A 143,376-nucleotide genomic window follows, 5' to 3' on the forward strand; every position below is an offset into this window, starting at 1 on the left:
GTGAGGAAGCGCGTTCTCGGAGCGGTTTGAGAGTCCTGTAATGGCGCGTTCTCGACTCTTTAAGTGTATTGTTGTGGGAAATGAGCCTTAAGTGAGTCTTGTCTTTCTGCTGTGCCTGCTCCGCCTCGGGGAGGCAAGACTCGCCGTGCACCACTGGTGGTGCCTCAGGCTGAGGAGGGAGGCGGCTGGCCAAGAACGCGGTGGAGCAGCTGGAAGACAGTGGGCTGGAGTTGTTCCTGTCAATGGTGGTGTCTTCCCCAGGCAGGGTTGCATGCCGCACTGTGAGGCGATAGCAGCCAAACCTGAAGTAGAGTGTATTCTTGAAAGCTTTGTAAAATTAGGCAGGTGGGGAGAAAGGACCTGGCACTTCTCTATTGGCTTTCAGCTATGCTATGTAAATATATACATAAGCGCAACAGAAAACAGCTGTTGTAAGTGTCCCATAGTATTTAGGCCTTAAAGAAAATGTTACTTCACTCTAGCATCTCAAGCTCTGTGATAAAGCAGCTACTTTTTTTTTCTTTTTTTTAATTCACTCCGTTGCATACTACTGTTTCCATCCAGGCTTTAAAAAAAAAAGTATTTCAGGCCTGATTTAGTTTTGCACAAGGCTGCATAGACAAGGTGCCAGTCCAAGAGAAGGGGATGAAACATGCAGCAGGGAATAAAGCCCACCTCTTTGAGCAGAAGCCCATACTTAAGAGTGGCTCAATATTTTGAAACTACAGCTTTAATCATCAATATTTTTAACTTACTATTGAAAGATGTTTGCTGTATGTAAATTCTAAACCATTTCTGATTCCATTTAATGATTGTCATCACTTTCCAGATAAAATAGTATATTTTTCTTACTTTTTTTGTTACTTTTGTCCTTTGTCCTTCAAGCTCCCCCTGCTGGACCATTTTCCTTTTGTGGGTGGAAAAAAGTTATAGGAGACAGTCAAAGATGGGGAGAGGCAGACTGTTCACTTAAGATATGGATTTAGTATTGAAATAGCTGGTTTTGACACACAGCAAAATTTATATTAGAATTAAAGGCATAACGTACAGCAACATGCTGATTATGCATGTAAAATGTTCTGTATGAATCTAACATGAAGTAAAAAGTTCTGTAAGAATCTAACCTGTATCTAGGTTGCTGAATGATTTTTTTTTTTTTTTCCCCCCCTAAAAATACTATCTCCCAATAGCTGCTTTCTACCACAAAAGTAAACTGGTAGAACAACCGTAAGATACAGAACAATAAAAAAATAATCAAGGAAGCTCTCCAGCAACTATAAAAGACTATATTGCAAAATCAAAGCAGTGGCAGATTACATAATTTCTCTATTTTTTTTTATTTTTATATATATATTGCTCTGTATATTTGAATTTATGATCTCAAGGAATATGGGCCAGATGAAGAGTAAAGTGAAGACCCTGAATTTCAGGAGAGTGAACTTTAAGTTCTTTTAAGGAGAGAGCCCCTGGGAAACTGCCCTCAGTGATAAAGGACCAGAAGAGAGCTAGCAGCTCTTTAAGGATGTTTTTCTTAAAGTACAAAAGCTCTTGATTGCCCTGAGTAAGAAATCGGGTAAGGAGGGCAGGAGACCAGCATAGCTGAGTAAGGCCCTTTTGGTCAACCTGAAGTGTGAGAAAGAAATGCATAGGCACTGGAAGCAGGAATATATATCCATAGGGAAGAATGTAGGGATGCTGCCTGGGTATATAGGAATAGGATCAGGAGAGCTAAGGCACAGCTGGAGCTGAATTTGGCAAGGGATGTGAAGAAGGATGAAGACTCCTACAAGTATGTTGATTGAAAAAGAAGGACTTGAGAAAATGTATACACCCCCACCCCCCTGATAAATAAGATGGGAGATCTAGTGACAACCCACATGGAGAAGGCTGAGGTACTCAACAGGTTTTTTGCCTCGGTTTTCACTGGCAGTTGCTTTTCCCACATCTCTCAAGTCCCTGAACCTCAAAGTAGGGAGTGGGGGAATAAGTCTCTCCTGTTGTAGGAGAAGACCAAGTTCAAGACCATCTGAGGAACCTGAACGTAGGAAGTCTATGGGACCTGACGAGATGCATCCCAGGGCCCTGAGGGAACTGGCAGGTGCAGTTGCTAAGCCACTCTCCATCATATTTGAAAAGTTGTGGCAATCAGGCAAAGTCCCCAGTGACTGGAGAAAAGGGAATATCACACCCATTTTTAAAAAGGAGGACGCTGGTAACTACAGACCGGTCAGCCTCACCTCTGTGCCTGGTAAGAGCATGTAACAGATTCTCCTGGAAGCTATGTTGAAGCATATGGAAGGCAGGGAGGTGATTGGAGACAGCCCATGTACCTTCACCAAGGGCAAATAGTGCCTGACTAATCCTAGTGGCCTTCTGCAATGGAGTGACTACATCAGTGGACAAAGGAAGAGCAACCTGGAGTTCTCCAAGGTCTTTGACAAGGTCCCTCACAACATTCTTGCTTCTAAACTGGAGCGAGATGGATTTGATGGATGGGCTATTAGATGTGTAAGGAATTCGCTGGATGGCCACATCCAGAGACTTACAGTTAATGGCTCAATGTCCAAAGGGAAACTAGTAATGAGTGGTGGCCCTCAGGGACACGTACTGGGATCAATACTGTTTAGTATCTTCAATAATGACATAGATAGTAGGATTGAATGTACCCTCAGCAAGTTTGCAGATGACACCAAGCTGAGTAGTACAGTTGGTATGCAAGAGGGAAGGGGTGCTGTCTGGAAGGACATTGATGGGTGTGAGAAATGGGCCCATGTGAAACTTGTGAAGTTAAACAAGGTCAAGTGCAAGCTCCTGTGCCTGGCCTGGGGTAATCACCAGTATCAGTACAGACTGGGGAATGAAGGGATTGAGAGCAACCCTGCAGAGAAGGACTTGGGTGTACTGATGGATGAAAAATTGTGCACGAGCTGGCAATGTCCACTTGCAGCCCAGGAAGCCTATCGTAACCTGGGCTGCATACATGGGAGGTGATTTTCCCCCTCTTCTCTGCTCTTGTGAGACCCCACCTGGAGTACTGTGTCCAGCTCTCGTCCCCAGTACAACAAAGACATGGACCTGATTGAGTGGGTCCAGAGGAAGTCCATGAAAATGGACAGAGGGCTGGAGCACCTCTACTGTGAAGAGAGGTTGAGAGAGTTGGGGATGTTTGGCCTGAAGAAAAGGTTTTGGGGAGACCTTATGTTGCCCTACAATACTTAAAGGGGGCTTATAAGAAAGATAGAGACTTTTTACCAGGACCTGTAGTGGCTGCACAAGGAGTATGGTTTTAAACTGAAAAAGAGTAGATTTAGATTGGGTATATGGAAGAAATTTTTTACAGTGAGGGTGGTGAGACACTGGAACAGGTTGCCCAGAGAAGTTGTGGATGTCCTATCACTGGAAGTGTTCGAGGTCAGGTTGGATGAGGCTTTGAGCAATGTGATCTAGTGAAAGATGTCCCTGCCCATGTCAGAGGTGTTGGGTTAGGTGATATTTAAAGGGTCCCTTCCAACCCAAACGGTTCTATGATTCTATTGCCATTATCACAGGGTATTTTTTTAAGCCTCTGTCTGCAGGAACAGAATAGAGTAGTTTACTATTGTTGCTACACAACTAGTTTTGCAAGTGTTTCTCTGTCCCCCTTTCCTGGGCTGACAGAATAACCTTAACTTGCTGCATTATTGTCTACCAGCTCAAAATAAGGAATCTTGGTTCTACACAGAAGGTGAAAGAGAGCCCAACCATCACAAGAGCTTTATCAATGCTGTATCTCGTTAGATTTGTGTATCTTCTCATTGTAACTTGTAAAACAGCCTAGCAATTACTCAGATGACTTATTTTGCCCATTATGAATAAATAACTGAATCATTATGAATAAATAACTGAATCATTTTGAAGCCAAGATATTTGTTACTATAGACACCACAAATACGATCATAGGCATGCCTTTCCCTCTTGTCTTCCTAGTACTACAGTGGCCAATGTTAATCTCAAAAAGCTAAAAATCATGTAAGACAGTAATACAGGTACTTCCTTTGCTTCCTCTACTCTCCCTTTTAATTTTCATGTTGTCTTCAGGTTCAGAAGACTTAGAATATTCTGAAGGCAATACTATACTGCATAATATACAGTATACATAATATACTGCTTCACATGATCCATGTTTGGCAGAGGTATACAAATTTCAACAAGGTCTGCAAAACCAAGTATAGTCTGAGCATGTTCAGAGACAAGAGAAAGACACACTTTTTTCCAATCCAAATGAAAGTGACAAACCAATTCAATTTAATTGAATTAATTTAATTTCAATTTAATGAAAATACTCCAGAAGATTTTAATTGAAATGCAGAACAAAAGCTGAAACAAAGCTTTCTGAACAACTTTACTGGCTAGTCTCATGTCATCATTCATTCTTCTTCCAGATAAAGAAGAATTTACATCACTGAACCATTTATTCCACTTTTTGCACAAAAAAGACAAACCCAACCAAAAATCCAAAACAAAAAAAGCAAGTAGCAATCCTTCCTCTCAAGTTCTTAAATCTCAGATATATTTAGTAAAGTAGTTGAGAAGCAGAATGTGGGATGTTGAAATATGGAAGTGGGTATTTTCCAGGTAGTACATGATTCCCTGAAGTTGTTGGTATCTTTTTGGAGCCAAACAATTTATTTTTCTATTTTTTAAATTGCTAACAACTTGAAGATAAAAATTATCATGAATAAAAAGAAAGTGGAGAATGCACTCAATCTGAGAGATTACTTAGTTTGTCTAAATTATCTCTACATTTGAAAATTGTAAAGTTTTGAATAGATTACCGTTAGTAGAAAGAATTTAGGTATATTGAATATAAACAATAACTTTATAATAATTTTTTAAAGTTAATTTTAGCTAATAAATACATATATACACATATACTGGTTTTCCCAAAAATGAAAGAGAGAATAGACTGGGAGATGTCAGCAGATATGGAATGGGAGATTTCATTCATTCCTAGACACACATTACAGTTGTCTAATGGATAACTTTGGGAAGCATGGTAAAAGAATTGGTCAACTCAAAACATACTTGTTCTGAACATTATGTATACTTAAATTTTCAGTGAGAAAAGGACCTGTGTGACCCAACAGACCAGTGTTGCAGCATATTCTGGAATTAGTATGTAAGTAGAATAAGGTGGTAATGGCTCAGTATAATTACCATCAAATTGCATTTAAGTTAATCAATAATTAAGTTGATGGTTATGTTCAATTTTCAGTAGCCTCTAAACATTGTAACTGGCACAACTGTGCTGTTGCAAAGACTCAAAGAATTAGGTACACAGAATCTGGAAAAACACACACACGCAAAATGCTTTGGCAGGACAAAGGAATATTTTCCTGTCTATTTGGCAATAGTTAGAAAGGACCAAAACCACAGTGAATATGTATGTAACTAAAAATATTGTAGCTTTAATTCAAACGGATACTATAACCTGCTATTGTAATCTGAACAATCCGAGTTTATCATCAATGGATTAATATGTTTATATTTTGCTTGAATATTAACATAGACAGCAAGATTGTTGATGTTTTTTATTACTATCCTGTGAAATACACTACCCTCTTTCATAACATCTTCAACCTTCTTATCCGTTGACATGATTATTTTCTTTTCTCCTGTATAATCTGGATCTTCTGGATATAACTCATCTCCTGGGGGCAGAAAAAAGTTTTAGTTATACATTGCCTACCTTATTTTTCAGCCTTTTGATGGAGTGACACTAGCAATTTTAATATTTATCAGGACGTGAAACTCAGTGGGAATGTATTTTACAATACAAAAGCAAACTGCCTCTAAATATCTTCAGATTTAAAGATACAGCCATATATTTCTGAAGTATCTGTCAGTGACGCTGCAGTGCACATTTGAGGTGTTGATTTGAATGTTCCAGTGTTCCTGATAATACTAATACGTGATTATAATCACAGCCTGGTAAGATATGAGTTTATATAATAGGCAGAGAACAAGACAAATACTTTTCCAAGTGTATAAAGATAGGGAACAGTAGGACTAAGAATAGAAACTGTTACTTTGTTCAGTTTTGTTGAAGAAAACAGTGTTTTGCCATATAAATGCATGTTACTCTTGTGCAAGAGTGCTAATATACCACAAATACAGAAGTTCTAGAGGTCAGTTGTGACCAAAAAAAGACAGGAGAAAGCATAATGAAAATCAAATAAAGAAGCAGAACATAACAAATAGTAGATGCAACTTTTCTTAAGGAGAAGGCAAGAATGTACCTGATTATGAAATGAGAGAGACTTAAGTAGGAGAAAAGGCAGGAGAAAAATTAATTAGTGCATCTTTTTACATCACTGCCCTATCACTACAATTGTGAAAACCAATGCTGCAGCTGTGCTTGATCCACTTGCCCTTACAAACAGATAACTGAAGTAAATGAGAATTCCCACTGAAAAGGACTAAATAGGAGGAGTTCTAATACATCCTTCAGATTAAAAAAAGTTGAAATGCTAGAATCTCCTTATAAATATATTTATGGCAACCATGTGAGACAATGAGATGATGAGTAAGTACAGAAATAACTATGCTGTCTGATTCAGTAGCTTGTCTCTGACAGTAGCCAATCAACTGGATCAAAGAAGGAAGCCAAACAGTAGAAAAAGCATGCAGTAACTTGACTTAAAAAAATGTTTTCCTTACAGTTATAGACTGGTTTATGTCATGTGGCTTGAGTATGTAGCAATTTCCAAGCTTTTATATATTTAAAAGAACCTTCATCTGTTTTCTTACCTGGCAATAGCTCAATGTAGCCATCTGAAGCAGTTAACATCACAGGCATCCAACGTTCACATCCCTCCAGAGCTCGATCAGAGCTGAACTTGTGTAACTCATGGAATGAAGAGAAGTTGCACAGCCTACACAGTTCATAGAACTGAGGTGGAGGAAACCATATTTCTTGAGATTTAAAGCGTTCAATGGCTTCTGGAGGTGATGACCACTGTAAGATGAAAACAAGCCTTGAAATAATAGTTTCATCAGCAGATTGAAAGTATCAGCAACTTTATGTAAAAGCCATTAGCAAGGAAGTCTTTACAGAAAAAGAGCTTGAAACACTCCAAATTTTCTAAACAACTAAAAACTATGTATAAACTATACCAAAGTAAGAACAAAAATAAATTTTTAAAAATTGAAAAAAACCATAATAGTGTCATGGTTTAACCCCAGCCAGCACCTAACCACCACATAGCTACTCACTCACTCCTCCCCCCTCCCAGTGGGATGGGGAGGAGAATTGGGGGGGGGGGGGGGGGGGGAGCAGAAAGAAAGTAAAACTTGTGGGCTGAGATAACAGTTTAATAACTAAAATAAAATATAACAATGATAAAATACAATAATTGTAATGAAAGGGAATATAACAAAAGAAAAAAAAAAAAGAAATAAAATCCAAGAAAAGACAAGTGATGCACAATGCAGTTGCTCACCACCTGCTGACCGATGCCCGAGCAGCGATCCACCCCTCTTGGCCAACTGCCCCCAGTTTATATACTGAGCATGACGTTCTATGGTATGGAATATCCCTTTGGCTAGTTTGGGTCAGCTGTCCTGGCTATGGTCCCTCCCAGCTTCTTGTGTGCCTGCTTGCTGGCAGAGCATGGGAAACTGAAAAATCCTGAACTTAAGGTAAGTGCTATGTAGCAACAGCTAAAACATCAGTGTGTTACCAACACTATTCTCACACTAAATCCAAAACACACTGTACCAGCTACTAGGAAGAAAATGAACTCTGTCCCAGCTGAAACCAGGACATAAAGCAATGTATAAAAATTACTTTTTCCTATAAAAATCAGTAAGTTTTTATTTTAGATGTAGGCATGCCAGGGTTGGAAGCTAAAACTGAGTCTGGTTTAGGGGCCTGACTAAAAGTCTACGGAAACAAGAGAAAACCTTAAACTCAACGTGAACTCAGTTAACAGAGGTTGCTACTGATGCTTCAAGAATTAAAAGTACCCCTAAACATCTGCTTCCTGTACACATTGTTTTCAGAGCATGAACACCCTGCTATTTGTGCTTAAACATTGTGGTGTTCTGCATGTTTACACTATTAGTAATCTTAATTTCATCTCGCATGGTGAATTTGATAATATAAATGTGTGCATAAACATCTGCAGTAGATTTGTGCTGTTAACACAATTATAACAAACATGAACTCTTTTGAAGATAAGATCTCAGGTATTTTTAAATTTCTGTAGCAGGATCTGTTCAAAAAATAAATACTGAAATGTCAATAATACCAAAATTGTTAGGTAAACTTTTACAGGACCGTCTGGTTTCTCATGTACTTCTAACTTGCTTTCAAACTTCTCAGAATTCTAGAAAAACTTAGACCCTAATGTATCTGACCCTGTTTCTTCATTAAGTTTTTTACTCTTTTACCCCCTCCAATTAAAAAAAGAAAGAAGTAAAAAAAAAAAAAAATCAATATAGCCTCCAAAATGGTTTTAACAATACACTATTTCAACAAGTTTGTATCTTACTTAAAATATTCCAAATAACTCTACAAAAGACAGAAATTACTAGCAGCTCTTGCAGCCCTGGAAGACCCTGTACATACCACGTGGATCTGGCCAAGCACACTGAATGTTAAGGGTGCAATGACCATACTCCATCGGTGCTGCACGAATGAACGTATAGAAAATGATTACTTTGAAAGATAACAGTAATCCAAGGTGAAAACGATCAGATGTGACGCACGTCCTACGCCATAAAACTTCACGTAAAATGACATTCCAGAAACGCCCTCTTCTGCCAGTGGTTAGTTAGTTACGGCTGCAGGTTTGATTAAAGGGGGCAGTGGCAGTTACTGATTGGAAGGAGAGATGTACGAGGGAGAGGATGACCGCGAAGATGAAAACTCCCTTCCCTTTTCTCACGTCTTAGGGAGCGTTATCGGGACGGCGGGAGCGCTATGCCTGCGTTCGACGGTTTAATCTGTACGGGAACAGGCCCGGCCGCTCCTCGGAGGCCGGGGGGTGAAGAGGAGGGAGAGCTGCGTGGGGCAGAAGCAGAGTCCCTCGTGCTTGTTGCCATCAGAGGGCGCGGCCAGGAGCGCGGCGAAGCCCGGGCACCTGCTCCTGCGCCAGCCCGGCGGCGGGGCCGGCGGCCGCTCTTACCAGGAAGGCTGTCACCTCTCGGTCGTCCTGCGAGGTGAGGGGCGGCCGCCGCTCCAGGCAGCACAGGTAGAAAGCCGTGTCGTAGCGCCGGGCGCCGCGACCAGCCCTGCCGACAGGCGTCAGCCAGTTGCTCCACTCGTGCAGCGCCCAGATATTGGGGACGCAGCCCAGGTGCCGGCACAGCTGCAAGAAGCAGGCCGGGTCCTCCTGCACCCGGCGCCGCCACTCGCTCAGCTCCGCGGCGGGGGGCAAGCGCGCCGCTGGCAGCGGGGGGGCCGGCCCGCTGCCCGCCGCCGGCCCGCGCCCCGGCACCAGCAGCAGGACGCCCGCCTCCTCGAAAGTTTCCCTGATGGCGCAGATGCGGAAGGCGACTTCGCCCGGCAGCGGCGAGCCCAGCTGCTCCCGGTCGGTGGCGAAGAGCGGGGCCCGGCAGCTGCCCGGGGGCGGCGGCCGCACGAGGCCCAGCCCGCACTGAGGCGAGGGGGGCAGCAGCCCCAGCCAGTCAGCGGAGAAATCCGCCGCCTCCACCAGGCCCCCCGGGAAGACGTGGGCGCTGGGCGCGAAGCCGCTGCGGGAGCTCCGCTGCAGCAGCAGCAGCTCATAGTCAAAGGGGCCGAGCGGGGAGCGCGGCGGCCGCGCCGGCGCGCCCGCCGCCAGCAGCAGCGTGGCCGCTTCCCTCCAGTGCCGAAGCCGCGAGTTCATCTTGAGGGGAGGAGGAGGAGGAGGAGGAGGAGGCGGCCGCGATCGGGCTGCGGGGCCGCCCGGGCACCACCGCCGCCTGGGCTCCGGGAGGAGCCACTGCAACCGTAGGCAGCGGGCGGGAAAGCCCGGGCGGCCTCGGCCGCGGCGGCGGTGGCGGTGGTCAGCGCGCACCTCCGCCGAGTGAACGCCTGGCCCGCCCAGAGACGGGGCGGGGTGGAGGCCTGTCACGAACAGTAATGCCTCAGTCCCCATCAGCCTTGAGCCGGTAAGTAGTGTCCTCGGAGGGCAAAAGCTTAAGGAAATACACAGGGTTTACAGGCACAGGCCCAATGGCTGCGAGAAACGAGGCGATGGCTTTCAATTTACTTGAAAAACTATGGCTTGGAGTAGTCTGCGCTTCCTGAGGTTTCATAGCACCGCGTGTATTTACGGCATGACAACATGTAAATGCTGAATAGCTGCCTTGGGCCCCGAAGCCTTACCAAGTACTGCTGAAGGGGCTGTAGTTACAGCCCCAGGAATCGGCACAGGGTCTGGAACCAAGGACCCTGGTCTGTCATCATAATACTGCTGCTGACCCGCCAGCTGGCCTCAGAGAAATCTCCTTATCTCAATTCCACATCAAGGCATGTTGATAACAAAAATCATTTTAGGTCTTTAATTAAACATGTCGTGCTCCAAGTTGTTTGAATTTGTTCTAGTAGACTTCAAAGGGGAGGAGTATGTAGAATTTAAATTAATTTTTATTACAGAGCTCTTCTGTTTTGAGGCTTTTAAGTACCTTGTTACCCGAAAAAAAAAGATACATTCAAGCAAGATAGCAAAACCTTGAAAAAGTCCTTTGAACAGACATTTCACTTTAGGAAACATTTTGTTTTATTTCGTTAATTTAACATTTGATTTTGATTCCTCAATCATAGACTGTTTTTTTGAATTTGTAAGGAGTTTCAGAAGAAGAAAGCTGATGGCACAGGTTGAGAAATTTTGTAAGAATGTTCTTTGCACGTAACAAGGAGAATCCTCCTCCTATTCATAATCCTTCTCTTGCTAGATTCCGTTTGGCAAATACCCACATACCTGTACGTGCCTCTGACAACTTCTCCATTTTATTTTCTATTTTTGCATGTACTTAATGCCTGTGAGATGTGGCTCACCGTTACTGAAATGATGTTTAGAGGCAATTAAACCAGTGGGATGCCGGAACACGTCAATCGACAAAACCAAAAATTCGGTCAAGGTCTACACAGACACAGCTGGGCCATAAGTTCATCCTGACGCAAGGCTGCAGTCGGCAGAGAACAGGTCAGCCAGCCAGCTGATGATAGGAAAACAGGCAGAACACCAGCTGCGGTATAGCCAGACAATATACAAGTCTGCCCTCCTTTCCTTCCTCATGACCAAATATACAAGCAAAACCAGGACATCTTCTAACTCTAGCTTCCTTTTTCATACTAATTTAATCATTATTACTCATCAGTGATTACCATCTCGGGCAATGGAAGCATAAAATCCACTAGTGTGCCTGTTTCCTAGTAGAAGGCATTTTGAACCTAAAGTCATGATGTTCACCTCATTTGTTTGCCTTTTAAACTCTTAGTATAGTTACCTATTTTACTGTGTTAAGTATACATCTTGTTAGGAATGTGCTTTGTCTAAAAGCTGCTTTACTGGTGAAATATTAATAAACTACTAAGGTTTTTCAAGATTTAACATCCATTGAGCTTGATGGCTGATCAAGAAGATTTAGGGTCCATTATGTCAGATCATTTCAGCATAAAGGCATTTTAACTAGAAAGTACTCACGTACCAATAACGAAGAGCGTCATTTTCACATCAGTTGTAATACCAGCACATATACAAAACTGTCTTACTATGGCAAAAATGCAATGTCTGATATCCCTGGAACATTATTTCAGAACATCTTTAGGAAAATCTGGTAGTAGACAATAGTGCAGATTATGTTGTTATCTTAAGTTTCTAAATGGAATGTTTTTGTATTGTTTTTTTACCTAGCACAGTTTAAAGTCTCACAAGTGCTAGTATGTAAAGCAGGAATATCCTGGAAAACAATTCCTCTGGTATCACTGGTATCCACTGGTATTAAATTTACCAGATCTAATTTCATAGGCATTCTTGCATGGGCAGTGGAAATAGAACGTGTGGCTGGCATATTCACTGCTGTTTGCAACCTCAAACACATACAGAATACCAGGACAGTTGGTAGAGAAATAGTTGTGTGTTTATAGCATTGTTCATGCCTGTTTTCAGCACCTGAAGCAGTCCTTTGGGACCAAAGACAGACAAGTGCACGTTAAGGCAAACACAATTCTCCAGTTGCTGCATTTTTCCACACAGTCCTGGGGTATGTAAGATACCTCTTCCCCCCAAGAAGGATGAGATTCCTTACCCGAGGGTCAGCATATTCACTCTATTGATGGCAATTTTGTAACTTCCTTTCAGTATTGTCTTACAAAGAGTAGTTCAATATATGTTCATGACAAAGCTGAAGTCATCTCATGCAAAATTCCAGAACCATATGAGCATATGTGTCTTTAATTGACCCAGTTATTGGGACTGGAGATGGCAGGACGTTCTAAGGATGAACACTCAGAAACTCTGAGCAAAGATCAAGGGTGCAAAGGGATGTTTACCCCCTTCCAGTTCCCTACTAAGGCAGGCAAAAGCTAAGCGCTATTAATGTGCACGTATCTGCTCTCTCAAAGCTGTAGCTAACTTGCTGGAGATGGCTCAAATGAGCATTGAAAATGTCTTAAAGCCAAACTAGATGCAAGGTTATCTATAAAGCATGATTAATTTCTTCATCTCCAGCTTAGATGAGTTCTCTCTTCAATATATTCTGCTAAAATGCAGAGATTATCTCACTTGTACTTAAACTTTGTATAGCGTTATGAGTGATTCAGAAAGAATGGAAAATCTGAGAAAATCTGTTGCTCAGGATTGCCAATCCTAAACCAAGCATACTAGTTTATTCCATTCCTGTAGCGTAAGCGTTCCAGCACAAGGGCATTCTGCATTCAGATGGGCTCCAGCATTATGCTTCAAAGGCCAGTATATAGGCTGGGAATACAGGAGACTTCAGTATGGAGAAGTCTCCCCATAGCAGGAATTGGCTAGAGATACGTGTGACACTCAGTAAGATTTAAGAGAGGGGGCTGGAGAGTCAGAGGTCCCCTCCAGATTTAAATTATTTTTTAAAAAGTATTTTTGCTAAAAAATTAAGAATTTGCTTCTTGTATGCCAGAACATACAATTGTTAACCTAATGGACCCCAAATACTTCTGTATTTCAGGTTGTTTTCAAAAACAGGTTGTTCTGTATTGAAAAATAAACCCTTCTGAAGCGATGCAAAAGTTACATCAAATGAAACACTGTTAAGATTATTGCACTGATAATAATTCTTTGTGAGATCATATTTCAGCGATGTGGAGGCTAATTCAACATTTTTCTCTCCAGTTACTGCTTATGAGAAAAGGAAAACATTAGTTTGTTTAAAGAAAAAAAGATTCAGGTCACTAGATACATTGAAATTATTCTAAAATTAGTTTTCTGGGGTATTTTTTGTGTGTGTGATTAGAATACTTTGCAATAGAACGACTTCATTCCTTTTTGTCACATCATTGCATAAATTATTTTGCACATACAGATCAGTGCAGATCACATCACTGTAATAATTAATTTCAGATGAAAAACAAGGTCCACTATCATTTCACAATTTGGCTTACATGCTATCTTGTGAGTTGGATGATTATACTAAGTCAGTTCTTGGTTTAATTTATATGCATCTGGTAAAAGCTTTGTCCCCATGCAGATGTAGTGTCTACTCTATCAAACAAATTGTTACAACCTCAAGTATCAAAAAGTAAAGAGATTTCACTGAGCATGTCTACTACGTGTTAAACTGGCTTATTTCAAAATGACATTCTAAAGCTTTTAGATTGTTTAGCTCATACAATATCAATGAATAGGTAGACTTAACAAATAATATAACAAGTAAATAGATTATTCACTGTATAGTTTTCCAAGTATTGGGTCCAAAATGTGAATAAATGTCAAATCTAGGAAATGTGGGTTTATAATTATAGCACCATTATATAGATTGACTAAAAGTAATAATAATAAAAATATAGCTACCTTTATACAAAACATTATTCCAACAAATCAAAGCAGATCAGAAAACTAGGTTACAGATAGTATTAACAACTGGAAATGTTCTACTTCCAACGGAAGCATAAAGGATTACATGTTTTATGCAAACTGAAATTACGGTTCTAATACTGCAGCTTTTAATTACACGAACAGGCTTCACACATGTAATTTCTCACTAAACTGAGTGATGGCTTATGCGAGTAATGATTCAGACCACTCCCTCTAGGACCCAGAACTCAAATGTGTATTTATATATAAAGTTACACATGCAATTAGCATATTAGATTAAGTTGCTAAGAGAGTATCATGTTTGGTGTGTCAGGTATTCCTCAGTCATTTTATATGGTATAAATAGTTAAATATTTTCTTTTGTCTTCTTTTCTCATTTCCACCTTTCTCACTTGTTTTTCCCCCACGGTTTATGCTATTTATGTATAGATTCTTCCAAGATCATACAAAGGAATTGCATTTGAATTTTTAAATAATTATTTTTTTTTTCTCAACACAATTATACCTGGCTGTATGACCTGACTTTTACTATTCTTACAAAACCCCCGTGATTTTTGAAGTAATGTTTTAGGCAATGTAGTTCCTTAATGCTGTGACACATCAATGAGTTCGACTGTGTATGTTCTTTGAACATTTGTGTGCAAGAGACAGACTTGACTGATCATAGACTTCAGTGATTAATGCATAGTGGAAAACTGACCAAAATAACAGAGCACACATTTATACTATGATTGTGACTTCCATTTCTGTGCACTTGAATTAGAACTAGCTTTTAGAGGATTTGTTAGTTTGTTTAATTTGGTGGAGATGTTATTAGTAAGTTATGTGATAAATAATGTCATGCAATGCAGTGTAAATAAAAGAGAACATACAGTTCAATCAAACAAAACAAAACAAAACAACCCCACCTGACCCCGTGGAGGCTCAAGAAGTCGATTTCTGACACTTAGGAAAACCACAGTAGATATTCTAACAAAATTACTGGAACTGAGCAATAAACATAATTGCTTTTGCTAACTAGCCTCTGTGGGTGACAGATTTTCAGACATGCTATAATTATATTTGTATTTGCCTATATGGCTTGTAGTCACATTGCTTCCAGCATGAAATGCTTGTGCTTGCCTGTGTGAGAAGATGCAGAAGAGCCTTCATGCTGGTTAAATGCCACGTGACTTTTCACCTTTCCACAGGTTTAATCAGTGGTAGCTGATTAAGCTACATTTCCAACTGCATCACGGTACTGCAGCAGCAAGCTGTCAGGGTGGATGACAGCATCCAGCCTTCTGGGACCACCTGCTTCCAACAGAAAGTCCCTTGTAGTATGAAACAGAGAGAGAAAAGGGTTGTCTTTTGAAAAATTGGTATCAACATGTAGCAAATCAAAATATTTTTACTCTTATTCTGTATTGAGTTAATCAGGGAGCGGGTAGTCAGTTCCACTGAGGGACTCGATATAAGATACTACCTTCTTAGAGAGAAGCTATAGTTCAACGTTGTGATGCTGTTATATCATATTTAACAAAAAGCATACTTTGCTAACATAGGATGAAGACATTCTTACTACATACATCCATCTGCTTCCTTTTCTTGTCCTTCCTTCGACACATGCAGATGATTTTATATGAGACATTCTTTTCTAATGCCACTTTTATTGTATGCTTACCACAGCAAATACTGCTCACGTGTAGACTACTATTTTGTCCAGATCTCTTCCTGCATTAAAAGACTTACATAATCGTATTGAGAGAAAGCACTTAGAGATCTGTAATCCACTGGTCTTACTGAATGACTTTTTACATAATGAAAATCTGTGAAGGGTAAATATGTTGACTAGGAGTTCCATTAGCACTTAAATATAAGATATTTCTGAAAAATGTACGTGAACACTGCAAAGCTTATAAGAGAAAGAAAAGAAAGCCCATAACCAATCCTTTCAGACTTCAAACAATAAGCACATGTCTAATTTTTAATCTGAAAGCTAATGAAATCAGTCATTTAGTCAGTTTTTAAACAACTGCTTTCATGTAAAAAATACTTTCATATTTACATGAAGAATTTTGAAACTAATTTTATTTCATATTCATAATGCTCAAGTTTGATGTTACATGGTTTGCAACATAAGGAGAATCGCTTTACTTATGATTCTGTGTTCATTTCATTAGTAAACAGCATAGAGCACTTTTGTGGTGATAGACTGGAAGTTCTGGAATAAAATTACAAATTGCTGCATTTAACAGACTCAGTTCTGATAGTTTGATACAACTGTTGATCATTGTTGCTATCAATACCACAGGACCAAATTTCACACTCCTTACTAAGGTTGTGTGTATCTTTTGCTAAAGTAAATGTAAGCTTTGCTGGCTGAAAGGGGGCAGTTTGGATCCTAACACAGTGAGGATCTAATACGTTAGTCTAGTCTAATATGTTCTCTAGTTTTCAATTGCCCAAGCCAGTGGTTCCATACTTTATTCAACAACGCTGAACAAGCAGTGCTGAAGGCAACCTCATCCCTGTTATCCTAAATGTTATCATACCTGTTTCCTAAGGCAGAGATTTCTTGACTTTTCAGACTGCGGATTCCCTTGCAGTATAAATTACGATATATCACTATATTCAACTTTTGGGACCTTGAGAGGGGTGCATTTCTGTAAAGAAAACTGTAATGAGAGGGCTTAGCATGTTACTTTTATTCCTGTGGTTGAAATGGGAACTTTTTGTTTAGAAGAGGTTACTGACAAGCTGTATTAATATTCCAGTTTCTGTTTGGTTTTAATTACTGCTGCAAGCCAACCAGTAAGTTATAAGAATGTACTTTATTTTAAATTAAATAAATAGTGACAGTAACAAGTTTGAATTATTCAAAGTGTAAAAAATACCACCCATGCACAGGCAAAACCAGTATAATTCAAGTCAGGAATAGGATTTTAGTATACAGCAAATTTAATGTGTCTATCCTGTGAATAAAGACAAAAGAACTGAAGTAGAACAACATTGAAATTAAGCAATGACCATCTTCTTTTGGACTGAAAACACAGTAACATTCTCATTCACTGATCAGCATGACAGTATTTGCATTTTCATCATGCTATTTAGACATAGAGTATTTTGAAGTTTGACTTCCCTTTTTTCACTTACAAAAATAGCACTTCCAGTCTCCTTCCAGTTGCATTCTGGTGAAAAAAAAAAAAAAAGACGACTGCAAATCTACAACATCTCGTTATTTCTTAATTTAAAAGAAGCATCAGTACTTTTGAGCAATGGTGGTTTCATCTTGTTTTGATTTTGTGTGTGCTGTTGTGCCTGAACTCTGCCACATTGAGTGTACGCTTGTATCAAGTGTAGGAGATTAATGGCAGGAACATTATCCATTTAGATGGTGCCAATCCTCTGTTAGAATTCTACTTAATCTTTTAATTTCGGATAGCCTAAATATAAGATGATACAGATTTTTAGGAACAAACTAATGATGAATAAATCTGCAGCCAGCTTTGTCTTAAGATTTAAAAATATGTTATTTTTCCAAGGTTCAATCCTTTAAATACTAATTGTGTGCATATTCATAATGAAGCAAGACTTACATAATTATAGGCTACTTGTATGAATTCTTTGAGACCTGTATCCAAAAATCCAAATTCCAAAAAATCCAACGGACTGAAAATTTACAAGTTACCAACTCACTGAGGCTTGCTTTTGAAGATGAGATTACCTATTCTTAAAAATTCTTCTACACAACTAACTGTGGATAAACAGTATACCCACTTCAGGATACCAAGAGACAAGATAATGAATGTTGTAGGTGTTACCATTTACTTATCCACCAGAAATCAGACTTGCATTACTTGGGTTTTCAGAACATGTGGTTCAACGATCTGATTTCAAAAGGAAGATGGAGTTTTCAAGAAGCACAGAATAGAGTCCAACTTCTTATCCACCTTCCTGTGAACTAAGTAAAAGGAGAGTGCAAAGAGTGAAAATACCCACAAATCGTTAGTGACTAGTGGTGGCAATCCAAAAACGTACATTCTCCTGCAGCTTTTGCTGTATCTTCCATAAATACGTTTACTCAATATGACTTTGAAGGAGATCTTTTCATTTAAATCAACACACCGCAATTACAGCTTGTCTAGACAGACTGAAACAGTAGCACCAACAAATACAGGCTTGACTTTTGTTAGAATGCTGCTGGGGTTCTCTATGAACCTAGGTTAACTAAGTAGAATCACATCCTATGGAATGAGTGAAATAAAATAGAAAGAAATGTGGAGTCGTATAAAACTGTGAATTCCCACGAGAATGGAGTTAGACTGGATCAATGTGCAGAACTCACATTATCCTTCAACGTAATGGTAGTTTATAGCCTGTAGTTCGGGCCTCCACTTACTATTTTTCCTCACCTACATTATTTTTTTTTTCTTACCTACAAGTGACCAGATTCAAATTTGTCACACACTTTTTCTCCCCAAATCCAGTTCTTAGGTTTTAAAGAATAAACTCCTGCAGTTTTTCAAAGTATGTTTAGTTTAGTTTTGAACTAAAAAATATTAGCTGTTTAGAGTGTTGTCAACATAATTTTATTTAACAAGCATGAAGACTATTGTCTAGTAACTTCACAAAACATGTCTGATCGTTATTTTTGATAATGTGTCCATAATAATCAATGCAGAAGAATAATAACTTATTGAAACCCCAATATTACAGGGTCTTTATATGTGCCTGTGGAGCGCCTCATACACCTACAGCACTATAAAGTATGTACCAAGCATTCTTGAATGGATAGTGTGTGTTCACAGTAACAGAAGACAGTTCCATAGGTCACGTAATAAATACCGTAATACATAGGTCCTTCTACAAAACATTACAGAGCTGCTCCGCAAAGTTAGTGTCTGACCCTCCAATTTTACATTGAAATGTTGACAATCTTATGGCAAAGCATTGGAAAGTTTTATGCTGCTCTTGTATTTACCTCCCAAAATTGCAGTCTATCAAATTGGACCAATCCTACAGGCTTCCTGTTTCCCAAATGATTAATCAGACATGAATGAGATACGAAACTGAGACACATTTTTAGCTTTGCCTGGATTTCTGCAAAGAATTCAGGAGCTTGCAGAAGTGTGACTGTACATATACAGGCATCAATCCCTGCCTGTCAACATGAGAGGGGATCTCTTTGGATTATTAGAAAGGTCTGCTTTAACTTGACATCATTTTTGTTTGCCAAAATCTATTTTCAAAAATCACTGCTTCTGCTGTGGGTAGATTCATTGCTCCTATTTTCACAGTTAACCGTGAAGTGCAAACTGTTTGCTTCTATAGGAAGAAAAATTTGAACCAATGGCAAGAGTCAGCCTTTCTGCAGGGGAAGACAAAATCGTGGTAAATGTGGATGAAAACCATGAGGCTTGCTAGTATTTTTCTGAATATGCAACTCTCCCTTTTTTCTCTCTGGATTTGGAAAGCCATTAGTCATTCGTGCATGGTCTGCCAACCCATGCAACTGGGTTCTGTACAATCCAGTCTAAATCAACAAACAGTATTTGGTATCAAACATTGCTTGTTCTGTTTTCTCCGTCCTCCTCCACACCTCCCCCCTCCCCAACCATTACCTTATCTAAAATAGAGGCTGTTTACATTCTTTTACTGGGGTTTTCATACTTCTCCTTTTCCTTCACTGAAATAATATTTTGTGTATTTGATGAAAAAAAAGAAGTATTCTATCCACTTTGTCAGACGAAACACCTGGGTTAGCCTCCAAATTGTGTAACTCTCCAATACTGTAAACAGTGACCAGCAGGAAACACCAGAGCCTATTCAAGAACAAAAAATACAGGCTTCTGAGAATAGTGATCTATTAATAGCAGACAAATCCCTGTTATAGCCAGTAGTGATAATACCCTGATACTTCATAGTTAACCGTTACAAGTCCAGCAGATGTCCAGCATCCTATTCTGCAGGCTGATTTGCATCTCTTCAAAAAGCAAGAAGAAACAAATCGTGCCCTTTAGGATATTGAGAGGCAAAAGTTTTGCTTTGTTTTTTCAAGTGCCAGGTTTAAATTCTCAGCTCATCCGAGTGACCCGTTTTGAAATTAAAGTTGAGGCATGAAACACTCCAAAGACAGACCGGGGGGGGGGAGGGTCGCTCTTGTCAGAGCCTGCACCACCCTAAGAGAGTTTTACCACACACACTGCCAGGACAATAGCGATAATGAGCACAGCCGAGAAAATAATCCCAGCTAGAACCTTGCTGATATCGCAGAAGGATTTATTTTCCTCCACAGAGATCATGCCAATAGAAGAAGCACCCACGCTGATGGTGGATTTTAGTTCAGCCCCTGGGTCTTGCTTGGCCTCTACTGTCCACTGGGGGACACTGACCTTCATTTCCATCTCGTACATCATCTCTCCTACCTGGTTGATTTCGTTCTCGAGGTCTTTCAGATCCACCACGTCTATATTGTGCTCAGCCTCGTATTTCATGTTCTGGACGCTCATCGCCCTGGCGGCCACGCCAGAGGTTCCCCCACTCATGCCTGTCTGGATCAGGTGCTTTTTGGGGACGTTCAGCGGGAACTCGTGGCCCAGCTCGAGAGCTCGCCTCATGTCAATCTCCAGGATCTCTAGGCACGTGGAGAAAATCACCCATAGCCTCTCGAACTCGGCCTTATCTTCCTTACTCACGGTTTTGTCCTTCAGGACCGTGGTGAGCTTGTTCCTGTTGGCCACCGCTAGCTCCTGGGCTTTCTGCCGGGTTTTCTTGAGCTCCTCCCGCAGGTTCTGGGAGTCCGAGGTGCCGCCGATGGTCAGCACCATGTGCCGGTAGCAGGCGGTCACCTTGTTGAGCGCGTCCAGCAGCGCTTTGCACTCCTCCTTCACCATGATCCCGCCGGCGGCGCGGGGCTGCCTCCCCGCCGGTCTGCCGTGCTGCCGCTCCGCCCCGATCACCCGCTACCGGGACCGGGGAGCTGCCGAAGCCGGATGCTACCAGCGCACATGGCAAGCGGTAGCTCCGGGTCGCGCACGCATTCAGCGCCCTCCTACCCGCCTGGCGTCCCCGCCGGCTGCTCGGGCGGCGCTGACGCTTCTAGGAGCCCGGACGGGCTGCGGGGAGTCCCGGGCGGGCAGGCAGCATCGCTCCCCGCCTGCTACTGCCACCGCGCCGGAGAACCGGGGCGGCTCATCCCGCACCGCGCGGAGCGGCGGCCGGGGCTCCCAGCGATCGGGCGCCGCTTTTTGAAAAGTGCCGAACACCGAGGAGGGAGGAGGAGGAGGAGAAGAATGCGCGGAGGACGGCGCTCTCGAGAACGAAAGCCGGGGAGCCGGCGGGCCCCAGCTGCCGCTGCCCCGCCGCTCGCCTTTCCCTCGTCCCGGCTGGGCGCCCGCGGAGTCACATGGCGCCGCCCGGGGAGCGCCGGCGGCCTCCCGGGCGCGGCCCGGCCCGGCCCTATAAGCCCTCGCAGGCTCCGCCTCCGCAGCCTCCGACGCCGCGGCGGCCGCCTGGCTCCTCGCTCGCTCCCCGCCGGCGCCCGGCCATTGGCTTCGTGCGGCGCCGCCGCCGCGCCGGGCCCGCCCTGGATCCCGGTAGGGCTCGGCTGAGGCGCTGGAGCGGTTGCGGGGGGCGGGGGGAGATTTCGCGGCCGGGGAGGAAGGGAGGCGATGTTGTCGGTGTAAGTAGCGCTCCCGCCTCGGCCGGGGGCGGCCCGCTTCTCGGCGGGAGGGCGGCCTCCCGCGGCGGGACCCGCTCTGAAGCGCCGCCGCCGCCGGGGTGGTCCCTCCCGCCCCTGGGTGACGGGGAGGGGGGGGCAGGGCGGGCGCGCCCTCGTGTGCCGTGCGCCGGCAGCGGCTCGGCCGCGGCCTGGCCGGCGGGCGGCGGAGGGGTGTGTGTGTGTGTGTGTGTGTCTCCGTCTCCGCCGCGGCCTGCGCCCGGCCTGGAGCTGCGGCGGGGCGGCCGGGGGGGTCAGGTCGTGGTTGCTGCCGGGCTTGTGTGGGCCCGCGGTCTCGCCGGCACCTGCCTTCCGTCCCGCTCCCTTACCGCGGTGAAGCGGCAGGAACGTTTAATGCGCTGCTGAACTTCATTTAACCCCAGCTACGTCGGCTGTTTACATGAGGTCGGTGCTGTCGGATTCCTACCAGACCGCAGGGTGCAGCGGGTGTCGCAGGCCCTCCAGGGCAGTGCAGGGGGATAGAACGCGTGTTGTCTTCGCCTTTTGCGCGGGCGGTTTAAGGCGGCCCGTGGGAAGCGTGGGTGTGCCATCCGGAATGTCTGCTCTTAGCTCAAGTCGGGCAATTCTACATCAGAAAGTGCAGGAAACACACCGGTTCCTCACTAGCAGAAATGATGCTTCACAGACTACCCTTGTGAATGTGCTGAAGTACCATATAGTGATTAGCAGTGGACGCTAGGCCGTGTTTGTATGTTCATCCGAACCTTCTAGAAGAACAGTTGATGATGCTGAGTGCTACAGAGCAAACTGAACTATGTTCTCTCTAGCACACGATGCGTCTTTGCCAAAGTGGACTTCTGGAGAACTTGCTTGTCATAACATACCCTGCTACGTATGCCTCAATGTTTGTAAGTAACTGAGTGGTTTTCTGATGCTGTAGTAACTTGAAAAAGATGTGATGACATACTCCCGTGAGAAGGGGGAGCATGACCCTTTCCCTTATCATGCCACCCCTTTAGTGCAGTGTGTGCTATGAGCAAGATAATGTGCTATGAGGAGCAGAGTCCAGGCAGGCTGGCTTGCTGGAGCTCAGCCCAGCCTGCAGAGTCTTTTCTAGACTGTTCCTTCTTCTGGATCTTTGTAGCTTGGACTCTACTGACTGTTCTTTTTTTTGTTGTTCTGCCTTAATTTTGGTCCTTATTCTAAGCTGTACGTAGCTTCTCCTGCAGGTTGCCACCTGTGGAAGAAACTGTCTTTTAACTTCTGTAGATTGCAAGTTACTACAGGGTAAACTGAGTAGCTCACTACCAATTTGTGTGTTGGTAGCCTAGAAGTGAATCAGTAATGCCTGTTTCCTTGTAGCTGTAAAGAAACACAGGATCATTTTGACCTGATTATAAGTGAAGTCTTACAATTGCTTAATCATTGTCAGGTGGAAAAAGGATTAGCTCTGGGTTTGAATCTGGAGTCTAGTGTGTGACTTAAGTGTTAAGCTTATTGCTAACTAAATCATGCATTATTTGTGTGTGTGTATAGCAGCTGTGTTTCAAGTCTGCCACGTATCACTAAAGTTACTGTTCATTGTGGCACATCAGAACCTTGAAACTGCTTCTCTGAAAGTAGCTGAAAAGGGGAGGGAGAGGTTATTGTTTCAGGAACATGTGACTACTTAAACCTGAAGGTGGCAGCAGTTATAATCTGTATCAGATAATGCCTAAATACATCTTCAGGTGTGTCATGTGGGAAGAAAGAGGCTGTTATTTAGATTAGTTCTAAATTAAGTTCAGCTGCATGCAATTATCCAATTCAGGTAGATTGTGGAAACTCTTAAAATTCAGTTGTTGTTTCAAACAGGTATGATGTTCTGAAAATCCACATCTTGATACTGCTTTCAAACAAGATGCTGACTGGCCAAAATATTGTCCTGGGAAAACAATTAGGATGGAGTGTAAAAATCCTTAGAAGTGAATTAGGATGCGGCATAATGAGTAGTAGGAGAAATGTATTTCCTGGTTCTGTGGAAAGGCTTTCTTGCAATAGATGTTAATGACCATATTCTTCCTATTCCAGTACCCTTAAAAACATTTGCCAAGTATTCTGTGATGCTTCTTGAACGTCACTACTTGTTAAATGCTATATTCTCATTTTAACAGACTTTGAAGTAGAATTTTAGGTAAATACAAGTCTGTTTTGTTTAAACGGTTGGTAAGCCTTGCCTGTTGGGCTCGCTTTTGGAGTAAGCTCATTTACTGAATTCAGCCTGTGGAATGCTGTGGCTGGGGAAAGCTTGAAGCCACTGTGAGATAAGAATGGGATACTGTGAAAATGAAACATGACATCAACCCCCTCCCTCCCCCCATTAACTGATAACACTATGCAACTTCCTTCAATAACTATTGAGTGATTTGCTTGCTGGTGAAGTGGCTTGCGGATTTGATCCATAGCAAGAATCTTAATTTGTATTATGCAAAGAATGTTAGACTGATATGTCTGTGTCATGCTGTTTACTGTCAGGAAGCTCTTAATTACCTCAGGCTGGTGTATGGTGTGTTACATAGCGTCAAAACAGCAGCAGTGGTTAAAATAATTTATTTTGCTATTTAGAAGAACTTACCTGCTGAATTGTGTTCCAGTCTTCCTTACCCTTGCTCTGCTCCCTAAAGGAGGGAACTAGTGTAATTCTGCAATGTTTTTCATAACTAGATATTCCAGTAACGGTCTGACGTTAAGTTTCTTGCAGTGATGAGGTAAGACTTAGTGCTAGCCTGCAAGGATTTCATTTTCTTATTGAGATGCACAGAAAATGGATTAAGTTCCAGTCCAGTTGTCTGGTCTAAGGACAATCTGAATGAAGGTAAATGGGATACAGGGTTGCTGGCTTCAGTTCCCTTATATTTCCGTGGGTGGCCTGTGCTGAGTCTGACCCTGGATACTTGGTTTCCTTACAGACTTGCTGCTAGTCTTGGAGTTGATATCAACCTCATGAGGTCTGCTGTGAACGACGGTGGTCTGTAACTGTAGTCAAGAAATGGTGTTACCTTCTGTGACCCGTATCTCAGCAGCAAAGTGTTCAGGCCCACTGCACCGTCAATACACGGGCTGGGGAATTACACCACTGTCTTGCCTCAGTAACTAAAGAATCAAAATAATTGGCTTAAGTAAAACACTGTTTATACTTGTATTTCAACTCCTTTATTTTCTTCCCCCTTCCAAAGTAGTACGTGTGCTGACACCTCTGCAAACCTGAGGAGGTGGCCTTAAATACAGCTCACTAATATTTGGAGGAAGCATCCTTGTTTGAGAAGCTGTTTTGGGAACTTTGTACTTTCTGTTAATATTTTTCTTCTAAATGTTCCTTGTAATTGTTTGTGTGGTTTACTGACCAGCACTCTCTGTACTCTGTTCCAGGGCTTGCTTGTGAATAGCTCAGGGTTCCTGATCTGAGAATTTAATACAGCTTTAATAGTGGTAAGCCAAGGAATGAAAATTCTTTGCATCTATTCTGGTGGATTTGTAAACCTGGAAGAATTGAGAATTGGGAATCTAGTCTCTATTCTGCTGTGAAGAGGATAATGCAGCTTGTTCATAATACTTGGCTAATGACAAGTAAGATTATCTCAAAAATCAACAGAAGTTGATCATCCAGAAGTTCCTGGATGAAAGTGGGAAGCTTGCCTGTTGAAGGATGAGCCGCTCATATTGAAATGTACTTTTCTGGAGGAAAAAAATAGGTAATTGTGGAGAGTCAAGCCCATATGTTCTTTGTCCTCGAGTCTGAGACAAGTAAGAATGTATCCTTGTCAAACTACAGTGCAAATACACTGTTAAAATACAAAAGGTGAACCTTCTTACTACTTTTTTAAGAATGAGCTCAGTTTAGAGTTTATGAGGTGGGGTTCATAATTAAGAGCTGCATGAGGAACTGATACAGACTGATCTGCACAGTACTCCCTGTTGCTGGCAGGTGCTGTAGGGTCTCTGGGGGGAGGCCTGTCTGAGAAGGGTGGGAGCAGTGGTAGGAGAGCCAGAGCTGTTAGGCCTAAAAAGGGCTTGGGGGGTAATTGGGTAGAGACAAAACCAAAATCATGAGATCCTGTGCCAGCTCTTAACCCTTCACTGGAAGAAATGTGTGCCTGAAGGGGAGATGCTGAGAGAAATGAGCATCTTCCTGGAATGCTGCTGACCCCTCCTTTCCAGACCCTGTTCCATCACTGTCAGACTGATGTTCTGGGATCATAAAACTTAGTTTTTCCCTGATTGCTAGGAAGCCTTGAGCTGACTGATGCAAATTCACTGCTCTGTAATCTGATAATTCAGAGGTGTTATTCTGACATATTTCAGTTTCACAGAAATCAATAGAAGCTGAATCTAGAAGGGGTAGGAATAGATTGTTACCTTGTTTGCTCCCTTGTGGTGAGCAGGGTGCGCTGGAATGTGTCTCAGTTGTTTTTCATAAGATGCTCAGGGTTCATCCCTTAGGGGAGGGGGAGTAAGGTTTCTTGTGTGCTCAGAAACAGAGGAAGGATCTCTTGTTTTGATTTTGAGGTGAATGCTGTTTTGAGGGCTCAAGTCTAGATTGTAACCTTTGTCCAGAAGTGGAGCAAACGAGGAGTAATAGTGCAGGTAAAATAGTGGCTGAAGTGGTAACTAGATTTTTATTTGGACTGAGACTAGTTAAATTCCACTGTTAGAGTCCTTTTGAGAGAAACTTCACAGTATTGCTACACAAGTAAAATTCAGTGAACTTAAAGCTTGAACGTTATATGCTAATGGACCTGGTATTGGAAGATTTTGGAGAACATGGCATTCTGCTTCTTTGTAGCTGGACTTTTGTGGGGAGGACACTGATACACTTGATGTTAGCATCCCAGTGTATTATCTTAACTTGCTCTCCTGGAGAGATTTCAGGCTACTGAACTATGCTAAAAATTTTTACCAACTTTGGTAGCTGTTTTACTGTCTTTGTTCTGCCAAAGTATTATTAAAATGCCTTGGTGAAAACACAGGATCTTATACTTCATTGAATATGAAGCGTTTGTATACGGAATCCCTAATTCTGTTACAAAAGACACTTTCTCTGTAGTATGTTTTGTTAGGTCTTTGACAGTGGTACAGCAGGACATTCAGAAGATGATGTGCCTAAGAATTGAGTAAATAGTTGTATAACTTGCTTGTGGACATGATATAACTGCCAAGTAACAATGCAAATACAACGACATCTTCTACTTTAATGGCTGTTTGTCTAAATTTCAAAATGCTTCTTAAAAGAAAGTGAAACCTGATAGGTCTGTAAAAGATACCTCACTTGACCATAGCGAAAGGCAAAGACCATCAATGACAAGTGAAACTGTCATAGTTAAATCCTACTCATTGTTTTCAGTACCAAAGGTTGTAAGACTTCATTTCCAGTGGTTTGGAGAAAACAGTGATGTGCTTAGATTCCATGGTATGTTTTTCACTTTAGCTATCCCTTTTACCATTAGTTATATCATTAGAATTATCACTGTGCTCTTAATCTAGAAAGGATTTGGCTGTTTTGAAGTTATGATTATGTTTTTTTTAAATGGTAACATAATGCTTATTAGATTCTCTGATCAGCTAGCTTCTGTTCTTCCAGCAATTTGAGCTATTTCTGTGTTTACAGGCATGAAGCCACACACTTAAGTGATTCCATTTAAACCTTTTATATAACATTAATACTTGTGTATTGCTTTACAGCTCAGCATGTTAGAATTTAATAAACTTCATAGTGAATATGGCTTATGACAATTTTTAGTGGGCTTTCTGTTAAGCATTAAACAGTTCTGGTAATGTATACAAGGCTTTGTAAATTTCCTGCTTTCTTAGTGTTAGTTAGTAAATCTAAAGCTGTCCAAGGTGCAACTAGACGAATAAATCTGTATCCCCCCTGATGTTGCCTCCCTGCCCCAAGTTAAATTAGGTTGAAGCTGGATGTTGTGTTCTGCCAACAAACTCTCAACAGAGTATTTTAATGTGTTCCTAGAATTACAGCAATGCATTAGTCAGTATTTTCAGATGCATTTCACTTTTGGGGTGGAAAGAAATTGATTTAATCTCAAAAGTGCCTGAGCCAAAATTTGGGGAAGCTTTAATGTACTAATGTACTCTCTCTTGATTCTGTAGACTTAATCTATTTAAGTTTAGTATGAAGTCCTTTGTTTTTCTGTAATTACTTAAATTGTAGATGGCTTATACATCCACACTTCTGTCTCTCTGAAGAATGCTGTGGATAGGTTGAAGGAGGTCCAAGTGAATATAGTAACTCAACTGTTTCAGTTAATAAGTATTCCACCTTTTCTTTTTCATACCCACATTTTAATCAGTTATGATAGCTATCCACTAATGTAGCACTGGGCAGATGCAGGGGTAAGGGAGTGAGAAGAAGGAAGGAAATTTAGAATTGTGATTCTCAAAACAGTACTAATTTGGCTAGTGGTGGTTATTTCCTGCTGTGTGGGAACATGAATGTGGTGAGCAGTTCCAAGTTAGCAATCTGCTTCTGCTCAAGGTGGGTTACAAACACTTGTGAACTAGAAGTTTCAGCTTCCTTATTGGGGTACAGCATGTCTATGGCATCTTAGTTGCATTACAGTAGCTAAAATGCTAGAATTTAATGTTTGAATGTGGTTTCTTTTCACTTCTTGCTGGAGCTCTCAAGTGTGATTCAACCCTGTCAGTAGTTCTGTAGTAAAAGAATCTACATGGCTGCCACTAAGTGTTTTAAAACTAGTTATTTGTGGTGTGTAACTCATGAACCAGGAACTGAAGACTAGAATTTCAATCTCTTTCTGTGATGATTTGTCAACTGAAATGATTCTTAAAGTACTGTAGTTGCTTGTGTGTTTTTTCAGGTGTGGGCAATGATTTAAGAGCTACATCAATCATACAGACAGCAAGCTTCATAAGCTCAGGTTTTCTGTGGGAGCTCCCCTCCTCCCATAAATCTCTTCCTCCTGTTTTGCCAGGGAATGAAATGTTGTTTCTAATTCCTTTCTAGACAAAGCTTATCAGTTTTTTTTCTTTGATGGTGAGATACAGGTTTCTAGATGAGGAGGATTTGTGGAATATGGTGTTCTCTCCCCCTTCCTATTATGGGAAGAACTCTTTGGACTTAAAGGTATTTTTTTTTTTTTAAGCTGAAAAGGTGGCAATATAGCTATAGCAATTGGAAACACTTGTGCACTGCACTGCAGTTTTGTCTCTATAGTCTCATGCTTGGTTGCCTTGTGTCAATGTGCACTTTTCCCTGATACAGTACATGGTATGCTAAACCTTCTCTATCACTGTCTTGGGGAGGGTCATAGCAGTCTCATCTTCTGCTTGACCACATACTGAACATGAATTCACCAGATAAAAAGGCACATGAAGATGCCTCAGTGGGCAAACCACATTAATGAGAACTTGATTTGGAAAGTACCTTGAGAGACCATATAATCTAGCCTCCTAGCTTCACTATGTCCATTATCACCTCTAGTAGAGGTTTGTCTAACAGGTTGTTGAAGATTTACAACATGAGATGCTTGATAGCTTTGCTAAGCAATCTAAAGCATGTATTCATCTTCTCTTTTGAAGGGTGTTCCTGATCTGTTATCTGTGTCTGTTTTCTTCAGCTAAGGCCTATTTCTTCTATAGATGTGGAAAAAATGCCCTTCACTGAGAGCTTGATCCATCTTGGGGAAAAAAATTCTTACCTGTTTCATGAAGTTTCTTCAGCATAAACAACATCACTGCATTTCGTGTTTTGGATCCTGCTTCCAGGGCTTTCTTGTCTTTCTCACTTCAGATTCTTCTCCAAGTCAGTTCATCTCCCATGAAGTGCAGCACCCAAAAAGGGATGTAGGACTCCAAAGTAAGTTTTGCTGTGGCAGTCTGTTTTGCAGGTTGCACATGTGTGTTCGTACAGCCCTGCTTGGTGCTTGACTTACATATAATTAAATTGTCACTGATTCATGTTTGGACTGTAAGCTGCAGTCATTTAAGATCTTACTTGGAATTGTGGCCTAGTGAGCTGTTTAGCAGGCAGGTTTGTGTGGTGTTTTTTTTTTTTTTTTTTTAGCTAACTAGACCTGCTTATTAAGGTCTGTCTTAGCCCTGATGTTCTACAGATCAGTGATGAGAGAGCTGTGTTCCTGCAGCAGACCTGCCACTGGGCTTGTGTTGCCTTTTCTCCTTCCCCTACCACTGGCTGAGGCAGCCCACAGCTTGAACTTGCATTGCAGCTGCCTGCCAGGATATGTTTATAGCAATCATCAGCTGTGGAATTACTGGTGATCATCCCATTTACCCAGGCACTGTGGTAGGATGATCTTGTGCAAAGCTGTACTTTTTCTAGGTTTGAAGTCTTGTAATTACTGAACTTGGCTAATCTTTTGAAGGTGTCAATGAGCAAATGTTTTCTTCCCCTTTGTGTTAGCAAAGTTCGTATCTGTGCTCCAAAGAACACTGTTTTGGGACTGCTGAATTAGTATTCTTTCATAGAAGCTCTTAGTTTTATTGTATGTTTTGAAAGCAGATGAACCATTTTATCTGGAAAGTCACAGGAAAACTCTGCTTGAGGCAGTTACCTGCCACTACTAAACTTCAGTAGTTCAGGATGAGGTTGTCCTAGCTGTAACTGGTGATAACTTTATAGTGGAAATTGCTTGCAGCTTTAGCTGATCATGTTTGTGTTTAGCTCTCCAAGGGAGCTCTCCTTGTGCCTAATTATAAGGAGGGATCAGACTGTAGATCAGTTAACAGACTATAGATCAGTTAACAGCATAGCTGAAACTCAAAGGCTATCTAAAAATCGGTGGAAGTTGGGTGTATGTTTTTCCACTCTATTAAACTACCATACAATCATTTCATGTCTTTTCCATGATCTACAGAGAATGGCATTTTTTAGTACCAGTACAGCATTAGGTAGTAAGGTATTATAAGTGCTACAGAACAAGCATAAGAAGTTCATGCTAAGCAAATAATGTGCTAGGTATAATTCTACATTTAAGAAAACAGGGGAGTACTGATTGTGTAAGGGTGGCTTGCTCAAATTAAAGTTCTGCTGCTGTTCTCACTCTTTCCTAGGTCATGTAGCTGAAATTGCATGAGGGAATCATGCACCTTCTGTTGATTCCTAACGGAAGCTGGATGAGGGGAAAAGATATAGAACAGACTAGTTAAGGAACAGACTAGTTAATTAAGCACTTGTAAGCCTGTTGATCTCAATTCTTCTGAATAAAATAATTCTGAAGTTATTCCAGAAGGGACCTATTAGGGTTTTTCCTGTCCTTGTGTCTAGGATGTGTCATAGTTTTTTTTTTTTTAATAGAGGATTAGAATTGAGGAAGCAAGCAGTTGAGGGTCTAGTGCCTCTAGAGATCATCTTTTCCCTGTGACACAGCTGGTGATAGCTTTTTCCAGTGCTTACAGGTTGGGTTTTCTGTCTCCAGTCACTTTTTTGCTCACTGTTTTGCCGAATGTTGTGCATCAGCCTGACCTCAGATCATTGAGACTTTTTCCATGGTAGTAGAGATGACCACAAATGATGCATTTCACAGTGGCTTTTTAATTATGACATGGATATTCATATCTCCTTGATATACCTGTTTCCTATAACTTTCCCTGGAAAGTTGAGGATTGCCTTACACAAGGGTTCCTGTTACACTATCTGGGTGTCTCGTTGATGTGTATCAGGCAGTAGTCCTTACACAGGTGAGTATTGGCACTTAAATGAGCATACTGCAAAAGCATCGATGTCCTGTGATGCAGGAGAATCTGCTGTAAAGAAGCTGTTAATTTGTGTCTCTTGGCTTGGTTTAGATCTTAGCAGTGCAAGTTACCTTGTATATCAAAGTGGTAATAATGTAGATCTTAACTTCTTTCCTCATCTCTGAAGTTGTGTCCAAACATATCATGCATTGTTAGACTCCAATACCTGGAAGGCCTAAGGAGACATTATGAGGATAACTATGTAATTGGAAATCAGGGAATTGTTTAGGTTGGAAAAGACCTTTAAGATCATCAAGTCCAACTGTTAACCTAGCACTGCCAAGTCCACCACTAAACCGTGTCCCTAAGTGCCACATCTACATGTCTTTTAAATACTTCAGGGATGGTGACTCAACCACTTCCCTGGGCAGCCTGTTCCAGTGCTTGACAACTCTTTCGGTGAAGAAATTTTTCCTAATATCCAATCTAAACCTCCCCTGGTGCAACTTGAGGCTGTTTCCTCTTGTCCTATTGCTTGTTACTGGGGAAAAGAGACTGACCCCCACCTCACCACAACCCCCTTTCAGGTAGTTGTAGAGAGCGATAAGGTGTCCCCTCAGCCTCCTTTTCTCCAGGCTAAACAGCCCCAGCTCCCTCAGCCGCTCCTCATAAGACTTGTGCTCCAGGCCCCTCACCAGCTTGGTTGCCCTTCTCTGGACACGCTCCAGCACCTCAATGTCTTTCCTGTCGTGAGGGGCCCAAAACCAAACACAGCACTCGAGGTGTGGCCTCACCAGTGCCGAGCACAGGGGAACAATCACCTCCCTGCTCCTGCTGGCCACACTATTTCTGATACAGGCCAGGATGCCGTTGGCCTTCTTGACCACCTGGGCACACCGCCGGCTCACATTCAGGCGGCTGTCAACCAGCACGCCCAGGTCCTTTTCCACCGGGCAGCTTTCCAGCCACTCTTCCCCAAGCCTGTAGCGCTGCATGGGGTTGTTGTGACCCAAGTGCAGGACCCGGCACTTGGCCTTGTTGAACCTCATACAACTGGCCTTGGCCCATTGATCCAGCCTGTCCAGATCCCTCTGTAGAGCCTTCCTACCCTCGAGCAGATCGACCGTGCCTCCCAACTTGGTGTTGTCTGCAAACTTGCTGAGGGTGCACTCGATCCCCTTGTCCAAATCATTGATAAAGACATTAAACAGAACTGGCCCCAGTACTGAGCCCTGGGGAACACCAATTGTGACCTGTCAATAACTGGATTTAACTCCATTCACCACCACTCTTTGGGCCCAGCCATCCAGCCAGTTTTTTACCCAGCAAAGAGTATACCTGTCCAAGCCATAAGCAGCCAGTTTGAGGAGAATGCTGTGGGAAACTGTGTCAAAGGCTTAGTAAAATCCAGGTAGTCAAGATCCACAGCCTTTCCCTCATCCACTAAGTGGGTCACCTTGTCATAGAAGGAGATCAGGTTAGTCAAGCAGGACCTGCCTTTCATAAACCCATGCTGACTGGGCCAGATCACCTGGTTGTCCTGTATGTGCTGCATGATGGCACTATTCATGGAAAACCTTTCTGAATAACTTCTGAGTAACTATAGTTACCTTCTTATTAGTTAGGCATGCCATTGACTGCTTACATCAAGACCTGAAATCGCTTTTTTCCTTTTAGACAAGGGGAATCAAACTGCCCCCTAGGTGTTTTATTGTGTTTTAACAGATACCTTGTATGATACATTAACCATTCTCCATATGTATTTCAGAAAATCTCCTTGGAATATCTGAAGTCCATATGGCTATGTATGATGAAGATATCTTGAAAAATCCCTTTTATTTGGCCATTCAGAAGCGGCGTCCTGATCTATGCAGCAAAGTTGCAGAACTCCATGGTATTGTAAGTATAAATAAGGAGATTTAAAAGCTGCTTGTTAAATAGTAGCTATATGAATTTAAATCAGATGCCTGCTATGACACATGTAAAGATTAGTGCAAGCCTGCAAAACTTGGAAGTGAAGCAGAGCAACTTTTAGTTGAAGTTGTTTGTTATTTACTAATACGGACTTCTTGGTATACTGCATGGTAGTTAAAGGTCAAAGTTGGTGGTGTTTCTAAACTTTACAGGAAGCTTATTTCCTTTGCTCTGAACTAAAGTTACATATTCTCCTGCTTGCTTGTAACTTACAATGGGATTGACCTTTTGAAATCCCTGGTGGACAGACAATCAGTCATTTCTGACAGCTTTTTACATAGCAAAATAAAGCAAATAAACTGAGCTGGAATAAAAAATCCAGTTTTTAAGACTTCTAATCTGGGTAGTCTGCAATTAGTCTTCATCCAAAATTAAGTATGTGGAGACTCCATTGAACTTGGAGGTTATTGTTACCTGATTATAAAATAAACTTTAAGTTGGACAGGGTTCTTTCAATTGAGTATTAAGCTGGTGATGTGAACAGCTGAAATGCTGTTCACCAGTTCTGTCTGTATTCTGACGCCATTTCTGAAAGCTGAGTAATGAAAGAACCATTTGTTTCATGCTTCTCTTCCTTGACAATGAGATTTATTTCTTTCCAGCATGTATACAGTGTTTGTTGTATTCATAATGTGTTGCTTTCTAATTAAAAATTTGTCTCAAACTGCCAGTCTGTTGGTGTGCAGTAGACCCAAAATGTTTCTTATCTTAGATTTTTTTTTTCTTTTTTCTGATGGATTTTCATTTTAGTTTGAAAATATACTTCACTTTTATTAGCTGCCTAATTAAGTCATTCAGGGGACTGGTGCTAAGTAACTTAAGATTTCATCTCCATCTCTTAGTATTGTTTGCTTCAGTTACATATCATCCTTTTTCAGATAAGTCACTAAATGAAACTTCTAGGTTAATCGCTGGACTCTGTGTCTATTGATGGCCTTTCCTTTTTATTTATTTAAACAAAAGCACCTATAGTTGCTATACATCTGCTAGTAAATGTTTATAAGCCAGATTCAATTGCTTGCATCTAAAGGGCGAAAGCTATTGGTGTTTAGCTGGTGATACATGGCATTTCTCTCTAAAGCATGATTTAACTTTTTCAGGTGTTAGTTCCATGCAAAGGAAGCCTTTCAAGCAACAGTCTTTCTACTTGCCAGTTTGAATCTTATGTTCTGAAGCCACTAGAAGAAAATTTTCAAACCTTAAATGGAAAGGTATTTCTGTTTTGATATATGAATGTGGCTTGGGGACACTCGCTGCAGTTGATAACTGATAGTGTGAACTAATGGTTACAGGAGAGGTAGCTAGGAGTTAGAGCTAATTGGCAAAAGTAGTATGTTGCCCATCTAAGCCAAAGTTCTCAGGGATATACTGCTTTCTAGAAAAAGCTGTGGTTTTGGCCTGTACATAAGAATAGTCGTCCTGTTCAGATGGTAACACTACTTCTGATTTCAGTGTACTACTTTGGCAAAGCAAATTTGTCAATTTATCTGTGTTTTGTGGCTGTTAAGAATTTTGTTGTGTGGCAGAAGGGCCTTTGTCACTTAAGAACTGTCTCTCTAGCTTTCAGGCAAATAGTAGCCTGCCTATATTGTATGCAGATGGGAGTTCACTGAGGCTTAAGACAAAATTAGGGTGGTATTGAGTTGTATCTGAGGCCTGATGTATTAATTCAGTTCAGTAAGTAGAGCAGAAACTGACTAATATAGCAGCAAGCCATGGTAACTAATGCTAACACTGCATAGGATCACATTTTCTTCACTTGTAATTTTGCAGTACAGTCTGAGATCTTGCACCTGTTTGCAGGCTATTGTCTAGATCTTCCTACTGCAGAGGTCCTCACTAGAGTTGCTTGAGAAGATAAAGCTGAGCATGAGAAGTGTAGACAAGATGTGTGGTGTTCTTCTGAAGCTGGACTTAGGCCCCAGTTCTAAGTTGTTTTTCAGTTTCCCTTCTAAGTGCTCTAAAATCTGCAAATAGTCACTTAGACCTTGCAGATTGTCTGAAACCTCCTCTAGTAGTAGACTTGTAAATAAAGTAGGTATAAGCAAGGTTTAGCTAGCCATCTAGAAGGAATCTTTGTTTCAGGGTCTACGCAGCACAAGAATATGAACTCTCTTGAATTTGGGGCTTTCTTGTCTTGCAAGATTCTCTTTCCCTGAAAATGTAACTGCAATGCAGAAGCCAAAGAGTAACTTTACTCTGGCAGAGTTTTACACTTGATCTGGCTTTTGTTTTGTTTCAGGAGATCTTCATACAAGGAAACATCATCATTTTAGGAACTGGTTTTAATTATCATCTCTCAGTACCTGTTCTTTTTGAGGAAACATTTTACAATGAAAAAGAAGAAAGCTTTAGTATATTGTGCATAGCTCATCCATTGGAAAAAACAGAAAGCTCAAGTATGTATTGAAATGTTAACTTGGTGGTCTTGTTTGCACAGTGAGCAAATTAGTATGTTTGATATGCTTAATACATTTCCTTTATTTTGAAAAGTGTTGGCTTGGTTGAAAGCACTTGGCATTTATTGGCCTGCTGGGGCAGATGTTGGTATGCTGCTGGAGAGAAATATTAAGCTGCAGGCAAACTTAATTCCATAGGGTCTATGCCTCAGTCTCAGCACTAAAAATTATTTGTGGAATACTTGATCCAGCATGATTTTTTTTTTAGCAATGCTCAGTTTAGTGCTGACTGCTTAAAAAGGGATTTAGTCTTAAATGTGAAATGTATCTTGAGATGCTAGGTGGATGCACAAAAAACTGGAGAGGTAAATTCTTTTGTGATCACTTCAGTGGTTAGAGGTTGTATAGCATAGTTACATAGCAGCTCTTCTGGTTGTGGTCTGTCTCAAATTTGAATGTGTTTAATTTTTGTCCTAGTACTGAAACTGCTTTTAAGGCTGGAACGGTATTTCCAAGGCTACTGTTAAAGCTGTGAATGTAACAGGATTTCCTTGTGAATTTGTATAACAATCTGTATTTACTAATTAAAAGGAACAGAAGCTTCTTAAAACATATGCTTTTTCTGAAACAAAAACCTCTAGTCTTCCTAAATACATAAGAATATCTATTTGAAACATATGATGACAAAATGAAGTAATACTAGGGTAGTGTGAAAATAGTACTGTGAGGGAAGTATGAAAGTTTTTCTGGAAAAAAAAAAAAAGCTGGCATACATATAGGCTTAAATTCTATAAATATTAATCTAAATATAAAAAATTATTCTTGTGGCGTTCCCTTTTTTGGCCATTACTTAATGTAGTTGTATAGCAGTCTTTCAGAAGTGAGGTAATTTGTAATTTCAGAAGTAATTTGAAATGAATGAGATCTAAGCCTGTTATTAGTTGGCTGCCTTTGATTGCAGATGAGAGACTTGTCTAGAAAAAAATTTTTGGAAAAGCAATATGAATTTTAAGTGAGGGATCCAATTGTCTTATTCAGAAGAGAAGTGGATTTGGTTTAATGTTTACATGAAGCAATTTTGCTCTCCCATTCAGAGAAAGCATGTCTAAATAAAGAGTAGGTTATGTAAAAATCCAAGATGGGATTTTTACAACTCACTCAGAGGACACTGACTTCCTGGATGGGCATTCAGTGAATACTGTAATGTGCTTTTCTTCTACTTTCAAGCTTGACTTGCACTCGGATTGAGTTGTGTATGTGGCAATAAATTACCCCAGGGTAAAAAAAGCATGTGAAATCAGTTTTAGCTATTCCAAATAAATACTTGACATAAAAGGCAAGAGACCCTACTCTAAATGTGATGCATTAAATTCTTTTAGTTAAAAGCAATACCTTCTGTTAAAGGTATAGTAAGCTGAATTAATGTTTCATTGGACATGAGTTGGCTGTGTGTGTAGGGACAGAAAGCGCTTTACCATGCGTTTATCTTAAGCCTATGTGTAAATTCTTGGCTTTCATTTTAGGTCAATCTACAGCTTCATCAAACTCCTATTCTCTTAAAAATATTGAAGATGTTAGAGAATTCTTGGGAAGGCACTGCGAGAGATTTGATAAATACATAGGATCTTTCTATAGAACATTTAAAGAACATGAAAGGAAGAGCCTCCGCCACTACATAGTCAGTATCTTGCTTCTTGATGTTTAATTTACTAAATATAATTTACTTCACTGCTTTGGATATCTTTGTCTTATTGAGCTTTTCTGTGTCAGAGTAGTCTAGAGTTGAGGAAGGTGGGAAGGGAGAAGGTAGAATTCTTAATTGTGAATTACCACATCTTAACGTTTGGTAAAGGCAATTTTTATAGCTAAAAATCTTACCATAGTGCACCCTTCTAAGGCAGGGAAGACCTTTCTTTGCTTATTCATGCTTTGTTGCTTCAAGACAGATTAACCTGAATCTGATTGCTTTTTCTTGTCTTTTCTCCCCCTGCCCCCAGGATTCTGTCAATGCACTTTATACCAAATGTCTCCAGCATCTTTTGAGAGATTCGCACTTGGTAAGCACTTACTCCACTAAATACATAGTGTTACTTAAGAAATAAATTATCTAACTTTCTCTTGCTGTTTGTATGGCTTTACTTTTCTAGAAGATGCTTGCAAAGCAAGAAGAGCAGATGAATCTGATTAAGCAAGCAGTTGAAGTAAGCATCTGAAATGAAGGAAAATAATTAGCAAGCTATTTTTAACTCTCCCTTTCATGCCTAAAGTACTGTTTTTTCTACAGATGTATATCCACCATGCTATTTATGATCTAGTCTTCAAATATGTGGGGACCATTGAGGCAAGTGAGGTAAGATTGATTGGTTGCTAAAGATTAGTTACGTTAATTTAATGCATCTTAAAAACCTGTTGCCTTTCTGTTGATTAGGATGCTGCTTTTAACAAAATCACAAGGAGCCTTCAAGACCTGCAGCAAAAAGACATTGGAGTGAAGCCTGAGTTCAGGTGGGAGATGATTGTGGACTCTGAGGAGTTACTGAGATCCTGTCTTAAATAGGTCTCAGGCCAGCCAAAAAGTGTCTTCCTTCAGACAATAGCAAGTTCTTCTTATACTTCATTCCTTTGAGATGGAAAAGTAAAGCTTTGCAGTTGTCATTTTAGGCCAGTTTTTGCAATGATTGTTATCGCCTTTCCCTTTATATTCTTATGCTTCCCTCTCCATCTACAGGGTACAAAAATGCAAGTGTACTTGGAGTAGAGATGGAAGTATTGTAATACCGTTCTTCATCTTGGTTCTGAATAAGTTAAAGCTTGGGTTTTGGACATCCTGCACAGGAACTCTGTATGCTAACCATTTCTTTCAAATTATTTTATAGTTTTAATATACCACGTGCAAAGCGAGAACTGGGTCAGTTGAACAAATGTACTTCCCCTCAACAGAAGCTACTTTGTCTACGAAAAGTGGTACAAATTATTATGCAATCTCCTAGCCAAAGAGGTCAGTAATTAGTGAATTAACTTAATTTTAAACATTTTTCTTAACGAGTACACAGAAAGCATTTTGCTATTCACAGCAGTTTATATACCACTTGTGGATTAAACAGTTAGGCTGGGGTCTGCCTTGCAGGTCTCTAAACAAAGCAAAACGGAGGCAAGATAGCCACTTCAGCATTATTTCTCATGGGTTGAGGTGGGGTACTTGCTTAGCTTATATATGTTTTAGCTAGAGCACGTGAGAAGCTTCCATGTGCTAGGACATCTTCTCATGCAGAAGAATTGAGGGTGATCCATTCTAAACACTGAGGATTGCTGCTAGATCATTCTTGTCTATTTGTCCATGCGCCTTGATAATCTTGAAATCAATACTCTAGAGATACATCTTTTGCAAAGTGCAGTGTTAGTGGGGGACGAACAAACCTTCTATATGCTGCATTCAAAGTGCTACCATGGATTACAGAAATGATTCTGTGATAGGAAAGCATGGACTTCTTAACCTGGTATTATTTTATGTAGCCTGGAGAGAGAAGATACTTCCACTAAGCAAATGGAGTAGTACAGTGAACTTACGCTTTCCCTACTTCATCTCTTCCTTTCTCCAGGAAGACTCCTGGATTATAGGAAAGCGTATCGACTTTGATGGTAGTTTTTGCCCTCAAAAATTTCAGAAATCTTGAGTTAGTGCTCTGCCCCTTTCTGTGGAGGAAGGAGAGGATGCTAGTCAAATATTGCAATTTGTACAGTACAAACTGTATTTGTTGTTTGGCTCCTGGCAGCCTATTTAGAGGGTGATTGAGAACATTTGAAGGGCAGCCTGTGTTACTCAATGCATTCTCTACTAGTAGAGCTGGCCTTTAGTCTCAGGAGTTGGAACTCTGTTTATAGGTATTGCTCTTGATTTGAACCATGACATGACTAACACCAGATGTAAATTCTTTTTTTAGTTAACATGGAAACCATGTGTGCAGATGATCTTCTCTCTGTTTTGCTGTATTTACTTGTAAAAACAGAAGTCCCAAACTGGTATGTAACTATATTTTGGCTGTACAGAGCTCCATCATATCATCTTGTATGTAATGCTGCTGTAGGGGCAAATGTTTCTGAACATGCAGTAATAACTTACACTTTCAGTAAGGGGGGCTGATGTAATGCAGAAAACTATTTTTAGTAGGACAAACAGCAAAGATGTGTTACAGGTGTGACTGAATTAAGGACCTATCAGGAATTCAAATGCTGTGTCTTTTGGTGTTTTGATTCCCAGCCCAGAAAAAAGTTGTAATGGGAGGCCATCTCTACACCAGATCTGCATGTCAGTACAGACTTCACAGACTGGTCCTTCCTCATCTGTGTTTGGAGCTGTGAAGCCTTTTTGCAGCTTCTAGGTGTTTGATACATTTCATATAGAGTAACTAGATTTGAATGCTTAATTGCTTGTTGCTGACCTGGGCCATTGTGTTTATCTCTCCTCACTATCAGTAAAAGTATATCTAAACCTTCTACCTGTATCTGAACTGAATTTTAGTGTTGGTGTATCCCATATGTCAGAGACTAGCATTTTTCCTTTAATTTGTAGCTATCACTTTACACTGGTGCTTATGGTGCTTGAAACATTAACATGTTTGAAATGTGTGAAACAGCCTCCTGTTGCTGTTCTTATCCTGTCCTTCATATTCCTTATTTATACCCAATTAATTGAATTTCTTTGAATAATTAAGAGGTAAGTAGAGTTCTGATCCATCTACAAAGCTCAGAACAGCCATAGTATTGATACCCTAACAATCTTTCTAGAAGCTTTTTCTTAACCCACACCTATTGCCTGCCTGGTTTGCCTAAGATGAGTTGCAGTATTAAGATAAGTCATGCTAGAGTCGTCTTATTTTTAGTGATTTATGGCTTTAACTTTTTATTTCAGGATGGCCAACTTGAGTTACATAAAGAACTTCAGGCTTTGCAGTTCAGTGAAGGATGAATTGGGATACTGTCTAACCTCAATTGAGGCTGCAATAGAATACATACGACAAGGCAACCTCTCCGACAGATCAACAGTAAGCTGCCCTTAAAGTCAAATGTGTACTTGATAAGCTTGTAGGACTGTAGGAGTAAGTCCAGTCAGAGGATACAAACAGCTAATGTAAGAGTTCCTTTTTTGCACTTAAAGAAATGAGTTGAAGTAACTATACCTGAAGCAAAGCTAAAATTATTACAATGAAGTCCTTGTTGCTCATTGTATAATCCTTGAGGAAGTAGTTAAATATCAAGTCCACCTCCTCATGATCAGAGGAAAAATGACAGCACTATTTTCAACAGCTGAGTCTTCAGTAAGTTTAATATCTCCTGTTTCTACTCTATCATGGTTGTGAAAGCAATGCAGTACTTGAGAGTAGGCATAGCTTAAACAGATTTTTCTTTAATTTTAAAAAGCTTAGCTATGCTAGCAGAATGGTGATTGCAGTGTAACTTAGAATTGTTCATTAAATCTTTGTACTCCAAAAATTCAGTGTGTTTGCAGGGCAGATTACTGTGTTGCACCAAGCTAATAGTTTAATAGGAATGCAGGACTATGATAAGGTGGTGTTTGAAGGTCAAATTTGGCTCTTGGGTTCTCTAACCTAGCAGGGGCAGGAAGTTTGTGGATGCATGAGTTGTTTCCTGCTGGGCAACTAGACCTTCTGTCAATCAGGTCAAATCCCTGCAGGCCAATCAAGGATGATATTGATGTGACTTCAGAAACTTCTATGATTTAAGAACTTTGTAGCTTATTTAGTAAAGGAGTCCGGTCTTACTGCACCTGTAAAACTTTCTGCTGTTGCAAAATTAGGTTTTCCTGATCTGATGTGGAAATCAAAAGAAGTGAACTTGGAACCAGAGTGAATTCAGTGTGTCTCAGTCTGCCCAACTGCAAAGCACTGGAATCTAATTGCAGGGGCCAGAATAATGGCTCAGTGTGCAGGGCTTGGGATGGGACAACTTGGGGCACAATCTTAAAGCAGCAGCACTTAAAGTAACATTTTAGCCTTCTGTTATTTCTGGTTTTGTTCTTTTCTGGGATCTTTCCATGAACCTGTCATGCATAAGTTTGTTTTGTACACTCCAGAAAAAAAAAAACACTCTTTCATTTTGTGTTAAGAGATTGTGATATTTCTTGTCTGTAATGCTGTATTGAATTATGTTTAAAAAAAAAAAATAAATAAAAATGTTAGTTTAAAAGGAAAACAACCTGCCAAACAATTTTGCTTCCTGTAGTCACTTGGCTATCATTAACAATCAATACACAAAAAGCAATGCTGGTGGTCTGGATGGAGAACTGGAACCAAAGTAGAATTGTCTTCTACAACAATGCCAGCAAGCTGGAAAAAAAAGTCACACCTGGTCTTAAATTTCTAGAATAATGACTGTTTCCTATTAAATGTCTGGTCCTATCCCTCCTTATATAGCTAAGGATAGCAGTTTTTTATACTGGGATCACCCTCAAGTGATTATAACTTAAGTGCCACTGCCACTAAGATACTATATTTCTTTGGGGAGGCGTTTGTCTTGAAAGATGAACTACGTATTTGAGAAGTGTAGATGAGAGCAGTCTCACTGCTTACGTTAGCGTCTGCACCAACATAAGAGCGAGCAATAAGTGTTTCTCTCCATACGTCAGCTGGATCAGCTCCAGACCTAGAGTGCTAGCCTCTTTCTCACTTCAGTGACCATGCAACAGGAGCTCCTTTCTTCTACATTGCCTTTCATAGGAGTCAACATCGCTTGAAGGCAGCACCCTGAGATGAGATGGAAAACAGCAGAACCTTGAAGACAAGGAAGTGGGTGACTCCCTGCCCTCTAGCACAGCTGAAAAGGAAAGAGCTAGACCACCCTTTTCTCTAGTGTAGGGTAAGGGAGAAGGTGGCACACATTGAAGAGGAAGAAACTAGGTAGGAAATAACCCCTTGACAGGAATTGAAAAAGGGTAGTGACGAGGTAGAGGAACATAATAGGAACTTCTGACAGCATTGCTCTCCCTTCATGAACTTATCAGTTGAGATATTGCCTTTATTCTCTGGTAAAGGAGATCAACTTTCTGTTTAAAGCAGCAGCAGCTGTCATGTTGATGCTCCATAGTTTCTGTTTCCAGATTGTGCTGGAAAGGGTTGTGGGATTTAAGTGATCAGGAACATTACTGTGCCCTGGGGCTTCATTACAGCCCCTCATGTGGCTACACTTAATTTTATAGCTGGCTTCAGATGGAGCTTCTGGCAGCTGAGTAATGCTGTTGTCCAATCCCTAATGAAGCTAACTACATAAAGAAAACTCAGCAGGGAGCTGATGTACCCTGTGGGATAATGGGCATATTATCACCCTCATGTCATCAAGAAAATTGCACTTAGGAGACACCTGCCAAATCCCTTCACCCAAGGTCATGCAAGTCTTGGAGAAATATTTTGATTGTGTGGAGGAGAGGAGCATGTAACTGATGGCACAAAAGATTCCATTTTATTTTCTGGGAGTTGTCAACTTTATTTAACTAGAATTCCAGTTAATAAGTATAGGACTTTAGTTATGTTCCTACGCACAGATAATGTGTAGTAAGACCTTCTAGTTCAGAGGGTTAAAGTAAGGTATAAAGTAGGGAGTTAGAGCCAGCCGCTAGGGACTAGGCAGCATTTTGGTTCTTGTATGGAAAGAGCTGTAGGTGGCAATGAAGTTGGCGTGGAGGAAGTGCAGGTGGGAGAAGCCAGGAAAGGCAGACTTGAACACAAAGTGAGGCTAAAAATATTTAGAGGGGTGGGGGTGTGGAGATAACTTCCCCAAGTCATCAGCTGTAATCTGTGAAAGTCACCTTGGATAGGTTATTATACAAGTATACCCTCATAGGTACAAATATTTCATTTCTCTAGTGTAGAGAGTAGTGTTAGATGAAAAGATCATTAATGTTTGGATGTGTATTTTCTAGACAATATAGATTTAAAATAACCGAGAGTCCCACTCAAAGCAATTTTTTTTTTTTTTTTTTTTTAAATTCCTGGAGTGCAATTAAAGCAGGTACAAGCAAGTTTTGTCTTTGAAGGCCCACACTTGCTTAATACTTCAACCGATACCTGATTCTTCTGCCATTTTGTATTTTGCTTTCAAGGATATCTAGTTTCACCTGGGATAGACTCTTTTTTTTCTGATTTATATAATAAATAATACCTCTACATAAGGATTGCTGTCTTAAGTCACTCTTTGAAATAATTATTCCACTTGGGGACACTTCTGTTGTAAAATACACTGTTGGAAGGAACAGTACTAAAAGTACAGGAGGTCTTGCTAGTGGTTACTTAGATTCTCCATAGTGAAAGTATAAAGCTATCTGAGCATTTGCATTAGAAATTCTGATTGGACTTCAGAAACTTGTATCAGCAGTAAAGCTTTAACATTTTCTTCTAGTTAATAACATTTTTGATCAAGTATTTCTTAGGGAAGTTACTCCTGATCACGCTGAAGAATCTATCCAAGGAGGCTAGTGTTATCTGCCTTGTAATTCGGAAAAGATACACTTGGGTATCTTTAGCTAAAGTACTTAGGTTTGAAAAGATTGGTGAATATTTGTCATCTTGACATATCTAAATACAAACAACTTACTGTGAAGTACAGGTCTGAACTTTTATTTCTCGACCTCACAAACATGTTTTTAACAACATTATTTGCTATACAATGGAGGGGTTTTTTAGACAGCTCTATGAGAGGCATTTGGGTTGATTTTGAAACTTGAGTGATCCGATTTCTAGAAAATCTGAACTCTGGTGTTCAAGTGATCTCGTTTATTTGTAGTTCACTAGTTTCTTAAACTTTATGCTGACTTACTACTGTTAAGAGCTGAGTTGGACTTTTTTTACTTTTTTAATATCTGGTCTTCATAGGCTTAATTGCAGAAGCTATAGCCCAGATACTAAACCATCGAAGTTTATCTGATACATGGGTGTTTATCTTAAATGCAGTGGTCTTCAGTTTGATGGATGCTGGGAGTCTTTCCATTTCTAGGGAGATAGTCATTATCCAAAAACAACATCCAAAGAAATTATATTCACTGCCAACTATAAGCAGTGGTTGATCAGAATCAACTATGTGCGACTGTTTCCATCTACTTTCTTAGAAAGTGGTTTTTTTACATTGTTGGTTTTATTTTATGTGAGGTTCAATGTTGCTGTTTCAAAATCTGACTCTACTTAAGAATTTTCACATAGTTTTGGAAGGATATGTATTCTTTGGTACATCCTGAAGTTGTATCGTCAGATTTCTCAGAAAATGGGAAGTACTGATGTGAGAGTTGTGCTACATATCTGCTTAGCTCAGTCTCCAATTTTCAAGAAGTGACCAGTAGGAAACACTATATGAATGAGTCTCCTACAGAGTAATGCTTCACTTGGTACGGTCTTTTATTTTCCAGCAAGTAGCAGAGAGTTCAACAGAGTCTTTGAGTCAGAGTTTTATCAGGGTCATCTTTTTTAATAGCCACCAGTAGACATGTCTTAAATGAATTTGTCTAATGCCTTTTTGGGTCCATTTATACTTTTGATTTTTGCAACTTCCTGTAGCAATGAGTTCTACAATAAGAGAACATTTTTTCTCCTCTCTCTTCTCGCCACTCCCTCCCCAGACCTAATGTGTGATGATTTTGTTGGACATCCCAGTTCTTATATTTTGAGGAATATTGAATCTTGATTCTTTACATGTTTTCTTTGAATTTTTTGTGGTTTTTGTAGACCATTGTGGCAAAGTCAAACTTTTCCAGAGTGAAGAATCCTAATTTCTCCTCGTAAGAAAGCTGCATTGCACTTCTTACAGTTCTTGTTGTCTTTTTTAATGTCTTTTCTAGTTTTGCTGTGTTCTTTTTTAGATGGTACAACCATAATTTCATTAATGCTCAGTTGGTTCATGGAGAATTACAGTAAAAGAACATTCTGGTGAACATCTACTTACTATTTTCTTGAACAGGTGTGCGGTCTTTCAAGTCTCAGAATCCTTAATGTGAAACTAACTTAGGTTTTATGTGCATCTGATAATTCATAAGTGGCAAATGCAGTGTTTAATATTTTTAAAAGTTAATTCCACTGTTAAGGTGCTTTACTTTTGCCTGTAAATGAGTATATAGATAATCAATCTATATATTTTATTTTCAGGAATCTGAGAGACTGTGTGACAAGCTGCTTTTAAGACAAAGGATGAACTTGTTGTCCCAGATGTCTGCTACTCCAATAGACTGCTTATTTAAGGTTAATAACTTTTATGGCAGAATATGTATGTACTTATGTATTGGACATTTATATCCCTCCCTTTCTGCGATTTTCTGAAATGTAATGCAGTGTTAATTACATTAGTACTGTGAAATGTGTTTTAGTAGATGCTAAAAGTGTGGTTTGAATCTAGTGCATTTCTGGGCCAAAACGTTAGCAAGTTAATATAATCTTATGGATTTCAGCATCTTATACGAAATATGGAAGCAAATGAGGATGAAATGCTACTACTGTGGGTATTGATTGGCCCATTTAATGCACAGATGTGATATTACTATCTAGTTGTCTCTCACAGCTTTTAGTGCTTGAAATTGAAAGGGTTTTCTGAAATAATTTAAATGTGGTCACCTGACAGCTACTTCATATTATATGTTAATATCATATTGTCATTCTAAAAGAATTTTGCCTATACAAGGACACAAAGCAGAGCTTCTAATTATATGTGTTCACAGCTTATGGCTAGAGACTTAGTAATTTTACAGAAATGTTTTTGCACAGAGGGAACTCAATTTCGTGACTGAGTCTAAAGAGAACAATAGGAATTGTTTTAATTTTTTATAGAAAATGAAGTAAGCCAAGAACAGATTCTTTTTAATACTGATTGCCCATTAGGGGGTTTTGTGCTGTGACATTGTTCATTTCTGCTTTCTAATGCTTGAATACATGTCTTTTATAATTGGTTCCTTTTGTTTTGTGCTTCAGTAAATTACTCTATTTTTTGTGGGTTGTTCCCCCCCCCCCCCCCCTTAAAAGGAGGCTTTTTATATTGGGTCCTCATTCTCTTTCTTCTCTTGGCTTTTGGTAGCATATTGCTTCAGGTAATCAGGAGGAAGTGGAGCGATTACTAAGTCAAGGTGACAGTGATAAAGACACTGTACAGAAAATGTGTCATCCGCTCTGTTACTGTGACAAATGTGAGAAGCTAGTTTCTGGGTAAGCACTTTTCATCTCCACAAATACACAAAAAGCTATGTAAAAGTCTTCATCTAAGATTCACTTTAGAAAGTGTGCTGCTTTTGGTTATAGAGGAAGTTGGTAACACTTCAGGATGTAGTAGAGAACATACGTTCGTGTGGTTTGAAAAAGCAGAAGAAATATTAGGAGAGTATTGAATGCCTTGGAACCAGCCAATTTTGTGATGGAGGCTGTATGTCCTTTGGTAAATGTGGTGTGAAATGTTTCTTCTCTTGAACCTAACTTACATATCTTGCACAACCGCATCTCTTAACAAAATGTACAACTTTGTATAGAATAATTTGTCTATGTGAAAGGATAAAGGATAAAAACTTCCAAAATCAGTTTTTGTTGGCCTTTGCAATTTTTCTCTTTCTCTCTTCCTTACCGCTGCTGCATGGGTAACTGAGCTGCTTTTAAACCATTGTGTTTTAAAGGAAACTGAATGATCCTTCCATTATCACTCCATTTTCCCGAGATGACCGGGGGTATACACCACTTCATATAGCTGCTATTTGTGGTGAGTATTGGTTTTCTTCACTAGTGTTTTCTACTCCTTATGTTCCTTATCTTTACGTTAGCATGTTTTCCAACTTTACATTAAAAAGTGTATTTTGCATTAAATTGTTTTTTACTTATTTGCTATGGAACCTGGTATCTTGGCACAGACTGAAGTTATTGTATATTCTTTTAAGCTCTGTTTCTTATGGCTAAGTTATTGTTTGTTTGTTTGCTGGCTGTTTACTTTTGCCTTAGCGATTACCACAGTAGTTTGCTCTTCAGCTGTGAAAAAAGTAAAAATGTGTCGTCAGAAACCAGTCTTGTTTTAAAGAACGGGCAGATTGAGACATTAATCTTTTCTCTCTCCTGCAGCTGGCTATGCATGGTAGATCTGTACCATCTCTTGTCTTGTAATGTTCATTATGCCATTGATCTTACATTTATTAGAAGATGTATTAATTTTCTTAGTGAGTTTTTTTAATAAATAATTTCCTTTTTTTTACTATTTTCTTGAATCCCAATGGGAGAGTGCTTTGTGTGACAGGGCTTTATTTTCTCTTCTTCTCTTACTCATAAGATACAAGCATAGCTTGCTTTTAGCTAGAGGTTCTTTTATGGAGCTTTGACGTTGAGTAATCTGCAACAAAAAAAAAGAAATGGGAAGGAAGTGAATATACAGTATATAGAAACATGGTATGCAGAAATGCAGGGTATCTTAGTTTATAGTCCATGTTTGAATTTGAAAAGTAGCAATGTTCTTGTGCAAAGTTTACTTCTTTCTTTTAATGTTTGCATTTTTTCAAGGGCAAACATCACTAGTGGATTTACTAGTAGCCAAAGGAGCCATCGTCAATGCTACAGATTATCACGGTTCAACTCCACTTCACCTTGCCTGTCAGAAAGGATATCAAAATGTTACAGTAAGCACCAAAAGGCTTAATTAGAAATAAAAACAAATACTTAAACTAAATAATAAATATATGACTCTTACTAAGCTGTTCTACTGTTACTGTCATTTAGGTCTTCTGAGAAGCTTTTACCAGAACTGTGTATGCTGTCAGAATTGAGGGTCTTTTATCACTGTAGTTTGCATGTTATTTTATTTTTTCCTATACTGCAAGGTTTTCACCCGTTTGTAATAACCAAGCAATTGACAGCTATGCATGCCTGATAATTCATCCATTTTATTAATACATCTCTAGTACGTAGTATAAATAGAGAACCTGTTAACATCTCTGCTCTTGATTAAGACAGAAGAGCCATTGCAGTCATTGGAATGAATTAAATGACTTCACATTGTGGTTGGGTAGACTGTGTAACTACATTAATTATTGTGTACTTGAATTTTATATATGTGAGATTCTTTAATTAGCATTGTTGAAATTAAGCTGTGTCTTCACTTACATAGGCTCTTAAAATACAGGATAAATTATCATGTAGTATATGTATTGCAATGTTTGCTGCGGTAGATGATTCATTTTTTCAATGACAACTCTGAATATGTAAGAAGCAGCTTTTTTTTAATTCTTAGGGTAGAGCAAAACCAGTCCTGTAATGCCAAGAGAGTAGTGTCTGAAACAGGAGAGACGTAGCTAGTTTCTCATGAAGTGCTTCATCATGCTAGAAATCAAAAGGAATCTACAGAGTAACAGTTGTTTGTCCATTAATTTTTTAGTCACTTAAATGTCTACTTTTATTTTTCCTTGTAAGCTTCTCTTATTGCACTATAAGGCAAGTACTGATGTTCAGGACAATAATGGAAATACTCCACTTCATTTAGCCTGCACTTATGGTCATGAGGATGTAAGTAATTGTTTTGTAACATACTAAATGGACCTTCTAATGGAATGGAATTAAACTGTGATGCAAATTTGCACTAAACTTACATGTTTTAAAGAGTAAATAAAAAAGATTTGGAGGCTAACTATTTAATGCTGTAAATTAGGACTTTATTCAGTAGTTCATAGGAATTTTTATTATGCGTTCACATTAAAGATAGTAGTATTGTGCAAATTTAGTTGAATTATTTAACTCTTTGTTTAATGACGCTGAACTGTAAAAGCCTGCCCTTTAAGCAATGGATTATATGAGCAGCAATGAAAAAAACCTTTTTAGGATTGCAAACGTTGTATGAATTGAGAGACAATACTATAGTTTATTGATAGCTTTCCTTTTCTTTCCAGTGCGTCAAAGCTTTAGTCTACTATGATGTGCATTCCTGTAGACTAGATATTGGTAATGAAAAGGGAGATACTCCTCTCCATATAGCTGCTCGTTGGGGCTATCAAGGGATCATAGAAGTGCTTTTGCAAAATGGGGCAAATCCAGAAATTCAAAACCGGATGAAGGAGACTTCCCTACAGTGTGCATTAAATTCCAAGGTATTCCTCTTTATCTTCTAGCCTGATTTCTTTCTGATGCAATTCCACGGAGATGTAGATGCTTACCTGCTAACAGGATTTTGTGGTCTGGTACTATCAAAGTGAAAATGTATGTTTCACTTTAAGGAAGAAAGGTCTCATTTTAAATCTAATAGCATGAATACAGTCTGTGGTATAGAACATAAACTTGTAAATGGGTACTTCTAATCTGCTCGGTCATAATCTGTTACTAATATTAGGTTGTCAGCTAATTTGTGTTTCAGCCAGTAGATTCTTCTTTAAGTGAAGTTACATTAGTTCTCTATTAATATTTTTATGCAGATTTTGTCATTGATGGAATTAAACTATCTAACGTTTGAGAGAGGACAGAGTGCTTCTGAGGTAACAACCAATGCAAGTTGCTAAACTTTTTTTGCCTATGTTTAACCTGCTTAATCTGATATGTAACTTTTTCTGGGTGTTTTGTTTTGGGTTTTTTTGTTTTTCCAACTTCAAGTCACCACTTAGGTCTCCTCAGCACTCAACAGAAACTTTCAGCAGAGGATCATCTATCTCAAGCCTGTCATCAGCATCAACTGATATAAGGCAAGAAGAAGTAAAAAATAGTTATAAAGAGGTAAGACTGAGGTATAAGTTTTGACAATAAGCAAAGTGAAGGAAGCTAGAAAGGTGATATTTTGCAACACTGTTTTAAACTGGTTCTTCAGGAATAGTCTTCTGTCTGGTTTGGAAAATTATATGCTGCTATCCTCAGGTGCTTCTCATCTCAGTATCTAAACACTTATTTTTGTATGGTATCAACTGCTCTGCTGGTTATTTCTTGGGAAAAATTGAAAACATATTTGGAGTAGTTGTTAGATTTACTGCAGTTAACTATGCAATTTGAGAACTTGTTCAGGTTTACAGAATTATAATGGCAATTAGCGCCCCAAGGACCTTGCTGTCCTGTCCAGGAATTAAATGCCATCGTTGGCTTACAAAGTCTGTTAGGGAGAAGAGACTAATACAGGCATACTGACAACTTAACAAACTAGAATGTTAAGACAAGCTTTCAAAATTGGCGTAGGAAATCAATTTTGTAGCATGTGAAGAAGTACACACTATATATTGAATATCTTGCACATATGTCTCTGCTGATTTTGCTCTGTCCACACTAGCCAAAGTGCCGTCCTCTGAATTTTTTCATGTGGGACTTCAGATCCATAGTTTCCATTTATCCCCTCCTAAGACTGTCATATCACCACTCCTTCTGATGCTTCTCTATTTTTTTCCCAGTCTTCCTCTTCCATTTTTTTTCCAAATTGACCTCCTTAGTATTTTTGTCTCTCCGTATCGCCTCTACGTTCAGATTCTTCCTTTTCCTGCTATTAAAAGGTTCTTCTCTTGTCAAAAGTTTCTGTTTTCTAAAAATGTTCAGGAAATGCAAAGATGTAAAGTTTGACTGGACAACATTACTTCACGCTTCATTATCAGTTACTCTATGAGAGCCTGAATGTAGGAGTGTACCTCCCTGTTTGTACAGAGGCAAGCACTCTGAATATGGTCTAATATACATAAAAGTTCACCTCATAGATCAAGGATTTATTTTTCCTTAAAGGAACAAATTTATCACACCCAAGAGCTAAGACTAGTTCAAACCAGGGAAAAAGATTACAAGCAGCTTACACCTTAGATTCTTGGGGTTAATGACCTTCTCCAGTAATCCAGCTTTAGTTAATTTCTGTTTGCCAAGTTTCACATGGGCTCACTGCTCTTATTCTTACTAAGCAAAGAGGCAAGGGTGTAATCCTGAGAGAGCTCCGTGAAGGCAATGCCACTGGAAGTAATGGGAAGCTGTTAAGGTCAGTTTTCCAGACTTCAAGGCTTAGACCATGAGTTAAGAGGTTGCAGTTAAATCTTTATTAATCAATACTGCTAGTGAATTAAACTCTTTGCTTAAATGAGCCAGTCATGGTGTATGTCTCGTATGTGGCTTGTTTACAACTTAGAAAAGAGAGAGTAAAAGAGCCAGCCATGTAAATTTGGAACTTCCTCTGTTCAAACTAATAACTCCTTGCACAGTTTCTGTTCAGCAACAGAAAAACTGAGTGTGTGAGTGAATTGCAGTAGATTTGTTTCATCTATTTTTACATTTAAAGAAAGGTACTTCTGTTCCATGGAGGAGTGAGAAAGCAAACTGGGAAGATGGGGAAATGCGTGTAGCAGACATTTTGGCCTAAGTACTCTTAATAAATTATCTATAAGCTGCATAACAGATGTTGTATGCTTCTCCACTGCTAGAGCCTGAGGCAGTTTTTAGAACTGTAAGGAAGTTGTTATTTTTGGAAAGAAATTATCAGAGCTTGTGGGTCACTTGCTATTACTGTTAGGCATCTTGTATGTGATAAGACTGGCTCCTGAAAATCATCAAGATCTTTACATTCTCCGGTGACATTATCCTATATGATTAGGGGAAATTTATGGGAGGCACAGATCTCCCTAGTATATATAGTCCATTTTAGATGTATATGTGTAGAGATTGGGATTCAGCTCACCTAACTTCAGACGTCTGAAAGACAATTGTCTTGCCTTTAGACATCTATTTTCCCTCCTTAGTCAGTGGAGAGAAATTGGTACCTCCAGAGAGGAATTAATCTCAGACATGCTTAGTTTGACCTGAGTTGCACTCAAGTGTCATTCGTTCACTACATTCTGCTCTGTAGTTATAAGAGAGGGAGTTTAAATGACTGGCTTAGATTTAGACAGCTAACTTTTAGACATTCAAAGTTAGGAAAGAGGAATCCTGCCTTGAGTGCCTAGTGCATGACTTCAAGGAGCTTCACCTTGTATTAGAAAGGTAGTAATAAAATCAAACAAAACTTAGCAGCTTTCCTAAAAGGAGATAAAAACGGATGGAGAGGTTTAATCTAGCCTCTGATCTTTCAGCTGTAGATGTGTCCTGTTCTGCTAAAACCCTGAAGAAAGAGATCAGACCAGTAAAACACAACTTCCTTTTAGTCTCATTCTTCCTTGTTTGCTTTACCAAACACTGCTGTGAGTCAGCAAGATAGTAATTTCTAGAGAAAGATTGAAATGTGACTGTAGCTGTTACTCCATGACATCTTCAACTTGGAAGATGTTTCTTAATAGTGAAACAACTTTGTTTACACAGCAGCATCTTTGGTGATTCTAGCACAGTGCTAGAATAATTTGCTATAATGCTGAAACAGACTTTCACAAAGCTTATTATCTTCAACAATCTGCAGAGGCCAGTCAAGTTGCCTATTGATAGTACTAATGGACTCTCCCTGCCCTTTTCTATCAGGTTAGGTCTCAACTCCATGTGAGAGTAGAGAATCAGAGGAGAAGCGAGGAGACAAGTACATCTCATTCTCCTGCTTTTACAAGCAATCGGAGGCATCAGGAGGATGGCATCAATACACTGCAGAGCACCTTCCATCTCTTCTTCCCCCCGCTTGCCTCTTTCCCCCCTGCAGAGCTCATAAACAGGAGAATACCTACACCAAACAGTCATGCTCAGGCATCAGCTTGCCTGAGCATACACATACTTAACTGGTCTAATGCTGGTCCCCTGGAATAACTCTCTGAGTTGAAGAGACCTGGCTTTTGCTAATGCATACCCTTTGATATTTACATCTTCTTGGATTTTAAGTAAGAAAACAAATTTCATACTTGCAATCAAGTTACGATCAAGTAAATGTTTGGTTTTTAACATAGGAATAAACCAGTAATCTGCAGATGTGAACAATTGGAAAGCATCTTTTTCATCTTAAACTGTTGTTCCTCAAATAGTAAAATAAAACCTGCCATCCTTTGTGCTTCTGGTAGCATATAGTAGCTCAGCAAGAGTCCAAACAGTACTAGTGTTTATCAGGGTAGAAATTTGTCCTGAGTAGGGATTTTTACTGTTAGGTTCACAATAGAAATGCATGGCCAGCTGCTGCTGAGCAGCATGATAAAGTATATCAGCTTACATGGCTTTGTTTATGTGTGGACTGCATGTTCTCTATTTAGGTAAGTACTGTTTATCTTTAAGCAAGTCAGAGATCATCAAATGGCCACAGGCCTTGCACAGCTTTTGTATTTCATAAAGAAGAAGGTTTTTCCTTTAAAACTTTATCAATAAATATGAAATGGGCTAGCAGTAATCCTACCACAGGAGCTTAGGAGGTTAACAAAGGACACAGGATTTTCTGTGTACAGCTTAATACCAATACTAACGAAGCAAATAAATTTGTTTTCTTAATACATAGGTGGAAAAACTCCTAAGAGCAGTTGCTGATGGAGATCTGGAAATGGTAAGTCTTCGCATAGCTGTTAAATATTATTGAATTCCAATTTACCTCATTCAAATTGAGGAAGTTATTTGTAAATAATATCAAGTGAGGAATGCTTTGGGTAATACCTTCCTTCAGCAACAATTAATCAAATTCAGCTCATTTTCTGCAAAGAATATTCACTCCATGTCCCCAAATTATTCTACCTACAGTGCTTTAAAGCCCATTATTTTGACATTTCCATGACCTCTTGCACTAAAGAAGTTACTTTAAATTGAATAATTCCTTTGTGAAGGCCTGTCATTTAAAAACGTATGCATAGTCACCTCTAGGAGATGCAAAGAACATGGGAAGAACAACATTCAGGGCAGGCATGTTGAAAAGAAATATTGCGGGAAAGAGCAATTCATTTGCTTGCAGGTGCTCGAGCTGCACTGTCAAATGCTGTTCTTAGATGGGGGCATGATGCACTGAAGAACTGTAAAAAGATACGTATACTTATGTCACAATATTGGACTGGATATGCAGTCAGCACAAAACAAAACAAAAAAAGCAAAATAGATGAGTTTTCAGGTAAACCTGATTTTTGACAGCAAATCCAATAGAAAGTGTTATTATTCCCAGTTGCTTGTGCCTATGTCACAGAAGTGCATCGTATCTTTTCTCGTATGTAAGTTGATGCATGTGCTGGAGCGGCAATGCTGTGCACCAGTTCTGGAAATTGAATGGTGGGATTAACAGTTTGCAGTTTTTTGACTTAAGAAGCGTTCCAGTAATACAGTGTGTTTAAATCTACAACTTCCTAAATTGTCAGGTTCTCTAATGCTTTGAATATTGTCTACTCTTTGTGTGTTTACTGCATGTAATAATCATGCATAGGTACTATAAATGAAAATGAGCTCTTATTTTGTTTGTTGTGATACCTTTTTATTAATGTTTCATACAGAGAGGAAATTTAGGTGACACCAGTCAGTACAGAGAATTTAGCTCAGAGGCATACAACTTTCCTGTAGTTTGGATTTCACTTCAAATGGATAGCTGATGGCTATAATAATACCAGTTTCAGAGTTGATGTTCTGTAAATTGTGATACTTGCCACCTGTTTTGACATAGTTTTTAGTTACTATTGCCCTTTATTCCTGAAAATTTGAACAATAAGGTACTTCCAATGTTATTCTATTGAAAAATTGAAGATGACACAGAAATCTTCAGAAGTTTTGTCTTTGGAAAGATATATAAGGCTGTACATTTCTAAATTATTTTGTAGTTCACAGAACAAAATCATGAACCCATGTGAGAATGCAGGGTTTCTCTGCTGGATGCATGTTCTGAAAAATTTGTTTAGGTGATATGTACCAGGAGTTACAGATGCTAATGAAGCATCACACAGTCATAATAAAATAGATAATCTGCATCATAAAATACATACCATGTTAATATTGATTCTGTCATGTTTTATTCCAGTTAGATGATAGAAACAAATTAATTTATCAACTGATAGAGGAAAGAACTGTTCAGTTGTTAAGTAAATATCATTATCCTAGTTTACAATGTAACTTAATCTTAGTAATTATTTCCAGGTCAGCCCTTAAGTCCTTTTAAGAAGCAGCAATGCATACAATGGTGATATTTACCATCTTCCTGGCAAGTAGTAAACATGAATGTATTACAATTAACTTTTCACAGACTTTGTGAAAATCTAAACTGCATCATGAAAAAAATTTAAAGAAAATTAAATGTAGTGCTATAATTTGCTGGAAAATTAGTAGCTAGCACTGCTCAACAGATATCAGCAATGAAAAGCATATAGAAACCTAATCTGTGCATTCATATGACAGAATCACCTTATTTTTTGTGGCTTTACTTTCCACATTGCTCAAGTTCATGTAAAACTGTTCATTATAAAGAGAATTGTCCAATTGGATGGCAAAGGTTACAGTTTGCGTATCTATTAAAAAAACATAGTTATTTAAAAACTCTTATCTTGTTCTGACAGACTGAGGTCTGTCTCCATAGGAACAGAAGCAGCAGTAGGGTCATTAGTGCTGTTGTAGATTTCCGCTGTGACAGCCAATTGAGCTTTGCAAGAGAAGGTATTAAAAAAAAATGCTATGAAACTGGAAGATCTAAAAAAATAAAATAGTATTACGCTGTGATTGTTCAGGAAGCCAGAAAACAACCTTTGTTGCCATCAAAGCATCTGCAAACTTCAAAAGCAAGTATGCTTTAGATTGGAGATAATGATGTTAATCAATGACAGTTACTTTAATTAGCTGACTCAGTGGCAACTAATTCCACATTTTGAAAAAAAACTTAGCCCACTTTGGTAAATTTTCTGTGTCTGTAGTGAGAAAGAGATATTTTGAGACAGTATGGAGGGTATATCTGTATAGAAAGGATTAAGCTTTATTCCCACAATATGTTTTAGAATTATGCAGCAGCATTTTATGGAGGAGGTTCTCAAACTGTACTTTTTATGTGTTTGTTGTTTGCTAAATTGGTAGAAAATTATTATAGCACCATTATTGGTGGAGACTGTTAACGGTTGTCTTAGCCCATTGTATATTGCTTAGAGCCATATAAAGGCTTTGTTCAAAGTCACTAAAGTATGGCATAGAAGTAGTCGATACTGCTTAACATCAGTTTTTGGTCTTTCATTCTTTGTGATTGAATTTGGTGGTCAGGTGTACGCCACAGCTCCTTAGTGGTGGATGAACTATTCAGCTTTCAACAAAGATACTTAGATTTAAAAAACAAGCAAATAAAAAACCCCCCTTTTATTATTGGAGTGAGATAACACTAGAACAGACCTGGGATGTTACAGAACCTCTTCTGTTAAAAATATTTGAGAAGAGATTGGTCAAATGTCTGTCAGTGGTATTAAGGAAGAAATCCACCACAAAAAAAGCAAATCTCTTCTATAAAATAAATCTTGTGGAGCAGCTAAAAGTCTGGCATACAGCGTACAGTGCCCCTGGAGTGCTCTGCTAAATATTCCACGACGTGTGTTACTCTGCAATGTAAAGAAGGTTTTAGGTGACAAGTTAACTGGCAAAGGGAGATGATGGACATTTTCCTGAGATGCTTCAGCATGTGTCTGCTTAAAAGTACATTTAACCTTTTGACCAAAAAACCTTTAAACCAAAAAACCCAAGGCTATTCCACTGTAATTATAAAGAGGTATGCATGGGAGTAGCATGTTCAGATTTTTGGTGAGACATTGGTATTGGTATGTTGCGAGCTGCCAATTTGGATAACGAGAGCAGCACTATTGAGTTGTGATAGAAGAAGGAGAAAGTGTCAGTTGTGAGTGTCTTGGTCAGTCTGCAGGGAAACGGGAAAGTGAAGGGACAGTAATATTTATTTTAGACATGTACAAATACAGCAAATAGTAAACCTTCACTGATCAGGCCTTCTGTGAACAGACAAGCTTGAGAGAAGATTTCTTTTTACTCCAGAGCGCAATGTGGAATTTGCAGGGAAAGTAATATTCCCTGTGAAAAATATCCCTCTGCTGTCTCAATTATGTTATCATTCAGAATCAGGTATATGGCCCTTACTAGTTGTCCTAGGATTTATTCTAGCTGCGTCTGTTTAATTGGATAAATTATTAATGTGTGTTTGGTTTCCCAGAGCTACCTTAATGGTAAGAAGCAGAACTTGCTGACAAGCGTGAGAGTAAACACTGTGGGAGGAACCTGTAGCAAATTCCTTTCTCCCCATTCTCTTCTCGACTAGCATCTGTAGAGCTGTTGGATTGATCCAGTTCTGTGGCATCAAACCCAACCCAAATCCAGCAAAGATGCTTCTATCTCGGTTTCAGCAGAAAGTGGTTGCTCAGTTTTGCTCCATGCCACTGTTCAGTGGGAGGCAAAGGGCTAATCTTTCTTCACGGTAACAAGACAATCTTTTGACAGCTCTCTTAAAAGCTGCTAAAAAAAAAGAGTAAAAGGAAAACCCTTCACAAGATGACATGTATTACAGCTTCATACCCACTATGTAATCCTGTAACTTGTTGTGTGTGGGAATGTCCCAGAAGATCTGCTGGAGCTCTGAGAGATCTAGCCTCCACACACAAGCGTCCTGATCTTCCTTCTGTCTTGGTTTTTGAGTGCCGTGATGTTAGCCCTTTTCATGCAGCTAGAAAAAGGTGACTATTAATGTATTGTCCCTTGCATTATGCGACCAATTTAATTCCCAGTTCTGTCTTGAGTTTCTGAAAGACTTGTCTCATTGAGCATAATACAAACTCAGAATGGTACACCAGATGGATGTCAGGACTAACATTGCCAGATGGTATAATAATGGAGACTTAGTACAGTCACTGTGAATTCTAAGATGTCTTTAGTTTACAGTGGATTAATGAATTTCAAGATAAAAATATATTTCTTAAACAGCTTTTTTTTTTGTTGCATAAAATTTAATGTAAAATTAACATGCAGTAAGCATCACTGTTTGCAAATCGCACGTGAATGCTCTGAGTCGTAAGACTATCTTCATTGAAGGGCTTCTCTCTTCCTCAAAAATGAGGCATTGTACGTTGAGGAAAAAGTGAAACTGTCAAGCTCCTGGGAAGTGACAGACCTAAGAAAAGTCAGTGTCCCTGCAAAGTTTTGGGCATCAGTTAAGTGTCGTCATCCTTGTCACTTCTTATGTTTGTTAAAGCAAAAGATGAAACAAAATTCGTATTGACATGAGCTGGCACAAATCATCTGAGCTAAAGGGATTTGGAGGGTTTGAGACTAGGTGAATGCTGAAGTCTTGATTAGGCAGCAGGAAGTCATTTGTAATTTACTTCACTGCTATATTTGGTGAACTTTCTAGCTCCTTTGTCAACAATAACATTTGATTTTTTTAATTTGGCCTGTGGGCAGCTGATGCTAGGAGGTAGCTGTATAGTCTCCCTGAGATATTCACAAGTGTATGTTTGTGAAATTTATGCAAATTTATTGGGCCATGAAACCTTTAGACTCTGTAAAGGAAGACTTGCTTTTTATGCCAGGTACGTTACCTCTTGGAATGGATGGAAGAAGACTTAGAAGATGAGGATGACACAGCCAGTACATCAAAACCAGAATTCTGCCATCCATTATGCCAGTGCCCAAAATGTGGGCCAGCACAAAAGGTTGGAATATTCATTCTGTGAAAAGAATAATTTATATTCTTGTAATGTAACTTTTAGCTCTAGGGAAGTAGCATTCATATTGTCTAACACCTCTGTATCTCTGTCTAAAAAGCAATTAAATATGTACAGATCTTAACAGAGTTCATCTGATGCAATGAAATTGCTCTCTTTTTAATTGAACTGTAGAAAATTTTGGAAACAGTAGCAATGTTCAAAGACTTGCTCAATATCTAATGGAGAGGAGAAACTTTGCAGTATGTTTTTAGAATATGTGGACTGCTGTCATTAAGGTTTGGACAACTTGGAATAAATGGGAAAAATCTTTTTCTAAGCCTCAGTTTCTCCTGGTTCTCTTTTATAGTTTACATTGCTAACTGTCACAGAGTATCTACTTATCTGTTAGTAATCAGTTTAGCAAGGAATACCTATTAATCCTATAATCCTATAATGTAATGCTGATAAAGTCTTTTTTTAATTGCATGACATCTTTCATACAAGCTATATCTAAAACCTCTTCAGAGATTAAATACAGTTGCAAAGACTTCCTTTCCCCATATTTATCATGGACTGTAGAGGAAAATCAGGCTTTATAATACTTCTTTTTTAAATTTAAATAAGGAATGATCCCAGCTTCTCGGAAATAGAAAACCAATTACTTTCAGGAAGAAAATGTGTTGCTATGTTGAAAGTATACATAACTGGATAAGTCATTGCAGAATAAACCAAAGTATAAATTTTCAGTGTATTGACTACTTTGAGGTAACAGTATCCATATCACTTAGCTGAGAAAATGTGAGATGGCTTAACTTCTTCTAAATTCCTCACTGCTACCTTATGTTTGTTTTGTGCAGGCTATAAAAGTATGCTAGTTGTCTTTAAATGCTTCACATTCACACCGTGCTTTATTGTTTGGTAACGTGTCCATGTACCCTCAGTACAGAGATCATGTGCTAAAGATGGCAGAGCCTGAGATCATAAAAGTTCATTTTACTGGCAACAGGGGAAGGAGTGGCATTTGCTGTGGAATTCACTTGCCTACTGATTGAAAAGCAGAAAGAACTTGTTAACTAATCTTAACCACTGTATTAGGTAGGCACACATTTAAAAGCACACTGAGGATAGGCAGAATGAAAGATTGTCTAGCACTGTAAATGCCCTACACAGTTTGCGAGAGGAGTAAAAAAGGATGTTCTGTACTGTTGTGTAAGTTGTCTTCCAGGTAGTTTCCTTATCTTGACTCCCCATGGAAGTCTGTTTTCTGGGCCAGTGCTACTTCCACATGAATTAAATTCGTTTTAGAATCTATCCTTATTACCTCGAGCTTCACGTAGCAGTAAAATAGGTGTGTAGTGTCTGTCTCAAAGAGCGTAAATGTCTGTATAAATGAAAGTAACTCATAATATTAACACTTACTCTCTATGTGTGAGCATCCTAACAGCTATATAAACACTGTAAGTTATACTTCCGTCTCAACCTGTGCTGCTTTAATATCATGTGCTTTCTTAATATCATGAATACTTTGCCTGGAATTTCTCTGTATGAAGCTATCATGTTGGAAGAAAAGAGAGAAAAATAAAACTCATTGTTCTGTTGAAAAATACTATCAAGCTGCTCTGGTTTACTAACTCTCTTCCCGAAGGTCTCAAATTAGGCTCTGTAGCAGAAATTCTTGTAATGTCCATCTACCTGTTTTGTATATACTTAGCAGGTATTTGGCTGCTTTTTGGTCAACAGAAAGTAGCATGATTAATTATATCATTTTGTTGTGTATTTTCCTCAACAGAAATTTGCAAGGATCTCTGCTAATGGACTTGGAGTAAATGTTTCAAACCAAGATGGTTTTACACCATTGCATATGGCTGCACTGCATGGACACTCTGAACTTGTCTGTCTCTTGTTGAAACATGGGGCCAGTATCAGTGCCAAGAATGTGAAACATGCAGTTCCTCTTCATCTAGCCTGCCAGAAAGGTCACTTCCAGGTAACCGAGCCTTTTCATAAATGCAAGGTATTTAACACTTAACCACCAACAAAAAGCTGTTTTGTGAAATTACCAATAAATTATCAACAAGACTAAACCAGTAACAGTGAAAATTAGTTTGGTGATTCTGTTTTTTCTGTCAATGTCTAAAATATCCAGATGGAAAGGGGATCTTTCAACTGAAACAGTTTCAGTAGGCACCTTTTCTTTCTAAGTGACCTGAAATAATGGTTTAATGAAAGTGCTGCAAATAGCTACTGTCATACATCAAACGCTTTAAAAATACCTTGTGCAGCTGAATCTTCCTGTGTATTTTCTCTCTGTACCTTCTGTTCAAGGAGGTTATGTGTACATCTGTTGATGCAATGGACTTAGTATCTTCAAAAGCCACAGTATTAAATATTTACTGTATCTTCAACTCATTTAAGTAGATTGTGAGCCAAGTGGAGCTCTGCGGGTAGCAGATAACCTCATCCCTGACTTCAAGTCAGGGAAGCATAAGCAGTGAAGGAGAAGCATGAGCTAGTGAGGGGAGGATACTCGTACAGGAGGGAGAGTAAATGGGGGGGGGGGGGGGGGGGGGAATAATGATCATGAAAAAGCAGGTGCAGACAAGCAAATGGGAATATGCAGAAAAGTGGAAAACCAGGGTTTTAAGAATAAGGAGCTGAGGACTGCAAGAGGAAAAAGAAAATTGAGAGAATTGTGAAGGTGATGGGGAGACAAAGCACTAGGGATGCAAGAAGAAAACAAGAATACAACTCAAACTTGTAGGTTAATGAAGGTTAGTTCATGAGGTATTTACAACATAAAGAACTCCCTCCAAGTATTCTGATGAGTTCAGAAAGGGCGAAAGGATACTGTTGCTGTGGTGGTTTGCTTTTGGTGTTTTGTTAAGTTATTGATTATGTATGTTTTCCACATACCTCAAGTTTTATTTTCTGGCCTTTCTTTCAGTTGCTTAAGCTTTTTTTTTTAAAAGCGTGTGGTAAAACATGAAAATTAGAATGGTAGGAAGAGATGCTTGTGGTTATCATCTGGCAAAGATGAGACTTGTTTTCTCTGTCTTTTTTACTTTCTTCTCTTTTTCATTCCAGATTTCAAAAAAATGTTAAAAAAAAAAAAAAAAAAAGGAAGGGGCCTTTCACTGCATGATTGATTAGCTGGTACCTTAAATTAAAAAGTTGTTACTTCTTTCAATAGGTGGTAAAGTGTCTGATGGATTACAGTGCTAAACAAAATAAAAAGGATATATATGGAAATACTCCTTTAATTTATGCATGCTTGAATGGTCAGTATGAGACTACTGCCTTGTTGTTACAGGTAAGATCACTGAAAACAGCATGTTCAGAATAGTATTTCTTATGTGATATCTGTGCTTATCCACTATTCAGAATCACTATTTTTGGTTACACATTTCTCTGTCAAAACTACTCAGGGAAAAAATAAGAGTATTTGTTATCTCACTCCTTTCAATTCCTTCCCGTCATGGTTTTTTATTAGATAAATATTACTTTCCTATTACACAGCTAGCTGTTTTTATGGAACTTTTCTGTGGCAGGTGTTAGGTTTTTTTGCTTATGATTCTATCGCATAAGGTTTTTTGTGTGTTTTGTGATTTCTTCTTTTTTTTTTTTTTTAATATCTTTTGAACTTGGAATATGTAGTAGATAAATGAAAAAAATGAAATTAGCTGATCCATGAAATTATGGCTATGAGAGAGGAGGAAATAATATTATCAGGTGGCTTATTGTTGAACTGGTGATTGCTAGCTTATGCTTTCTGCATTTGTATACAGCTACAAGGCTTCTGTGGCATTGTTCTCGTTCATACATTGAAAAGGAGAGAAAAACAGAATAGTAATGTGCTATCTCCATTTCATGCTACTCTGTCTTTATAACTTCGATTTTATCTTGCTGTCCAGCATGGAGCTTCTGTTAACATTTCTAATGCCAAAGGAAATACAGCACTGCACGAGGCTGTGATAGGAAAGAATGAAGCCCTGGTAGACTTGCTACTTCAGAATGGCGCAATGACGCACATAAGGAACGAAAGGAACTGTACCCCTGCAGACTGTGCTGAGCCGGTGAGTGCAGAAAGCTCATTGCTGATGTTAGATTTTTCTAAAGTTCCATATGTATAATGCAGGAAAGAAAACAAATATAACTATTTGTCACAACAATATTTGCCAAGACTTCTGTATTTAATAATTATGTGTGCTATAAAGACTAAGATGCCTGTTTATTGTACACGTACAATATGATACCTGTGGTATATGAAACCTGTTGTGTTTCTAAAATAAATTATCCTAGACAAAAATGATAAGTCTAGAAAGAGTGAAAGCACATATGTGAATGAAAATGACATAAAAATCTATGCTAGTAATGGCAGAGAGAGCAGAAGAAATGTTGAACGTAGGAAAAGGAACACCTTTCACTGATGTTACACTGCTGGCAATCTTCCTCCTTCCACCCACTGTCTTTTGCCCTTCGTGCCTTTTGATAGCTTTTATCTTGTCATAGATAACTCTGACCTTCCCTTTTATTAATAGCAATAACATAATATGTAATATTAAATTATAAAGAATTATTTCACTCTTTAAATGATTTGATGCATGGTCCCTATCTTTATGTGCTTAAATAGCCGCTGAGATGTAGCATAATGACCACAAAATTCTGTACTGAATCAATTTTAGTATGTGTATTACCATTTAAACTGAAATTAGCTTAACCATAAATAATACAGTTTAAAATAATAGGTCAAGACTATAAAATCATCATGCCGGTACAGTGCAACTTGTGGAACATTGATTTTGTCCCTACTCAAAATGATACAATTTGAAGTTAATATTTATAATGAGGTATTTTTGTGTGCGTTACATTCATTTTGGCAGCGATTAACACACTCTGCGTAGACTAGAATCCTAAAGTGCACTGATGTTTTTCTTTTTCTTTAATAATGGTGAAAATGGAAACTTTTAAAATTAAGAATTCAAATATCATTAAGTTGCTGGAAACAGCACCAAGCTGTGTAGCTACATCAGCAGAGAGAGAAAAGGAGTGTGAGCAGCATGCTACTATCAAGATAAGAAAAAAAGGTACGTGTCATATTTCCACTGGTATGAATAAAAAGGGATTTAGGAATTCATGTGTGACTACATCAAATATTTTCTATAAATGACTTACAATTAAAGAACAGTCAACTATTTTGCATATTTATTACAGGTAACACCTAAAATACTATAACTAAATGCAGCAGACTTTGTATTATATTGGTGACATCGCTGCAAACTCAGTTTTCACTTTTTTGGGGTGTGTGTGGGAATTTTACATGCAAAAGCATTTGAAGTTAAAAAATGTGCCACATTTGAGATGATATAATTTACCGTGTAGTAATTGTCCATTTCAGTGCAAAGTAAAACAGATCAATTTAAATCACCTCTAGTTGTCATTTACATTGCCCTAAACCAGCATAGGGAGTGACTCTTCCATTAGTTACTGTCTCTCATATTATGGGACAGAAATAAGAGCTACAAAGGTTTGCAGAAGAGTGACTTTCAGTAAATGGCAGCACATAGTACAGTCTAAGCAAATATGTTGAGACACATGGAACAGTTTGACAATACAGCTGAGCTGATATAATGGCTTATTGCCCTTTAAAAGAGATAGTATTACTCACCATCCACCCTCCCCTCTTCCCCCTCGCCCTCAGCTTCTGGTCTTGCTTATCCACTACTTTCCTTATGCTGGCTCAGAAGTTTTTCAGATGAATTTTCAAGCTGATACAGTTCACTAACTTGGGGAAAGGGGTGTAACAAGTAAAAACAGGGGTGTAACCTGGGGCAAGGGGTGTAACAACGTAAAAATTGGAATTAAGGGCCTCAAAGTCCAGAATTACTTGGTCTCTTCAGAAGCTTGGCCAGTCATGCTAATCTGATGAAGAACGCTTACTCCCATGACTTAAAATGCTTTAAAATTTCCAAAGATAAATTGTGACTCTGATTCAAGTTATTACTATTATAGTTTTACTGTAAAAGTTTAAATCTGTCAGTAGATACCACTTTTCATTCATAACTGTGTTTTTTTAATTCTTAAGTGTGACTCACTTGTAATTTTAGCTGCCTGTTCTTTTAAACTCCTAGTGAATTCTAAGCCATGTGAGAAAGCCGATGATCCCATAAGCAGACAACTTCAGCTGGTCCAATCAATTAACAGATTTAACAAGTAAGCATAGAAGCTTCCTCAGAAGACCGTTTATTGTTTCCTATAAGCGAATAAGAAATGCAACTGTTAATAAAGCCCAAAAGTGGGTCAAGCATTGTTATGCATCACACGTGACTAATTTGACAGTAGATGTTAATCCTCAGAGGCATGCACATTCGTATCACCAGACAGATGTTCTAGGCATGACATAGTCATTGGTGGTGAACAGCAGTGATGTGCTGTGCAGCAGGAGGGAAAAGCTGGCCAGTGAAGGAGTACTTGCAAATGTATATATAATTGTTTTTGCACTAATACTTGGTGTACCATAAATTAAGAATTTCAGAGCCAGACTGCTTTCAAAAAATCATCTTAGTGCTTCACTCAGTGGCTGGGTTTTGCCTATGATCTTTTTAAATGTTAACGTATATTCTGTGATAAAATACAGGAAATCCTAGCCGGCTGTCATTTTGAGGTGGTGTTGTCAGACAGTAGCCTTTCTTTGTTGAGATAGCGCCACCGTGTGGATTTTCTGTGATTGAGGGACTTTGTGGAAAGACTTATGTAGTTAAAAATTTCTTTAAAATGTTTTTTAGAGCGAAACATTTACGGAGAACAATAACAAGAGATAAAAGTGTCCCTAATTTTGACTATCAGTTATTGCATCAGGTAAGTGGAAGTACTTGCTTGAATTATTTGTATAATACAGCAAATGTGTTTGTTTTGTCTGCTATTAATACAGATACACGTAACAGGGAAGCTTCTTTACTAGTGGTGGTTGGTGAATCCCAGAAGTTCTGACCTGTTTGCTAACTTCCTGATGTTCCATTGTTCAAACTTCAGTGGTGCTTCTATAACACCTCTTAAACATCTTATTCTTATTTTTAAACCTCTTAAAGCCTTTTACTGCAGGCTTCATCTGTGTCTTGTTTTCTGTGTCATGTCTAACAAAATCTAGGCTATAGCAAGGCTTGAAAAACTCTACAGCTTGTAAGAGCTGTAGCCAAGCAGAGATGCTATTTACAAGAGAGAAATTTTTCAGTAGGTTAAAATTAGGGTTTGCATGATAAGTCTGCTTGGAGGAGGAGATTGTTTGCAAGGGTTGATAGCAAACTGCATGTTGCATTGCCAGCTGTGACACAAATACATGTAATCAATTCATCTGTGGTTGGGGGTACCATGGCACCCTGTGCCAATCTGACTGTTGGATGCTGCCCTCCACCCAGAGCATGTGCTCCCTTTTCCTCCTTTACACTGGCTTTGACTCTCATTGGACCTTCTGCTGAGCCGCCTCAGCATACTAAATCAAGAGAAGAACTACCCCATTCAAAAGAAAACAGTTTTTTACCAGGTTAGTTCAGTAGCTGCCCGTTATTAGATTGACATAGCCTTAGAAATGCAGACTCTGATGCTCACCTCCATCTAGAAAATGGAATACCGTTCTATTTCATAGAGCGCTTATGAGATTTAACATGTGCATAGAGCCTTGAGAATGCCAAATTAATGCTATAAAACTAATGTTTTATTAATTCTTTCTAGAATTAATGATAATATCCCACTATTTAATTAAATGTGGGATTTAGATTTTACAATTGTGGATCACTGAAGGCAGTATGTCATGTAAGTATAGCAAGTGTCAAAAAACTAATATGTGATCATGGTACATAGCACTTCAATCATGTGCGATTGTCGTAGCTTTGTGAATTTACACGTCATACAGCTCTAAATTGTTAGTAGGTTTAAACATGTATGATCTCCATCTGAAACTTTTTCAAGATTGTTGCCATTATTTCAGTAAAAGGGTATCGTAATTTATTTCTGCCTTTAGTTCTTATCTTAGAAAATCTGTCATTAGCATGCTTGGATTCTCTTTTTTCTCTTAGTTATTTTAACATTTGCCAGGTGGCCAGTAGTCAAGCAGAGCCACCCGCTCTGAAAAGGAAACATCAGCAGCAGATGTGGAAATGGAAGATAAGAATAGCTGGAATGACCAAAAAGAGTCTTTAAGGGGGGGGGGGAGGGTGGGTGTCTCTTCCCTGACAGTGAAGACCTGGAAGCTGGGAGTTTTTGCCTTTGCCTTCAGCAGTGCCAGGTTGAGACTGTCTGTGTTACTGCTTACACAGTTCTTAATGGTAAAAGAAATGGCTGTTGATTTCAAGTACCTTGAGACTTGCATTACAAAAGGTGTTTAGAAGAGTTAGGATGCTATTGGGATAGTGCAGTGAAAATAAGTTTTGCAATGCCTTCATTATCTTTTCAGTTCTGGTACTGATGTATGTGTAGCCTGGGGCAGGTTGGGCTCTTGTTTTCTCCTGTGGAGACTGAATGTAATTACTGTCCTACAAAGTATGCTATTTTTAATCCTTGGCTGTGTTCTCAGTATAAAGAATACCATGAAATTAATGTGATAATTATATTCAAGAAACACTATATTCATTTGACTTTTTTGTAATGAAAAAAGTAGACAATGCTTTTAACATACCATTTTTCTATCCTCACAGTTAGCTATTAAAAGCTTTGATAAAACCAAGTTAAAATCTGTTGAAAAGCTGGACCGGAGCAAAGTTAAGATTATTGACACAGGATGCAGTGGCGAGTTTGTGAAACATGATGACGTGATAGAAGTCCCTCACAGGAGTAAATTAATGCACCGAAGACACACTGTTAATGTGCCACTTTCAGCAGAGAATGTCAGCGATAATAGTTTATCCAGCCCTAGAAATCCAAGTATTTCACAATTGAGAGACTGCTGTGATGACGTGCTTTCAAAACATTGACAAGGAAGTGTGAATTTGATGTCAAAAGCTGAGGAATTAGGTGGTGTTAATTTCAATAACCCTTCACTGTATATCAAAGAATTCAGTGACGCTTGCAAGCCTGCCTGCAGAACAGAATACAAGGATGACTCTTCAGCAGAAACAGAATGTTCCTAGCACCTTCAAAGACTGAATCCTCTGTTGATGTCGGAGGTAACTACACAGCCAGATCGTTACTGATCTCAACATGTTAACAGGGACGTACTGAGAGGTAGACAGCAAAATTACTTTCCTATCCTACTTAGCACTTATTAAAAAATTATATGTAACAGTAAACCAAACAAAACCCTCTATTGTATTTTTTCAGCCACCCACCTTGTTTTTAAAACTCTTTGAATAATTTTTGCGTTTTCAGTTTTTATCACTACATTGGATAAGTATATGTAAATATATATATATTTATATACATATAAAGATATATTGGATAACAAGGTATTTATTGCCAGAGGTAACTGAAATATCTCTATTTTTATTGTAATGTTATGAACCATTATAGTATATATTTCTGTATATTTCAGTAGCTGGGAAAACAATAGTCTGTAACATCTGCGATGCCACATTAGGAGATTTATACGTGCTATTGATGTGAAGGGATGTAATCCTTGCTAATTTCTTTGCAATGCTTCCCTGTATTGGATCTGCAAGATCAAGTTCTTACATAGGAGCCAAGGTACTGGGGAAGAAGTAGAGAGCTCTTGACAAAGCTAAACTTTGGACTCACTTTTCACAGCCTAATCAAAAAAAAAAAAAAAAAAGCAGAAGCAAGCCTATATAAGGACACATAAAATTGCTTTGTGGTTTGTTTTTTTTCCCCCTCTAAAGCAAGTCATGCAAAAATGCACAAATATTCATGATTCTGAACCAGGGCAACATCTGCAGACAATTAGGAGCCTCCTCTGGACTGCTCTTTAAAAAGGTGAAATTCCAATTATGAAAAGTACTTCTCACGTCAGTAAGCATTTGTGATCACTGAAGAATTGAAAGCTTGCAAGTAACTATAAGATGGCTGCTTAGATTTGAACTTCATTTTCAGTTATGGTAGGAGAATGTGTAAATAGGACAAGCCAGGTTTCTAAGTGCAGTATTTTTTATTCTTGGCTCATCACATCCAGCTTGCATTTTATTTCATAAACTATTTGTATGACTAATTCTATTCCTTTTAACTGTGGTATTAGTAAACTGCCTGGCAAAGTACAACGCTGGAAGACGTACTGATTATTTTTTCAAATAACTTTTTACTCTAAGAGGTAAAATGCGCAATAAGTGCACATATAAACATTTGGAGATGAGGGTCGTGTTTATTTTTCTATTAATTTATGAGTTTATCTGATTTTCTAATGTGCCTTGGATTTGTGCCAAATGATGGAAAGAAAAAACTAGTAAAATAACCCTTGAAAATGCTGTTTTCTTTGAGTGTTTTTTTCGAAGCATTGAGTCTTTTATGCAGACTTCCTTGCTTTTGTTTTTGTAGGCATTTGAAGACTTCACCTTGTGTCTCTGTGTAACCTGAGGGATCTGTTGGAATTTACTCTGAAGTTCAGTATGACCTTCTTCCCTCCTACATTCATGGATTACTATTATTAGGTTGTGTGGTTTTGGATTTAAGGTATAGAGGTGTACAATACAGAACTGTTAGTGAAAGCAAACGTTTTCATGTAACTTCCTTCTCTAGCTCTACATTCCCATTTAAAAAAAAAAAAAAAAAAAAAAGTAGGATGGATGTTCAGCTATTACGAGCCAAAGACCAAGAGGAGAGACATATGAACTAGTTTTTCCTTCTTGTGACACTATGAGGATGACCTAGAGTAAGTCACTTATCCTTACCTGTAGCAAAAATAACCTACATATTACTTATAAAGCTTAAGATACAAGTAAACTTTCATAGATCTGATTTCCAAACTACATAGTGAGAATTTTGCTTGTGTTTTAATTATACTATGCATTTAACTAAATGATTCTTGTCTTAAGACTTCTTGACAATATAGATGAGAAAAATCAGTTTATTAGGTTTTCAATACTGGTGATACTATGCTACAGAATATAAGTACAGAATATACTGCTGTAACTACAGAACATGAATTAGCACAATGACACTAAGTTCAGTATCAAGTCTTTTTTCTTAATCCTTAATAATAAGCACAGTGTGGTTGAATAGCTTTGGAAACAAGTTTTAAGATAGCTTATTAAATACTTTTGAAAATGATAAGCAAGTTAGAGATAAGCATCAGAGGATGTGAACTCCTTTAGATACTTGCTTCTTTTCTATTAAAGACAGATTTTTGAATGCAACAGGTTATGGAAAACAACTTGTTCAATACTATTTTCTGTGCAAGCGGTGACACAGCTGCAACACTCCCAAGTGTCAGCCTTGCCATGAATTGTTATATAATTATTGGTCCATTTTACTCAAAGAATTGGCCAAGTGTTAAAGTAGCGCTTGCCTTTGGAACAACTTCCCCCCCCCGCAATGAAATATAAAATTTGCAAGGAAAAAAACATAGTAGCTTACTAAGGCAACTTGTTGCATATTGCCTACTGTATTTTTTAACAAAATCTGTATTTTAAGACATCTAACAGGAGAATATTTTTTTTTCTTTAGAGTTTTATAGAAAAAGTACACATTTATTAGAATTCACCTGAGTTTTCTATTCTATTACAGTATCAGAACAGTTGTCCTCGTGAACCTGAGGCTACTTAAGTGACCAAGCCATGCTTCAGTTTTATTCAGTGTCCAGTCCTGGATAAAGCTTATTTTCAGGCATTTTGGATGTATAGTGTATGTATTAAAAAAGAAACAAAACACCAAAAAGCAAAACACTTGAATGCCAAACAGTTCCACTATAATCTAAATGATGGACAGATGATAACTAGCAAATTATTTAGGTAAGTGTAATAGTTTGCAAGTTTCCTTTGACTTGCTTGACCAAGCTTGTAATTAAAAAATACCTTAATATTCAAAGATAGAATGATCAAAGGCTAAACTGGAATAGGATTTGAAGGGAATGCCCCTGGAAGCTTCCCCTAGCAATCTGTAGTGCAAATATACTGAAGTCAACTTCATGACACTTACTTATGATTTATCTGCAAAGCATGTTACTGTATGGTCCAGTTTAATCTCCAAAAAGTTGTTAAGTTAAAATAAATCCAAAGTATTACTTCACATTTTGATAACTGAGATTCTGGAACAGCTGCTTTAGAAGAACAACAAGGCAATAACGCTTATGTTGTTAGAAGAAGAATTTGATAAAAGCATGGATGCTTAGGATGTATCTGTAGCCCTACTGAGAAAAGTTTTAAACCATCTGTCGCGACACCTTGACTTGAACCACTTCACACTGGTAAAGGGTCATTAGTCTAAAAAAAGGTAGCATACACCCACAATATTACTGAAGTTAAGAAATCCTAATTACAAACACAGACAAGCAAAACACCCAGTCTAGTTCAAATGAAACAAAAATAACTGTTTAAATACTTCTTAACCACATTCACACAAGATGAAAAACACCCACTAGTGCTCACTTTAAACAATTTTATTCTGTTTCAAAAACCACTGCAGTTGGGATCATACATGTTCCTGTTAAATTATGTCAGAAAAGGGTTTTGTGGTGGTAGAGTGTTTATATCAGCACGTTACAGTATTTATCGTACTTAGTTCCATAACCATATTTTTGAATAAACGTATAGCACAAGTTCAGTTTTACTTTATGCATGCAGGAGTTGCAGAAAGTGTAGGAAAATGGTCTTTTTCTCAAGGTACTAAACACTCCAGCCATTTGATAAGAAATGGAGGTAGTTTTAAGAATATAAGATACCAAGTGTCTGAACAGTGCTGTATTAACACAATTAACTTGCTTTTTTTGAGATAGCTTGATTTAGGGGAATGGTTCAACTGTAGGCTGGTTACAGTTTCTTTACATGGACTGCCTGATACGAAGTCCTCTGATCCAAATGCTACTTTGATACCTTCACTTTATTTTATAAATTTCCAGCAAGGACTTGAGAGCCAGTGAGCTGCTGGATAGGCTTCCTTCAGGGCTCAGGAAAATCTTGTTTCTAACACTTCTGTGATTTAAAGCCTGGAGGTAAGTTTTTAAACTCCTAGAGTTGCTGTTCCCAGCTTTACACTTAGCTCCTCCTCATGTTATGGTATCTCCAATAGCAGCAAGTTAAGTGTGTGCAGCTGCTGAAAGCATAGCTTACACACTGAGTAAGGGGCAACAAAATGTTCATGCTAATGAAGCAGTGGGGAACCCCACACTGCTCAGGCCTCTTAAACTACAAAAATTTAAGTTATAAAATCCCCTTCTCAGATTTATTTTACAAGACAAGTTCATTTGTTGGCCTTTTTATAAAAAAAAAAAAAAGCGTAAACATTTTCAGATCTTGCATTCTGCCCGGTTAACAGCATGTTGCCTTTTTCCAGGCCTTTTGTTTGGCAGACAGTCTTACAGTAGTATTAATAATCCTCCTCTTCATCAGAATCCAATACTTTCCTTCTGTTGAACTAAAATAAAATACATGATGTGAAAATAGAAGGGTCACAGTAAGTCCAACACAGAGCAACCCTTTCAAACTCCATGCATTTGACAATGAATACATTACATGGGAGCAAAATATTCACCCCATCACCCTCTCCCCGCCAAGTCCCTGCCTAGCATTAATGGTGGTACAGGACAGACACACAGGGTAGTCTGTCTCACAACAGAACACTGATACCCCAGTGCCTCTATCTGCAAATTTTACTATTGATAAGGACTGCTATGATTTAATCCCAGCACCTATCACTGTAGGTAAGAGAGGTGGTAAATACAAAGTTAAGTTCTACCCTGAACTGAAATGGTCCAATACATGCAATTTTTCTGCTCTATTTTATAACAAATTAAAATCACATTTAGGAAATAAAGCTTACCTTTACTGTTGTTTTCTTTTCTGTTTGCTGACTCACTTTTTCAAGTATTTCTATCAAACCTTGTTCCGATACCTAGGAAAGCAAAAGAAAAGCCACATAACCATATTTGGAGATACTTAGTATCAAACAACCGAATCACACTATCACTTTTTATAATAGGTGTTTGATGGAACTATATAATAGTATTTAGAAGCTCTCAATTGCCTTTTTCAGTTATTTAATTTACAGATATTAAAAACTTTTTTTTTTTTAGAGTGAATTACATTTGAAAATTAATATATGTGAGAAAGAATTGGAAAAACATAACTCACCTTTCCAGCTAGCTGTCCAAATCTTGCCATCTGTATAAGATAATTCTCTACTGCTTTTGCTTTGTCTGGTTTCACAAGTGCTAAATTGCTTACTGCAACAAAAACAGGCTCTGTTCATTTTGCTTTAAAACAGCTCAAATACCTTCACTAGTAACTAGAGACAAATTTGCCTATGAAGCAGTAGTCTTCATGCCAGGGTCATGAAATAAATTGAAAAAGGCATTTTCATTTATGTAAAATAAAGATACAAGATAGTTGTATTTCTCCTTTTAAATATTTGTTCCTAATTAGATTAACTAATTTTGACTCTCACTACCATTCCTACTATTAATTTAAAAAAAAAAAAAAAAATCATTAACAGCATTTGGATGTCAGTTAACCCCTCCCCTCCAATCATTAATATCACCAACTGAAAAGCTCTAATAGCTTTTTCTTCCCATCAACAACAGTATTTTTGTAGTCTGGCCTATATACAAGCACATACGTGCTTGATTTGAGCAGCACTGGAGTACACTAGATGAGAATTTTTTATTAGAAAGTTACTTGGATACTTACATCTTGCACGAGCTGCTTGATCAAGAACTTGAGCTAAAATAGTATTTCTTATCTCTGCTTCCCTGTAACGAAAAATTAACCACACTTTATAAGTGGGATTTTAAATACCTAAAATAATATGCACAAACCAGCAAACTACAGAAGACTTTCGATTCACGTAAGTGACTTCTGGAGGTGCCTTCAAACCTTACATTTACATGATTTCTTTTATAACATTTTCTGTTATGAGCTCTATGTACGTTGACAAAGTTACATAGCTGACATCTTCCAAGAAATCAATATGGAGTTTACTATTTACACTTTCTTACTGTTTATTATTACATCTTCAAGACAAAAGCCATGCTACCCACTGTAAAGATTCTGCATTCAGTTCCATGTGGAATTTCACCAAAGACAGTATATGGTAAAGCAGGCATAGGGAACAGTCCGTGCAATTGCAAGACAGAACCAAACCTCATTATTTATTTAGAATTTATCAGTAAGTTTTCATATATTTAAAATATTTGACTACGTATTTGCAAAACTGGAATTTTAGTTTATGCATTTCAGTTAACACAAACTGTCACTGTGTGCAAAGTCTAGCTCTTTAAACACTTATTTTCTATTTTCCACTTAGTGCAAATACTAAACACCATTTCCGCACTAAGCTGTGACATGAATCATTTTGTTTCATATTTTTAACTGTGACAGATGTCCCAGAAAAATCAAATCAACTAGGAAAGCATGTTGCCATTGCACTAACAGAGCCAAACCCAAACTTGTCACTCAGACAAAACTCCAGTGTGAGAAGAGTTCTGCCAGCCTTCGAGATTTTCTTAAGACCAATTCTTACCACTCTGAAAAGCCAAGGTTTCTGAGTTCCAGAAGCAGATGATAGTGGGAGTGATGCATCCCCAAACCATCCTATTATATCACCAAGGGTCATGAGGTTATTGCACTCAGCTGAGTCCCAAAGTGAAAATGAGCTGCTACTGCTGTTTTCATCCCCACCCCCCCCCTCAGTCTGGGTTCAGACTGCCTGACAGCTCTGTTGTGGATCATCCAATATAGTCATGGCCTGGGAGCCACACTTAGAGCTATCAGATTTTACCTATCCTTGGGTTAAATCTTCAACATTTCAGCTTCTTTGTTGGTGGTTTTTCCAACAACAAAAAAAATTCAGGTGAATATTCCAAAGAAATTAAATATTCAAAAAAAAAAAAAAAAGTCAGAACAATTAGATGCAAGACCAAAAGCCAATAGTTCTCATTTATACCTCTGTTTTGCTTCCTGTTGCGATGGATCACCAGAAGAATCCTAAAGAATGAGATCAGAATAAATATGATCATCCAAAACTATTCCACACAGGACAGTAAGTTTAAATCTTCCAGCAGTGTCAATGTGAGCTAAACTTGCCTGCCTGCTAAACCCGCCTGACTATAGACGAGATCCTAAAAATGAGAATCTGCTGCCCTAGCAAATAAACATGCCATACTATGCTTTCTTCACAAAGCAGTAATGCAAACTAGTGTGATGACTAGTGCTACTGGATCTATCCACAGATTGTTGTAGGTTTGGACATTAAAAGGCCTTCCCATTAGGTCTAAGATAATAAACTTTCCCAAAGCGCAGAAAACAGACAAAAGCATTTAAAACCCATTAAAGTAAGCTAGGGACAAATGAAACTCCGTGTAACATTTTGTATTTATCAATACAGAAGAAAACACAATCCTAGCACGGTATTTTTGGATTAATACAGCCAGCTGAGATGACTATTCAGAAGCAAATAACAAAAAAAGAGGAAACAACTGAACTTTACGTTGAATCTGCACCTCAAATTTTATAGGTAACATTTCAAAGTATGAGAGCGGAACAGGAAACGATACAGAGAGAGGAAGCAAGGCTGATCACAGGTATGGAAGATCCCTTCACAGGAACAACAGAACAGACTGATACACTTCAGCTCTGAGAACGGAGATGACTGTGAAGACCGATGATGGTAATCCCTAGAACTGTGAGTGGCACGGAAAAAGGTGGTGGGGAGGGAAGGGTTATGCGCTGAACCTTCCAAGGCAGCAGCCAGGGCACCCAAGGCAGGTAGCAGGAGGCAGGCGCAAGGTGCCCTGAAGGCGCTGACTGCTCCGGCAGCAGGAGAGGAGAAGAGGAGAGGGCCTGGGGGGTGCCCGGCCGGTCCTCACCCCCCGCCCGCGCCGGGCGCCAGTCACCGAGGCTGCACTCGGCGACGTTTTCAGCAAAAAGCACCGGGCACGGCCGGGCCGCTTCCCGCCTCCCCCCGCCCCGGGCCCCAGCCGGAGCCTTTATTCCCGCAGAGGCCTCCTCACGGCGCGTCCCCTCCTCTCCCCCGTGCCCGCTCCTGCCTTCCCGAGAGAGGCTCCGGCGGAGGGACAGGCCCCGCCGAGCACCCGCCCCCCCCCCGGCCCGGCACCAGGGAGCGGGGGCACTGCCGGGGGGGGGGGCGACGGAGGACGGCGGCGGGGCGGCTGCCCCCGCGCCTTACCCCGTGCTTGGCCTGCAGCTCGGCCAGCCGCTGCTGCCGCAGGGCCTCCAGCTCCTCGTCCGCCATGGCCGCGGGGCGGTCGCGCAGCCGCAGCGCCCACGCCGTACTGCGCCTGCGCCGGCGCGCCAGGCGCTACTAACCCACCGCCGAAGGGACCGCCCGAGCGCGGGGCTCCTCTGCGGCCTGCCCTCTCCTCACGGCGCAGCCGCTTCGCTCTCGGGGCGGCAGCCGCCTGCCCGTCCCCGGCCGCGGGGGCGGGCCGGGTGGGAATGGCGGTGGTTGTCGGTCCTGCCCGGGGGTGTGGGTGGCTCTGCCCTGCTCCCCCGCTCCCTTCAGGCCCGCTCCGTGCAGCAGCTCGTAGTGTTGCCCAAACCTCTTGTCCGTGGGCTCGCCTCTTCCTAGCGCTTGCCAGGTCTGCCAGGTTGGTGAGCCCACGCGCAGTTTCGTTTCTCCAGCGCGGCGATTGTGGCTGGAGCAGCGGTGATGCTGTGAAGAGAAAGCGGGGGAAGTTACAGCCCCTTTTTTTGAGAGCTGCTGGCGTAAGGGGAGCCCAGGTCAGGCTAAGTCAGGCCTGCTTGTTCTCTGGCTCCCGTTCTGTGAGGAGGCAGTGCAGAGTGGTTATGTTATGCCAGGTAAGCTGCTGCTAGGCTGATAGAAACAGCATTGGTTTGGTACGTCCGTTTGTCTGTACCGTTGTAGTCTACTACCGTGACCTTGGATTGATCACACTGTAGCTGTGTCTCCTACAGGTCCTCTGATTTCCTTAAAAAAAAAAAAACAGTGGGAAGGGGGGGCACGATTTGGTTAGCCTTCCCACATGTGCAATATTGACTGATAATTCCCCAAGCTCTGTTCAGCTGTGACTCCCTGAGAAGTAACTTACTGTGCTGTGACCACTGCTTCCAAGTTCGAGACACAGTAGGCAACTGGTGATACAAGATGTTTTACATCTTGTGTTAAGAAGAGAACACAGTGGCTTTGGTATACTGACTAGTGGTGGATAAGAAATCCTGTATGTTGCAAAATGCATAAGATACCAGAGAAAATTACTTCTGGCCGACCTTGCAAATTCCCTGAGAAGATAAAAACCTTAGGCCCTTTTCAGATAACTTAGCTTAGAGTGTCAATATGATTTGTGAGAAGAGAACGTAAATCAAGAAAAGATAGATAGTAGAGTCACTAACGAACACTCTCTAGGATAAGTTGTATCAAACATAAAGTGTCCCGCTGTGCAGAATCACTAGAAAAGGGTCAACTAGCGGACAAGTGAGGAAGACTATCAAAGACCACCAGAGGACCCCTGAAGACCACCAAACATTTTGAGTGCGCCTGCACCAAGGGCATTTACATATATTAATGAGTTCCTGGAATTCAGATGAATATGTGTTGTGGTTTAACACCAGCCAGCAACTAAGCACCACGCAGCCGCTCACTCACTCCCCCCCACCCAGTGGGATGGGGGAGAAAATCGGGAAAAGAAGCAAAACCTGTGGGTTGAGATAAGAATGGTTTAATAGAACAGAAAAGAAGAAAATAATAATGATAACACTAATAAAATGACAACAGCAATAATGAAAGTATTGGAATGTACGAATGATGCGCAGTGCAATTGCTCACCACCCGCTGACCGGCACCCAGCTAGTCCCCGAGTGGCGATTCCCCGCCCCCCCTTCCCAGTTCCTATACTAAATGGGACGTCCCATGGTATGGAATACCCCGTTGGCCAGTTTGGATCAGCTGCCCTGGCTGTGTCCTGTGCCAACTTCTTGTGCCCCTCCAGCTTTCTTACTGGCTGGGCATGAGAAGCTGAAAAATCCTTGACTTTAGACTAAACACTACTTAGCAACAACTGAAAACATCAGTGTTATCAACATTCTTCACATACTGAACTCATAACATAGCACCGTACCAGCTACTAGGAAGACGGTTAACTCTATCCCAGCTGAAACTAGGACAATATGTTAATTATTTACAGGAAAAATCATGAATATGTATATCCATTTTGTATATAGTCTCAACTATTGAAACAATTGGTATGGACGATAGGCGGAACGATCCCCCATGCATCCAGTGCTGCAATAAAGAATGTCTGCTTTCTAAAACTCCAAAATTGAGTCTTAGAGAGCTGCTGAAGTGCCGACTTACGGTAACACTGGGACTAGAAAAAGCATGAAATGATACGGCTTCCTGCCCCTCAGCCATGAGGCCTGTCCCTGTCTCTGAAATCTGAGAGTGTAGGAAGCTGACAAAAGGTACTGGCCTTGATCAGACTTGGTACAAAGTCACTAAAATCAATTCAAAGTGACTATTGTCAACACACTCACTTGATAGCTTCAATCACGTTAAATGAGTAACTCTGACATCTCAAATTTCGGCTTTTAATGTTGGTCAGTCACATGTTCTTATTAAAGGCTGTATGGTGGTTTTTTTTTCACTCATGCTTTAAGATTTAATTTAACCAAAGAAACAACTTGAACACTCTTCTACCAGGATAAATAAGCTACAACTTCCTAAAAATAGAGGTTTCTATAAGGATACATTACCAAATATTTCTGGTCTAGTTTTCAAAAGTTACAAAAAGTATCAAGTGCTTGTTTCATTAATACTTTTAATTAAGAACTCTTGCAGTGAATGCAGACACAATCAGTGGAGTGAAATTAATTTTCTTTCGAGTTTTCCATGGTGCATGCTCCAAATGGATAACATGAACCTGAAAACCTTGCATCCATCCAGATAGCCTGAGAAGCATGTTTATACCTTCCTAAATTTAAAATCAGGGTCTATTTCAGGAGCACGTTTTTAGTGGAGTTCAAGGAAGGTTTGGGTATTTACTTGCATGTTAGCAGTAGAGGGAGCCCTAGTTCCACCAAAGAGTATTCGTTGCTCATGCCATAAACCAGGAAACAAAAAAATTGTTGGGTTTTTTTTGCTGTGCAGTATGTTCTCACAGATGAAGCTTTAATCTATATCGTACATCTCTGTTGCTGTAAATTCATGCTCCATTATACCACCATATGCTTTGCTTCAGTCAGAGAAGGCTGCAGTAATCCTAATACTTCATCTAGCTTTATAGATATTTGTGTTGCGTGTTTGATTGCATATTGTTTGCTCACACACTTAAAGCTTATGTCTTAATAAGTTGTTTTAAATGAGTTTATTAGCAGTGAGCTGGCAGTAGATGAGTTTTTATGTTTTGAGAAGGTAACATTGTATTTATTGTCAATTACAGTATGAGATTCAGGAAGCAAAAAAGGAGAGTTTGATTCATTAAAAAAATCTGGAGGCATGTAGCACAGTGCTTTAGGTTGTATTTCATTTTTGGCTAGTCAGCTGCCTAGTTTCTTCTTCATCTGCTTAGAGGTATATATCATTACCGTTGCAAACTGGACAGCTCTAAATGTGAAAAGATAAAGGTTTTTCAATACTGGTTGAGTTGCTTTATAGTGTTCAGGACTTTTAATTGTGATGCTGAAATAGTGGATTCCTGAAAGTTTTATACATATTCGATATGTCCACAGAGTCCCGTGTGCCATTTATATTGATGAAGAATGGTAAACAGAAAAGAAATGCTTTAAAAATACTCTTTCCCATTTCTTTTAAACTTCTTTTCTGATAACTGTGCATCTCAGAGTGCAACCTAGTATGTATTATATATCATATGTAACACAAGTACTATATAATTGTTAACTACATTACATAACAAACATATTGTGTGTAGAATAGAAAATGTTATATATTGCTAACTAATCTCTCTATACAATATAAATATATTTTTAATATACATGTATAGTGTATAATTTAAAAAAATGTATTTTAAGAGTCTTATTTTGGTATATCCTGTTTTGAGGTACTTCAACAGACATCATCTTCAAGTGCAAAGTGGGCTATTGAATGCCTCTAAGTTGAATGATGTTTGAAAACATAGGCTTTGTTGCTTGGCCAGTGACGACTTAAAAGGCAAAAAATAGGATTCTGTTGTGGTAGTTAAGTTTCATATAGCATTGTGTGGCTACAATTTTGTCTTACCTGAGGCATCAGATCAAATTTCACAGCTGTGAATATCAGCAAATTCAATAGGAGTTAAAATTCGTGTCATTGAAAGGCAAGTTTGATTTAAACACAACTGATACATTAAAAATTCTAGTATTTTTATAGCATCTTTTCAGATACCCAACCATCTCAAGCTGTTTATTAACATGTCGTACATTGTTCTAAAAATACTGTATCTTATATATTCTGATATACTAATAGTATTCATTCTATTCTTCCCATTATCAGTCACATCGAACCTTGCTAAATAACATGAGGTTGGTTGTTATCTCATAAGTTTAGACTGGTGTAGCTATACTGAGCTCACCTAAATAATACTTAGTGTTTATCAGCTAGATTTTGTCTGTCTTGTGTTGTCATTAGCAAGTCAAGTAACTTTTGCTGAATGCTTGCAACATTTGGTACTAGCAGTTATATATACTGTTGGTGTAAAGGTGGTTGGGGTGAATAAGCAGGTAAAGATTGCAGACAAGATACAGGGCAGAAAATGGAAGTACTAAGGATGAAGAGGAGGACAGTTGATGTGTGAACCAAGACCCTTCATAAAAGCAGTAACATGGGTTTTTTTGAGGTTGGGAAACTGGAAATATTCATACTTGAGCGTATGTCCATTTTTGTTACATTCCATTGGTTAAGGGTGTATGTTTATGAGATTAATGTGTGATCTACTCCATTTGAAAATTCAGGTTCTGATCATGCATGTAATATTCAGGCTGATGTTTTAGGAAACAGGGCGGTTCCCTAAAGGAACATTTTGTTACTCTGTTTGTTACTGTGATTCATCCTTTTTTATTATACCTATGTAATTTAGTGAAATTAATCTAAAAATTATTCCCTAAAGTCTTCAAGCAGAATTAATTTTTTTAATGGATGGAAAATAGTTCACTCTGGTACTAAAATAATAACATTTTTTATATGACTGGAGAAAAATGGTACTTTGAAGGGGAATACTCTGTATTCTTTAAGAATGCATTTGTCAGCTGTGAAAGGTGCTCAGTATCAGTTGGGTTGCAAGTAATAATGCTCTATAAGTACATTAGTAATTCAGCAGAGTGACAGGAAAGGTTATCAGTACTATTTGAGATATGTAAAAATCTCAAGGATATTAATTTTGATAAGCAGGATCCTTTCCAAGCCCTTTGAGACTTAATTTCAAACACTAGAGGGCTCAAGATATGTTTCTGATTTTTTTCCACAAGGTTTTAATCACTATAAATAGTGTGTCTCTTTCAGTAATGCTCACATTAACCTCAAAATCATCTTAAAATGACACTGTATTATACAGAAGAATGGCAATGCATGAATAAGCTAATAAACAAAACACCTTCTTCCTCATGCAACTGTAAATAAATAAAGTAAAATACCTACAGCTACAACAACACCCTGCAAACTCTATGTTTAGTGCTTCTGATTGGAAGATATACTGGAATTCCTTGCTTGATGAAATCCTTGCTTAGTCATCGCTGGCCTAAATTAAAATTTTAGTAAAAATTAACCACATAAACATTGCTATTGTAATTTAAAAGAAAATCAGCAAACATTGCCATGCCTTCAAAATAAGCATTGCAAGACTTTTCCACCTTATAGAAACTGAAGCAAGACACTTTTAAAAAAGTAATATTTAAAAAAAAGAAAACTGATTTCAGTATTTGATGTGAGAAATGAAGAAAGACTTACATCAACAGTGAAAACTAGATATATAATCTTAAATTATTAACAGTGAATTTTAACCATCTAATTAGTTATTGTACGACCACATTTTGCCTATTCTTAAGCTTACTGAAGCCATGGAAAATTTCCCCTTTAATTTCCATTATTTTATAAACAAACACACTAAGGCTAATAAGTATTATTTGCAATGCAACAATCTGAATGGGTGCCTCAGTAGTGGACTCTAAATAAATAAATACAGTCTTGAGAAACATTGTGCCCGGTCTGCATCATGGGTTTACAAAGATTTGTATGCAGTAATATAAAAGTACAGTAGAATAGATTTGGAAATGGAATGACATCAATATGTGAGTCGGATGTGAGGAGATCTCAGATTGTAAAAGGCAGGAGTGAAAAAAGGAAAAATATTATTCATTACATTTTTGTAGATAGACTTTTTTGTTACATTTTATTTCAAAGAGTAAACAGCAAATGTTTTGCAGGAATATAATCCATATAGTGCCATCAAATCTGAGGAGCACACTCAAATATTTTCTTATGCTTTATATATTTAAAGTCTGATACTGAAGCTGTGAAGCCGATGACAGTATCTTACAGATTTTAGTAGGAACTGAATCATTGCTTGAGTCCAACACCTGTAAAGTACTTGAGTTCATGTGTAACTTTCATCCCATGGGAAAATCCAGTGAAATTAATGTATATATGTATATATTTCCTACTTTAAGATTGTCATCTCTCATGGATTTGCTCTGCTACAGAAGTGCACCTGGCTGAAGCCATTAATGTGATTTTTATTGCTTTATATGCTTTGATGCCTTAATTTTTTTAAACATCTGCCATAAATGTTTTTGCTTTTGCTTTATCAAGAATTAGAGCATGAATGCCTTTATTTTTTTGGCTAAAATCTTGTACCTCGGATTGTTCATTCTCTTTCTGGGTAATGTATTTGTGCCTGTATGAAGCAGCTGTGTTTAATGAGCTGGAGCACAGCAAAGCCAATAAAACATGAACTCTGCATTATCAGCACATATATGAAGTGAGGGGTGGACTATGAATTAAAACAACTTCCTGTTTTTCTTTTGGAATTGTAATATATCATCACATTCTCCTATAATAGTCCTTACTGTATTGTTAAAATTCTACAAGAGGAAGGACTTAGTCACTTATTTGTTGGTTTGATTAATGACTGATGTTGACTATGTTGTTGTACTGTCCCTTCTTAAGGACTTTCTTACCATATTTCAGATTCAAACTAGGAATTAATTTGAATGGAATAACTGTATTAACAGTCTAGAACCATTGTACTCAGCCTAGCTGAGCAGGTTAAGCACTTCTGGTAAGAGGTCAGGATTGTGCTTCTTCCTTAGCTGTATTTGCAGCTAAACATTGCTTGTTCTGAAACATGTTCCACAGCTCCCAACTAAATCGCTGAACTATGAATAACAGGGAGTAGACAATTTAGAAATATCTCTTTAAGTTAAAGTAAAGCTATTGTAGTTACTAGTAGTGTTGTTTTATGTAATAAAATTAGATGCTCTCATTTTTCTAAAAGTGTTAATTTAGGAGTTTTAAAACTCTTGCTTAAATTTAGATATGGTAATATACCCTTGTTGCCCACCAAAATTAATTTTTGCTTTAAAAAAACCCCAAAACAACCCCAAACAAACCCTTCCATATACTTGGAATTTGATAAATTTGGAGTGTGGCTGTACTGAAAGATACTACCATGTAAAAATCAAATGCATTGACCTAGCAGTTCTCTCCTATGTATTGAGTATCTGCTTTCTTTAATAACAAAGATAAACTATTGCTGTTTTTTTACTTGTTTTTGGAAATGACACAGATACAAGAAGTGCACTAGATCTGTTTTTTCTCTTTTTTCATCATTAAGAGAAGTATTTATTGCATTCCAACTATTACGTTTTGCTCTAGCTTATGGAAGAGAATCTACTTTAAATGGTATGGAACAATATTGGTTCTAATTATTTATTCAGTTAAGAGCCCGTGGAATAGAAGATGCACGCTAAGAATGTCTAAGTTAACCCACTTTTAACTCACTGTCTGTTAACCCTTTAGGCTGCTGTTTCATAAATAGAGATGAAAAGAGAGACAGAAGAGTAAATGGAGGCCAGATTGCACAGAATGCTACAGAGGAAGGTTGTAGGGTATGGCGTTCGGAAGATCTCGCGATGTCACGGAAAGGTAGAAGGCTAGTCGTCGCCTCCCTATGATGTATCAGTGATCCCACCTACCGTTGTTAGTATAAAAGGAATTAACTGCGCAATAAAAGAGGAAGTTGATGCTCACACCGTGTGTATTATCTGTCTCTTCCCTGGTCCGGGTCGACCAGTGATCTAATCGTGGCACCTTGATATGTAGCAACGCTACAGAAGGTGATCAAAAGACTAGAGCTGGGAAAGGAAAGGTGAGACTGAGATAAAAAGCAGTGCTTGCTTCTTTTTTACTTTTGTCATTTACTGTTGCTTAGGTCAAGGTATGGTGAGAAAATCTGAGCTGACCCCTGCAGCGTTTTTGATATTCCACACACATGTGAGTCAGCAGCTGTTCTAAGGAAGGGCTGTGGAAGTAGGACAAAATCAAATATTAAAACTGTATTATAAGGAAAGCAGGCGATCTGCTGCCTGAGCAGTCTTTTACCTAGAATTATTTACAATAGAATTAAATAACAGGTAGACTGACTGCCTTCAGCATGTCTCACCACACCTTCATGTAGCATGAAGGAAGATGATGAATTCTTCATGGAGGCATCATTCCTTACTGATTCTTTGGGCTGTAGAAACAAGAATATTTTCTCTGTATTCCCTTGTACAGGTTTTCCATATGCCCTGATTGCAGCCATAAGCTTTGGTTTCTAAACTGCTAGCGATAATATGCTTGAGTATTTTTAACATGTAAGAGCTTGAAGTGGAAGTCAGCCAAATTAAAATACCAGTTTAGGTTTGTATCACTCAAGAACTTCTTTAATTTTCAAAGATGAAGATGAGGTAATTACTTTAAAACTTTAAAGGTGGTTTCTGCCTTTGTAGGTAGTATATTATTCTTTACTACTCACTAAACCAGAATATTTCTTATAGTAATTGTTGATCTGACTGACACACATGCTAATTCTGATGTGCAGTATAAGACACCTCAAATTAGCACAGACACAAGTGTTTGGTACTGTCACACTGTTCATAGTTATTTAAACAAACATTTTCTTCAAAGGAAACTCTATATAAACCTGTTGGAAGTACCTTTTTGTTAATGTGCTGATGTGTGATATTTAAAAATTTGGTTCGTACCACTTGGGGCAAACCCTGCTCGAATCTAAAAAATCTTTATGAAAGAATGTTACATTGGATCTAGGTCAGTCCATCTGTGGCTTTCAGAGCTACTGACCTTGGCAGATGTGGGCTCCCTGATCTTGTAGCAGTTGTCTGCTCCATACCCTGGAGGCCATAACATCCCAAGTCATAGGGCTGCAGTCCATATGATGTGCTTCCCAGAACTGGGGAATCTGGAAGACCAGGTTTCTCAATGGCCCTTTAGGCAGAATGCTAAGAAGTTCACCAGAAACCTGCCTGGCTTCTGCTGGAGCCTGGGCAGAATTGAATCAGGTATGTTTTCTTTGCCAAATCTGCAAATTCTGACAATGTAAATTGTGTTCTTCTGATTAGTTCTGCTGAGGTGAAAACAGTTTGCGATTATGAAACACAGAGAAATGTGATGATCAAACCAAAAGATATTGAAGTTTTGGAGAATTATGCTTATGAATAGGAAATACAAGCACGAATGAATTGATTCTTTCTGTTTACTGCATGTATACAAATAATCGAAAAATACTCTAAGCAAGGTTTACTAAGATTTAGTGTCAGGCGTATGCATTCATTGTGTTTTATGTATTAAATGCAAAACCAGCAGTCTGCTTCTCACACAGACATTTTATTAAGGCAGTTATAGGGATGAAGCATAGTTTTGAGAAAAATGGATGTTTAGAGAGTAGTATAAAGTCATTTACAAAAGTCATTATTCAAAAAAAAGTGAAATGACCCTTTCTGTGTCAGTCACATAAGTCAAAATTCTGATTAATAGAAAAACTTTATCATGTGAAAACTTAGGATTTTTAAGAAAAGCTTTTCTGTAAAGATTTTCAAGCTGTTTACTGATATTATTAATAATGTAATTAATTTGGTAAGTAGTAAGGCACCAGCCAGGGAAAACAGAATATACCATTAGAGTGTTATTCAGTGAGAATTTATTTTTACTGTATTGTCTGATTTCAACACACCTCAGATATTACTTTTTTATATGTATGTATAGTTCATTTAATTTGATTATAAGTTAGGTAGGAGGTGTTTCTGACTGCATAAGAAGTATGGCCATTTACACAGATTATTGTAATTAAAACACTTATTCTAACCTTCCTGGACTTGTATATAGCACACTATGCTTAACAGCAGAAAGGGTCTTCCAGCTGGTTGAAATGAACGGGAAAGTAATTGTTATAAAATACTGAAAGGTATTGAAAATGTCATCGGTTTTTCAGTTTTGGAGGAAGGATACTGCTCTTAGCATGACAGAAGGTGTTTCTTGCAATCATTTGACTGCTAGGTTCCAAGAAAAATTTGTGAAGTATAGTGAGAAAGTTGCATAAAGAGCTAGCAAGGATTAGACCACAGCAGCTGTACTTCTGAATAATTTAGGTTTAGTTTTCAAAATTATACAGGAAAGGATTATCACTTATACTTGCTTTTGAGAAAATGGAGCTACAAGTGTTGTTTATAAAAAGTGACAATGTACAAACCATCTAAAATAGCACAGGGACTGTCTTGTCGCTTTGGGCTAGATCCTGCAGAGCTGTGTGCCAAGACACTTGTGGAATCATGAGTGGGAAGTAAATAGTGTAGAAAGAGCTTCCTTTGTCTAGATATGCAGCAGGGCACAACCCTTCCTGAAAGTTTAAACTAGTGCTTGAGAGTAATGTCTGTCAGGTGTACCAGATGACATATATATCATCTGGCTCCAGAGGGGTACATTAATTCTGTTACTGATATATATTTATAGTTATTTACAGTAAAAGATCCTAGGGGACTTCCAGCCCCTTTCTCCCCCTTGAAAGCCAGCTACTGAGTATGTGGCAGTCAAGACCACTCACTGCTTCGGGCATATTTGCCTTTTGATCAAAAGCAAAGTAAATTGTGCCACTTTTCCCTAAGCCATCCTTCCCTTCAGCTACAAGGTATATGTAAAACAGGAAGAATGCCTAGCATCATTCTTCTCTCCTGCCTCAATATTTACTGTGCAGTTCCATAAAATTAAGGTAAGATTTTCCTCAGAATGTTTCCTGTTCATATTTTAAAGGAATTCTAACTTGTAAAATGCAAATTCTGCATCAAATACTTGACATGATGTTTCTTTAAAAATTTACGTTCATACTATAAATCAGTAAATTACAAAGACTGTAATTCAGTAATTTTCAAACATGAGTTAATAATTTTTGACAGAGATTATGATTTTGTCTTGGCCTTGCCATCACCTGATCATAGAGGTGAGCCTCAGTAACAAGCAGGTTGGTTGTGCTTAGTGCTGTGTGTGACCACTAGATATCTTTGGTCATGTGAGATCTCTGGAAACTATGCTTACCTTGTGCTCCAGGCTTGCAAGCTAGCAATCTGTACAGCATGTGAGCCTAGTCAGGACACTTGTTCTGAGGTATGTAGGTGTATCCTTAAAGTCATTAAGTCCTGGCTTTTACAGAGAAAAAAGAGGGAAACTTCTAATTACTCTATTAAAAGATGGTAATTGAGGTAACACAGGTAATTCAAGGCAGGAGCAAGAAAAGAATTCTTGCTTTAGTGCAAGAACTGGTGCTTCTTAACTGTCAAATCCAAAATTAGAACTAGCAGAAATAGAGGGAGTTGCTATAAACAGGAGGATGGTCTGGAACATTCAGAGAACCCTGATGTAACCTCAGAGAGCGCTGTTGAACAGTCAGGAAAAGGAAACAAACAATGTGTAAAGTTCATTATACCCTCTAGATCTGCTATCTCAAGAAACTTGTGAAGTAGAAGAGCTGGTATTGTAAAGTCAGCGCCCCTAAGGTCAGGATTTCTGGAGATGGGCTGAAGTCAGAAAGATTCTGACCGTACAAGCATCCAGGGCACCAATTTAGATTCCCACTAATTTGCAGAATTAGTAATAGGATTAGAGTCTCAAGTATTTGTCTACAGTTACCATAGGGCACTGAACTATAAAAATCAACAACCTTTTATTTTTTAAAAAACAACAGTATAAAGTCTCCATTTTCCTAAAAAAATCCCCTTGTGTAATCTCTGAATTTTCTGTCTACATGCTGATTGAAATAAAGTAGCTTGAATTCTGCGTTTGAAACCATGAATGAGGCTCATCTTTAAAGTCAGAACCACGTTTGTGTCTAAACTAATTAAAATGTCTGTTGAATTTTTGATGCAGAAATGAAGGACCTTTCAAAATGTAGTTCTGCTCCTGGTATATTTTCACAGGTTTTTACAGAGAGAAATGCTAGTGGATGTAGAAGACAGAACTCACTAAAATGATTCCATAAAATGGTTTGATCAAATTTTGATCAAATACTAGTTGTAGATTCTTCATGGTATCGTACTAGTTAGGGAACTGTCAGAAAAGTTCCTTTTATTTTGGAACCATATAAATCTTTGTGACCAAGTTAGGGGTTCTTCCCATCCCAATCTGTATTGCCCTGTATACAATCCATAGACCTCACAAATTTTCTTTTTTTAAGACCAAAAAAAAAAAAAAAAAAAAGGCACCACAAAAATAACACCCCATATAGAAGGGTGCTTTTATACAGGGATTTCAAGGCCATTTTAACTCTGTGAGGAAAAATTATCCTAAGAATTTGCATCATCTCAACTTTTTACATCAATTCAACTGTAATATTTTAATGTTTTTTAAAGAAGGCATATTATTATTATTGCTAATTATAATGAAGATTCAGTTCTGTTAGAGAAATGGATGAAAGATTGACCCATTTATTATTTCATCCTAATCAAGACATCCATGCCTGCATTGGAGTTCAGATACAGCAACTTCTTACACCACGGGTTTTATGCCAAAGTAGAATTGAAAATGCTTGAGATCTCAGGTACATTTGAGGCATGGAGAAACAACTCCCATTTAGTACTTTAGATGAATTTCTTTTGTTTCAGGTAAGCGATTCTGCCTTTCTGATGGGCCACCAGAGCTTTACCAGTAGCACTGTTCTACCTCAGACGGCAGTTCCTCAGCCTTTTTTTCCCTCTTCAGTGCTTCGATGCACGTTAGGGATAGATGTTTTATTTTTGCAAGTTCTTGTGCCTATTCCATTCTGTGGGTGAAAAGAAGGGTAATCCTGCCCTGGACCCTGAAGGAATTTGTCAGTCTGAAATTGCTACTGACTGTTGGTGTGAAAGGGGAGGAAGGGAAGGTGAGTACAGGTACTCTCCAGCTGACAATAGCGTGCTGCTTGATTGAAAGAGGACAGACACAGTATGAGGCATAAATGGAGATAATATATTAATGTGTGAAGCTGAAGATTTGTGTCTATCTCCTTAATTACTTGCAGGATGAAATGGAGAAGGTCACTCTTGTGGTAATAGTAGTAGAGCACTTGGATTTTTCATTCTGAGTCTCCTGTAGTCCTCCTACTGGATCCTGGACTCCCATTTCTCCATAAAGGCAACCAGTTTCTCTAAAAGGATATCAGGAAGTTACAATGTTGTGTTTATAAAGTTTTTCACAGTCTTGGGTGGGAAGTGTGTGGAAGAATGCCCTGCCTGTTTTATGAGAAAAGTAACCGTTATTCACAGTCTCATAAAATTTTAGTAATGTGACTAATAAAGAGCATCTTTTATTTTTTTGCTTGTCTTTAATCTCAGAATGACTCTTAAGATTAAGTGGTTTATGTACTACATAAATATAGCTAATGCCAGTTTTGTATTATGTTTGACTTTATTCTTGAAAGCACAACTCTATTTTGAAGAGGAACTGCTTAATGGAGTAACTTTTTCTGCGACCTTCCCGATTTACGTAGTCAGTTAACTTTAATGGTGAAATTTAGTTTTATTGGTTTTTTAGTTTTACTCACTTATGCCCCAAATCCAACACAGTTAAATGAACGTTGGGCTCTATTTCTTTCTGCTTATTACCAGAAACATTCTGTAGTTAAGCTACATTTTTTTCACCTAAAAAATTTCTTTTACCTTTACAACTCCGGAGGTATTAGGGAGCTGATTAATCGTGACTGAAGGTGTAACTTTAGGCGAGCGAGTGACGTTGCTCAAGTACAAGCTGAGGGCAAACCCGGGGTTTTATAATGCGTGGCTATCTAGAAACGAACGCGACAGTATCTTCGGCGGACACCTGCGTGCCGGGAGAGCCTGTTGGACACAGGTGACAGACGGCAGGACACATCACCTGCGCAGGGATGCCCGGGCTCAGCGGACGAAGAACTTGGCTCCTGGGGAAGGCGGGGGGTCTTGCGGAGGTAAAGCAAGCGGTGAGGTTATTACACGAGAAGGAGAACGGGGTCTAACGGGCAGTTCACCCGGCAGGGACGTCCTACATCCGATGCACGGGACCGTTTATTCTGCCTGAACTCGGGACGCGGGCGGCGCTGCCCGCGGCAGAAGGCAGGGCGGAGGCGGTAACTGCCCCGGCCCCGGCCCTGCCCCGCGGGCCCGGCCCGGCCCCTCCTCGCCCGCCCACCCGCCCTCCGCGCCGCGTGGAGCGGCGGGCAGCGCAGCTCGTCCGGCAGCTCGGCGCCGCTGGCGGCCGTCATGGGCCCCCGCGGAGCCCGGCGCGTCGCCGGCTGCCTGCTGCTGTGCTGGGCTCTGGCCGCCGCCCGCGCCGGCCCGCGGAGGAGACCCTCGTTCGGCGGGCAGGTGGCGGAGAACCGTCCGGCGGGCACGCGTGTGCGCGGGCTGAGCATCCCCCTGACGCGGCTGGGGCCGGAGCCCTGGTGCGCCAAGGTGCAGGGGCGGCGCTGGCGCCTGCAGCTGCTGGGCGAGGGCCACTCGCACTTCCAGGTGTCGCTGCACGCCCGCACGGCCCGCGTCTGGCTGCGCACCACCCGCCCGCTGGACCGCGAGGCGCGGGCGCTCTACGCCTTCCGCCTGGGCTTGTGCTGCAAGCGCTGCCTGCCCCGCGGCGCCGCGGCCGCCGAGCTGGCCGCCCTCACCGTCCGCGTGCTGGACGACAACGACAACGCGCCGCGCTTCGTGGGGGGGCCGCGCCCCGGCGTCACGCAGCTCCGCGTGGAGGAGACGCTGGCGCTCAGGTCCCAGGTGTGGCAGGCGCGCGCCGAGGACGCGGACGCGGGCGCCAACGCGGAGCTGCGCTACTTCGCCCGCCCGCGCAGCGCCCACTTCTTCGTGGTGCCGCGCAGCGGGCGCGTCGTGCTGGTGCGCTCCCTGCTCCACCTGCGCGCCCCCATCCCGCTGCGCCTCTACGCGCGGGACCGCGGCCGCCCGGCGCTGCTCAGCGAGCCCCTGGAGCTGGAAGTGCTGCCGCAGGCCAAGCGCCTGCCGCCGCCGCCGCCCCGACCCGCCGCCCCCGCCCGCCGCCGCCGCCGCCGCCGGCGGGCCGCGCTGCCGCCCGCCGCGCCCCTGGCGCTCTCCCTGCCCGAGGACGCCCGCCCGGGCAGCCGCCTGGCGACGCTGGCCCCGGCGCCCTTCGCCTCCGCCTGGTTCGAGCTGGTGTCGCCGCCCGTCGAGGAGTCGCCGGCGCGCGTGGAGCGGGAGAGCGGCGAGGTGACGCTGGCCGCGGCCCTCGACCGGGAGGCGGCGGCCGCCTGCGAGCTCGTCGTCCGCGTCCGGGAGCGCCGAGGTAGGTGAGGGCGAGGGTGAGGGCTGCCCCGCTCGCCCCCGCGGCTGCAGCCGCAAAAAAAGTTGCCGCTTCTACCGAGTAGGCGGCCTCGTCCCGGCGGTAAGTTGGGGGATGGTTTTGGGTCTGTCTCTTAAGGAATGCAAAGTCCCCTGGTGGCAACAAGCGCCTCGCGCCGGCTGAGCGTCGGGTGCCGTGCGCCCTTACCTCGCGGAACGTCGTTTCGGTCTTTCAAGCGCGTAAATCGTTAGTATTGAAACACTGCAGGGGACAAGAAGCCTTACACAGATTAGCGAATGTGGACCGCGCTGCTATGCAAAACGCTTGGAGCTGTAAGGTGGTTATCAGAATTTAACTAGTTCACCTGCTGAAATTCTTAGTCGTTAACGAGCAGCATGGAAAATGGGTAGCGTAACCAAAGAGTGTTATTTACGTTATATACGCGTTGAGACAAAGCATGTTAGACACGCCATGCTTCTTACGCACAAGTGTTTCTAATGCCTCCCATAGCTCTCATCCTGTAAATGCTTAACTCGAAGCATGCAGCTGAAGTCACAGAGTTTTGAGTCGTTACTGAAGTTAAGCATGTTTGACTCCCAAGCGTGATGTGAGTTTTATATGTGTGTGCGTTCACCATGTGTCTTGTTATTTTCATGTTACTTGCGATTCTAACAATGTTCTTCTGAAGACTGTCTAGAACGCGAGCATTCTGGAGAAAATTGTATCAGCAGAAATGAGTTGGTTGGCTTGATTTCATCTTGGAAAGGTTTAGAAAGGTGGTTGCATTTATGTGACTTCTAGTTCTTGTGAAAATTATTAACTTCTCAGCAGTGCAACTGCTCAGAGCAACTTGTTAGCCACAGAGCAGTGCAGGCGGGAGGGATGAAAAGCTTCCCATGCTATTCCTTCCCCTCATCTCTTCTGTTTTCTGGCTGAGGGGCAGCCCATAGGAGTGAGGCAGTTTATTCCTCGGTGTCTGTTAAATCCCTGAGGATGCCAGCAGGGATTCTAATTAGTGCTGACAGTTTCAGTGACATGGATGCTTCCCTCTGTGAAGCGGGCTAGATCACCGACTCGTTTCATTTGGGTCCTGAGGAACAACGCTCACTCAGATCCTTCTCTTGTTCTCACTTGGTTTTTGTCACACCTATCGCTGTAGCGTATTGATGTCAGTCACTTGTACTGGCTTTATGCTGTGTTCCGGCTGGAGCTTTGGCTGCTGACCAGGTTGATAGGCCAATTTCCAAAATACAAACACTTTCTGTGTCCTATCTTTGCCACTCAATCCTGAGCAAGGCTACGTGTCAAAGGGGATGTCATTACTCGGAGGCAGTGACAAAATCTGTCGGGTCAATCTGAGTATGCTTCTGGGGTGTTCACCCACTCTGTCGTGTAGCTCAATTTCCAGCCCTTTGTCGGTGTCACAGCTCCCTCTGTCAGGATCAAGATGTTGTTGGAAGAGTGGTAGCTAACCTTGCCCCTGGTTACTGCTAGTCTCACCTTTGTGATGGTTTTTAGTTTTTACTCTTATCTAGCCTGAATGTAGGAGTCTGAGATTGCCTGGAACAATGCTTGTGACTCTGTCATGCCAGAGATTTCTTTTCCAAAGCAATGCTTGCTTAACCCAGTTAAAAAGAAAATGAAGCAACTTTAACTTATTTTCAGGGTTTTTTTTCACCATCTTGTTGTAGTTTTACTAAATAGTTTGGAGTGTTTTCCACCCGCTTGATATATTACTGCTAGTAGTATGAAGTAGTAAGATACAATCTCTGAGAAATATGTAGAACTAGATTCTGACTCTCGGAGACTAGGTGGATGGCAATTAATTGTGGACAGTACAAATAGCGTACTTTAGATGCTGGTGATTTAAAGTTTCTTTGTTTAAAGGAGCCTAAATTAAAAAATACACCTCAAAAATACTCATTTTATAGGAGTTAAAATACATAGGTATTTGAAACATATTTAGAAAGTTATGCCTCTTTCCTTACTCACGATCCAAACTTCAGTAATGTGAGAAAAGATAACCAAGAGGATGGGATAGGAGAGGGAGAAAGATGGCTAGCAGAACTAGGTGTTTTAATTAGTCTGAAATAAGGAAGATACCGAAGATTGCAAAAGCTCCAGGAAAAGAAACAGTATTTACAGAAGTGAGCTCTCAGTATGAATTAAAGCATGGAGATGGTTACACTGAATTTTGTTGTGAATAAAAGTGTAAGTTAAGGTTCTTTCTCTAGTTTGTTTGCTTTGCTTTTAACATTTGTGCTTATTTTACATTGTACATAACCATAAATACTCCAGCAGCTACGGTTTTCTGGTATTAGAGCTTATGGTATCAGATGTTGATTTATGTTCAAGTGGTATAAAGTTGTATTAATTCCTTTAATATATTTTTCATTTTCTACTCCCCCTAATTCTTGCTGTCTGGTAGCTGAGAATTGAAAATTAACTAGTAATTAATTCTGTCATTATTCTCTTCTTCAACCCAGGCAATGGTGTCAAGGATGAGACAAGATTTTTAGATGCTTTAGCATATGAAGTCTACCCTCTTTGTCCTTTATCTTTTCAGTGTAGTTTATTATGATTAATTTGTAATGTGCACTTCCTTATCTAAAGTAGTAAAGAATGCTTAAAAGCACGTTGGCACAAGTGGTACTAATACATGTCTAGGAAGAAAAACTGATTTTTTAAAATTTTTTTTTTTCACCCCTGATGGAGCATTCTCAAAATAGTAGCAGGATGACTGGTATATGGTAATAAGGCAACATTCAGCAACGTTTCTTCCTAGTTTATGTGACAGCCCTCTCTCCCTTTAGTTCATAAATGGAGCTGTGTAAGAGATGTCCTGTTCCTGAATTAAATTTTTATTCAGAGGAGCACAAATGATATGTAACAGGCTGCATGTTTGTTTATTTTTTCTCTTCAGCTAAAATAGAATTTTAAAAACTTTTCTGTTGGCTTCATCTCAATTCTGTCCTGGATAATCAACATGGCAGCATGTCCAGGGCTGGTGTTTCATTGAAGTAAACACTGTTCCAGACACAACCAGACCTTTAGCATCTCAATATCCAGATAGCGTTCCACATGTGCATAGAAGAAGGGTTTTCTCACTCTGAGTTGCAGCTTGTTGAAAATATGAGCTAACCTAGCTCGCTCCACTTGGGATGGGAAGTAACTACTGGTGTAACAGATTCACTCCTCACTACCTGGAGTATTTCTTAGTAGAACCATGTGGTGTGACCATAGGCTTGGCACTGGTATACATTTTCCTGCATCGGGGTAGCTTTGAGAGGCATTTGCAGCATGAACAACTCTTCGGCACACAGGGTTGGGTTTTTTGGCAAAGCTGCAGTTGAGCTCTAAGATTTGTTGTAGTGATGTGGAGAAATCACTGTTATCACTATTGTCATTACCAGTGCAACTACATGCTGTGGTTACTTTTTGACTGGACATATTTTGGTTATAAATATCATGGGGGTTTTTTGTTTGTTTGGTTTTTTTTTTTAAATGTAGATGCAAAAAAAAAAATTCCATAATTTGTTTGGTATTCTTTGAAATAATAAATTATTATTTTGTGTGTTTTAGTGCTACAGTAAAATTAACTGCTCCCTGTAGAGGAAATAGTACCTTACTAGTTTTGTTTATTCACCGTGTATCTTATTGTGGCCGTTTGATAGTTTGTAGACTTAGTTTTAACATAGTTTATCTGTTTTCTGGAAACAGTAGTTACTGGAAAGCAGAAACGGGAAAATCAGGGCCTATAGGACTAAGTGCCTTTTTTATGATGGGGGTTCTGCTGTGCTTGTGGAGGAGTAATAATTCCAGGACCTGGACAAGAGATGAGATACTGTCTCGTTTTGTAGTTCAGCTTCAGGTGAGATCCTCACGTGAATTCTTACAAGGAAGGTTTAAAAACGGGCAGAAGTCAGTTTTAAGAAATAGAGATCACAGATCAGTCAAGCCCGACAGATTTCATAGATTGGTAGGATGTTACCTTTCAGATTAGGGCTGACCTGTCCAACGCGATTGTCAGGCCTTGGAGCGCAGTAAGGGCTCTTGCAGCTCCCTGCTGCCCGGGTTCGGCTGCCGGCGCTCAGGGCCAGCTCTGACAGCCGGCAGGCAGCGAGCGACCCTCGGTCAGACAGGGTCAGAGCTGTCGCCAGCCTCGGCTGCGGCCTCCGCCCCGTGTCTTGGGAGCGGCGCCGAGTTACGCTCGGGTCCCTTCCCCGGCTGCCCCGGGCGTGTGCGGTACCTGGCCGGGCGCATTGCTGACCCTGACGCCGCCTCGCTGACTCGGCTTCCCAGCCGGACCGAGACCTGCCTCGCCGCTGCGTGTCTGTCTGGTGGCCGCGGGACCGGCGGGTGAAGCGGGTTTGTGCCTCGGGACCTGCTCTGCTCTTCTTGCTCGGGGACAGTGAGGTCCCTGCCTCTCCCGCTGTCACCCTTCACTCCCATTTCACCTTCCCCTGCACAGCAGCTTGTCCTTGCTGCTCCTTGGCAGTTAAATTCTGCAACTTCAGCAGCAGCGTGTGTGCTTTTGTATAAAATATTCTCTGTACCCTGACTACCTTGAGAGCTTAAATTGCTCTGCCTGGACGTTAGACAGAAAATTAAATCTTGAGAGCTGAAACTACTCATTTGAAATTGCTCAATAATATTTACATTTTTCATAATTTACAAATATGCTGGCCAAAAGAAAAAAAAAAACCAAACCCTCGCAAACCCCACAGCCCCAAACCAAAGAGAAACACCAGGCAAAACTCATACATTAGTTTGAGCAACAAGGTGCTAAATAGAATTCCAAAATTCCGGGGCTTAACTTCATAAGAATGTTTTTTTGGCACATGGTCCTTGATGAGCAAATTCCTCTAGTGACCCCACTGGCCACTCAGCCCTGGGCTATAGTCTTCAGTTAACCTTGCCTGAAGAAGTGATGGTTACGCTCACGTTTTCTGTAGCTTTTCAGATTTTATCCCATTTAATTTATTGGGACACAATTTATTTATTCTTCACAAAAGCGTAATGCTATTTTAAGTTTTTACCCAGTGAACAGAAGGTAAAATTTCTTAGACTGTCATACACATTAAGATTTTAAGTTAGAGCTAGCATTTAATTTGAGAAGGAGACATTATTATTCCATTAATGCTTGGGGGAAGTGCATGAAAGATCCCGTCTCTCTAATCCTCTGTCGTCTCAAGCTCCTCTGACCTTGCTTCATCCATGGGCATTAGCTTTGCAATCCTGTCATTCATTTTTTCTTATCAGAGGATTTACTCAGGGCGATGTTTGACATGTCTTCCAAATAGTTAACAGCGATCACTTACATTTTAAGTATATTTGTCCTATTTAAATCGACATATAGAGTGAAGATACCAATTTTAGTGATATGTGTATTTTAAACCTTGAAGATTTTAATGCTTGGAAGCCAAGGATCATCTGTTTTAATTTTATCTGAGGCCTTAGTCCCTTACTAGCTGTATTGATTCTGTGGGGATCATCCCTAAGAATTAAGTAGCTTCTGGGTGATGTTTTGTCTTTTACAGTTCTTATTACCTCTTTCATGAATTACAGCCATGTTAACAGTTACACATCAAGCTGGACTTAAGGTGAAATCATCATCTATTATCCAGCAGATGTGCTTTGTTAAACTGCAATGGGCTTCATGCTATTAAGTCAAAAGAAAATGTACATTCTGTGTGCATTTGGGACAACTATAGGTGTTTACAGGTTTGGAATGTTACTTATTTGTGGTAGAAAGGAATGTCTGGGGAAGCTTTAGAGCACCATGTTGATGTTTATTCAGTCTGAATGTTTTGATACTGTATGCTGCCTACTCCAAGCAGTCAGATTAAAAATATCTTTGTTAGACTACAGGGACTTGAACACCAAAGCTGTTTAGATCTTCTGGCTGTTTATCATCTCAAACATTCAGTTTCTGCAAAAGAAATAAGGTGGGGGTTTTTTTGTTGTTGTTGTTTGTTTGTTTTTGAAGTTCTAACTAAATTTCAGCACAAATCTATTAATCTGATGGAAGTAGTAAATTGTAGAACATGTGGATAGGATCTTCCTCAAAGCTGGTTTATTACATCCCCAATTGGACAGTGATTCTCTGGCTGACATGGCAATTATGTTACACTTTATTTGATTATGAAATAGTTTTATTTCAGTTTTTCCTTACCTCTCTTTTTTCAGTTAGTCTGAGAAGTGTAGTGTCCAAATTTGTAGATAGAATATCTTTAAACCTTCTTGGTATGTTTGAGTTTAGGTTTTAGAATAAAAGAGAGACTGACACTTAGCCCACAGTAAATTTTCCTTTGACTTCAAAGTGTTTTGGTGTAAATAGGGGACAAATTCAGTATTTTGAGGACAGTTTCCTTTTGATTCACTTGATAATATACAGTATTTAATAATATACAGTGTTTCAGACATAAACTGTGTGCTTTTTCGTTTCCTTTTTTTCTGATAAGAGGTCATAATTTCTTAAATAGGAAATTTGATTGCCTTAGATGATTAATCTTATACGTATAAAATTTTTTTACTTCTTTAAATGGGAATTGCATATAAATGTCAGTGTTAAGGAAGTGCCAGTTTTGGGATAAGGACAGTTGGGGGCGACAGAGCAGAAGAGGGTTGAAATAGAAGGGAGGCTTTGTCTGTATGACAGCTTACTCCTCAGCACAGTTTGAAATGGAAACTGGCATTTGTCAGTCTTTATTCCCTGCTGCAAAAAAGTGTTTGTGAAGTCTCACAGCCTGGTGTCCTTTCTTCCTGTAATAACAACGCACTCGGCAGATACCAGTTTAGTGCTTTTTCCCAGCCCTAATGACAAGAGTCCTGTGTGGTACCAATAGGCTTCAGTTTACTGATGATGCGTATAAATGCTGATACATGATGTGTCATGGTCAGGTTTCTCTTTTTCATTTTCTCTTTCTGGAAAATTAAAATTAATAATGATCTCCTATCTTTCGTGTGTTCAGGTTTGCAGTCCAGATAGTGGTAGTTCAAAAGACCTTCTGTGCATAATGATACAAATTAGTACAGCAGGCTGTGTTGGTGAGGCTACTGATGGTGGTGGCATTTTTTTTTCTTGCATATGAGGGGCTACAGAGAAACAAACCAGATTTTCCCCAAGAAATTCTAAGGACAATTTCAGGAGAACTTCCCACCTTACAATGGTACAGTAGCTGCTACCTCCTTAGCTAAGTTGTCTCCTTATGATAATGCTTTTTGACCATCAATAATCATGTTTTGTTATTTAAGGATGTCTGTTGTGATTATTAATTTGTAGTCATTTTTTCACATCTGGGCATGCTTGGTTTTTCTGTCTGCCTCTCAGCAGATGGACACCTCAATGGGAAGTCCCTGATAACGTGGTTATCACTTTACTCTCTTTTAATTGGAAATTTATAGTAAGAACCACTCCGCCACAATCATTTAGCTTCTCTGATGCTGTCTTTACTTTTGTACTTTTGTTTTCTGGTTTGCTTTAACTTCTATTTTAAAAGCCATATGAGGGTAAGGAACAGCGACATGACAGGCTGTCATTATTCTATCTGCAAAAAAAGGTAAGGCGTATTAGGAGGGAATGTGGGCTGTCCACAGCTTGAGCCCATCAAAGTTATCTCTTTAGAAAGTTTATGTTTTATGAATGAGCAAACTACTGTACTTAAAAGTAGCCCATCATATACTTACTGAATTTTCAGAGATGACAGTAAAGGAATATTCGTGCATAATTGTCCTGTTTTTTGAAGGGTATACAGTAGAACTGGTTACAATAACCAGTAGCTTTTATCTCATGTTATGGTATGAAAATGGGAACAGGGATTTCTCTTGGTTGCAGCTAGAGGCTTAGGACATTAAGATTTTTTTTTTCTGGAAATGTATGTTCCCAAACTTTAAGTCAGTGGATATTTTACATGAAGGCATATAGAGTGAAGTGTTAAAAAGAGTTCAGTATGATATTTGCAAAGCCTCCTCAAAACAACAATGTCCTCTCAACCAAACCTAAAATATTTTACTTGCAATAACCCAAACCAATAACAACACCCTGAGTTTTCAAAAAACATGTGTCTATTTAAGGTTAAAGTCTTAGAAGTTGGAGCAACTTATAAAACAAAAAGAAAAATGCTAACTTGAATACTCAATTTGCTGATAGATGTAGACCAGAATGTAATAGCAATATTGACCTAAAGGCTTGCAAGACTTTTAACACTCTCATAATCTCCTTTTAAAAATAAATTGAAATGACCTAAAAATGCCAGGAGCAACTTAGCTTCTCACCCATTATTGTTTAATCATAATAATATAATACCTCTTCCCTAAGTACATTCAAGGAATGTATAATATTTGTCCACAATTGTAGAGACGTGTTCAGTCAAGTATATATTCTGTATTGTCAGATTTTTTAAATCAGAACATCTGGCATTGTCAGGTTTATCAATTACACTGATGCAGAGTAGCCTACATTTTTAATGAATACAAGGATTTTATTTTCAAGACTCGTCTTATAGAAGTATCCATTGGATTTTTGAGAGAAAAGATAGTCATATAATCCTAATGAAATCAGAAGTCTGAGAATATGTTGGATTTCACAGATTGACAGCATCTTTTATAATTTGACATGGTGAAAAGAGATGGGTTTAGAGGCAACTCCAACCTACAGTATTTGAAATTGCAATCAAACTATTTCAGCATGCATGATTTTCAAGGCTTCGTTTAACCAGTGTAACATTCAAGAGTTGTTGTTAACTGAATGATTAAGTATTAAAGTCCTGCCAGCCTTGGTGTAACAATATAGGTAGGTGGGGGAATATTTTTTTTCCAGTTGCTGTATGAAATGACAGGATTTATTAGTTTGCAGTATCTGTGTGCAATCCAATGAATCTTTATAACCCAACTTTGATACCAGATTGGAGGAGTGAGTTCATGTTACTTTGTTGAAACCCTTTCCTAGAAAATTAATGGTGATCACCACAAGAGAGCTTTTTTTCCGATAAACCTGGATTTGGTAGAGCCATAAAGAAGTAGTGAAGAACCTAAAGAAGAAATGAACCGTTATTTGATCAAGATATTTGGTCGCTTCTTGTAATTTTCAGTATGTTCTTCAATTTTGACAAGTCTTTAACTTGGACTCGCCTAGAGGTTCGTGATTTTGAGAGGGCTTTCTGTTCCTTCTAAATACTAAGTCCCTCTGTATGTCTTAAATTTGACATGAAAAATTGCTAATTATTTTACAAGCTTGTGACAACTTTTTAATTTATTAGAACTTTTCTTAAGCTTTTTGGATAAAGTATGTAGCCCAGTCTTCGTAGTATATGAGTATTAAGGTTTTTTCCTGTTGTGTGGGTTTTTTGGGGGGTTTTTTTTTTGTTTTTTTAGAGGGGTGGGTGGGTGTGTTGTTGTGGTTTTGTTGTTGTTGTTGTCGTTGTTGTTGTTTTAATAAGAACAGTTTATTTTATTATACAAATGTGGTTTGTCTCTCACCAAAGGATCAAATTCTTTGAATGGTTAATTCAAAATGTTCTGTTTTTTCCTATATATTTAACTCTGCCTTTATTAAAGCTTCTCAATCTTAACAACTGTGCTTAATGAGGCACTGTCTGCCTTTTGATCGTGGAGATTTGGAAAAAGGATTCTAGTGAGGAAGCTGACAGCAGACACTGTCCTTGATCTGCACTGTTGTTTTTTGAAAGGCAGTTGAATAACAGATTTTCATGCTTTTTCTTGGAGAAGTGACTTCCTTTCAAAAAAGTGAATTTTGTCTTAAACTAGGAAGATTTTAGATATTGCACAAATCCTATCTATATTATGGCTTGGACCTTGTGGACTTGAAGGAATGTTATTGGATGTACAGTAATTCCGTTTGTACTAAATCAGTTTCCTCAGATAGCTGAGGTGGCCTATGTGTTTTACATCTATTGAAAGGTTAAACAGGTGTAGTGCTAAAATTAGTCTGACATAAAACAATGAAAGTCTGACACCTAGAGACGTTATGGAGGTAAACTGTGACATTCTTTGAAATGCTTCTGCTGTAGAAACCAACAGTTGGATTATGTTGATGTGTAATTCTTATGCAGAGTGTGTTGGTAGAGAACTGATTTCATTAGCTGTATGAATCTAGAAGATTGCCTACAGGCAGACCTAAAGAAAGATATTTTAGAGGCGCTCTCTCTCTCTCTCTTCTCTTTTTTTTTTTTTTTTAAAGTTAGTTACTGCTGCTTTTAAAGAGCATTTTTGCTGTGGTTAAACTTCCCAGCAAGTCACTTAAATATTTTGCTTATGTATTTTTTTTTTCAAAGGTTGAAAGTTGTGAGCCATGGCATATCATATATTTCCTGTGAGCAGAAACTTGGGCCAGCTAGTGTATTACGTTACCTAATGTAGTTGGAATTCAGAGTAAGGCAGTATAATAAATGCTTCTGTTTATCAGTTTTCAACCACAGATAGCCATGAAAAATAAGCAATTATAGATAGATACCTGTGATGAGGTTTCAGGAGTGGATTATGAAGATCGATTTTGGTGATAGGGAATGAATTTCAGTGCTGCAGCTTTTGTCAGTAATACTAAGTTAAAAGGAAGTAATTCGAACTGGAGGGAATATCAGAGAAAAAGCAGACTCCAGGATGAGCTGCCCTAAGAAGGATTTTTGATGATAAACGAATTGACTCTAACAGGGAATTAAGCAGCTAAAGTAGGAAAAACCTCTGGACTAGAGTTTATAATTTTAGTTTTAATTTTTTATATAAATTGAAGAGAGAGCTGTAGCGGGGGCTTAGTTTTGCTATTGCAAAGGGCAAGTAAGTGGTGTTTGCAAATATGTGGGAAAAGCATTCTGCTCACAGAACCTGTTTTCATTAGTTTTTGTAGTGAAAAATAAGAGGAAAAAATCCTTTCTGATCAAATAAAAAGATGATTTTATCCTTTTGAATATGAAGTATTATTTTGGATATAACTTTTCAATATACTAATTTTTAATATAAGATGTTCCAGTGTTATGTTACTGTCATGTTTATGTGCAGCAAGAGCCATTTTGAGTTTTATCTCTTGTTGTTCAATATCTGTGAGAAAGCAATTTAAATTTTTCTGTTGTCTGAAGCTAGGGAAGAAAATCTGTCAAATGCAAAATCTGCACGTGTGCCAACACTGTAATTAGCAGAACTATTCTTTTAGTAGGATTTTTTTGCATGGGTGACATTATGTGAGATATCTGTGGTGTGCCTGGCTTGACAGTCAAGTAGCTAGTGTTTAATATTGAGGAAATTCTTGTTGGTAGTGTGTTACAAAAGAGTTTGAAAATCCTTTTAGGGATAATTAAGCCTGTGTCGGATTCCTGACTTAGGATCTCAGTAGTGGTTGACTTGCAATGCTGAATATAGTTGCAGGTATCTCCACTTGTTGTTGGGGCCTGGTATTCAGAACAGATAATTTAAGTAGAACTTGTCTGTGTGTTTGTAGGACTTAACCCAAATCCACAGAGGATTACCAGTTTTAAGCTGTTTCTGCTAAGATTTGAGTGGAATTGTAACATATTATTTCTCCCATAATGTAGCAATATTACTGCACATGTACTACTTATATACTACTAATAAACTACTATTAATCACAATATACAAATGCAGAGACATAATAATGTACTACTACTATTAATATACTGATGTACATGTGTAATTAATATATCTGCAAGATACGTATGGGGAGGGTGTTTTGATGGAAAGAGGCTATGAGACACCAGAACTATTGAGAGATGTATGTTTCTAAAATTTCCTTCCTTCCACTGTCTTGAAGCACAAATGATTTTCATAAATAGGGGAGAAAATTAATTTTTATATACCTTATTAAAATTTAGTTAAAGTTCTGGTTTAAGCTCCATTCTGAAGGAAAACACAACTATTCTGTAGGCAGGCAGCTATGTCGGTTACAAAATATAAGAGACTGCATTTTGTAATGTATATGTCATGATAATTACAACAAATGAAAAACTTTTAAATATTTGCTGCGCTTGTTAGAATAAGGAGTTATGCTTTAAAAAAATCATGTTCACGAACATATACTTTGAAATTCTTAATGTGTTGTCCTGCTAGACATACCCATATTACACATTATTGTCCATGTCGGTTTCTTCATCACACGTGTTGTCCTCTGGCAAGTCCTTGTCCGATCATGCTTCATTGGACACCCTGATGTTGTTTCTACAAGTTGTCAGGTCACATTTGTAGGTCTCAGTGCAGAGAAGTACAGTCCTGTTCGGTGTTTCTGTTACAGTTTTTGCTTTGATATATGGTATGCAGTCAAGGGAGAACTTACAGTAATTTTCTTCCAGATTGCCTTTATCTGAAAGTGATATCATGATGATTTATTTAGTATTTCTGCTTATAAATCAGATTGTCTATGGTTGATGGAAGAAGATAACATACCAATAAGACCTGTAAGGTCGTGTGCAGTGGAAATGTATACTGGTCAAGAGAGGCACTTATGCCTGTCTCTTCAATTATGTGCATTGCAGTTCCTGCTGACTATCCTAATAAAATTCTTAAGAGTATTCAGATGTTTCAGAGGTAACCAATGTATTGCTGAAAGCTTTGATCTTGCCAAGATGTCAAATGACATTAAGGTCTCTTAACTATTAAAACACAAGTACCTGGAGGAGCATGCCCAAGTCCTTTTAGTTTTTGATTAACAAAGTTTGCAAGAGCATGTGAGCATTAATCTCAGTCCTGATGTAGTTTTCCACAGTTTCCTTACAAAAGGTATTTCTCAGTTATCATTATGTGCTAAGTGCCAGCACAATGAAGTTCAGTGATCTGACAGTCAGTAAGTGACAAGACTGGAATTTGTATCCAGGTTTATTACAACTTGTTCAATAAAAATCAGTTATTCTTTGATTGTGACTCATTTTTTTTGTTAGAGGAATACATACATGTTAAGAACTTTAGCAGAAGTTGAAACAGAATGAGTTCACGGGTTGATTAGGATATTGATTTCCAGACTCCAGAGAGACAAAGGTCAGTAACCTTTATACTCCTCGCAGGGTTACCAAGGTGGCATTCAAATCCTCAACAGATCTTGCTATTATAGAGGCAGATTCTCAAAGGTTCTTAACTCAGCTTCTAATTTAGTGCTTGCTATTTTAAGCCTGCAGTATATCCAGGCAAACTAAGCTAATAGCGGGTATTTACCAACTTGTGACAGCTTCCACAAGACATGTTCTTTGGAGAAGAGACAGGCAATTTTGACACTAACTTCTCCCTGTATTCTTTTTGGACAACCTTTTAATTAAAATCTTTGGAGCGTTCAAGCAGACACTGATACTTGGCACTTCTCATTTAGAACTTACCCTGTTGTGTGGTGTATTTCAACCTCAGACTCAGATCAACATCTGACAAGTTCCCTCTTCTCCAGTTTCTTCAGGTGTTTAGACTGGCTGCCCTGGGACTTTTGGAACACACATTCTGACATGAAACATTTCTGACTTTGAAACACATCTTGTTCTATTTCGTATGGTAGTGGAAAATAATATCCATGCTGCTGCTTTTTACATCATGATTTTGGGATTTTTTTTTTTTTTTTTTTTTTTTGGTGCTCCTTCTGGCTTCTTTTGTGCTGTACAGAGAAGAAAGCATGCAGCTGCTTTCACAGAGTCTGTCTAAATGTTGAAGGGAATTATACCTGGCTGAATACGAGGACAGTGCAGTAGCAGTGTGGGCTACAGTACTCTCACCTCAGTGTCAGTCTTTTTTTTGTAATGGGCAATTTGAGTTTATCTTTGCAAACTTTGGCTTCACATGCAATGTTATAATGAACATTGGGCTAGAGAAGCTGAGTTGAGCATCCTTACACCGGGCCTCCCAACGCTTTCTGCCTGCAGAAGTGCAACACATAACACACACAAGTCATCTCGGAGTCGAGAAGACTTCGATGTACTTGGTAACTGAGAATTTTTCCATGAAATGTAAAAATGTGTGTTGCATGTATCCATGTCCTACGGTGGTGCAAGGCATAGTTAAGGTTCTTTTTCAGGAAACTGGTCACTTCTGTGATTTACTGTTCGATAAATTAGAAGTTTGGTTTTGCTGTAGCCACCATTTTTTCGTATGTGCTATCTTAAGCTAATATTATATTCCCTGGAACATTAGATTCTGAGTACAAGCCAATTACAAAGAAATTGGTTTGGATTTAACAAGTTACTGTCAATACACTTTCTGTTGGTCTTAGAGAGAGAAAAAACAGTGATATACTCGCAGTTACAGTTCTAAAATTCAAATTCATTAATAGAGTTTTACAAGTTTAGCTAAGAAGAACTTCTGTGATTATCTTGGGTGAATGCTGATTTTTCTGTTAAGAGAATTTTCTGGATAAGAACAGAAAGTACACAAAGGTTGTGATGTATTAAGTCTCAGGAGTCTAAACTAAGAAATTTATATTTGACTTCATTAGTCACAGCACCAAGGAGTTTTCTTCACTACAGTCCACTTACTGGTTGTTTATAGATTGCAGATTATGATACGGTGTACTAAATATGCCACTTGCCATCAGACAGAGGTTCCTAAATATGAAAAGCTGAAGCTTGCAAGAGGCTGATGTGAAAGATATATTAGTACTTCTGTGGGAGTGAAGAGATAACATCAGTAAATGCATACATCAGACAAAAGTAATGTATTTTAGTTGGAACATGGATTTTTTTTTTGGAGAGGGATGTAATGCTGCAATTAAGGAAGTGGAGATGGAGAGAGAGTACAGCTGTTCAGTTTAGGTGGCACACCTTCCTGGGAGAATATTCCTCCTTAGCAAGATAACACTGTTCACGAGATTAGACATTTTGGCAACACTTTATATTTAGAGTCTTTAAATACTAAGTTCTTTGTATTTTTAATTAGATTTAAATTAAAACTGATAATTTTAGATGGTCCTCTTTGTATGTTGTTTCAGTTCCTGTAAAGCTGTTTTGAAAATAAATGCGTGTGTGTAGATATTTCATGTATGTATAATTAATAAATACACACCGAAATCAAGTATTAACACCATCAACTTTAAAAATTCTGACTTTGCATCCATTATTAAACTTGTGGATAAATTGTGTTGTAAATGTAGACAGCTGTTTCTACCTGGACCACATTCCCTTTCACTTCCCCAGGCTTGTTAGCTGGGGCATAAAGCCGTGTCAGTGCAGTTGTACTGCTTTCAGAGTCAAACGGGCTGTGTATACACCACTTTTCTGGAGCCAGAGGCATTAAATAGGGACTGCAGGAACACTCAAGTTGGCTTCTGTAGCAAAACATTTTACAAGTTCAGTGCCAGTCCGCTTGGAGCCAAGGTGGCCAAAAGGGCTAAGTTATAATTATACTGTGCTCCCTGATGTTACTGATAAATATTACCAGTTACAAAGACAATACCTTTTCACAGTCTTGTGTTACCCAAGCTAAGTTGCTTCAAAATCTGAGATAGCTGTGTGTGATTGAAGGAAGATTTTTTTTTTCAGTTGGAAGTATATATAAATTTATTAAGGAGAAAATGGCTTTCTGTCTTCTGTATTACTTTGCTTTCTTTGGAATGTGAGGATTTTAATCCTATCCTCTGGTCTTGTGTTCAGAAACTTTCTTCACCCAGGATATTTTCCCACTCTCTCCTCCTTTAATAGGAGTGCTTAACTCCATTCCTGGAGATTTCCGAGCAGTTTCTTCAGTCTGACATTTTTTCCTTTCTGCCACCTTTTCAGCAATACCTGCCTGATATTTATTACTTGTTTAGGAGCTCTACTGTCTTCACTGGTTTATTTAATAATGGCAGAGGTATAACAAATACCTTTTCCTCAATTTTTAAGGATCTTCTGTTGTCAGTTTTTGGAGAATTGAATAGTTCCATTCTGTGGTGGTTTGTTTTGGGGGTTTTGTTTGTTTTTTTTTAACAGCATTTAATCTTTAATAGAAGTGAAAACCATATTAGGATTTCAGTAGACTTTCTAACCAGGAAAATCACTAGTTAGGGTAGATTGGTTAGAATTTTTTGTCAACAAATATTTAATTTTCAAAATTTAGAGTTGCTGTAATCGTTACATAAACAAAATATTTCTTGATACTTATTTTCTTTAGCAAAAAACCCCACAACTTTTCAGAAAACATACACTTACATTTTGAAAATTTAAGAATGTGTAATCTTTCCTAAAAAGAGGTATTAGTAGAATGTAATATGGGTGGCCCCAACCTTGCAGCTGAGCTGGTTATTTTTTTCCCCCCATTGTGTCTGGATGCTGTTGATTGCAGAAGAGCTTTAAAACCCAAGTTTTTCTGGATTACATGCCAACAATATTGCAGACAATACACAGTCAGGAATTGATACATGTTTCTGTTACTCTGAGTGCCATTAAGTAGCTGTCTAAGTATTTCTTCGTTTTTCTGTGGCCATTAGGAAAGGATTGGTACTTGGTGCGCTTGTCACTTACTGTGACAGACGTGAATGACAACGTACCTGAATGGGCCATGGAGCCCTTCCCGTTCTTGGCTGTGGTTTCCCCTGAAGCTGCCGGAGGTACTGAAGTGTACAAGCTGCGTGCTGTGGATGCAGATGAAGGGATCCATGGAGCTGTAGAATATTTTCTCTTGGAAGGTAAATTTTAACCCTGTCATTCCCCGTGTATTAGGCTTCACTGTTGTGACTTTTTGGTCTTTTATCCTGTTTCATTAGTGAAAGATCTTCCCTTCCTCCTGCAAAAGGTTCATAAGCCTTCAGCTCTGTGTGTGAGAAAAATCAATTTTTATTGAGGGGACGGTCAGATTCGCCAGATTTGAAGGGTGTTCTCCCTGCAAAATTGGGTTCCTGCCCAGATTGTCCCCCAGGGGATGATGGGGACCGGGGCAGTCAGTACTCCTCAGGGCTTTGGCAAGGCGGTGGCAATGGCAGCAGTAGTCAGCACCTCTCTGCTGGACTGCCTGTTTATGAGATGGGGCAGTATGTGGAGCACAGCTGGTTGCACGGAGAGGGTTAATGTTCCTTCTTCCTTGTGGCAGTCGTGCTTCTGGTTCATTTCTAACAAATTTTTAAGGCTCTGGGTTGTGCCTTAGCTTTGCAAAGCTAGTACAGACTCATTAATAATTTTCTTTGTGGGGCTTTTAAAAGAAACTTCACTAATAGTTCAACACTGTTTAAGCAGGAGGGTAGTAGCAATACTGCTTCAAAGGTGAATTTGTTCCTCTTGGCCAGGACTCTAGCAGGGTATTTTCTGGTAAGGAATGTTTAGGGTCAAACAACAGCAAAGTATTGGAGGATAAAGAAGAGTGATAATTGTCCAGAGAAGTAAAATGCAACTTAGAAACGTAATCATGAATGTAATTACTGATTTCTGGTTTCTAAGTTCCAAATAGACTTTTGGATTTTTGTGTGCATGCTGATTCTAAGCCAAAAGCAACTTGGGAATTGATACTGTATTCTCCTCTTAATTTTAATCCAATAAAAATGTTCTTGCTGACAACAGTTTGTGGATCTGTTCTTTTTAGGTGGTGAAGACAGATTTGAAGTTGAGAAGGACACTGGCTGGATTAAAACGACAGGTTTGCCATTGGTGAGGGACAAGGAGTATTTACTGACTGTACTAGCAGCAGATAAACTTGGAAGCAGAGGGTCTCCAGCCTCCGTTTCTGTAATTGCTGGATTTCGACCACCACAGTTCACCAACATGTCATACTTTGTTTATGTTCCTGAAAGTATGCCACAAGGAAAATCGTAAGTAACAGTTAAAAGCAGTTCAGTGAGATTGTGTTCCTAGTTTAACTTCTGTTTGATCTCCCCAAAGCCTCAGTATTGTTTGTGAAACATAAATAGATACTGTGAGTAGCAATTTAGATATCTTAATAGAAGTGATGAAGATACAGTTTGATTGATGTATTTTTAAGTCACCCTTTTATACAGAAAAGCATCATTGAGTCATTACAGTTTCTTGCTTTTTTAAATTATATGGAAAGTATTAGTAGATGTTGATTGTGTCTTAATTTTCAAACAAAATGCAGACTACAAACTAGAGCTGTTACATCATGAAGAAGGATATCCTGGTGTGAAAGAATATATTAATTTTATGTGTCAAATTTGGAAATTTGGAGAATTGCCTTCTCCATCAAGTGAAAATCAGAAAAAACAAAAGACTGTCTTTGCTCTCTTCATCACGGTGGCAAACTGAGCAAAAATGAAGATGCCGTGAAACAGAGTTGCTGTCATGCACTGGATTTTTGGGTTTAGGATTTCACAATTGTAGGCTGATTTAAGACTGCTGCTGAGTGGAGGAGCATTGCCAAATCTTTCTCTTCCTTTGGTCTGCCACTAATGCTAATATGCTAGCTGCATGGGCAAGCTGATCCGATGAAAGGCAAAGCCAAAAAAAGAAAAAAAAGTTTTCAGTTGGGTTGTTAAACGTGCTCACAGTATGGCCTTGTGATTTTTAGTGTTGACAGGAGAGGAGAGGTGGCATGAACATGCAGCCAGGGTAGGGAGTTAGAAGGAGGCAAAATAATTCCTCTTGGCAGCAACACGGTCCTGTGCTGGCTGAAACTGACTGTGAGACCATATGATAGGAAAATACAGAAAAAGACTAAGTGAGATAATGACCTACAGTAACCTTTTCCATTGTTTCAGTAGTGTGCCTGAGGGAAGTGAGAAGGCAGCAGCATGGAAATACAACAGGGGAAAAAGGTGTTTGGACAAACTGAGTTTTGTCTTTTTGATTGTAATTGTCACTGGATCATACATGTTGTTGGGTTCTCATGGGAGACAGAATTGTTTTTCCTAAGAAACCTGCATGATAAAGCAACAAACACTTGAGGAATTAGTATTCTGTTTTAAACCCTTTAAAAATATTTATTTTTTAATTTCTTCTTTTACTTCATACTGCAAGCGTTTTTCCTACTTGAGGACTTTAAACACATTGGACTTCAGTGGAAAAAAGATAGTGCCAGACAAGAGCTAAAAACATATGTCCCGTATAACCTGTAACATGCACACTGTTAGTGACTGGCTTTTATCCTTGTGCGGTTATCTGTTGAAACTTTAGGATGTATGACTGCAGCAGCAAACTTACCATGCTGTTATTAAAATGAATCTTTTGCATCTTGCTTTATCTTTTAGTTTCCTGCCTGAAAAATATCAATACCATAGAAGAAAGTTGGAGTAGGCAAATTCAGTTGCAGCAAAAATGAAATCCTCTGTTCCTGTGTTTTTAATCCTTACGGTGTTCTGCTTCCAAGAATCCTATCTTTATCTGTTTAACCTCAAGATGGTAGAACTACTGTATAACAAAATGTTTGAATTTGGTGGTTAGGTACAGCTATTACTGACTTCACTGAGTGTTGCTCTGATCAGACCTACAGGATTGCACCATTATTTCTGATATGTACCATTTTTGTCATATTCTTCAGTATGTTGTATTACGTGCTTAAAAGTCCTCTTTTTTTTTTTTTTTTCTTTTTTTAAATGCAGCTTTCTTACAGTCACTGCTGTATCATATCAAAAGAAATCCCTGAGCTACAGTTTACTAACTAATCCTAGTGGTCTATTTAGTATTGATTGGGCAACAGGAGATATTAGTTTAACTCGGAGTGTGGATTATGAGAGTGACCAACACCAGTATCTTCTTTTGGTCAGAGCAGAGGAAAATGAGGAACACTTCAGTAGTGCAGCTGAGGTAGGTCTTCACTTCTGCAGTCTGTATGTATTTCCATTTTCTTTCAGCCTTTCCAGATTTCTGTACAGATTAGCTCATGCTGTCTTTTCTACTGTCCATTTTAAAAGTCTTTCTGTTTATGGGTAGCTGTTGAGGGCTGGTTTAGGTACTCTGAGGGTTCAGTCTTGCAGATGCTGAAAAGGCTATTTCTGAGGGATCAATATGCCATCCTATTGTAGGTCCTAGGCCTTGTCTGGGAAGATATGGAAATGGATGTGGCCAAGCCAGACATGAGGTTTTTGTCTTACTCTAAACGTTCATGAACTATGATGTATATTTGAGATTATTCCAATTTAAAACAAAGGCAGAACAGAAAATGATTTGTTTCGTATCAAGAACATGAAGTGAAGTTGTAAAGAGAGAAAGTAATAAAAATTCACAGATATTAAAATGTGATGGTTCATGGTGTTTTAGAAATCTGTTTGACAGCAAAAATATTTCTAAATATAGTTATTACAGTTGTTGGAATTCAAGGAATCACTGAGCTAGGAAATGCATGCAATATAACAGTTTGTTCCTGCTGGAGGAAATAAGATGTACACTATAGAGGGAACAGGAGGCAGAATTAAGAGGAACAAGTGTGAGGACACAGAGAGACAGTGAAACAGTATGTCAATGTAACAAACAGTGGCTGTAGCACAGCAGAGACTGATAATTTCTATTGACCCTTTTATGTACTACAAGATGAAGAGTGGTAGAATATGACTTGAAAGAGGATTAGAAGATGATTTTACAAATACTTTTAGCCTAAACATAGTTTAACTTGCACCTGCTTTACACTGATACAACCTCAGTACTCCCAGTTTATACGAACCTATGTAAGGGTAGATGGAGTATGCATCTACCTGTTGCACTGTCATGCAGAATACTGCAACCGACTTCAGGCACTCTGAAGTGTAGCAGTATGAACTGCCATAAAGGCTAATTTAACACACTCCTTACTGTTTGGATTGTAAACAATGCAACTGTGGGCTCATATTTGACATAAGAATAAGAAAACATTTTTAAAGATGTTAGAAGCAGAATTGTATTTCTTACTTGTTTTACCATAATCAGTTCCATTTATGTCTGATTTACTCTGCTGTAATTGAATTCAGAACTTGGTCTCGGAGATTTATACTGCTAAAATGTATTATACTTGGCAATAGAATTTTTAGTGTTACAAATCACAGAAGTGTTGGAAGATAAGATAATGGAAAAAGGATGCTTAGAAAGCAGACGGTCCATTTTCCTTTAAATTAGTAATTGGGAATAATCAATGGAGGGGAAGGGTGAGTGGAAAATGTTGCTGCAAGGGACTGGGACTTGGCAATTCCTAGTGTTTTGGAATCTAATATTTCAACGGTTTTCAGCAGGAAAAAAGCAATCTAAGAAAAATGGCTTATCCTATGTGCTACAGCTTCTGAAGACCTCAAGGATGTTTTTAGGAAGTTCTTCCATCTGATACTTCTAGAGCAATGAAGTCATTGCCTTGATTCACTTTGCTGTTTAACATTCCCCTCTTCTCCATTAAGGTTTTGGTTGTAATCACAGATGTGAATGATTGTGCCCCTGAATTTCATCAGTTGATTTACAGCAAAGTTGGTATTCCTGAAACAGTTACTATGACAACTGCTCTTCTACAAGGTTAGTACTTCTACCATGATTTGTTACATTCAGTATGAGCATTTTATTTTCCTCCAACTAATTAGAATTCAGTTCAGAAGGTAAAATTACCTGCCCCAACATATGGGTAGTTGCAACTCTCTGAAGGCAAATGGCACCTTGTAGAATTGGATAGCAATTACTTACTACTGCCACAGCCCAAACAATTTTGGGGGACAGGAGACAAAGAAAATATATCTTTGTAGGATTTTGAAGTAACAGCACTTCAGTTGTGGTTGGTATTATAGCAGCAAGCTTATAGTAGCAATCTTGCAACATTTGTTTTTTTGAAGGAAGAAAGTGATGTTGGATCAGAAATTATGGACACATCAGCTCACCATCTCTGCCTCTCTTTGAGTCCTATGTGGGCTTGCTTTAGGGAATACTGTTTTTTTCACTGGTTTTGTTTGGATGCTTGGGAAAAAGATTTTGCTTCTTCCCAATGTAACCAATAACTTAAGTTTTAAATTATGATGCTCTGTAAATGATGTAAATTTTGATTTTGTAAACCGCAAGAACCTTACATTGAAAATGTTTATAGAGAAATCAGCAGGTCCTAGCAATAAAACAAATTTATGTCAACTAAGCAGTTGTAGAAGGGTCTTATGTTAGTCTTTAACCCTTACATAAACTTTCTATAAATCTTGAGGGGAAAAAGGAAATCAAACTACAGGAAAATTGCTGTTTCCTAGTAAATAGGATTTTATAACAACCTACTGTTCTACTTAGTGATGTATCCTGTACTAATGGTAGTCTGTCAGTTACTATTCTGGTAACTGCACTCTTAGCATAGATTTTTGTAGGTTATGGGTAGGATCCGACAAACACCTGACTTGCATCAGTTGAATAATACATGTAAATATTTCATCTTTAATCACACAGGGTGTGATCTGTCTGACTGATCTTAGATCAGCAGTATAGATCAGGTGGACATGAGAATATATGTCTCTGTGTGGGAATATGTTCTTGGTAGTACAGGGCTCTTTAAACCCAGCAGACAAAGGCAAAAATCTAGTGGCTGAATTCAACCAGGGACTTAACTTTTTTTTTTTTTTTTTAAAACAACTTATTTTCAAGTAAGGGTTAGTTCAATAAAAAGCACGGGGGATAGCAGAGTTTTATAAATTATTTCAAGCACTACATACCAAGGTAAATACTATTACAGTTTTATACTACACACTAGTTCTCTTGTTAAAGTACTTAACATTTCAATTCACAAACTTTGATCTACAGAGTGTCTTTCTCTTCTCTTTTAATAGTGACAGCCACTGACCGCGATTCAAAAGAGAATGCTGAATTACTGTATTACACTTTGAGTCAAGACTTCAGTATTACTTCTCATGGTACTATTTTTCCAGCAACACGGTTGGACTATGAGCGACCTAACCATCTTTATGAGTTCATAATTTTGGCTGTAGATAAAGGGGAAGAGCCAAAAACTGGGACAGCAACTGTTAGGATCTATGTTTCAAATGTGAATGATGAAGCACCTGAGTTTTCCCAGACAATGTAAATACATATTCTTAAAACTCTGTTATTTTTGTCTTTTACTGTTGCGTTTTATATTTTGGTTGAAAGGCTGATCATTACAGGATGGTAACTGGCTTCGGTTCAATCAAATCTGAGAGTTGGACTGACAAATGCGGGATGGTCTTTTGACTTTGAGACTCTCTTACTATCAGTAAAAAAAAAAAACAAACCAGAAACAAATTTAAGTTTGGTTTTAAATTGTAACGTTTAGACATACTTTCAATGTGTAGTAAGACTTGTGTATTTAGCTATATAGAGATAGTATATAGACAGTCTCTTTGACAGATCTTGCACTTAGGTTTTTTGCAATATGTACTGAAAGAGGTGTTGCAGTAATTTCAGATTATACATTTCAATAGGACCCCTCCACCACCAAAGGAAATCAAACAGAAAAAGCAGGCAACTCAGTGTTGTCCTCAGCCCTCATCCGGAGTACATGGTGGAATTTTGCCTTTTAATCAGGCAATTTAAGCTTAGACAGAGTCAACAGTTGGCATCCTTGGTTTACAACTGTTAGAGAAAAATGCTTAGATGATAGAATCCTAAATGACCACTGAATTATAAAAACCACAAGATAAATGTCAATAAGTGGTATTCACTTAATTTCACTTAGTCCCATGCCCTACAAACTGTACTTCTGGTTTTTTTTTTTTTTTCTTCTAAAGCATCAGTAAGCATTTTTCTTCCATAGTTGGGGCTCAGAAGCACCTGAAGCAATGTGAAAAGTACTATAAACTTGCATTCATATTAGAGGCTTAGTAATGGAATTCTCAGTTAGCTTCTCATCAGCCTTCTACTCTTAAAAGTAGAAGTTACTCAGAACAAAACCGAGGCAGAAATTTCAGTGATGCTAAGCTTGTGGTTTAGCTGAACAGAACATCAAAACTTTCTGACAGTCCTTATTTTATGTAAAAGTAGCCTCTGGCTTCAAAATCTTGTGCCTTCCTTTCTTTCCTAAACCTTGCTTAGGAGGTATGGCCTGGAAAAGTTGATCTTTTGGAAGTTCTTATTGGACCTTTGTACATTTTCAAATACTAAACCAGATTAAGTTTCTCACTCTTCAGATGATGCCTATTTTTCATTTATTTATTTGTTTTAATATTCAGGGTCATTGAATATTTATCTGTATCTGTTAGTCTTGTATCTGTTCCTAATTTTTTAATCAGAAAAGAGTGGTAGTATTAAAGATGCTGTAAACATCTCTAACAAATTCGAAGCAGAAAATGTAGTTTAAAAAAAAACCCCTGCCAGCTCTTGTATTTAAAGTTTACTGAACAATATGATTAAAATGAACATTATTTTAAATTACCAAACATTCACAAGAAGCTTTTCTGTTCACTGTGCAGTAGCAGGGAAACTGCTATTGTATATATGTGTAGATTGGCATTGGAATTGAATGCAGCTCCTGGAATTCAAATTATCTCAAGTTTTTGTTTAACCAGGTTAACCAGGCTTTGATTTTACTTTATCTCTCCCGTTATGAAAAAAATCTTGAACCCAAAGGTGAATTTCAGACAGAACTTAGTTGAAGTTTTCTGTGAAACAGATTCATCGTGAACACCCATAAATCAGGTCCTGTTGAGAGTCTAGTTTGCAATTAATGTTATGCTCTGTGGCAGGCTAATACAAATCAAGATGATGATGTTGTCCTTCTAGCCCTTTGTTTAAATAGATTTACAGTCCAGTATAAACTTATGGTTCCTTGCCATGAGCTTTCTTTCATCATGGTTATTCTTTATCTCGGTTACAAAATGCTTAAGGCTACCACTGTTTCATTTTGTCAGTTTTTACTTTCTCCTTTTTAAGAGACCTCTTCTGATGACTTGGACTCTTTTGTCCCTATTTCATGTTCAAAATTGTAAGAATTACTGTTCGTTTGCTTTCCAGATGCAGAGTTAAGACAGTGTCCTGAGGGTTGTGACTGAGCAAAACCAGAATAATTTACTTCTCTTACTTCATTGCATATTAAATTGGGGGAAGAAAAAAAGCTGTTTCTATGAAGGTTTTGATGAAAACACACATATCTAGACAACAAAAGCTAAGGGAGAGGTTTTCTGTGCATCCATTTTCTCTTCCTTTGAATTTTTTTCTATTCTCAGCATATGGAGAGTGGGTCCATAAGCACACTGAACCCAGGGATACATATGTATTTTATCTATATTGTTGGATACAGCCAGCTGTAGTTCATTCTTACAGCTTTGGGATACCTACTAGGGACAGATCTGTAGTATGCTTAGTCTGGGCTATGCTCAATCCAGTCGGATAAAATAATAAATATTTGGGACTTTGCTAAAGCAGAGGGCTTTTCTACTCCAGAGAGCGTTAAGCTTAGGCTGATAATGCCTCTTAAGAGCTTACAAAGTCAGTGATGTGTCTGGACTTGAGAAGAGATTTTTGTAAAACTGACATTATGTGCATATCCTCCAGATCTGATTCTCATCTTAGTCATGCTGGTGCAAAGACTGCACTGAAAGCACTTTGAGAGCTTGTGTCAGAAAGTGTGCTACAACAAGCAATGCTTTAACTTAGCAAATGTTTGCTTTGATTCTGTGAATCATGCAACTCATTTTTTTAAATTAAAAAAGAAAAAGTTAATTCTGCATTTAGCGCAAGTCTTGTTGCAAAGCTAAGCTTCAATACTGCTGAAAGTTTGCAATGGAAATTTATGGGAAGTAACAAAAGAAAGACATGGATGGTTGGATAGATCATCAATACTATCGTTTCACTGGTTAATGAAGAAGCATCTTATCCGTGTAGTTGTATTAATAAATTATAAATCTCTGCAATACCCGTTGTACAGGTAATCAGTAGTTCTGCATATATTCTGCATAGTTCTGTATGTATTTTTTCCTGTCTAAATTCATAAATGTGTTGTCATAATTTTTTTTTGACAGCTACAGGAGTTTCGTTTCTGAAGATGCAGGCCCAAACACACTGATTGCTACAGTTAATGCTGTTGACCCTGATGGAGATGGTGTGACATATGATATTCTCTCTGGGGATCAGAAAGGAAACTTTGTTATTGACCCTAAGAAAGGTAATAAGATATTAGCTCTTTGCTGCTGCAGTCATAATGTTGATTCTGACGTGATGCAGCTTGAATTTGGAGTTCATTAGGTAGCAATTATAAAAACTAAATAGGATATGCTATTTTTGATACTAACACTAAACTAATTTTAAAAAGTGCAGGAAAAAGGTGCAATTGTTCTAGACTGTCTTATAACATTAAAAAAAAGTATCATTTTCCTAAAACCTTTGTATAATTGACCTATCTTGTTCATTGTTTGCTTTCAGTCAGTAACTTAACAGAGGGCATTATTATAGGTAACAGGTGACTTAATAGACAGTAACTTAATAGAGAATGTATTTACTGATAACATTGCAAAATGTCAAACAAGGATTTGAATAACACTTAATCTAGGAAACTGGTTTCAAAGTTGCAGCAAGGACAAGCTGCTGTGCAGGGGAAGGTGAAATGGGAGTGAAGGGTGACAGCGGGAGAGGCAGGGACCTCACTGTCCCCGAGCAAGAAGAGCAGAGCAGGTCCCGAGGCACAAACCCGCTTCACCCGCCGGTCCCGCGGCCACCAGACAAACACGCAGCGGCGAGGCAGGTCTCGGTCCGGCTGGGAAGCCGAGTCAGCGAGGCGGCGTCAGGGTCAGCAATGCGCCCGGCCAGGTACCGCACACGCCCGGGGCAGCCGGGGAAGGGACCCGAGCGTAACTCGGCGCCGCTCCCAAGACACGGGGCGGAGGCCGCAGCCGAGGCTGGCGACAGCTCTGACCCTGTCTGACCGAGGGTCGCTCGCTGCCTGCCGGCTGTCAGAGCTGGCCCTGAGCGCCGGCAGCCGAACCCGGGCAGCAGGAGGGAGAGTTTGCCTGTTGGTGCGCTCAAAGCTTGACATCCGCCTGCTGCGATGAGCCAAAGGTACTATTAGTAATCACATCGCCATGCGAGGAGGAAAAGCAATAGGATGACAGTGCTGACTGGAATAGTTTTCTTTGTGCAACTTTTTCAATAACTCAGTTTTAACTGGTTTAAAGCAGACATTTGGGTTCTTGGATGAGGCTGTTTCCCACTGTGCTTATGTCTATGTCCTGATTATGCACGTGTGAGGAAACACTTTTTAGCTGAGATTATTTCTGTTGTACTGACACAAAATGATACATTTGTAGGTGGAATGAGGCTAGCACTGTTTTGTTTCAATGAAGGTAAAAGTATATAAAATATGAACTAAGTAACTGTATTTTTCATTTAAGGACAGAATCATTCAGGTGAGCAGTGTTATTCAGCCAAGAATGCTGCATGCATGAGAAAAAAAAAAAAGTGTGGAGAATACCAGTTTTTACATCTTTTTAAATTCTTGTCAGCAGTCGCATATTTTTAAAACCCCAAAGGAAAAAGTCCCACAACATTGGTGTCCTCATTTAAAAAAAAAAAAAAAAAAAAAAAAAAAGCACACACACATATCATCAGAGTAGGCTGGCATATCCCTTTAAATTAATAGGATTTATTTGCTGTTGATTGCTTGGAAAAAAAAAAAAAGAGGATGTTTTGAGACAGAAACAGGCAACCAAATTGAAATCTTATTGAAGGATTGAACTAACTTAATTAACTTCAGTTAAACTACTTTATATTTAATCTGTTTTGAACTGCAACCAAAATCTGAACTTACATTTTTCAAAGCACAAGCATTGAATATGTAGGAAAGAGTAAGCTGCCCTAAGTTATTCCTTTTCTGTACTTCACAGAGTTCACTTAGCATGAAATTTTAATTTCAATGCAAATCATGTTTTTGCAATATTAATGTTAGATTCTGAAATGTTCCCAAAAATATGGTCTGCAGGTAACTTGCAAGTGTTGAAGCATGATCCTGAATTTATTGAGAGCTGCTTTTATCCTTTCCGACTTAAAAATAGAGTTGTAGGTTCCAAGAGTTAAATTTCTAAAGATACTTTGGCACCTGAAGAGGAACAATGGTTTTCAAACTGTCTAATTGCCACAGGGGTAGTATATCTGATGCTTCTGAAAATCTTTATTGTAAGTGCTTGAAGAATCTTAACATTTGATTGATAGCATCTCTTAGGATTAGCTCCATAGTTTTAATACAGATAATCATGTACATGTAATTTTATACTTTTTCACCAGTAAATTTTTATAGTCTTTGAAACTTAATTTTAGAAACATTAGCGTTTTTTTTCAAAACACTTTGGGGCTTTTGTTGCTTAATAAACCTATAAAAGTTTATACAGTGGCTTGCAGCAGTTTCTTTTCAGAAATGATGTCAGTCAGGGGAATAGTCTGTACCCCCTTGTCACAGAAATGTCATGGTAAAGTGGAGATGTGTCAAAAATAAGTGCTGCAGCTAAAACAATATATTTGCAAGCAAATTGAGTGACACGGATGCTGCGACAATACTCTGTTGTAATGACAATTGCTATTATGCCTGATGAATAGCAGAGGTGATTGATGGATGATGGAGCAAAAGAATGACAGCTTCTTACTGCATGGTCTCAGATAGCTGTGGTCTCTTTTGCTTTTGTAGCCAATCTTTCATACATCTTTCTCTGACAGTGCCTGTATGTCCCATCCAGCAGGGTGTATCATTTGGGTGACTTGGGAGAGTAGTAAAAGACAGGTTTCTGGGGATATGCCTGTCCAGCTAAATGCTGCTATGACTGTGCTGCAGGAAGGTAAACTTGAATTAGTTTCAGCTGAGCTAGCATCGGTAGCTACAGCAGTAGGCATGGTGACACATGCTTCATTGCAGTAGCGATACAGGAACATAGCCAGGCTCGCTGGTGGGGCAGATGCAGGTAAAACAGAAGTCTGCCGCAATGTTTCTCTGGGTTTTTTGTTTCGTTTTGTTTTTTTCTGCAGCAGGTAGACAAAAGCTAATATGTGCACGTCAGCTTTATATAATGAGTTGTAGCTGTTGTCTCATTTAGCTCTGTAGACATACCTGCAGACAAACAAACCTGTTGTGCTGTCTTAGTTTTGGTTTAATATCAGACTGCAGTAAAAATACCGTAGTTAAATTAAACTGTAGCAGCCTTGTGGTTTATTGGTGAATGGGTAAACCAGAATGGTTCTTTGTCATGCTTACTAGTGAGAATAATAACAGTAATTGGTTAATGTAGTAAAAAAATAAAAACCTGCAACCTATTGTTGTTTTCACAGGGCTAGTTAGACTTCGTTCAAGTCCGTTTCCTAAGCTGCAGGGGACAGAATATGTACTTCATGTCACAGCTACTGATGATAACGCCTCTGGAGGGCCCCATTCTCTTACAAGTACTGCCCAGGTTGTTGTGAAAGTTGATGATGTTAACAATAACAAACCTGTCTTTCAGAAGGTAAATATATGAGGCTTGGTCATTTGTGTTAGACTGTGTGGTAAATGTTTAAGACTGTGTTGTCACTGCAAGCAGAATTGGTCAGAATTTCGTCTCTCTCGGAGTCCCGATGCCGCTGTCTTCTGCATCTTTTCCATCCCTCACCGAAGACTTACAGGGTTTGCTTTCCTCTTGTGGCAGAACAGCTCCTGTGAGCACTGTCTCTTCCCTGAACCACATCTCATCTCTGGCATTTCAGAAGATGAGGTTGAGTGAATAACTTCTGGAGGTTCAGTGTGACGTACGTGAGGATGAATTGATAGGTATAGGTAGCTATGCAGTGGACTTGTTCCAAAACATTCCAAAGTACTTCTCTAAATTACATAGGCTTCATTTGATGATTCGATGACTGGAACTGATGAAAGAGAGAAGAATGAAAGTGTTTTAGCTTAATTTTTAAAGTACTGTAAAAAATAAACGCATGAATATATTTTCAGAATGTTAATTCATATTAAAAATCTGTTGTCTAAAAATCTCAAGTTTGATGCTGATGGCTAAAATGTTGAAGGACAATGTTGCATATTTTGAAAATTCAGTGACTATTCATGTCAGTCTTGTCAGTAATGTGTTCTCGACAAAGTTACTTTGTGTAGAATCCCTTTTCGACTAAAGCAATTCTGTGGTTTGGGCAAGTGTATGCCCTCTTTATAAGACTTTTGCTAATATAGAAAAATACTTGCATTTGGAAGTATATGCAACTGTAACTTTTTCTCCAAATATTTTCATTAATTGGAGATGCTCAGTGGCCTCATGTTGTGTGTTGTTCGTATAATTGCAAAATAGCAAGTGAAGTCTGTAAATTAATCATGGTACAGATAAAACATTAACATCAGTGCACGTGAATGGAAGTGTAGCTAAATCTTTTTTGGTTTTTTTTTTTCCCCTCTAATATATCTTTAAATCAAGTGGCATCGTAAGTCCTTGATTTTTCTTCTTTTTTCTCCCCTCTCTTAGTGTCAGTATTATCAGGAACATGCTTCTGTATTGGAAAACCAGCCTTCAGGGACAGTTGTACTGCAGGTTGAAGCCACTGATGCTGATGAAGGAGCCAATGGTATAGTGAAATATGGCTTAATGCACAGAGGTGGTGTCCTACCAGCATTTAATATTCATCCTGACACAGGTAAAGCGAATTTCAGAACTGATACTGGCATATAGAAACCATTTTGTTACACTGATGGAAAAAAAGGCTTAAATAAAATCATTCATGCTTTTTCATTTAGTTTTTTTTGATAGCAGGCAAAATACAAACTGTATTAACTGCACGAACAAATATTGTCCTTTTAGTTTCATACGTGTCCAGTACTGAGCTAGAACTGATGCTTTCCCTGAAATGTGGAAGTTCTGCTTTGTGAAATAACTTCTGTGGTTTTGTAACTGGATTTAAAAAAAATCACCATATTTTAAGTGCACATTATCTTGCAACATTGTTAATGGCATATAAGTGATTTATCCAAATGACAGTAGTCTTACAAACAGCAAAAAGACTAAGTCTTGGAAGGCCAAAACTAAATTCAGGCTGATCTTTTGGAGGATAAAAACCATGAAACATGCCTTTACCCTGTACTTACTGCTCTTCAAAAGAAATATTTTTTTTATAAACACATTCTCTTAAAGTTAGCTTGGTACTTATCTTAATTTTCTAAATTTAAGTCCAATTGTGCGTAGATGTAAGTGTATATGAAGTTTGTATCTGCCTGAGCAGTACAATTTAAGCTGTTGAAATTGTTAAATCTTGTGATTGGATCCTTGAACCTGAAGTTCACATTATAAGTGTATTTAACCTATTGCACTGTATCTCAATGTATTGACAGACAAACATGTAAATGTAGAGTATTGTCAATTGTGTAGTATTTTAACTCTCTGGTATTTAATTTGTTTTCAGGAGTTCTGACAACTGTTCAGGTATTTGATCGAGAAAAACAGAGGGAATATCCTATCACTGTGACAGCAACAGATCAGGCAGCGGAACCACTCATTGGAATATGTCAGATAAATATTATCATCCTGGACCAAAATGACAATGATCCCAGATTTGAAAACACCCACTATGAATGTAATTGAGAGTCATTGGATAGAGTTTCAGTGCCCTGAGTGTGAGCCTACCTGATGTCTAAGATTTTTGGGTTTTGTCTTTCCTGGCAGTAGATCATGTGACCAACTAGGTGATTGCAGCCAGAGATGCACTTACCTTAATTAATTGCAGAATTATTATTCTGTGTAATGTGCCATATAACAAGTACAATCTTGACTCGTAGGCCTTCCTGAGTGTCGTTATGGGAAAATTCCTTGAAACAATAGCCATGTCAGTATCTTTCCTTACCTGAGTATACCAAGTGTCTGTGGCACTACACAGAGATGTGAAAGCTGTAATAAGAATGTAAGTGTACAGTCCTGAGCACTAACTATATCCTTTGTTTTCTGATTAACAGATTTTTGTCATAAGTTTTGATTACATACTTTTCCCATTTGAATTTCATAATTCTTCATTGTTTGTTGTTTTACCTTTCCTTCTTGGTTCTTCAAAAAACCTTTACTGCTTATGGATAAACACCCAGACGCATGTATAATACTCATAAAAAAAAAAAAAATGAAGACTGATAATTCTCACTTAGTTATACTGTGCAAATCCTAGAAAGTAGTTTCTGACAATGTGGTCCTTTTCTTCTGGTTTTATGCAGTAAATTAAAATTCCATTTATGTATATTTCATACAGAGCAATTCGTCCCTTAGTAAAAACACAAGACAAAAAAAAAAAAGTAGTATCTTATGCAAAATACGAATTCCAGGTTATGAATGTGATATGAAGTTCAAATGTGATCCATAGCTCTGGATTGATAGCAGCTCTTTAAAATATTCAGTTTGATTTTTTTATGGCCTTTGTTCCAAGGAAGATAAAATTATAGCTTCCATACATTATTACTTTAGTATTTCTTCATTTCTTAGTAAGATGTTCATGGTACTTTAGTGAATTAATGATCAGTTTGAAATATCCCTTCCTTACACTAGATTTTCTAAGAGAGGACACAAGAGTTGGGACCAGCTTTCTTCGTGTTGCAGCCCATGATGATGACTACAGCTCAAATGCTGCCATTACATATTCGATAGCAAATGAAGAACCAGATTATTTACAAATTAATCCTACTACAGGCTGGGTGTTTGTGAACCAACCCATATCTCAGGTATGGCGCTTGCTTTCCTTTTTAAGCTGCCTATCTCAGTATATCATGAGAGGGACTGAGGTCACAAGTTTGTGTTACCCCTTCACATTAAAGGATCAATACGTCATGTTTAAATTAAACATGAGTCTAAGGCTTTTAGCTGATGAGTTCATCGACTGTCAATTGCATATAAGCAAGCCCTGCTTTCAGCTGGAAAGTAGCAGTAGCACTGCCTCCGAGAACTTGTTCTTCCCATGTCATTAGCTTTGGCATACGAATACCAAGGACTGGAGGGCTGAGATGGTCAGCAGGGGAGCAAGAACCCAGGTGTAGGACTTCACTATGTTAACAGGCAATGAGTTAAGACACAAACCTGAATGTGAAAGAGTGTGAAATTTTGCTTCTGATACAGATTCCCAACTTGGTACCTGTTAGTCATGGTGGACTAAGCATAGCTGTCCCTCAGGAAGGCGAAGGCATAATGAACAAATGGTTGCATGTAGTTAGCTAAAATTTAGAACCCTACAGACCTAATAAAAAAACTGTTGACAGGTAAGCTTAAGAACTCAGGGGCTCCACAAAGTGGGTTTTTTTGGTTTTGTTTTAAACTTTGTGTGAAATTTGCTAAGGTTTATTGAGACAAATAACAACATTTTCCAGCAATCTTAAGTAAAACAAATAGCAGAATTTTCAGCAGCTTTGCACCTACTTCATATTCTGGGCTCAGTATTCAGCAGTTGTGGATGTTTATCTTCTGTGCAGGTTTTTTTAAGTGTGCCTTTAATTTTATGTATTCATTTATTTTGGAAAGAAATGGAAAAAAAAGCTCATTGGAGCCCTGATCAAAACCCTTTGTAATGAAACTTTTTTTACTCTTCAGAGGTCATCTATAAGTCGAGAGATTATTGCTACAGATGGAGGCAATAGGAGCAGTAAGGTTGAACTTGCAGTAACTATTACTAGTGCAAAAAACCAACCTCCACAGTGGGAAAGAGACAGCTATGAAGTTGTTATTCCAGAGAATACTACACGCGATGCATCAGTTTTGGTAAGGTTGGGACAGACTTGTTTGTCTGTCTGTAGCTCTAAGGCTATCGAGTAACTGAATGTTGCTTATTTGCTTAAATATAGTGAGCATTTATAACAATTTTGTGTATTATAGGGACCAATGATTTGCCATCAGTTTTCTTTCAGAAATGCTAACAGTAACCAGCATTTTTACTCTAGTTTATATGTGTGCAGCCATTATTTAATTTCCTTCCCATTTGGACAACACTATAGGTCTTCCAGTTTTTTGAATGCTTCTCTGTTACCTGAGGTGATTATTGGGCTTAAAGTTCAGTTTGATTGCTTGGAATGGGTAATCAGAACAGCTTTATGATGTAGCTCCAAAACACGTATTTTTAGGATAAAAGCATGAGTAACCAAACATGTAATGACTGGTAACCTTTGGCTGCAGCTGTTTGTGGCCTGGAGATGTATCAGGCAGGGTTAAGATCTGGTATTAGGAAATACTTGTCCTAGGGGTTTCAGCTGAAAGCTGAAGGTCTGGGAGAGTCAGTACACAAAAGCTTTTAGAAATGTTGCTGTACTTACAGAAGTGTTGATTATGCAAACTTTTTGAACTGTGCAGACAATCAAAGCAAGTTCTCCCCTTGGTGATCCCCGTGTGACTTACAACCTAGAAGAGGGTCTTGTTCCGGAGACCAACATGCCAGTTCGTTTCTACCTGACTCCAAACAGACATGATGGTTCTGCTTCAATCCTGATAGCTGAGCCACTAGATTATGAAACAACAAAAAGCTTTCTGCTGAGGGTTCGAGCACAGAATGTTGCTGCAGTTCCTCTGGCAGCATTCGCTACGGTCTATATTAATGTAACAGGTGTGTAAGCTGTTCAGTGATGTTACAGTATAATCGTAGTACTTTTTTTTCCCTTTTCTTTAAAGTTTCATAGTTTTCTCTTTATGCACTCTTTGATGTTTTAGATGTCAATGACAATGTCCCATTCTTCACTTCATCTATTTATGAAGCCTCAGTAACAGAGGGAGCTGGTGTGGGGACATTTGTTGTTCAGGTGTCTGCCACTGACCTTGACCTTGGTCAGAATGGTGAGGTAAGCAAGTGGGGACCTACACCTTCCGTGAGGAAAGGTATGGAATAACTTTTGTATGAACAATGGCTAAATAGACTAGAAATCTTCAACCTAGAAAAGGGATGACTAACAGAGAAACATGAGATGAAATAAAGTAGTTCATTACATGTTTCTCTGTCTTGCCATGTGAAAAATGCAACTAAAACTAGTAGGCGTAAGACAGAAAACAAAGAAGAAATATTTATGCAACCTGTAGTTCAGGTGAAAAACTTGCTATAGAATGCTTTGGTTTGGAAAGGTCTACATAGACCTAAAATGTGATTGGATAAATTAATGGAAGAAAAAATGTGTTTAAAAGCCTCTGTGAGTTGTAAATCATTGGGGGTACTGAAAACTGAATCCTTACAAAATATGTCAAGTTAACACCAAAAGTGGATGTATTCATTACTGATTTTAAAAATTGAAAGTAGGTATATCCTTAGAACAACAGTGCAAGCTGAAGTCAAGTGCACGAAAACATATATATGAGTCTAGAACACGGTCCATGATACTGAGCAAGTTCAAATTCAGCTCGCCTGTGGCCATTATATTAGCACTGGGAATCTTTAGCTGAGTTTGAGTGCTGTTGCACAAGCGCTGTGCAAATGTGAACTAGTGAACTGAGGAACTGATTAGACAAGACAAATTTATTTCCTTTACAGATCAGCAGTCAACATGCAAGGAAGTTAATAGACTTTAAACTAGATTGCTCAAGCTGTCAGTTGTACCCAGCTTTCTTGGCCCCAATCAAGTTCTCAAACACAAGACTGTTCTTCCTCTCTTTAAGTACTTATTTAGTTGTGAACTATCCAACAAAAGGAAAGGATAGATTAACAACTTCTTTTTAATCCTTTAGATAACTTACTCCCTGTTACATGACAGTGGCAGAGACTACACATATTTTCACTTGGACTCACAGACAGGCTCAATATACACTGCCTCAGAGTTTGATAGAGAGAAGAAGGGGTCCTATCTTCTAGAAGTCAAGTCAGTAGATGGCTCTGAATCAGCTCGACCTGGAAAACATGGCAAGCCAAACTCTGGTAATGTTGCAAGCATGCAAACATGATTTTACCTGGACTGGTCTCTGAAAACAGAAACTCTGGAATGCAAGATTAAATGTTAATTTCCTTTTTTTTCAAGTGTACTTGTGAAAGAGTGTCCGTTGTTTCAGTTTTTGGTTTTGTTTTTTTTTACTGTTTGTCTGTGCAACAGTTGTGTCAGAGATATTTTATATGATGATCAGGCAAGTTTTTTGTTCTGAAATGAAAAGAAAACTAGGGCTTCATAGTTAGTCTAGAGAGAGAGTATTTCCTAGCTAGCAAAGATGCACCCATTATCCGTAGCATGCAGATTTTTGGGTAGTGGAAGTGTTTCTCAAAGCACTGGATATGGTACCGTATACAGTCAAAAGTAATTATGAAGTATGAGGCAGGAAAGTTCAAGATAGAAAATCCCATTCTCAGTTGATGGCTGTGCTTAAATAAAGACTTAAAATTTGGCTTTTGTGGCTTCAGGACAAAAAGTTATGACTAAAAACTGTACAAATGCCATATTAGGCATCAGTTATTCACATATTATCTGTTTAAACAAATTGGACGTGACATTCATTTGATATCCAAGTGCTTTTGAGTAATGTTGGTATATATATTGTCCACAACCCTAAGGGTTTGTTTCTGTATTGTCTGCATATTAGTCTTCATTTAATGTGCAGCTAGACAGTTTAAGGAATTGTAGCTGACAGAAGTGGCACAGCTGAGTATTTTAATCTCTTGTTTCTTGTCTCTCTAGACACGGCCTACGTGCGCATTTTTATCAGCGATGTGAATGATAACAAGCCTGTCTTCTCCCAGAGTGTCTATGAAGTAAATGTGGATGAAGACCAAGATGTGGGCTCAACTATCATTACAGTCAGTGCTAATGATGAAGATGAAGGTAAAGTATTGGAATTCCCCATAGCTGTGTCTAAAATATTAATGAGTTAATTTCAGCACACCAAGACATATTTAGTGGTGTTAGAAAGGAAAATGTCTTTTTGTCTCTAGATTTTAAAAATTCTTTAAGTGTGAACCGACTGGCCATGAACATTAGTTCATAATGGAGCTGTGAGGCATAAGTCAAATAACTCTTATTTCAGGAGGTAATGCATTAATGTGGGATGATGTGGAATAATTTCTGTGCCAGCAAATACAAATTTATTATAGATCATACCATTTTCTTACAAATGGGCACCAATAAAAATGTCCTGGTTAACTAGAATGAATCAGACTTGGTTTCAGTGAGATTCATTTGCTTTCTCTATGGACAGTATAGTTGTATTGTTCTTTATTTTTTTTTGGTACACATTCTCATATTTGAAACTGGACTTCCTAGATGCATATGATGAGTCTTATCTATATTGCTTTATCTGCAAATCAGTCAGGAATTCAGCCATAAGTCATGTAAAAATAAGTACATAACCAGTGCTCATAAATCAGAGAGGGAACAGTACAGACTTCCATCTTCTGGCCATGGTGCACTACTAATTTGACTTTGCTGTATGCTGAAACCATACTTTTTTTTGTTGCTCAAGTCCCAAAGGACTGTTTTGTGAGCGTGTCTGTGAAGTGCAAGTACATCCTGGCTGCATTTGATTCCTCACCCACTCAAGGAGGTTAAGGCAAATGTGGCTAAGTTGTACTGAAGAAGGATTTACCTACTTAAGGAACTTCTAGTTTTTTCTTAGGCTGCCTGTAAACCTACTCTGTAGTGTTGGATCAGGGGACCTGATGTGGTGGATATATGGTACTTAATTTCTGTCCTCTTAATGAAGTAAATGATTAAAGATGTAGCTATGAAAGAAGGGAAGAAAAGAAGAATGGTAATGTGAAGGTAGAGCTTGCAGAAAGGCTAAAAGTCTTTACTTGATCTAAAAGCATTGGCAAATCGGTACTGCATCTGAAATTTTGAGAAGTTCTGTTAGGACTCTCTCCTCTGGCTTGATACATAATTATCCAGTTTGTTGGTAAAGTCTATGCATAAATGAATATGAGTGCAGAATGGTTCTACAGTATGAAGCATTTTATGATAACTCATTCTTACATGCTGGGTGTTAGCAAACAAGAATTTGTCCCATAGCCTTGGCCAGTCATATTGATCCTTCAGTGAATTTGAGTGATCATAAGTAAAAGCAGAATTAATACTTCATTGCAAAGACACATTTTATAATTAGACACAGATTACAATTGGACATACCAGAATTGAAAATACTGATAAGTAATCTGACATAGCTGCATGTTTTAAAAGACCACAAAACTATAATATCAAAATCGGTTATCGTATGATTTGTAGTTCATCTTAACATCCCATGTTTTAATCTACTTCAAGAAATGTGTGTTTTCTGACACTGTTGGTAATTGACAGGAACAAATGCTAAATTACGGTATCAGATCACAGCTGGAAACACAGGAGGAGTACTTGATGTAGAACCAGAAACAGGAGCCATTTTTATTGCCCAACCACTGGATTATGAAGAAACAAAAATGTATGAGATTCACTTGTTGGCCTCTGATGGGAAATGGGAAGATTATGCAGTTGTCATCATCAATGTCATGAATAAAAATGATGAGACTCCAGTTTTCTCTATCAATGAATACTATGGAAGTATAATTGAGGAACTGGTTGGGTTACCAGTCTTTGTACTTCAGGTAGTGTATGCAGTTTCAGAGATTATAATATTTCAATGAAAGAGCACAGATTACTCTGGTACAATTATGTTAATAATAATTCAGCACAGATATATTAATGAAATTTAGTTTTACTGAGTTGTTTTGTCAGTGGATGAAGAAAAATGGACTTTTATGGAAAAATAATTACAAAGATAGTACGTAGGATAAGCAGGATGGATCATTTGTGATCCTAAAAAGTAAATCATTAACATTTTAAAGTATCTATCAGAATAGCATAGTTAAATTACCTCTACAAATACAAAAAAACCCTTTACTATTTTATTATTAGAATATCTACATTGTTATTGTAGTGCAAAGCATATTTATCTACCCTGAATTGTCCCTCAGCCACCTCTCGTTTGCCATTCATCTGGCATGCACATATTAATAGCATGTCATATACTTTTGCTTGGGCTCCTTTAGACTGTAGTACCATATAGGATATAAAGCAATCACTACATATCTTATAATTTCTGTGTCTTTGTTTTCAAAACTTCTGTAGGTTAAGGCAAATGATCCTGACAGTAATGTGGATGAAGGAGATTTGAGATACTCATTGCATGGGCACGGTGCAGCTGATATTTTCACAATAGATGAGAAGACGGGCAGCGTTTACTCACACAAGATGCTGGACCGGGAAGAACGTGCATTGTGGAGATTTGTTGTATTGGCTACTGATGAAGGTGGAGAAGGACTTACGGGATTTGCTGATGTAATTATTAATGTGTGGGATATAAATGACAATGCACCTATGTTCACATGCATGCCTGATGATTGCAATGGGAGTGTCTTTGAAAATTCTCCTGCAGACACGTTAGTCATGGAAATGGGTGCAGTCGATCGTGATGATCCAAATGTAGGTCTTAATGCTGTCCTGACTTACAGGATAACAGAGAATGTAAAAAATGAGTTTGGTGCTGACATGTTTAATATCAATCCCAGTACTGGTACAATCCATGTAGCGGGGGGAATGCTGGACAGAGAAAGGACTGACAATTATTTTCTCATTGTTGAAGCAAGAGATGGGGGAGGGCTAACAGGAACTGGCACTGCCACTGTCTGGATTGCAGACGTCAATGATCATGTACCTAAATTCACAAAAAAGATGTGGCAGGCAACAATTCCTGAAAACAGTGCCGTCGACTCAGAAGTTCTGCAAGTGTGTGCTACAGATGCAGATGTTGGGGAAAATGCTGACTTAATATTCAGTATCATCGAGGGAGACCCAGATCAGAAGTTTTATATTGAGAATGACAAAGAATGGCAATGTGCCACTATTCGACTGAAACAAACCCTGGATTTTGAGAATGCACGTGAAAGGCAGTTTAATCTTACTATTACAGTGGAAGATCTTGATTTTTCTAGTATTGCAGTGTGCCTGATAGAAGTTGAAGACTTTAATGACCACAGCCCAGTTTTCCTTTCTCAGTTTATTCAGACAAGCCCTTTCTTTGAAAACATGCCTGTAGGTACTATAGTAACCACAGTGAGAGCTACAGACAAGGATTCTGGTTTGAATGGGAACATTATATACTCTATGAAGTCAGATTCGGATCCTATGAGACAGTTTGAGGTTGACCAACATGGTCACGTGATTGTGGCAAATACTCTAGATCGTGAAGTCATTCAAAAATACAGTTTAATTGTTCAAGCTTCAGATCAAGGAACACCTGCCTGCACAGGAAGTGTTACAGTTTTGATAAACTTGCTTGATGTTAATGACAATGGACCAAGGTTTGAGGCACCATACATGCCTGTAGTTTGGGAAAATATAATGAAGCCTGAAATAGTGTATATGAACCATACGTCAAAACTGCTTCACGCATTTGATCCAGACAGTGAGGAAAATGGGCCACCCTTTACATTTTCGTTGCCACCAGAGTATCAGAATTCTTTGGATTTTTCTCTTACTGACAACAGAAATAACACAGCAACTGTAACTGCTTTGAGGTCCTTTGACAGAGAAAAGCAGAAGGTGTTTCATCTGCCAATAGTTATAACAGACAGTGGGATTCCAGCTATGAGCTCTACAAACACCCTAACTATAACAATTGGTGATGAAAATGACAACTGCCATGAATCTGGCCATAAGGAAGTCTATATGTACAGTTACAAAGGTAAGTGCTATCTGGATATTATATCAGATTTATGAATATAGCACAGTTTTACACATAGTTTCTTTCTTGCAGTTCTTTCTTTATTTTTTTAAATGGTTTACATCTTTCAAAACTGAAACTCCAGTTCTGTAGACTACTAAATAAAGTGGAATGAGTAAAGTATATTTGCAAAGCTGACACCCTAGTGTGTAAAAGATCACCTAACAAAAAACTGTTACCTGCAAACAAGTATATACTGCACTTGCAGAAAAAACAGTATTTTTATAAACCAATAAGATCCATTTTCCATTCACTAGTTTTCACCTACACAGAGGAAAAGTTTTTTGCGTGTGCACACATGATTTGGAAAGTATTTGATGCAGATTGATCTGGAGATGAGAATGGCAGAACTAAAGCAACTTAGGGAAGCAGAGGTTCATAGATGAGCCCTACCCAGAAACTGTAGACCAGTCCCACCTCCACTGTGACAGCCACTCTGTGGCTGAGCAGGATAGAAATCCCGTGAAGGGAGGTTTTCTGCTGGCAAGAAAGGATCCAAGAGAAAGCTGGGTCAGTGCTTTTTTAGAAGAATAATCTCTGGGGTGCAGTAATTGACCGCTTCCTAGAATGTGTAGTCTTTGAACTGAGGGGAAAAAAAAAAAAAAAAAAAAAAAGATGCTGTTCTAGATGTGTTCTTGAGTGGTGCACAGTACCTAGTTCAAGACATACTAGCAGGAGAGCTGCTCTGTGATAGCAGCCATGGTACTATGAGGTTTAACATTGTAGTGGGAGAGAGCAGAGCAAATGCATCCATTATGTGAATGCTTTACGTTTTCTCATCGGAGTGGTTTAGCAGAGGATGAACAGTTTAATAATATTTTCTAAAATTTGTCTTGAATTTCTATTAATGTGGTTTTTTTCCTGAAATTACCTGTAAAACTTGACCTTGAACTAGTCCTGGTGGCCCTTGTTAAGCATGGTTTATTACGCCTTTCCCCAAATATTCCATTCCAGGTAGACTTGGCTATATCTCACTTATCATTGCAATAGTAGAATTTCTCATAAATATTAGAGAAGATTAATCTACAGAAGGTATTTTTGCAATGAGTTATTTTTGCTGAATTCAGTATGCCTAAATTAAAAAAGATGTGACCGGATCCTACCATAGAAATGAGAGAATGAAGATTTTTAGGGTGGATTGGCTCCAGATTTGAACCTTAAAAATTTCCCATTTTGCTGGATCTTGGCTGTGGAATTCAAAGGTGTCCTTTTCTGGAGTTGCTTCTTTTGCTGTTTTAGAACAGCTGCTTGGATGTTCCACTTCTGTGACAGCCCACAGGGTCCTGGAAAAGGGGTCAAGAACTGGCATAGCTTGGTGGCTTCTTGCCCATTTCCTTTTCTTAGTCATGTCCTTCTCTCCCAGCTGCGCCCCACAAGATGCTCTGCTTCTTGTGCTGGATTCCCCTGGTGTGCTGTTTGAAATAGTAGAGTAGTAATGAAACATTTGGGGATTAACTCCTGATGTGGTAATTTTTTTTTTTTTGTCTGAGAATTTTATATAGAGTTGTATTTATGTATCATTCTGTTGTTGTTTTGTGTTGTTTTCAGCTTTTCTTCTTTCATGTGACATCCGTAATGTACTCACCTTTCCTGAACTGGCAGAAATCATATGACAGGCTATGCATTATTTTAAGAGTCTTGGATCATAACCATCGCGAAATTGAGCAGGAATCTGAAAATAATAAATGCAGTAATGAATGTGGCAGAATATAAAGTGCACTGAAAAGCAAAAATTAAATGCAGATTTATTATAATTTATCTCAACAGGAAAATGGTCAACAACTGTGCTTGGGGAAGTGTTTGCACCAGATCAAGATGACTGGGACAATAAAACATTTCTCTCTGAAGGAAAACTGCTCAAGTGAGGATTGTATTTGTGTCAAAATGAGTAATATTTATGCTTCTGTAATTATTTTACTCACCATGTATCTCTCTTGTTCAGGATGTGCATAAAGCCAGGGTTATTGAGTGTATTAAGGGATGTACCTTCTGAATGCTCTTTTTCTTTTTTACTTGTGTAACTAAGTATTAAGAAATTAATGCATAAAATATTTTTTGCAAGAGAATGCAGGATCACACCATGATGTTGATTTTTAGTCAGATGTCATCATTAATTTATTTAAAAATGTGCATTCTGTGAGATCCAATTTAAAAATAGGCAGAGTTTTTAATACTTGCCCTCAAATATTAGAGTTGATGGAATACAAATCCCAGATTTAAAAGGGCAGAATGGTATCATTTTGTCAAAAATGGAAGGGAATTTGGCAGTCTCCACTGATGGCTAAATTTACAATTGCGTGTGAAAACCATGGCTCTTAGATTAGTGGAGTTTTTTTGGTTAATTGAAATGTTGACGTGGATCCTTAATTCCTACTTATACATTATTTTTCATATCATAAAGTGAGATGGCATATAGCATAACTGTATGTTGTTTGAATACAGAGAATGGATATGAAAATGAATGAGAATTTTTGTCTCCACTGTGAATAAGAGTTTAAAAGCTTTATGTAGCCCAGAATTAAAGACTGACTTTCTGTGCATCAGCAGCCCCTGGATCTGTTCCCATATTAAGAGGTTACTGTTCTGTAATAGTGGTCATGGAATATTTCCATAATTACTGATTACTGTCCCTTTGCGGAGGCAAATGAAGATGATATCAGAGATTTCATACAGACCTTATTCTGTTCCAGATGGATAAATGAGCATCTGGAATGACTTTGTGTGGTTTTGTCACTTTCTATTACTTATCTCTTAGACCTGCCCATGATGACTATGTTGAACCCTGTGGTTCAGCTACAGACTGCTTTTATTCGGGATTGGGAAAGTCTGGGGATTTGGGAGTGGCAGAAGCATATTTTATAAACTCTGCAGATTGTAATTTCTGAATTAAGGTGTTTCTGGTGCTCTGAGGTTGTTTGCTAATTCCCCTACATTTTGATCCTATAACCTTCATAGTAATGTTTAAGGCCGCCTGAATTATGTTAATTAATAAAGTTAGTTCTCAATTTTGGTTTATGTCTAGGTCTTTCAGATTAAATCAGAGGACTGGTTCTTTGATGATGGTGGATAACACTTCTCAAGGAATATACAACTTAAAAGTTAGAGTTTCTGATGGAGTTTGTCCTGATGTTATATCTACGGTACAAATCCACGTCAAAGAGCTGGAAAATGAAGCCATACAAAACTCAGCCACTGTGCGTCTGTCAGGTTAGTTTTATTTGCTGATGTGAGTTTAGATCAGCTGCTTCTATAACTAGATGATTATATGATGTAGGTATTACTATATCAATACTTGATTTTCTTATCACTGTAGGGCACTTTCTGTTATGTTTCCATATTGTTAAATAAGAAAGGAATTGTGAACTTAACCTGTGGTCTCCCACTATTTCATGTTTGTTTATTTTTGAATCCCAAACTCAGATGTCACAGCAGAGGAGTTCATAAGGAGAGATGAACATGGCAAAACAAGACATGACAAGTTCAAGGAATTACTAGCAAAAATGTTACCTGCTAAGCTTAGTGAAATCATTGTCTTCAGTGTGATGAACATTGATGGAAAACAGACAGATATAAGATTTGCAGTCCGTGATGGCTCAGCATATTACAGACCTGAGAAACTGCATGCTGAGATGGCGGCATTTAAAAATGAGGTATATTCTCTAGCGTTATCATGCATCTGTGTAATTCACCTAAATACTGAGTTTGCAAGGTATATATCCCAAACCCCTGTGGAAGAATATGCTAGATCTACAGATAAGTTTTTTGTGCTTCACTCAGGACAAAAACACTTGTCAGGCGAGTGCTTAATTCAAGCTTTCTCCCTTCTCCTCAGTCCCATACATACAATTAATATATGGTTGTACTAACTTCTGGTTCAATAAACATAACCACTTTTTAGTCACAGAAAGATGGTCCTCCATTCCCATCGTGGTACAGTTGCCTGTGTTTTCTCCAGTCAGTGTTTCATTGTGTAATCTATCAGACTTTTGAATATGAAATCTGAAGAATCCCTAGAAGCCAAAGTGGTACAGTAGTATACAGAATGTCTTGAAAATGACAGCTTTTTGGACATGCCAATGCTGATGGACATACCCAAATCATCAGCTTGTGGTTAGACGCTTACAGTACAGGCTCGATGCCACCCAGATGGAGATGCTACTGTACAAAGAGATGACAGTCCATAGAAAAAATCTTGCTGGCAGGAATATGCAGGTTAGAAGAACAGTTACAACCGATAAGTGAGATGGAGACAACTGATTTTGTGAGAGAACAACTTCAAATACAAAGTGACACCCTCCCCCAACTTTTTTTTTTTACTGTCGTAAGGGGAAAACAGTTTTTGAATGCAAGATATTTTCTTCCCCTTCCTTACGTTCCCTAACAGTCCTACTGTCTTACCAGATCCTGCATGCTCTGTAACTCAGTTACCCAGGCATGGTCTGTCTTGGTCCCACTTTTATTTTCTGTAGTCCTCCAGATTTTGGTTTACTGAAGTCCTGCAGATGCTGCTGAATAGACACTAAAGCTGCTATCTTGCACGAAGGCAAGATGCCACTGCTTGGCTTGTAACTTGCCCTGGACAAGGCAGCGCTTCCTGACATGTCATTTGTGGCTATGGGGGCATATTTAAGTTTAATATGTGGTACATCTTATGGAAGACTTTTGCTGAAGAGAAAACAGCACTCTCCATTTTTGTGAATATTGTAGGGTCTGCCTGATTCTGGGAACCAGACAAGAATATCTTAATTTACCACCTGCCTACATCTTACTGTATCTTAAATAGTTGTGTGGATTATAAGACTCTTCAGAGTGACCAAGTAGGAAATACCAGAGACAGATAGTATTCATGAAACATAATGACTGCTTCTTTTGCATATTTATTGAATTACTGCAACAATAATATAGAAAATTGCATAGATTTCAAATATTCTGTGCCATAATATATGGCAGGTGAATTCATCAAAGTGGTAACAAGGGGATTGCTTCACATATTTTAATGAAAAAATATGTTTGTATTAATTATATATCACCTTTCAATATTTAATGAATGGCTCTAGTGAGTAGTCGCCAATAGTTTACAGAAACCCAATCATAGCTGGAGAATTTCTCCAGTAGTTTTTATACATATGTTTAACTACAAATATAGAAAATAAGTAATTAGCACTGGAATTATTCATTGAGTTGCTAAATAAATAATATGTTTGCATTACCTCCTTGGGATATAGCTTTACAACAACTCTTTTTATTTAGCACAAAAATAATCCATCCTAATACTGTAAAGGAGCAAAGGTGGTTTATATAAACTATGTTTTTCTATAACAGCATTACATAGCTGCCTAAATGTGCATTATATACTCTCCACTAATGGTGATAGATGTGGGCAGCAGACATGAAACTGCATTGACAGGATGTATCATGTCATTATAAAGTATATGTTATGCCTTTGGGGACATGTTTTTCAGTACATGTTATAATACCTGAGGATATACTGACAATTATAAAGGTCAAAGTTTTTACAGTGGTGAATTGAGATGACTGCACAAGTAAAAAAAAAAAATACAAGCACTTTAGTATTCGTGTGTTTGTTTTGGTCTTTTCAAACCTTATTTTAAAAATATTTGTCATACATTTTATCATTTGAAAAAATACCTATTAAATGTATAAATAAGAGAGTCTAAGCCTGATCTTATGTTGTTAGTTTTACATTTGTATACCCCAGTGTATACCACTGTGAGAGTAGTGAGGTCTCTTGTGTTCACGTTTGGGTACTAAATACATGCCATTTTAATGTATTTGAATCACTAAATACAAATCAAATTTTGAAGCTTTATAGGCACCTGTGCAAAATCCCCAAACAAGTAGAAGGAAGAAATCTGCTGTGCCAAGGAACAAACTTAAGTGATAACTTAGTCTAGTGCATGGGCTACTGGCTGAAGTACAAAAGGTCTGAAACAATGGCAGCCCTGTTACTGCCCTCAGGCTTACGGTGAACGGCTTGCTTCTCTTCTTTGTGCTTTCTGCTAGTGCTTTGGTCTGTTCGGTTTAGAAGTTGCAAACTGCTGAGACACTATTACTACGTCACGAGACCTGTGTATGCAGTGAGGGTCTTTTCTTTATTTGGGTATTTGGGCTTTCAGGTGCAACCCCAATTAATGATAAAAACAATGAACTAGCGAAGATTAATGTAGAATAGAATATAGCATCCAGTATGCTGAGTTGACTGCACTTTGTTTCAGACAGTTTGACATTAAATGTAAGTTTATGGGGCACGAATCAGTAGGCTGAACCCTAATTGCTACGAAGTGGTCATGTCAGGCCATTCTCTGTGGATTTTATTATTGAATGCAGCTCAGCCCTGCATTTTCCTGTGCCTGTATCCTTATGTGCAAGAGAACGTAAGAAATAATGTCTGGGTATAACTCAGGAGGAAGAATTTTTATCCTGGCTTGAGCTAAAACCTACCTGTTGCTATCAGGGTGCAGAGAAGCGTGATGCGGACAACACAGCTCGGAAGGTGGAGTATCACTGCTCTCAGAATTTTGATCCTTGGAAATAATGTTAGCGTGCCAGCACAGATTTAACATGTTCACAGGCAATCATGTCAATGATTAAGTTTTTAGGAAATACTGCTACTCTAATTTTTTTCAATTTTTTCCTGTATTTGTCAAATCATTTTGCTTGCCTGTATAGTCAGGGATGTTACTAATTAATACTCAGGAAACTAAAGCATTCCATTAAGTCTATGATGGCTTAGATTTTTCAGAAATTAAGTAGTAAGTAAAAGCATTCATTAGGACAAGACTGGTGATGTGTTAAACTGTATTTTCTCTTAGATCCAGTCAGCTTTACAACTGAACGTTTCACAGATCGATGTAGATGAATGCAGGAGTGCAAACTGTAGTGAGGGCAACGGTTGTACAAACTACCTCACCGTGAGTGACATCCCAACAGTGACGGATACTGGCAGCGTGTCATTTGTCTCGGTAACAACCACCATCAACGCGGTCTGCACCTGTTCAGCTAGGGACCGAGTTCATCAGTCTTGTTCCTCCTACCCTCGAAGCCCTTGTCTCAACGGTGGGATGTGTATTGACACTTTGAATGGTTACAGGTGAGGAAACTCGTATTGCAGATTCTCCTTTTTTTTGGTTTTTTTTTTTTTTTTATTTCTGTTTTTAAAGTGTCGAGCGGAGCTTACAAGATACAGGTCTAAAAAAAAAAAAAAATCATAAATGTACTTCTGACTGAAGGAGAAACAAAAAACGCCACGAGTGCACTGGAGTGTAAACCTAATGACAACAGGGTCTTTACTAACGGCCCAATAATGGTGCTGTAGTCCTGAAAGCTGTCAAAATAGTTTGTGAGTAAGAAAGAAAACCCTGGGGAAAAAGCAGTGATATTAACACATGTCATTTTTTAAGAGCACCTAATTCACTATGAAGGAATGGGAAGTGTGCTCTGGGTTTTATTTCACTTTTTCTTTTCCAGAAGTGTAATAATAAAGGTGAATATCAGTGGTAGCAGCAGGGATGTAGGGGGGAGTGAAATGTAGTTTAAACAATGGGTAATAAGGAGCTTAAAAAACATTAGATAGGAAACTTGCTTTATTACAGCATCACCTGGCACACACCAGTATTCCTTTAAGGAAATTATACTGGTTTATTCTATTAATTAACCTCCCTGAGTTTTCTCTGTAATAAATTGACCAACTGATGTCTGGTGTTCTATGTTACTTAGGGAAAGCATTGTTCTCAAAACCACTTGTTTTTAAAATGGAGATAGTATAGTGGATAAATATGCTTTTTACTCTTAAAGTATTTTGATAATTGCCAAGCACCCTGAGACTCTGCTAAAATCTTTATTGTTTCACTGCTATTGTGAATCACTTTACTGTGATTTAAGTGCTACGTTTGTTGCATGTAAAACCAAAAAAAAAGTTGAACATTGGGGAATCTTGACTATTTTTTGTGTTTGTGCTCTTTCAGATGTCTTTGTCCTGCTTCATTTCATGGCCCAGACTGCCAGCAGACTAAACACAGTTTCCATGGAAATGGTTATGCATGGTTTCGTCCCATCAGGCCTTGTTTTGAAAGCTCACTCTCTTTAGAGTTTATTACTGTGGTTCCAGATGGACTTTTACTATATAGTGGTCCTTTATCAAATCCAGAACCTGGGAGTACAGAAAACTTCATTGCAATAGGTACTTCTGCAAAAATGTGTGAATAAATTAACTGTCTTTTGGGAGTGAGTTGCCTGCGAACAGTGTAGTAGTTACAGTATGAATTCTGTCTCTCAATATTATGAGATAATTTATTTTCTGGTTTGACTCTCAATATTATGAGATAATTTATTTTCTGGTTTGAAAATATTTTGAAACATTTCCTAATAGGTCTTTCTTCTTTGATGTCTATTTTTGTAGCCTGCACCTATGGCTTTAGGTCCATTGCAGAGTTGTAGAAGTCAAGGGGAAAGGAAAACTGCAGTACTATAAATGAATTTAGGTACTTTGAAGATAGGTGTTACATGATTAATGCAGTCTTAGTTGCATGTCATTCTTATCTAGTTTGGTGAGAAAAGAAATCCATTTAAACTGCTTTCAGTCTCGGGGTATTTTTGACTTGTTTTTTAAACAGTCAATGATTTGATGGATGAATCCAGCCCCAACGTGCAACTGTAGGAAAATCTATATGCAAGTAGAACTCATTGCTTTATGTTGACACATATTTAAAAGGTTACTACTGCTTATTTTTTGTGAATTAATATACAAGATGCACAGTATGGTTGGCATTTTATATTTTCCTAATTAATTGAAAGGTAATGTTGTTGGATATTGTTAATAATTTACCTCTTTTTTGCTTTGTTTTGCAGTTACTTGTAAATTTGAGTAGAAGATGGGAGGGAGTAAAACCTGCATGTGTTAATTGTTTTAGAGCATTATAAAATTGCACATTGCTTATCAGGAATTAGTTTCAGTGTTTTGATAGAGAAGTGGCACAATCTAAAGCATAAAAATAAGTACTATATTGAATGTTTTGGCATAATAGAAGTCATAGAATAGAATTCTAGTTATTTCTGTAGTGAACCCCACGTTATAGCAATAACCATTAAAACAGTACATTCACTAACTGCTAACATATCCAAAATGGAAAGATTCTTGTAGCTGAATTTAATTTCTTGTTCATGTTGTATTAGAACTCTCCAATGGTATTCCTGTGCTGAAGATAAGCCATGGCTCAGGTTTTGTGATGCTGCAGTTTCCAAGTCACCTGAATGTAGCGGACAAAAAATGGCATCGACTAGAAGTCAGAACCAATGGTCAGGTGAGTTATTTGATTTTTTTTTTTTTTTTTTTTTTTTCCCCCACATCAGGATATTTATATTTCCAATAGCATTTCCCTGTGCAGAAACAGGAGGGTAGAAAAAACAGACCGGGTAATTGTATGTATTATTCTGACTGTGTTTGTAGATTTGATGAATAATACAAATTTTGGGAAGACAGCATTGTCAGTTCTAAATCTACCTATGTTGCAATCCATATTCTGGGATCAGAGGAATTTTTTTCCTGTTTTTTAAGCTCTGCAGCACATGTGGAATGTGCATAAAGGCTTAGTTGTAATTTGCAAATTCAATGTACACATTTGGACACTGAAATCAATTACCCATGCAGAAAAAGCAGGTAATTATTTATTTGCAAATGCAGTTACAGTTTTTGTGAAAGTTAAGGTTAAGCTACTCAGAAGCATAAATTAAATGCAGAGTGAAGTGCCTTCTTTGTTAAATGGTTCCATTTTGGCTTTATTGGTTATTGCAAGATGGAAAACGGAACAGGAAAAAAACCCAACCCTTTTTGCTTGATGGTATGCAAAAAGAAAAAGATGAAAATTTGATATAACTTTTTTTATTGAATTTTACAGAAATTCTTAATTCAATAATCCTATGTTTTGGTGTAGGATGTTCGATTCACTTTGGATCGCTGCAGTGCAGCTGTTGTTTCAGAGATAGAAGGAGTAGGCAAATGGCTGTCCACTGAAGATCGTACAAATTGCGAAGTCTTTGGGTCTGTTCCACGAAGAGCAAGGTGCATTTCTGGAGATTCAAAGAAAGACAGTTTATTCTAAGGCCTTTGAACATTTTACCTATCAAATTGCAGCCAAGTTAATAATGACTAGGAACATAAAAGCGTTTGCTTTTCCTAGGACCTTCTGGGCCAAGTCTGGACCTTAAAGCAGTGAACAAATTTTAAGGAACCAGTCTTCCTCCGAGTAGTGTTGCAATACTAAATGACAACCCCAGAACACTATGTGGCTAATACTGGCGATTTTGTGGGTACTGTGTACCGTTCCTTATCCACAGGATTTCTCACTTTATTTATCAAGTCACTGTAAGTCTGTTCTTGAAAACCTCATGAAATTAGGCCAGTTGACATTTTAATGGCAGTAACTCTGGATCCTCAACCAATCTTACTACCTGTTTGGTGTAAGTCTGAGGGCTCCTACTGACAACCTTTGGCGAACGTATTAAGGCAGGCTAACACGTCAGGGTCTCCAGTTGATCCGAGGTTACTGCCTCGATAGCAGAGTCAGAGAAAGTGCACAATTACCCGTACCTCAGCTGTTCACTTCACAGCCTGGCCTACTCCTACAAACTGCTGATTAAAGTAGGCTGCTGCTGGTGTGCCTGGCTGTGGGCGGCAGTGTCTCGTAATGAGACATATACAATCCACCTGCGTTTGTTTTGCAGCAAAGTAATACAGCCAAGGTGTGGTAATGACTCTGGTGGTTTAAATTGCTTGTACTGTTGGGTCAGCCCTCAGCCTCAGTTAAAAC

At 38.9% G+C, this 143,376-nt stretch overlaps 5 protein-coding genes across 22 annotated transcripts in view; 2 read left to right on the top strand and 3 right to left on the bottom strand.

Annotated features, from left to right (window-relative positions):
• Positions 1–4,295: 4,295 nt before the first annotated feature.
• Positions 4,296–10,048, bottom strand: NUDT19 (nudix hydrolase 19). Of its 2 annotated transcripts, none has more exons than XM_030025802.2 (3): positions 9,171–10,040; positions 6,790–6,997; positions 4,296–5,690 (listed from the first exon to the last, which is right to left on the bottom strand). In XM_030025802.2, the coding sequence occupies exons 1-3, from the start codon at positions 9,870–9,872 to the stop codon at positions 5,464–5,466; spliced, it is 1,137 nt and encodes a 378-aa protein (XP_029881662.2). In that variant the 5' UTR covers positions 9,873–10,040; the 3' UTR covers positions 4,296–5,463. The 2 variants fall into 2 exon arrangements, with proteins under 2 accessions (XP_029881662.2, XP_029881663.2); XM_030025803.2 differs by having other exon boundaries at positions 5,505–5,690; positions 6,700–6,997; positions 9,171–10,048.
• A 6,794-nt stretch (positions 10,049–16,842) lies between these two features.
• LOC115346118 (regulator of G protein signaling 9 binding protein) lies at positions 16,843–21,448 on the bottom strand. The gene has a single exon (XM_030025804.2). It carries the CDS (start codon positions 20,921–20,923, stop codon positions 20,210–20,212), a length of 714 nt encoding a protein of 237 aa, XP_029881664.1. The 5' UTR covers positions 20,924–21,448; the 3' UTR covers positions 16,843–20,209.
• On the top strand, positions 21,331–70,707 carry ANKRD27 (ankyrin repeat domain 27). 13 transcript variants are annotated; one of them, XR_003925023.2, is made up of 30 exons: positions 21,331–21,625; positions 33,185–33,315; positions 34,491–34,601; positions 35,633–35,789; positions 37,313–37,467; positions 37,787–37,846; positions 37,937–37,990; positions 38,074–38,139; positions 38,218–38,294; positions 38,666–38,787; positions 39,731–39,809; positions 40,699–40,831; positions 45,932–46,024; positions 46,851–46,978; positions 47,437–47,519; positions 48,305–48,420; positions 49,211–49,303; positions 49,684–49,881; positions 50,203–50,262; positions 50,378–50,497; positions 54,135–54,179; positions 59,161–59,283; positions 61,067–61,264; positions 62,468–62,587; positions 63,189–63,350; positions 64,253–64,361; positions 65,406–65,487; positions 66,060–66,132; positions 67,965–68,949; positions 69,751–70,707. XR_003925023.2 is itself a non-coding variant. In XM_030025787.2 (29 exons), the coding sequence occupies exons 1-29, from the start codon at positions 21,436–21,438 to the stop codon at positions 68,238–68,240; spliced, it is 3,414 nt and encodes a 1,137-aa protein (XP_029881647.1). In that variant the 5' UTR covers positions 21,331–21,435; the 3' UTR covers positions 68,241–69,677. The 13 variants fall into 13 exon arrangements, 11 of the variants coding, with proteins under 11 accessions (XP_029881647.1, XP_029881652.1, XP_029881651.1 ...); XR_003925024.2 differs by having other exon boundaries at positions 67,965–68,432; positions 69,751–70,706; XM_030025787.2 differs by lacking the exon at positions 69,751–70,707 and having other exon boundaries at positions 67,965–69,677.
• Positions 70,708–71,794: 1,087 nt separating this feature from the next.
• On the bottom strand, positions 71,795–76,683 carry PDCD5 (programmed cell death 5). The gene is made up of 6 exons (XM_030025805.2): positions 76,552–76,683; positions 75,310–75,350; positions 74,055–74,116; positions 73,500–73,591; positions 73,189–73,260; positions 71,795–72,783 (listed from the first exon to the last, which is right to left on the bottom strand). Exons 1-6 carry the CDS (start codon positions 76,615–76,617, stop codon positions 72,736–72,738), a joined length of 381 nt encoding a protein of 126 aa, XP_029881665.1. The 5' UTR covers positions 76,618–76,683; the 3' UTR covers positions 71,795–72,735.
• Positions 76,684–90,980: 14,297 nt separating this feature from the next.
• Positions 90,981–143,376, top strand: part of LOC115345327 (neural-cadherin-like) — a 66,703-nt gene continuing 14,307 nt past the window's right edge. For 3 of the 5 annotated variants that reach the window (XR_003924796.1, XM_030023844.1, XM_030023845.2), the window contains exons 1-25: positions 90,981–92,133; positions 108,530–108,727; positions 109,615–109,840; positions 111,584–111,788; positions 113,342–113,453; positions 114,731–114,980; positions 117,896–118,038; positions 121,182–121,354; positions 122,348–122,516; positions 123,279–123,449; positions 124,403–124,575; positions 125,435–125,602; positions 126,188–126,437; positions 126,542–126,669; positions 127,544–127,730; positions 128,479–128,622; positions 130,090–130,373; positions 130,897–132,511; positions 134,318–134,411; positions 135,573–135,757; positions 135,971–136,200; positions 139,384–139,661; positions 140,536–140,750; positions 141,743–141,870; positions 142,501–142,628. Coding sequence is in view for 4 of the 5 variants with exons in the window: in XM_030023844.1 (XP_029879704.1) it covers positions 91,086–92,133; positions 108,530–108,727; positions 109,615–109,840; positions 111,584–111,788; positions 113,342–113,453; positions 114,731–114,980; positions 117,896–118,038; positions 121,182–121,354; positions 122,348–122,516; positions 123,279–123,449; positions 124,403–124,575; positions 125,435–125,602; positions 126,188–126,437; positions 126,542–126,669; positions 127,544–127,730; positions 128,479–128,622; positions 130,090–130,373; positions 130,897–132,511; positions 134,318–134,411; positions 135,573–135,757; positions 135,971–136,200; positions 139,384–139,661; positions 140,536–140,750; positions 141,743–141,870; positions 142,501–142,628 (6,902 nt within the window). In the remaining variant the exon portion in view is untranslated. Of the gene's footprint in view, positions 92,134–97,807; positions 98,079–108,529; positions 108,728–109,614; positions 109,841–111,583; positions 111,789–113,341; positions 113,454–114,730; positions 114,981–117,895; positions 118,039–121,181; positions 121,355–122,347; positions 122,517–123,278; positions 123,450–124,402; positions 124,576–125,434; positions 125,603–126,187; positions 126,438–126,541; positions 126,670–127,543; positions 127,731–128,478; positions 128,623–130,089; positions 130,374–130,896; positions 132,512–134,317; positions 134,412–135,572; positions 135,758–135,970; positions 136,201–139,383; positions 139,662–140,535; positions 140,751–141,742; positions 141,871–142,500; positions 142,629–143,376 lie in introns of those variants that run through there. The other 2 variants (XM_030023843.2, XM_030023846.2) reach the window with 2 other exon arrangements.

The sequence above is a fragment of the Aquila chrysaetos genome, chromosome 9, assembly GCF_900496995.4.
Source record: "Aquila chrysaetos chrysaetos chromosome 9, bAquChr1.4, whole genome shotgun sequence".
NCBI lineage: Eukaryota > Metazoa > Chordata > Aves > Accipitriformes > Accipitridae > Aquila > Aquila chrysaetos.

What these genes read in the sequence shown, in the direction of transcription:
- NUDT19 (XM_030025802.2), bottom strand. Translation starts at nt 9,872, where the DNA reads ATGAACTCGCGGCTTCGGCACTGGAGGGAAGCGGCCACGCTGCTGCTG. An exon ending in GAGAGGTGACAGCCTTCCTG is followed by an intron (nt 6,998 to 9,170) that starts GTAAGAGCGGCC and finishes TTCATCTTACAG; the next exon opens with TGGTCATCACCTCCAGAAGC. An exon ending in CTACATTGAGCTATTGCCAG is followed by an intron (nt 5,691 to 6,789) that starts GTAAGAAAACAG and finishes TTCTGCCCCCAG; the next exon opens with GAGATGAGTTATATCCAGAA.
- LOC115346118 (XM_030025804.2), bottom strand. Translation starts at nt 20,923, where the DNA reads ATGGTGAAGGAGGAGTGCAAAGCGCTGCTGGACGCGCTCAACAAGGTG.
- ANKRD27 (XM_030025787.2), top strand. Translation starts at nt 21,436, where the DNA reads ATGGCGCCGCCCGGGGAGCGCCGGCGGCCTCCCGGGCGCGGCCCGGCC. An exon ending in AAAACAGAAGTCCCAAACTG is followed by an intron (nt 39,810 to 40,698) that starts GTATGTAACTAT and finishes TTTTTATTTCAG; the next exon opens with GATGGCCAACTTGAGTTACA. An exon ending in GAGGACAGAGTGCTTCTGAG is followed by an intron (nt 50,263 to 50,377) that starts GTAACAACCAAT and finishes TCCAACTTCAAG; the next exon opens with TCACCACTTAGGTCTCCTCA.
- PDCD5 (XM_030025805.2), bottom strand. Translation starts at nt 76,617, where the DNA reads ATGGCGGACGAGGAGCTGGAGGCCCTGCGGCAGCAGCGGCTGGCCGAG. An exon ending in AGCTGCAGGCCAAGCACGGG is followed by an intron (nt 75,351 to 76,551) that starts GTAAGGCGCGGG and finishes CTCATTCTTTAG; the next exon opens with GATTCTTCTGGTGATCCATC. An exon ending in TCAAGCAGCTCGTGCAAGAT is followed by an intron (nt 73,592 to 74,054) that starts GTAAGTATCCAA and finishes TTTTTGTTGCAG; the next exon opens with TAAGCAATTTAGCACTTGTG.